Source organism: Dipodomys spectabilis, unplaced genomic scaffold (assembly GCF_019054845.1).
Source record: "Dipodomys spectabilis isolate Male_0828 unplaced genomic scaffold, ASM1905484v1 ptg000125l, whole genome shotgun sequence".
Taxonomy (NCBI): Eukaryota; Metazoa; Chordata; class Mammalia; order Rodentia; family Heteromyidae; genus Dipodomys; species Dipodomys spectabilis.
This window is the reverse complement of record NW_024870802.1, coordinates 23,368,871-23,513,049: the sequence shown is the minus strand read 5'-3', so window position 1 is coordinate 23,513,049 and position 144,179 is coordinate 23,368,871. Positions and strand designations below refer to the sequence as shown.

The following is a 144,179-nucleotide window of genomic DNA, read 5'->3' as shown; positions in this document are numbered from 1 at the left end:
TTTGAGGATCCAGAAAAGTTCATGAGACTCTGATCTGCAATTAATCACAGAAAAAGCCAGAAGTGGAGCTGTGGCTCAAGTGGTCAAATGTTAGCCTTGAGCAAAAGAGCTTAGGGATAGTACCCATACCCAGAGTTCAAACCCACTCTGGCAAAAAAAAAAAAATGAATGAATGAGAGAAAGGAGAAAGAAAGAAAAGAAAATGTCAGAGGAAATACGTCCTGATTCATTCTGTGTAATCCTGATGCAGGTAAAGACAACACATAAAAAGAAAGCCACAAACATTTCTCATGACATGTGTGTAAAACTACTTGGCAATACATTAACAAATCAAATTAACAACATATAAAAAACATGCAGTGTCCCATGTTAACAGATTTGTCTATTTCTATGTGGGATGTGTGTGTGTATATATGTGGTGCTAGGGTTTTCAACTCAGGGCCTTGTGTTTGCTTAGCTGGCACTCTATTACTTGAATCATACTTATAACCCTGCTTTATACTGGTTACTTTACTGATAGAATCTTTCTGCTGGCATTGAACCACAAACCTCCAGATCTCAGCCTCCAATGTAGCGAGAATTACAGGTGTGAGCCATAGGTAGCTGGAAGTAGGATTTTTTAAACCACATAATCACCACAGAGAAACATTTGCAAATGTCCAACACCCAAGCCCACTAAAAATTCTCCTTAAACTAGGCATAAAAAAGAAATAACTGCTTTAGCTTCATTAAGGTTGTCTACAAAAATCCCAAATAAACATACTGGGTTAAACAGGCAGTGAAATTGACCAAAGTCTATTATATGCATGTATCAAAGTAGCCCAATGAACTCTTTCTATACAATTCACACATACTAACAAAAATATAATAAACCACTAAATATTTTTACTTGAAGATTGTCTATTCTTATACTTCTTTTCAACACTGTATTGGAGCCTAGACTATTTAATAAGAAAAAAAATAAAACTAAAGGCATCCAGAAAAGAAATCTAAAAAGGAACATGTAAGCTTATTTTAATTTATAAAAAGACATATGACTGTACGTAGAAAATCACACCATAACATAACCCACCTGTTGGAACAAATAATTTAGCAAGGTTGCAGAGCACAGATCAACATAAAATGTTAGTTGTACCAATCTTCACTTATTTTCTTTGTTTGAACTCAAAACTTCATATTTGCTAGGTCGGTGCTCTACCATTTGAGCTATGCCTATACTTGATCCTGCTTCATTTCTGAGGTTTTCTATCCTTCATTTAAAAGGAAACTTCTCTTAGCTCCACTGGATGATTCATTAAATGTCTATTGGAGAAAAAGAATAATTTCTAAGTCAGAAATTCATCTTTACTCGATTATCCTCAGGAAAAAAAAAGAGCCTGAATTTTCCATTCCCCATCCTCAGCAGAGGCCTTGCTCAAGAACAATTGTCAAAATTATCAGTGTTAAAGTTGGTTTATGGGATCATTAGAAGATCTTGACATTAAGCAACATCCTTCAGGTCCCTGAAATATTTTAAGATTACTCTGGGGGTCTTACCACTCTGTATGTAGGTTTTGCTGGCTTCAGGACATCCCCAAAATTTCTGCCTATTGGTGTTCTATCCACCATATCAGGAATTAATGGAATTATTAGTTGCTTGAAAAATGGAGGCTCTGGACCACTGCTCAAGTTGGCTACTATGTCCTGAAATAGAGAGAGCATTTGTTTATAGAATATGTATTACAAAGTCAAAGACTCTGTCCACAGATCTCAATTACCAGAAGTGCCTGAACTAAAGAAAGTGTGCACGACGCACAGGCATGTACTTGTGCACACACACACACACACACACACACACACACACACACACACACACACACACCATAAATGCTGTTAGGTTTTACCAAAATGTGAAGGGAGCCCTTCTAATATGTGCTCCTAGTAGTTCATAATTTCATTTTTTGTCACTAGAAGATTCTGATGAAAAACTGCTGTATTATTTCCCTAGGCAGACTACATGGAAACACTACCCAGGTGTACTTCCATCATTTATTTCTGTGACCTTGAACAAGAGCCTAATACATGACACTGTGATTATTGGAGAATGTTTACACTGTATTGAGATTCTTTCATAACACTGTGGAAATCTTATAACCAGGATTTTCTTATGTATTCTTATTTGTACTAAAAAAATATAATACACATCTTTGTAGTTTAAAATAAAAATGTCATTGTACATCCTGACTCGTTTGCTGTGTTTACTGTTTTACCACCTTTGTGTCATTAAAATGTGAATCTCAATTTTTTTTTTTGGTTGGTCATGGGGTTGGAACTCTGGGCCAGAGCGCTGTCCCTGAGCTTTTCAGCTCAAGGTGAGCGCTCTACTGCTTGAGCCACAGCGCCATTTCCAGTTTTTGAGTGGCTTATTGGAGATAAGAGTCTCATGAACTTTTCCTGCCAGGGCTGGCTTTGAACCACTATCCTCAGATCTCAGCCTCATGAGTAGCTAGGATTACAGGCATGAGCCACCAGCGCCCAGCTGTGAATCTCAACTTTTAATACATTTTTATTGCAAAAATACTGTACAAAGGGGTTATAGATACATGCTCTTTATTTCTGGATAGGATTGGAAAGTCCAACTCTGACTTACATTAATATTACTTTACAGAATGATTGTGAGAATAAAGAAACAAGAAAGAAGCTGAGTAGCAGTGGCTCATGCCTGTAATCTTAGCTACTCAGGAGGCTGAGATCTGAGGATCACAGTTTGAACAAAATTGGAAATGAAAGTCATCCATGCTTCATCTCCAATTAGCCAGCAAAAAGCCAGGCTGGAGAAATAGTACAAATGGTAGGCTGTCAGCCATGAGTAAGAAAATTTAAAAAGAAAAAAAACGTGAGGCCCCAATTCAAATCCTATTACCAATAATAAGATTAAGAGTAAGATTAATGTAATACATATGTACATACAAAAATGATTTCCACCACTAATGTGTGTTGACTGAATTTGAATATAGTTTCACATATCTTTTATTGATAACACATTTGCAGGGGTCCCTATAATTCTTGAATACACAACTTGTTAAAGCAATTGAGCACATAAAGCTAAGGTTTTTCTCTTGCTTTCCTCTCTACCTCCACATAGTGAGGCAAACACACACACACACACACACACACACAAGACACACACAATTTGATTACCATAGCAATAGCCTCAGCCAGGGCTTTAAAAAGCTAGAGATAAGCAGACAAAATGCAAGGCCCATAAATTGTAGATGCTCCTCATACCGCTGAGCCTGCAGGGAAAGCAAGGTTAAGTGTAGTTGGTTCTGTGTATTTCAGTCCAGACATAGGGCTTAAGCACCCTTGCATGATCTTCAGTGCTATTTGTGAAAAGAGACTGAAAATTTCCTTTTACCAGCCAAAGCAAATGGCTCCCATCAGCTAGGAATGAAAGCCAGCATGTTCCCTTTGCTTATGCCATTTACACTGTCGCTCCATTAATTTGAAAGCTCTTGAGCATGTGACTATTACAAATACTTGCAATATAAATGCTTTCCCCTAGAGCACATGGAAAAAATAAAGGAGGAAAGGAGTTTTTTCAGTAACTCTTGAATAAATTGGGTGCTATTGGTAACCTATGTAAGAAGACTTAATCCAACAAAGAGGTGTGAAATATAGCCAAGTTAATTCTTCAACTGCATTCCTAGCCTTCTGAATTTTCCCATCAGAACTTCAAAGACATCCAATCTAAAAGGGTACTTAGCATCAGATACACCTGCAGACTTCTGCATTCCAGTGGATGCCATCCTTCCAGTCTCTTTTTGATCCCCTCCTTTTGTCCAATCCTAAATCCAGTTAGGTGGACACATCATGTCATTCCACTTGCAAAAAATTCTCAAGCATGGCCACACATCAGTGGGTCACACCTGCAATCCTACTACTTAGGAGGCTGAGATCTGAGAATCACCACTGAAAACAAGCCTGGGCAGGAAAGTCTGTGAGACTCTTATCTCTAGTTAGCTACCAAAGCTGAGAATAGTGCAGTGGCTCAAAGTGGTAGAGCACTAACCTTGAGCAAAAACAAGCTCAAGGTTCCCTCACCCCAAGTTCAAGCCCCAGAACTAGCACAGAAAAAAAAAAAACACTCAAGTATGTCATTTTCTTCTGTCTCTGCTATCTTTATCTTTCTTCAAGTGCTCAGTTCTTGCCTAGATCTTCACTAAAACTTTTTAATCAGTTCTGTCTCCATACATGTCTTTCCAGACCATTTGCACACTGCCATTCTAGAGACCTTCCCAAATCACAAAGGGAATCAAAGCATTCTCCTGCTTTGGATCCTACTACAGCTCTTTAGTACCTTCCTTTCTGAGCCAAAGCTCTGCTGCACTGCACTTAACACTCTTCCTTTCAATGAACCCCTGCCTCCACTCTAGCCTTCATATCTCCCTCACATTTACTACATACTGGACTAACTCTAGCCTACCAGTGGGCAGCATCTGCCTATCTAGGCCTTTGCATGTGCTCCTCTGTATAGACAACATCTTCCTAGGTTTTATTCAACTAGTCCTCACTTGGTCTTAAAGAACTCATACAGGTGTCATATCTTCCTTCCTTCATGTCTACCAGTCCTCATCCTCAAATACGCAGTATAATCTGGAACTTTCTCACACTTTTTCTTTTATTTTTTTATTTTATTTTTTTTTTTACATTTTTAATTGTGAAAATACTGTACAGAGGGGTTACAATTACATGGGCAAGGTAATGAGTACATTTCTTATCAAGCATTGTTGTCTCCTCCTTTGTTTCCCCTTCCCATCCCTTCCCATCTCCCACCCTCCCCACCCCCTATCCCACTTTTTCTTTTATTATCACCCAGGCCTTGCTTTCTATAGAAGTTAGGTTTATCTGCTTTCCTCTCTCCAGTAGCTTCTACGGATCTTGAGAGCAGGAACAGATTTGTATCTTATTCTTGTTAGCCCTAGGAAGTGATTAGCAGAATTATAGCATGTATATGTTGACCTAGTTAATTAATGAGTTCATAGCAATCCTTCCAGGAGCACAACCATGAATGAGCTCTTCCCGATATGGATATATTTTTGTAACGTTTTGGGACTTATAGAGCCTTCTCAAAATAATTGTCCTAAGTGCATAAAATTTTAAAAAATGAAATGTAAGGTTGACAAAGGTTAAAAGATTCTTATCAGACTATAACAAAATTGTGAGATGGGAATGCTATGCTTCTTCACTATGCTACCATGCAACATGATCTAATAGTAAATATGAGTAGATACTGGTATAATGTGATTTTTTAATTAAAAATTAGAATAAAAGACATTTCTGTATCTATAATAGCTATATGTCATGTTAAAATATTATGATTCCTATTGGGGACAAAGTCAGAATTATTGCAAATATTATTATTGCATTATTATTGGAATTCATAATTAAAGGAAATGCTAAATAACACAGAAGAGTGTTATTACAATCACATTTTATCTCAGGAACATTTATTCAACAATGTTATAAAATTTGTATCTGGAGTGTCTTGGATCTACAAGTTTTGGTCTCCAGCAAAGTGCTATTTGGAAGTAACAAAAACTAAGTCCCTACTCCCGTAGTAGGAAATATTTAGGACAGTGACAGCCTTCCCTAAAAGAAGAGGCTGACACTTAAACCCCTTTCTCTTTCTCTCCTCAATTCCTGTCAGTTAGCTGAACAGCTTTGCTCTACCACATACTCCTTCCGGTGCCATCTGGAACCTTCACCAAGATCTAAAAGCAATGCATCTCCCAAGCATTGAGTCAGCACAGCCTCTCTCCTTTCTCAGTGGATAGTCTTATGTGTTTTTTTCTTGGTCATAGTGGTAGAAAGCTGAGTAACACAAACAAGGTTTTCTAAAAGTATAGGCCCTCAGTAAAGCAAATAGAGGGCAGGCAACAGCAGAGATTCCACTGCTGGCATAACTTGCCAACAACATGTGCTGCTGAATGGGTAAACATGATATACCAGCAATTATATTAGAATGTAGTACATGTGGAACGTTAGAATATTTTCAGTGTTAAACTACTATTGTTAAAAACTATTTTGACCGCTTTCTATACTACTTAGAAACAGAGAGACAATACCAGTCTTCAGTATATCCTAAATTCTCTAAACACTTTCTTGATCTATATCATAGGTATAACCATACCCTACTTCAGGAAGTACCAGAAAAATTATTTAAGATTATATTTTAAAGGGATTTAAATGAATAATGTATTCAATAAATAGCAGCTGACCTTAAGAGTTTTCCCAATTTCTTTTTTTTTTTTTTTTTTTTTTATTTTATTTTATTTATTTATTTTTTAATTTAATTTAATTTTATTTGTGAACATACTGTACAGAGGAGTTACAGTTACATGGGCAGGATAATGTGTACATTTCTTACCAAGCATTGCAGCCTCCTCCTTTGTTTATCCTTCACATCCCTTCCCAGCCTCCCCCCTCCCCCCCTAATCCCAATCCTTCTCCTTCCTCCCTCCCCCCAGCCCCCCCCCCCCCCACCAACATTGTAAAGTTCGTTTTGGACATGACAACTTGTACTTCTCATTGTTGCAACAGGTCCACCTGTATCCTTAAACAACTGGTTTTTCCCCATCTCCTCCACAAGTTATACTGACATCAAATATAGTGAAAGCAAGGGTTATACTGTGGGGGAGGGACATACAAAGCAACAAAGAGATAATCTTATAAATGTGTTAGAAACACATGCATGAAAGAAAAAAACATTAAAATACACATCTAAGGGTTCATTTTCCTGACATCACATTATCTGACCTTTTCCGCTTGACTCATACATATACTAGATATTACAAATAAGGGAAACCATGGGACCTACGTTTCTTTGGGCCTGGCTTACTTCACTTAATATAATTTTTTCCAAGTTTTTCCATTTCCTAACAAATGGGGCAATGTCATTCTTTCTGATGGAGGCATAGAATTCCATTGTGTATATATACCACATTTTCTTGATCCATTCATCTACTGAGGGGCATCTGGGTTGGTTCCATATCTTAGCTATGGTAAATAATGCTGCAATAAACATAGTTGTGCTGGTAGCTTTAGTGTGGTCTTGTTTGTAAACATTAGGGTAAATGCCCAAAAGTGGGATTGCTGGGTCATAGGGGAGCTCTATGTGGAGTCTTTTGAGGAACCTCCATACTGCTTTCCAAAGTGGTTGAACAAGTTTACATTCCCACCAACAATGAATTAAGGTTCCTTTCTGTCCACATCCCCTCCAGCATCTGTTGTTGTTAGAGTTCTTGATTTTTGCCGTTCTCACTGGAGTGAGGTGATATCTCAATGTTGTTTTGATTTGCATTTCTTTTATGGCTAGGGATGTTGAACATTTCTTCATGTGTCTATTGGCCATCCTTCTTTCTTCTTCAGAGAAGTTTCTCTTTAAGTCTTTCGCCCACTTATTTATTGGGCAGTTGTTTCTTTGAGGATTTGTTGTTGGGGGGTTTAATTTTTTGAGTTCCAAGTATATTTTAGATATGAGACCCTTGTCCGTTGTATGGCTAGTAAAGATCTTCTCCCAATCCGTGGGCTTTCTATTGATCTTGCTAGCTATGTCATTTGCCCTGCAGAAGCTCTGCAACTTTATGCAATCCCATTTGTCCAACCTTTCTTTGATTTGTTGTGTTTCCAGGTCTCTATTCAGAAAATTTCGGCCTGAGCCAAGGAGACCTAGGGTTTCTCCTATTCCATCCTGTAATGTTTTCAGAGTGTCTGCTTTGAGTTCAAGGTCTTTGATCCATTTGGAGTTGATTCTGGTGCAGGGTGATATATAAGGATCTAGCTTAAGTTTTCTACATGTAGTTAACCAATTTTGCCAGCACCATTTACTGAAGAGGTTGTCTTTCTTCCATTCTATTGTTTTAGCTCCCTTATCGAAGATTAGATGGCTATAGGTCTGTGGGTTCATTTCTGGGTTTTCAATTCTATTCCATTGGTCCTGAGGTCTGTTCTTATGCCAATACCAAGCTGTTTTGATTACTATGGCTTTATAGTAGAGTTTGAAGTTTGGTATTGATATTCCTCCAGCAGTGTTCTTTCCATTCAGGAGCGTTTTTGCTATTCGGGGTCTTTTATTGTTCCATATGAATTTTTGGATTGCATAGAGCCTCTCATTTTTTTTTTTTTTTTTTTTTTTTTTTTTGTCGGTCGTGGGGCTTGAACTCTGGGCCTGGGCGCTGTCCCTCAGCTCTTCAGCTCAAGGCGAGCGCTCTACCACTTGAGCTACAGCGCCACTTCCAAGAGTTTTCCCAATTTCTGAGGAGTTTTAAGACACTAGTATCATTACAAATAGTTATTTTCACCCCTAACAAAAATCATTGTTTTTAGGCATGATGGAAGTCAATGAAACTAGAATTTGGCCTGAATGGGAACTGATAAACCTAAAACTCCAACCACCTTTGGGTTATCTTTCTCTGACACTACCACCTAAAACAAAGTCAACTCTCAGAAATATGATTGAGAAGCCTAGAAAAATCTCATTTGACACAGTAGTGTTAATCACGGTAAAATTCATTTAAAGGTGAAAATTTTTTACTTGACCTGGTATTCCTCATAAGTGGCAATGTAATGTGTGTGCACATTACACAGGCCTGAAATCACAACAGTCATGTCCTTCATCCCATATGATAAAAACTCTTAGGAGGGAAAAGTAAAGCCTAGTAAAATATTTCTCTTAATGAAATCCTTCTTAATGATCATAACCACAAAGGAATTGATATTTTAATGACCATATCAACAAAGACAGAATCTTCTAGTCATCTTGGGAAATCCTTGAAACAAATAGCTAGAAGTCATCTGGAAATTAATGTCTAATTTTTAGGAAAGAAGCTCTACTCATCTTAGGAAAAAATTTAAAAATGCACAATCATAGGAACAGGAATTTTTCCTCTTCACCAAATATGTGTGTAGATATTTTATTTCATATTTTACTTACTGCTTGAACTGCCTCTCGAAGTCTTAGTCCAGACATGGTTCTGAGTCAAGTAAGAAGAATTCCATGAATGTTTTATTAGTTAGAATATATGGGCGTATTCAGAAAGACTTGCAGTAAAAGTCAAACCAATGCCCTGGCAATAAATTATAGAAGATTTAATAATTATTGTCCTAACTTCCAAAAATATTTAAACTGACAGCAGTCAATTTGGCCAAAGGAAAGAAACAGAATCAGTGGGTGGTATCACTAACCACAGATCATCTTCATTTTCTATTTACTGACTCCACAAAATCTATCAGCTACATTCTATGTTAGTAAGAGCTGAGGGACAAGGAGAAAGTGTACCAGCTGGGTTTAAGCTACATGTAAAATGCTGTTGTGTAAGTGCTGATGCTTCAAGAATACAGAGCTTACATATTAGGTGGAGGAGAGTCAACAAATAAATGTAAAAGTAAGATAGCAACGAGCACATGGATAGTAAGAAGGCAGGGGAGGGATAAGGGAGTGCTGGTGGTCATTGTGGTGGTGATGGGGGTGGCAGTGCTAATGTAGGTAAGACTATTTTAGGTAGTACAGGCAGAATTGCTACCCATATTGGAGATCTAAAAAAATTAAAGACTTAGGATGGCAGAATGGACAGGGCAACACTGGAGAATAAAGGCATAATATTCAATGTACATATATTTAAATGGAATTAGGAAAGCTGAAGGGAAGGATAGCGTTGGGAAAGAAGAATGACAGAAGGGGTGGCATTGATCATGGTGCATCACACACATATATTGACATACTGAGTGGAAACACCTTTGAACAACCATTCAAAGACAATTTTTTATAATAAGAAAAGCCCCTGCTGTCACTGTTCTTGATTCCAGTGTCCTGTATCTTATATATACATTTTTCTAATTTGGGGGTGGGGTGAGGAAGGAAATAACAAAATGCTGAAATAAGGATACAGGATGACACATTGTAACAATGAGATATACAAGACACTATGTTGAAAATGAAATTTACAACTTTGCAGGGGGGGAGGAGTTGGGGAGGTGGGGAAGAAAGGGATGGTAAGGGAAAAATAAAGGAGGGGGCAACAATGCTCAATAGGAAATGGACTCATTACCTTACTCATGTAACTGTAACCCCTCTGTACAGTATCTTTACAATAAAAAATATATTTACATTAAAAAATATTTGTTGTTGGGGGATTTAATTTTTTGAGTTCCAGGTATATTTTAGATATGAGACCCTTGTCCATTGTATGGCTAGTGAAGATCTTCTCCCAATCCGTGGGCTTTGATCTTGCTAGCTATGTCCTTTGCCATGCAGAAGCTCTGCAATTTCATGCAATCCCATTTGTCCAATCGTTCTTTGATTTGTTGTGTTTCTGGGTCTCTATTAAGAAAATTTCAGCCTGTGACAAGGAGACCTAGGGTTTCTCCTATTTCATCCTGTAATGTTTTCAGAGTGTCTGCTTTGACTCCAAGGTCTTTGATCCATTTGGAGTTGATTCTGGTGCAGGGTGATAGATAAGGATCTAGCTTTAGTTTTCTACAGGTGATTAACCAATTTTGCCATTTACTGAAGAGGCTGTCTTTCTTCCATTCTATTGTTTTAGCTCCCTTATCGAAGATTAGATGGCTATAGGTCTGTAGGTTCATTTCTGGGTTTTCAATTCTATTCCATTGGTCCTGAGGTCTGTTCTCGTGCCAGTACCAAGCTGTTTTGATTACTATGGCTTTGTAGTAGAGTTTGAAATTTGGTATTGATATTCCTCCAGCACTGCTCTTTCTGTTAAGGCTCATTTTTGCTATTCAGGGTCTTTTATTGTTCCATATGAATTTTTGGATTGCCTCTTCTATTTCCATGAAAGTTGATGTTAGAATATTGATAGGTATCGCATTGAATTTGTAGATAGCCTTAGGAAGTATTGCCATTTTCACGATGTTGATCCTTCCAACTGAGGAGCACTTTCTACGTTCTACTTTGATTTCCTTTTTCAGGTTTTTAAAGTCCTTCACTTCAACAACAAATCATCAAAGAAACAACTGCCCAATAAATAAGTGGGCTAAAGACTGAAAGAGAAACTTCTCTGAAGAGGAAATAAGAAGAGCCAATAGACACATGAAGAAATGCTCAACCTCTCTAGCCATAAAAGAAATGCAAATCAAAACAACATTGAGATTCTACATCACCCCAGTTAGAATGGCTATAATCAAGAAATCTAATAACAACAGATGTTGGAGGGGATATGGCCAAAAGGGAACCCTACTGCATTGCTGGTGGGGATGTAAACTTGTTCAACCACTTTGGAAAGCAGTATGGAGGTTCTTCAAAAGACTCCACAAAGAGTTCCTCGATAACCCAGGAATCCCATTACTGGGCATTTACCCAAATGATCACAGACAAGACCATACTAAATCTACCAGTACAACTATGTTTATTGCAGCATTATTTACCATAGCTAAAATATGGAACCAACCCAGGTGCCCCTCGGTAGATGAATGGATCAAGAAAATGTGGTATATATATATAGTGGAATTCTATACCTCCATCAGAAAGAATGACATTGCCCCATTTGTTAGGAAACATAAAGACTTGGAAAAATTATATTAAGTGAAGTAAGCCAGGCCCAAAGAAACATAGGTCCATGGTTTCCCTTACTTGCAATAACTAGTATATGTCTGGAACAAGTAGAAAAGGTCTTATGACCAGATAAGATGAAGTTAAGCGAAATGAACCCCAAGATAGGACAAAACTTTTTTTTTCTTTCTTGCTATTGTTTCTAATGTATATATAAGGTACCAAGTGATTTTTTTGGTTGCTTTGGATGTTTCTCCCCCACGGTATAACCCCTGTTTTCACTATATTTGATGTTGGTATAATTTGGGGAGGGGAAGGGAAAAACAAAATGTTTGAATAGGGATGCAGGTTGACCCATTGCAACAATGAGATGTACAAGACACTATGTTGAAAAACGAACTTTACAATTTAGGTGGGGGGGGGGGGGGCGGTAGAGGGAGGGAGTGTAGTTGTGGAGGTGGGAGGGAGGGAGGCAACAATGCTTGATAAGAAATGTACTCATGACCTTGTTCGTGTAATTGTAACCCCTCTGTACAGTATTTTCACAATAAAAAACTAACTTATTTTAAAAATAAAGAAAAAAAAAAGAGTGGACATAGCAAGTAATGAAAATACCTGCATTTCAGGTAGAGTGAAAAGGCCCTGAGCAATCTTAGTGAGTTTAGGAAGTGCATGTGGATTTCCCTTACAGCCAATACTTTGACAATTAATAAGATGGCTGGTGTAGGGGTGAGCAAGGTAGAAAATAGGAAGAAGTCACACCAAGGACCTTACTGAGGAACAGACCATGTAGAAACCTGTAAGAGGTTGTGAGAATGTAAGGCTATGCCAGAGATGGAAAACTTGATGAGGCTCGGGAAACTGAGTAGAAAACTAATATGATTTAACTTAGGTAAACTATGTTAGAATAACTAATCTGGCTGATATATTGAAAAAGGCTATTCAGGAAGAAGGAGGAATCAAGCAGATCAACTAGGAGGGGTAGTAGTAGGGAAGTAGTGGCTTAGAGGGGGGATGATAAGAAATCATGAGAGGAATGTAGAATGTACAGGATTTGCTGAAGTACTGAAAGAGGTAGAAAAAATTAATTCAAGGATAATTTCAAGATGTGGGGCCTAAGCAACTGAAGATTATATGAATTTGCAATTTACTGAGATGTAGAGATGATTTAAGAAAAAGGTTTAAACATTCTTCCTCATTTTTAACATGTAAACTGATCCTCCTATGTATCTTCAGTTTCATAAAATTTCAATTGTTTGTACTGGTATAACTCAAGGCATCATTTTGCTTTAAGATGAAAAGCTCATACATTTTCACATTTGCTTCTGGTTACGCAACAGTAATAGGCATAGAGAGATTTATCCTTCAGAAGCCTTAACAACAGAGGGTAGAAATATTTGTCATAGTCGCCAAAAGATACGAAAAGATCCATATATACTTACTTGTCTTTTTAACCAGAACACACAACAAATAGATTTTTAAACTGAGTTTTAAAAAGAAGAACTCACGTAAATTCCCCAGGAAGAGCAGCTGTGGCCAAGAACATCTGAACATCAACAATATCTGGATGCCAAGGATGAGGTATGGATAGCTAATGAAAGGAAGAAAATTGCATTAGTATATTATTCTTTCTGTAGTAAACAGACATATGATCACAGAAGTTTCTTTATTCAAAGATCTATAGTTGAAGCTCATTTTAATGTTTTTGTTTGTCCTGCCATAGGATCTACTTTTAATTTATCATATAATATTAAATATGTCATGTGGGTGAATATGTCTTGAGCATAACATGTGAATCTCACATGTTAATACTATAGGTTCCTCAGCATAATTGTTTTGGATAGATCTATAATTCTGGAGTAAACAATAGCTAACAAAAAACCTAGTGGTCCCCTAGAACAGTGTATAACTGTCCTTACACATGGTGAATTTCATTTGAAACAGTTTATCCTAATTAGCACTTGACCCTAATTGCACTTTAAGTTTACAGTTTCTGTATCTTGCTTTATCTTCCTAGGTTTCTCCAAGAGAACCTTGGCTTTTTCATATTCAAATTTGTGTAGCCTATCTTTCCATTTCTTCCTTTCCTCTTTCTGCTTCCCTAACAGTTTTAGTAAACTATTTTTCAAAAAGTGTTTTTAAATCTTGTTCATTCAAACAATCTATGTTTTTATGAATACAGGAGTGATGTTTCAACGTTTAGAATGTAAAGGAAGTGTTAAAAGAATATTTTAATATTAAAAATTATTGAGAGTAACTAAACAAAATCAGTCAGTGAGATAACCATTCATTGTCTGATAGTTCTCAAATTTACAAACATCCATGCACTAATTGCATATGAAAACCAACTGTCTTACCTCTCCAGTGTGAAAAAGTATTGGCTTTGGCTTATGACATTCTTTTAGTTAATCCGATGGTATGCCCAGGACCAAGGCCTGAATGATGTCCCAAAATGGATCCCCCTCTGTTGTCCCTATGAGGAATTACATTTAGTGTGCTTCCTTGAGTTAGCCCTCTGAAAGAAGGTGCACTGCCACAAATATTGTCAGTGATTTTATTAAGGCTGTTGTCCAATTATTCAAACAGTTTGAATAAACAAAGAGGAAGAATATTATTTTGTGAATCACAAAATAAAAATCATTAGTTGATTAGATCTTCTGAGTATACAGAGAACTAAGAGACTATGTTTTGTTCAGTATCCTCAAGGTTTTATTTCTATTTACTTTATTTATTTTGTAAATGAAAACATTTTGAGTTAATTAACATATTGGTGAGCTAAATCACCTTTTTTTGTTGTGCTGATCTTGAGGCCTTCATGGTGTCCCTGAGCTTTTTTTACTAGCTTTCTACCACTCAAGTCACAGATACAGTTTTGACTTTTTTAGTGGTTAATTGGAGATAAAGAGTTTCAAGCAGACTCTCCTGCTTGGGCTGGCTTTAAACCATGCCCCTCAAATCTCAGCCTTCTGAGGAGCTAGGATTACAGGTGTGAGACACTGGTGCCAGGCTACCTTTTTCCTATTTTAAAAATAGGAATAGTTTGTAATGTCAGATGTCTGGCTTATGTCTTTGAAACAGTCCCTCTTGAATATTCATCCAAACCCACATAAGCATAGAGTAAAAACAAAAAGCAAGCACCAAATGCATAATGTCAGACAAAATATTTAACTATGAAAACCTACAAATTCAGCCAGGCGCCGGTGGCTCACACCTATAATCCTAGCTACTCAGGAGGTTGAGATCTGAGGAGCATGGTTCAAAGCCAGCCCGAGCAAGAAAGTCTGTGAAACTCTTATCTCCAATAAACTACCAGAAAACCGGAAGTGGCACTGTGGCTCAAGTGGTAGAACTCTCGCCTTGAGCTGAAGAGGTGAGAGACAGCACCCAGGCCCAGAGTTCAAGCCCCACGACCGACAAAAAAAAAAACAAAACTACAAATTCAGAACCTTTAATGAGCAGAAAAATAAAGTAATTTTAAACATTTAGGTACCTAATAGCAGAACAAAAACTGAAATAAAACTAAAGAAAAAGAAAGGGAAAAGAAGGGAAAAGGCAAAGGAAAAGGAAAGGAAAAATAAGAAACTCATCAATATTGGCAGAACATTTAATAATGAATAGAACAATGAGGCAGATTAGCCAAGACATAGAAAACTTGAACACTACTAGAAACCAACTAGTTCTAACAGATAACCAATAGAATATTCCATACAACAACAACAAAATATATTTTCAGTTCAAATGCACATGGAAAAATCACCTAGGACAGAGCATAAAACAAAATTCAATACATTTTAGAAGGTAATAATAAAATGATACAATATTGTGTTCCAACAGTGAAGTGAAATTAGAAATAAGTAAAAAGGAAAGCATTAGGGAAAAGCAGGCATGATGGTACATGTCTGTAATTCCAGTACTCAGAAGGGAGACACAGAAGACCACAAGTTTGAGACCTGCCTAGTCTACATAGCAAGACTCTGTCTCAAAATAATGTAAAAGATTGATCTAAGATGACAACCGTGAAACCCAAATCACCCACACTCCTAATCCCCCTCTTATAAAAAAGGAGAAAATAAAATACAATCAGGAAGATGATAATCCAAAACTTTAGTTTTATGAAAATGATAAAAAGAGAACTTGGCAAGCAAATTTTCAACTGATCTCTAAGTGAGATAGTGTTGAAGATTTTGAGGCTCTATATAACCATACCCACCTGGGACAGAATTTAATATATAGCTATGACTACTCATGTTTTGTTTTTTGTTGTTGTTGTTGTTTTTTGTTTTTTATTTTTTTGGGTCCGGTCGTGGGCCTGAACTCTGGGCCTGGGCGCTGTCCCTCAGCTCTTCAGCTCAAGGCTAGCGCTCTACCACTTGAGCCACAGCGCCACTTCCGGCTTTTTTCTTTTTACTTATGTGGTTCTGAGGAATTGAACCCAGGGCCTCATGCATGCAAGGCAAGTGCTCTACCACTGAGCCACCTTTCCAGCCCCACTACTCATGTTATAAAGATGGTTTGGGATCTATATAGGAAAGTGAGGAAGAACCATAGATAATTTACTGAAGAATCAACAAAGACAGAGTAATCTCAATCACTTTGGACTAGAGATGATGTGTAGCACTCAGGCAGTCCTGAGATAATCTGCCACAGTATCTGAGTGGAAGATGACCACAAGTGGTTGTAGAGCTACAAGTATGGCTCAACTGGCAGCCAGCCATGAGACAAAAATCCTCTAGGGGACATGAGGCCTGAATTCAAGAGTTCATGCCCTAGTACCTATACTAAATAAATGAATAAATAAATAGAAAGAAGTAGAAAGGGAGGAGTCCTAAAGGAAGTTCAAACAATAGATGGCTGCATAAGCAAGGACTCTGAGGCCAAAAGCCTCCAATTCCCTGGAAAGGAGCCCTATCACCTGAGGGTTGCAATGGAAAGTGAGCACTATGCTGTATCCAGGACCTGAACTTCAGCTATGTGAACGCTGCTAGGTAGGACTGAAAACTCCAAAACCCATATGCTCCACACCCAATAGAAGGGCTACCATCAATATGTCAGATAAGAACAAGCACTGACCAAGATGTGGAAAAATTAGAACCTAAGGTATCACATGGCATTCCATAAAGTTGTATAATAATTATCTATCAATTTAGAATAATCATACAAAGTCAGATATTGGTGGCTCATGCCTGCAATCCTACATATTTAGGGCACTGAAATCTAAAGATTGTAGTTCTAAACCAGCCAGGGCAAGAAAGTTCATGAGACTCTTACCTCCACTTAACCACCAAAAGGCCAGAAGTGGAGCTTTGCCTTATGTGATAGAGAACTAGCCATGAACAAAAAAGCTCAGAAATACTGCCCAGAAGCTAGATGAAGCCCCCATGACTTACACACATACACACACCATTAATCATAAAATAATTAAATACATTCATTAAAGTTAGCATTACAATGAAATGAAAAGTATTTATCTCTGATTAAGTCTGAATGAGCAGAAAGCTAAGTTAAAAAGACTCCTGAGACAAAGGACAAAAGGTGAAACAATTCAACAACAATACTCAGAAGACAATATGTTGGAAATGAACTGTACAACTTGGGAGTGGAGGAATAGGAGGGGAGGGAAGTGGGAGAAAAATAAGGGAGGCTGTAACAAGTTCAACAAGAAATGTACTCACAACCTTACGTAACTGTAACCCCTCTGACAATAATAACCCCTCTGACAATAATAACCCCTCTGACAATAACACCACCTTTACAATAAAATTAAAATTTTTGAAAAATGAGAGAGAAAAAAAAAGACTCCAAGCTCTGGGACTTCTAAGCTGACATGTGCAAACCTTAAAAAAAAAACTGTGATTCCTGAGTTTAGAAATTAAAATAATGCATGCAATGGCTCTAATTAAACCTTGTGAGCTAAGAGAATGTGAAGCTCAGTAACACAGAAAGCATGGACCCCACAGGCGTAACGCTCACCCTGTTTACTATTAGCCCAAGGCTGGTTTACCTAAAAGAAAAATCCAGGAAATATTTTAAAAGCAGAATAAAAGCCAAGGAAGAAAGTGAAGTCAAGCAACAAGTAATAATGCCACCATCCTTTGTCATGACCCACGCGACTCCACCACACTTACTGTGTGTGTGGAATTGAGCTGGATGCTCATGTTGGTCATGTTCACCCACTGCTGAGCCACAGCCACAGGTCCCGTTACCTCTTTGGAAGCAGAGGCATAGAGTTCTTAGAAGAGCCAGGCAGAATTACTGTCCCAAAGGAATGAGCTGAGGATACAGGTAGACCCACTGCAACAATGAGATGTACAAGTCTTATGTGGAAAAACGAACTTTACAACTTTGTTGGGGGGTCGGGGGAGAAGCGGATGGGGAAAGGGGGGAGTATGGGAAGGGATGGGAAGGGGAAACAAAGAGGAGGCAACAATGCTTGATAAGAAATGTACTCGTTATCTTGCCCATGTAATTGTAACTCCTCTGTATGGTACTGTCACAATAAAAAATAAAATTAAAAAAAGAAAGAAAGAAAAAGAAAGAGCTGAGGTGGAGTGAGTTCCACCTGTGGTCCCAGGAAGCACCGGTCTGGACAGCATTCCTCCACTAGGAGGTGCTCCACTGACTGCTTTGAAACAGCTGCTGTCCACATGGCTACCTCCACTCAGCCCAGGTGTGTCCCAGAAGCTCGAAGGCTGGGAAACTGCTGATCTGTGTTTATGCCCCACAAATAGAAATTCTAATTGTACAGATTGTGACACAAATAGCACCAATACCACTTGAAAGGTCACTAAGCAAATTATGCACTTGCTAGGCTGATACTATAAAATCTTATTTTGTTGTTGTTGTTTCTTGTTTTTCTTAAATTTTAGTTTGTTTTTCAAGTGGAGTCCAACTTTTGCTCCGGCCAGCTGGGGATGATGATCCATCCAGCTCTACCTCCCAAATAGCAGAGATTACAGGGATGGCCCAGCATTCAGAGCTGGCCAATAAAATTTAAGATGAGAAGAGGGCCAAAGCTCTTCTCATTTGAGCCAATAAGAGCATATCTTCTTAGATGGTATTCTTTTTGATGTTTTCTTTCTCAAGAGCCTTGAGTTTGATAGGCCAGGGGCCAAGTAGTTACTTAAAAGAAATCAAACCCCAATTGTATGTCAGCTCTCAAACTCAGTTTGCTTGTGCGCGTGCGTGCGTGCATGCGTGTGCGTGTGTGTGTGTGTGTGTGTGTGTGTGTGTGTGTGTGTGTGTGTGTAATATAGCCAACTGATGCATTTTCAATCTTGTGGAAAATGGTAATTTGGATAGGTTTATGTTGGTTCATGGGTTTCAGACATATAAGTGAATTATGCTTCAGTGCAAGTTCCATGGGCTGACACCTAGCTTGTTCTCTTTCAATGGCCACATAGGACCTCTCAGGATAAGTGGCCAGAACCCTGGCGACAGCCTTTCTCTCCTAATTCAGAGGAATTTTGCCATACTGAGAAAGGAGAATTTGGGACAGACCTCCTTGGCTCCCAGGCCCAGGAAGGTAACAAAATTTCTGACAAAGTGTGTCATAAGCCCATGTCTTAAATAGAATTTGCTAATTTAGAATAATCTATTGATAATACCACCCTAATTAAAAAGAAACTTTAGCAATTAGGCCGGCTACTACCAGCACTCTCGTGTCTCATGTTTTTAAAGGCACTTCAGCTCTGCCTTTATTGCTCCTGGGACATTTAAATCTGGGAATAAATTATTTACTTAAACACACACACGACAAAAGCATGAATAAACTATTAAGATAGAGGCATTTAACTATCAAGTACAAGTCAGTCAGAGGTCTTCCTTTATATTTTTCCCTTAGAAATCAGTCTCCAAAAAAAAAAACCAAAATTAATTTGTCTCCATAGAAGCTATTAGAAAACAAGAAGTCTCTTCAAAAAAAAAAAAAAAAATGAGCTCAATACGATGGTACACTTCTATAATCCCAGCTACTCAGGAAGCCAAGGTAGGAGAATCATATTATGAGGCCAGCACACACCTCACACTGTTTATACAGAACAAAACAATAACAACAGTAAAAACAAAAAAAATGATCAAACTGGAATCTAAGATGCCAGAGCTGGTCCAGAAGACTTTGGGCATGCAGACCATGGAGATTTCTGAGAATCGGGATCAGTGTGGTCATATGTGATACCACATTAGTAAGAATTAAGTTAAATTAAAAAAAAAACTTTACATGTATCTATCCTCTTCTGTCTGAGGCAAGTGCTCTGGCTTTCTAACCATTCTAAGACAGAAGTTTTTCTCAGTCCTTCCCCAGCAGACACAATTCCTATGTGGCTGGCGAAGTCAACCTTCAAAGATGACCTCTTCTAGACTTCTGATATCATCTGAACTCTTGCTTCTTCCTTGGAATTATCAACGTGCTAATGAAGGAAGTCAATGGCTTTCTTAGGACAATTTTACGTGAAGTTGAAAAGCACAGACCTATGACTTACCATTGCTCTCTGGTAAATGGTCAGCCTTATAATGTGTGTGCTTTCAAACATGTCATTTCCAGGCCCTTGAGACATGCACTTGCCGGGCTGGAATATAAGGAGAGAAGGTGTACTCTTAGCAAAATAGTTCATTTATATTAAGTGAAGTAAGCCAGGCCCAAAGAAATATAGGACCCATGGTTTCCCTTATTTGCAATAACTAGTATATGTCTGAGACAAGCAGAAACGATCAGATAAATTGATGTTAGGCTAAATGAACCCCAAAACAAGGACTCAAATGTTTTTTCTTTCTTGCTATTGTTTCTAACATATTTATAAGATATTTCTTTGTTGCTTTGTATGTCCCTCCCCCATGGTATAACCTCTGTTTTCACTGTATTTGATGTTGGTATAATTTGTGGAGGGGAGGGAAAAAACAAATTGTTTAAATAGGGATGCAGGTGGACCCATTGCAACAATGAGATGTACAAGATGTTATGTCGAAAATGAACTTTACAACTTGGGCACGGGGCGAAGGGGGGAGAGGAGAAGGGAGAAAGATGGGAAGGGATGAGAAGGGATGGGAAGGGGAAGCAAAGGAGGAGGCAACAAAGCTTGATAAGAAATTCACTCACAAGTCGTTATATCAAAAAATGAACTTTTCAACTTTGGGGTGGGGGATGGGAAGGGATGGGAAGGGGAAACAAAGGAGGAGGCAACAATGCTTGATAAGAAATGTACTCATTACCTTGCCCATGTAACTGTAACCCCTCTGTACAGTATTTTCACAATAACAAAAAAGAAATGCACTCATTACCTTGTTCATGTAATTGAATCCCTCGGAACAGTATTTTCACAATAAAGAAAATAAAAATTAAAAAAAGAAATGTAAACATTACAACCAAATCCAAGCATATTTGCAAAGTTACATTTCCTATCATTTCTTCTCTAATATTCAGTTCACAGACTAGCACAAACAACATCATACACAGAACTGGAATGAAGCACTTTTTTTTAGAAAGTATCTATTCTAATAAGTACCTGTTAAAAATTGGAAAGTTAAAGTAAGGCATTTACTACTCAGGATGCTGAGATTTGAAGATTGTGGTTCAAAGCTACCCAAACAGAAAATTCCTTGAGATTCTGATCTCTAACCAGCAAAAAAGCTAGAAGTATAGCTGTGGCTCAAGTGATAGAGTGCCAACTTTGAGAAAAACCTAAGCAAGAATGCCCTGAACCTGAGTTCAAGCCCCAGTTCCAGCCAAAAAAAAAAAAAGAAGTTGAAGCTCAAGTGAGTGAAAAGATTTGTTGCAGAATAGACTGGTTGCTGATATCTGAGCAAACACTGGATGCTACGTCTGTTCATGTACAGCACATTCTTCCCTTTACTTATCCGTGTCTGGGATAAGTAAAGATAAATAAAGGCCAGGATCATCTTTGATTAAAGCTTTGCTACAATTCCATCAGAACAACTAGTTGGCACTCAGGGAAATGAAAAAGTGTGGCGGCTCTGCTTCTTGTTTCTTATATCAGAAAAGTTTGAGATTGAACAAATATTCAAATATTATAAATGGCATCAAGAACATACTAAAGAAGATACAGGCGAACATGTTTTATATTCTAAGGTGTGGAATAGCCTTCTAAAGATAATAAAACCAGGCTTAGTTAGTCTTACCACATAACCACTTGAAAGGACTACATGGAAGAGAAAAGCAAGGCTGAAAAACAACTGATGAACTAGGGGAAACTGTTGTACTGTTTATGGCAAATAGACTAAGATTTCAATGTTTTAGCTTACAAAATTTAGAAAGAAAAATCATCCGTGTATATACAAAAGACATGAAATATTGTAATACTTTCCTGTATTTTGGTGTTTATTTGCAACACTATTTATAATAAGTATGGCATAGAATTTACTATGATACCTATAGATGGATTAATGAATAAGGAAAATGTGATACACATACGCAATATGGCCCTAAATAATGATGAAATCCTATGATTTCCGGTAACATTGCTGGAACTGGAGGTAAGAATGTTAATGAAATAATCTCAGAAATGGCAGTGTGGCTCAAGTGGTGAAGCACTCACCTTGAGCTGAAGAGCTCAGGGACAGCACCCATTCCCAGAATTCAAGCCCCATGACCAACAAAAAAAAATTCTCATAGAAGAATGGGGTGCAACAGTGGTCCCCAAAGACTGTAATTGCAGCAACATGGGAGTCACAGATAGGAAGACTGTGGTTTCAGGTCAACCCAGGAAAAAATTTAGGGATTCTCCCTATCTCAAAGAACAATGTGAGTATGATATTCCATGTCTGTAATTCCAACTTCATGGGAGGAAATAAGTACACAGATGACAGAAGGATTGCAGTATGTGAGCACACATGTGATGAGCAGAAAAAGTAAGAATTTTCAGTGGAGCATGAACCTTATTTTTCCTTGTTGTAAGAGTAAAGTATGTTCATTACAGAAAAGTACTATCAATCAACTAAAAAAGGGGGGCGAGAAATGAGACAGGGGAAAAAAGAAGGATTAAAGAAGAGAGGCAAATAGCAGAGTGGAGAGAGAGAAGTTCAGATACACAATAATCACTATTTCAGAAAATAGACTATACTCAATCACGGGGTGACAAAAGTTTGTCAGGGCACAAAACAAATAAATAAAGCCACTTGTTCATAAGAGACCCCAAAAAAGCATTAGAACAGAGATTGAAAGAAAATGACAAAAATATATACATCACAAATTCTGTCCAACAAAGAGCTGTATATTGTCCAGAAGTTGCATGCAGTTTGAGATAAGAAAAAAAAAAGGATTATTAGATGTGAAGAGAGTCCCTATTAAAACAAACAACCACATAAAACCACTTGGTCATCTAAGTCCATGAATATGGCATTCTTAATACATTAAACAATGTATTTCAAAGTCAGTGCACAGAGTGAGGATAGACAAATAAACATCCGCAACTTATCAGGCTAATTTCTTCTTTTTATTTTTCTTGTGCCACCTATGAAGCTTGTTTTCAGAGCTGTGTGCTCTTGCTTGCTTTTTTCACATAAGGCTGGTGCTCTACCACTTGAGGCACATCTCCACTTCTGACTTTTTGCTGGTTATTTAGAGATAAGATTCTCATGGGCTTTTCTGACCTGGAATGGCTTCAAACCACAATCCTTAGATCTCAGCCTCCTGAGTAGCTAAGATTACAGGTACAAGCCTCTGGTGCCTGGCTTTAGTCAGGCTCATTCTTACTACATGTTCCACATAGGAAAATTAGCAGAAACAAAGGTCCCTGAATATTCACTGTAGTTGACTGGGGATGGAATGAGTTCACTTCTTTTCCTTGCTCATTTTCTAGTTTTTGATCTTTGATGGTGAGTTCATCTTAGTTAAATAATGAAAAAATAAAATTTGGAAAATAATAGCCTTGCATACATCTTCAGGCTAAAAATTTTCTAGATACCAAACAAGTAATTCCAATGTCTTCTGCCAAATAGTTTTTATGGCTTTTCTTTCAAAGCTTGAGATGATCTAACAAATACAACAAGCCTGAAGTAGCTGTTATCATCAGTCAAATGTCAGCACTTGGTCATCAAAAAACCCATATCAAGCACCACATGAGGACTGGACACAGAATAAGAGCTCACATTTGCCAGAGCTCTGCTGAAGAACACTGCAGGGGCAGCCATCTGGAGGAAAGCAGCATCAATCTTCAGAATAACTTAGAAGAGACAGCACAGTGGAAAAAATTCACTCCCACAGCTCTTCTCTTGGGTGGGTGGCCTTGTGAAAACAGGTTCTCCCACTCAGAGCTTTTTACCCTGTGGCTTTCTTTTCTGTTTCTGAAACCTCTCTTTGTTTTCTTCCCTCAGAGTCTCTTCCTACATGCACTGCCTTAATATCAGAATCTCTCAAGACTCAGTTCTATCTTTCCTGTTGGGTGACAGATTATTCTATGACTTCCAGAGTCTCCCAAAGAAGACATCTGTAAGTGCTAAAAAGCTTTTATTTTCAGTCAGAATTTAGATGTGCCAACTATGTCCTCTACTCTAGAGAAAAGCCATTTAGAGTTTTCTCTTAAGGAGAATAAAAGGCCAAAAAACTGGGAAGTTTGCAAATGTAGAGGATTTTGTGGTTTATGGAATGAGTTCATGAACATAGTTTTGCTTCATTATTTCAGTTACTGCTGATCCTAACTTTTCAATAGCTCACCATGACCTCAGCTTAAAACTTTTTAATAACTGTTCAATTCTTTTGGTATAAAGACCAAGATCTTTATTATGTCATCTAATCCCTAACTACCTCATACACTCCATCGTCCTGTACTCCACACACTGAGGTTTCTGATCAGCCCATCAAATAGACCACAGAGGTTTTGTACATGCTGCTTTTCCAAGTTTGTGAAATGTTATTTCCAATTCCCATTTTGCTGGCTAATTGTTACTATTCCTTCATGTTTCAGCTCCACTGTCAGGGAAACATCTTCTAATCTGTTTGACAAGGCCATGTTCCTTTAAGATAGCTCTGTAAACTTCCCTTTCTTGGAATTTAACCTGATTATAATTTAATTATACAATTACTAGCCCTTAGCACAATTTAACTTTTATGTGTATTACTATTTAAATGCCCTTTCTCTCTCTACCAATAAACTGGGAGTTTTATAAGGGTGACAAATACATCAATTTTTGCTTGTGACTGTATTCCTGAGCCCACTTTGATGCATTATTCAAATATTCCAGTCATTTTATAAGTGAATGGAAAATAATCTCTGTGTTAAGAGGTTAAGGTAGTCACATATCACAAATGTGGAAACCAAGTCTCACACAGTGTAAAGGATGTTTTCAAGGAGTACATTTTAGTCCAAAATATTTGTTATGAATGCATTATTCCAAGGATTGAAAGTATTACATGATGCATAGGAGCAACCCAGTGCAGACTTTGTTTGAATGAAGGAAGGGAAACAAAAATGGAAGTAGGGAGAAATTAGTGATGAACATCACTATTGTTTTCCAAGTTACAGGAAGAAAGAACAGTAATGAAGTAACATTGGGAAGTTCCCTTCACCTTTGACCCCAGCTAAACTTAAAAAAAGACAATCGCCATAAGAATGAACTCTGAGATTTTTCCTAACACCTAGCTTTTTTTCCTAGCTTTTTCCTAACACCTCACAGTATGGGGTTCTGCCTAATAGCAGTGGCTGACTTACATAGCAGCCTGGATGTGACTTGATGTGTTGGAACAAGTCTAATGTATTAATTAGAAAACAAGGTGTTCATTCAAGAACAATCATCTCAATGCAACAAGAGGCGATTGTGGGAGCAATTACATCCAGGATTACACAGGGCAGCCACAAAAACAACACAAAGTGACTGCAGAATGTTGGGTGTGTCTGGAAAAGTTTCCCTATAATTGTCATAGTTGATCTGGGGACTTCCTGATATACAATATTAGTTGTATATGAAAGAGCAATAAACATCTGGCTTAACAGCTAGCATTTTTAGCTGTTCCCACTCTTAAATGATTCAAAAACTAATGAAAAAGATTTGTAAATGGTCTTGCCCTTTGAGCAAAGAAGTCAAGCAGAAACCCTAAGAGAAAGCCATCAACTCCCTAACAAAGGTGAGAGACTCAGCAGCATCTCACAGACAGATGTCCATTCTTTTTTTTGTTTTTTTTAGAATTTGATGCATATATTTTTCTATAAATTTAGAGAGAGACACACACACACATAATGCTACTCAGCTACATCAGTATCATTTCCCTTTCTGTTGTGGAATAAAGTTTCTTTCCCCAGTGGTGAGGAGAACAAAACAAAACAAAGCATAAAGAAAACAACTGCGCCTCTCCATGGCATTTGGCACTGGACCGGAGGGCATGTGCCCTGGAAGACAGACACATTTTGAATCATGCTAGTGTCCCAGTCTCAGCTTGACTGTTCATTCGCTCTGTAGAGCCACCTTTGGTCTTCCCAGGGAATAAATCAAATCTGCATCTTGACCGTGTTGCCTGGAAGAGTCTGTTCAATTATTCATGGAGCAATAGCAGGGAGTTACTCTTCTCTGCAAGTTGGGGGTGGGGGAGCAGGGGGGATTCTGCCTCTTGTCTCCTCCAGGCCAGTGTGTTAGTAAGTCCAGTAATCAGAGATCTCCATTCTTATCCTGTCCCCTAACCAAAGACCACACCAATGTGCTCCATGACCTAGAATTTGTTCACCTTTCCAATTCACCTCCCATCCACTTTTTGATCTGGGTACCACCTAGCTCACAATTCATGCTTTTCATACCTACTGACTCCTCAGTAGTCAGTAGGTCCAGCTCAAATGGCATGGTCATTTTCTATGAAGGCTCTAAGTCAGGCACTTAGGCTTACACCTGTAATCCTAGCTGCTCAGGAGGCTAAAATCTGAGGATCCTGATTAAAAGCCGGCTCAGAGACAAAAATCCATAGGATATGTGTGTGGGTATGCATGTGTGTCTGTGTGTATGCATGCTCTACCACTTGAGCCATACCTCCACTTTCTGCTTTTTGCTGGTAAATTGGAGATAAAAGTCTCATGGACTTCCCTGCTCAGAATTGCTCTGAACTTTGATCCTCAAATGTCAACCTCCAGAGGAGCTAAAATTACAGGTGTAAGCCAGAACACCCAGCCCGTGAGAACACTGTTAGTGAAGAGATGGTTCAAGTAGTTAAGCACTACACTTGAATGGAAAAAAAAGAAAACAAGTGAGAGGATCTGAGTTCAGGCCCCAATAATGTCAAAAAAAAACAAATAAACAAATGCTCTCTAGAATTCAGTGCAGCCTCCTGCAATGTCCCATGGAGTTTGTTCATGCAAACATGATAGCATTAGTGGTTATCTGGCTATCTGGTGGTTACATTATTACTTGTCTATCTGCTTATCTCTGTCCTGATCATCCCACCAACCAGTAAGAACCTTGAAAACAGGAAATATGTCCTACTCATGACACACACCAAGAACAGCTGCATGGCTAACATTTAGAAATTCTGGGGCAAATATTATGGATAACTTACCAGAGGTAAGGGAAAAATGACTCTTACCACATCAGCCTATACAGCAAAGTTCACCAGGATTTCAAGGATGTTTTGTTTGTTTATTTCTTTGTTGTTGTTGATTCATTTTGTTTTGTGACAGGCTCTAACTATGTAGCTCAAGCTAGATTTTAACCCACAATCATCCTGCCTCATTCTCCCTGTACTGGGGAGATAAATACCCTGTACTCAGCTTCAAGCACTCTTACATGGCAAGAGCACAACCATTTAGAAGTACAATTGTGTTCTATTCCTTGCCTTCAGGCGACAGTGATTGTATTCCTTTTCTAAGCCAAGCATAGAACTAGCTTTACATGTATCATCTCATTTAATCCCAACAACCTGGTAAAGGGTTAGCCATCCCTACTTTCAAATAGGATCAGTCAACATCTAAATAGTTATCATTTTCCCCAGGCCATAGGTTAGTAAGTAGTAGCATTACTATAATATGAACTTAAGTTAACCACACTCCAGAACCTAAACTCCTATCACCATGAGGTTCTCCACACTTTTTATGGCCATCCTTGATGTGTGATGAATGAGGAGTCATATTCTTTCTTTTCTTTGTTACTTGTTACTTCTATTTTACTATTTTTTTACTTTAAGAACTGAAATTACACATGTAATTAATTTTTTAATACATTTTTTGGGTCCGGTCGTAGGGCCTGAACTCTGGGCCTGGGCACTGTCCCTCAGCTCTTCAGCTCAAGGCTAACGCTCTACCACTTGAGCCACAGCACCACTTCCGGCTTTTTTTTTCTTTTTTGCTTATGTAGTGCTGAGGAATCGAACCCAGGGCCTCATGCATGCAAGGCAAGCGATCTACCACTGAGCCACCTTCCCAGCCCCTTTTAATACTCTTAATTTAATTTACTCACAATAGAATTTTTCACTTAGATTTTTACAATTCTACTTGGCAGGCTCAATGACCACTTGAATCTTTCTCAACAATATTTTAAGAACTCACTTCATACCATAGTATGCTCAAAAAAAGGATTAAGAATAAGGAAATCAAGAGACTAAAGTCTAAAGTCACACAGATACATAGCCCAGAGTGAGCTCAAGTCATTTGACTCTAGAACCCAAGCCTTCTCCAATACTTCTTGTAGGCCATTTTAACATCATTTGTGAGTAAAGTCAAGGTTCTAGGAATTGCTCACCTAGTCTACTGACTGTAATCAAGATATCTATGATTATAAATACCTTCTTCTCTTCAGAACATAAACAAAGTTTGTGCTTCCTCATAGGCTGCCTATAGCAGATAGCAATGCTAAAGCCCATGCTCTGTTATAATCTAACTCATCTGCATCTATAGGTGACCTGCCTGGTTCTATCTGCCTCTATCCCTAATTGGCACTGTCTTAAACTCAACTTAATCCTTGTAGGAAACCCTAGGCAAATAATCCTAAACACATAACCCCTTACCTGGGTGAAAATATAATTTTTTTCTTTAATTTTATCAAGAGACAACTGTCTTCCATCACAAAAGTTCACACAGGATTAATCAAGTAATAAGCATTATTATTTGCTGAGTCTTCAGATCATGCGCCAGATGCAATACTGAACTCTTTACCACAGTCTCTCCTTAAATTCATCTCCATATTAATTGTACTGAAGGGTAAGCACTAAGCACTAAGAGACTGAGAAGTTTGCACAACACCCCAGCATTGCATCTCAATTGTGTCTGACTCCAAAGTCTGGTCTCTTAATCACATCTCTTATTCTCAGCATATGCCAAACTAGTCTAGTCGCTTTTCTTGCCCCAGACTTAACAAAAGATACTCAGATAGATTTAAAACACACACACATAACACACATGCAATACTAAGAAGAAAATACCTGATAATGCCCAAGTCGTCTTCATTTAGATATACCATTTTCAAGAGTACCATTTCTTTGTCTGTATTTGAAGAATACCTAGTCCACAAAGCAAGAAACACCTGTGTTAGAGACTCACTCTTATGTTTTAAGAACAATAAAAGCTGGCACAAATTAATAACATATCTTACAAAGTAAAATGCTTGACTAGTAGTAATAGTTCTATAAATGCATCAAGTAACTAACTATTCCTTATGTAAGGAAATAGAGTATAATTGCAATCAATCACATGGGCACTAGACCAACTAAATGAAGGTGGACTAATTAAATTTGTATAATATAAGTAATGCTCTATAATATGTATATGTGTGTTTCTGAAAAAAGGTATTTGTCTTTGATATTTCTACTCATATCAGATTTAAGCAGAATCTCTTAAAAAAGAGCAGAATGTACAAAACTAAAATCACTCAACACTCACAACTTAAGTATTCTTTTATATTCTTTCAAAGAAAATCAGATTATATTTTCTAAAAACAAACACCTTTGAAAACTATTAAATAATACAAAGACAAGTGTGAAATGTTAAGCAGCCAATTCGCAAAGCCAGAGTAACTAGGTTCTTCTCTCCTATGGGAATCTTGATTCCTCACTTTAAGAAAACACAAAATATAGCTTGGTTTAGGCCAATAATCCTTACTAATTGGGAAGTACAGACTGGGGAACTGTGGTTCAAGGCCAGCCTAGGCCAAAAAGTTTCAAAGACTCCATCTCTAAAAATAACTGGATATGGTCAGGTGTCTCTTACATACCATACCAATAATTCAGGAAAGTGAAAAATAGGAAGACTGCAGTCCAGGATAGCCTGGGCATGAAGAAAGACTCTACCTTGAAAATAACCAACTCAAAAAAGGACTGATGAGTGGCTCTACTAGTAGAGTGCTTGCCTAGAAATCACAGGGCATTAGGACACTAGTACTGCCCCAAAGAACAACAAAAATTTTACCTCCCTTAATTGTTGCATTTAGTTATGTTTCATTTATTTCTTTACTTCCTTCAGGATTCTTTTTTCTTTTATTATTTTTCCCATCCCCTTCTAGACTATGATGGTTTCTGGATAGCACATAATGAAACAGATATTCATTAAAAATGTGTTGTGCACATTTTAATCTCCATTTTAAGAGATGAAGAGGCTGAAAGCCATAAATTAAGAGTAATTATGTAAGGTCACAGAGCTACAAAGCAGGTAGGGGGATGGAGAGGGGAAGGTTGGGAAGAGGAAACAAAGGAGGAGGCAACAATGCTTGATAAGAAATGTACTCACTATCTTACCCATGTAATTGTAACCCCTCTGTATGGTATTTTCACATTAAAAAAAAGAAGTGCCATGAGGGGAAAAAATAAAAAACTAAAGTGATTAGGTTAGTCAAAAAAAAGCAGCAAAAGTAAGACAAGACAATAGTTATGTCAGTGATAGAAGAGCCATCCCTAATGATCATCAAAGTGCAAACACACATACTAAAAACTAGTTCCTACATTTATTTTTAGTTTTCCTGCTTGCCTTCAACATGTCTAAAAAACATATACTATTAATAATACCCTAGGATTCCACAATTCCACCACCGAACAATTCTGGACTAAGATTTTGTTGCTCTTTTCTAAGGGAAATGCATTGATCCTATTTTGACAATTTCCTCTTATTGTGTTCTCTCAAATTGTGGATTCTGAAGGTAAGAAGTAGGACTTCAGTTGATCTGCACACCAGCAACATTTCCTTTATTAATAAATATTCTCCCAGGTTTCATATTTGTGTGTGCTATGTCAATGCTCTGAAAGTTAAAAAATAATAAAGTTATGGTAACCTTATACATCATGGTGGGTATAATGACTTAGTCAATGTAATGAGAAAGCTCTGTAAATGATTTCCTATATCTCTCACATCCCACTGTAGGGAAAAGGCTATAGAACACATGGTTGCTGTCAATCTGGAGGTAAATAGAAACAGTCTTTCTAGTTAAAATGGAAGACATGCTGTGTGGAGACACATGGTGCTAAGCCTTGTCTAGGAAATTACCACAGTGAAGAACCAATGGCTCTGTCTCCAGGCTCTGGCTCAAGTGCAATTCCTCCTGCCTGTGACTTGGACATAGCTCACTTCCAAGTGACATTTGAAATTGCCTGCCACATGGACCTGCATTTGACAACTGTATGCTTTGAACAGCTCCATCCTGGGTCTCCTAAAATATCCTGTATGGTTTGGCACAGAAACTTCTTTCTTCCATCTGTATCAGCTCTCCAGCTATGTAGCACAGCCCTTCTGAACTCTACGGATTTATTAACTTTTTGTAGCCATTCTCTGTATGTGTATAGGTATGTGTAAATATACTGTATGTGTAAATATACTGCATTGCTGAGAGTTAATATTAAAAGTTAAAATTAGAATAAAACAACTGGTAATTACCAGTGTCTAGGGCTACCAAATGAAATCAGTAGTACTTGACAGTTTATAACTAACAAAATTGATGTTGCTTAAAAATGTTCTCTTGTTCAGTAAGTCCTGATATTGTGAAAAGATATAGATATATCATGTATGTTTCTAATATAGCTCACTCATGACACTTATGCAACAAAATAATAACATGGTAGACAGAGGATGGAGTATAACTCATCTGGGAGTGGACCTCTATCTGGCTTTTAAAGGGTACACAAATAAAACATCTAAAGGATTAATGGATCAATCTAATTCCTTAGCAAAAGAAAACACCAGCATGTGGATATTCAAAGGGGGTGGGATCAGGTCAAAGAGAAAAGAGTAGAAGGATGAAGAGGGGAAGAAAGCAATCAAGAATCCAATGTCTATCCTACAAAATTAAAAAGAGTAAGAGAAGGGGTGGGTAGGACAGGGATGGATGAAAATGCTGAAATCAGACATGTTGTATTCATAAACTGTTTTGTTAGATGGCAATTCCTTTGTACAACTACTTTAAAAGATAATAATTAAATAGAAATAAATATTAAAAATTATTAAGGATTAAGTTACTAAATATTAAATAATCTTTCTTTAGATTTAAAGAACTCAGAACAATTGGTGACCTTCAAATAACGCCAGAATGTGTGATGTCTTCCTTATTCTTTATTTCTATGCATAAACTTAAATGAATCATGCAAATTGAGGTTTAACTTGGAGAATAATAATGTGTCTATAACTAGCAATGGGAAGTCAAGGTTCACAGTAATGTTCTGGACAGAGGGAAAAAATATGGACATGGTATTAAGAAAACCCAACACAGCATGCAGTGTTCCTCTACTGTTCCACTGTACCCCCTTTTCATCCTTATTAAAAGCCCCTTCTCTACTGAGTTCCAAGACGGACTTTTGAAGTGATGATCACCTCATCCTGCCACTACATGACATCCTTGAATAGACCTGATTTCCTTACTAAATCTCATCTCTTAGCTTTTAGATATGAAGGCTAGTTGACAGGTTTGGGTCTGATAATGTGAGGAAGGAGAAAGTAAGATAGGTACTAACACTGTATCATGCCAAACCACTCCTGAAATGCATGTAAACAATAGTAAACAAGACCCCAGTCTCTGGATCTCTTTGCCCCAGGGCTCTTTGCCTACCTTCACAATACCAATACTCAAAGGTCCGATTGCTAAATCCTTCACTGAGGATGAGAAATAGAGTGTACTGGAAATACCCAGCTGGACTTGAGTGTGGATAAGTGGCACTCAGGATAACATTATCTCTTCTGTAGAGGGACCCATATTTACTCTTTAATCTGCTGAGGACCTTCAAGAAAAATGAAAAAAATAAGAGGATTAAGAAAAGGAAATGAGAAAAGGCCTCTGAGGAGAGTCCAGTCACTGCTCCATCCCATTAAAATTTCTTGCCAGCAGCCCTTTCATGGTTCACTATATTATCATAGTAATACATACATAGTAATAATAGCAATATCTACATGAACAAAGTTAGGTATTTTATACATGTTATATCACGTTTAAATACAACAATCCCAAGGAACAGGCATTGTTAGCTCTCCTTTTTAGATGAGAACACTGAAATGTATATAAGTTATAAAATTTTCCCATTGATTTCATGAATAGCAGAGCCAAACTCCAGATCAAGTCTATTTAACCAATACCTTTACTTAATTGTTATTCAATGCACAATATTAATAATATCCAAGCTTAGAATACTAAGCAAGAGAAACACAATAAATAAAATTCTGCCTGGAAGATGCTTTCATTCTAATGAGGGATTAACACAATAAACAAATATGCAGTATTCTATGATATAATAACAAATGCTATGAAGAGAAAACATTCCTAAATAAGGATGGTGTTGATGGGTGTTAGCTGCAAAGACCTTTTTAGCAGAGGCATGAAGGAAGAAATCTGTTGTGCAATGCCCCCAGGAAAAGCATGGCAGTCATAATAGATTTTTCAAACACCTCTTAGCTACTCTATTGCCTCACTCTCTGAGAAGAAGAATTTAGTTTTTCCAGACATGGACTATTACACCCAAGGGAAACTAGGCACTATGTGTAAGGACCAAGGGACAGGGAGTAGGGTATCCTTCCAATGGCTGGCTTCCAATCTCAGCAAAGGCCCAAGTGAAGAAAAACTCTTCCCAGTAAGAACTAACTTGCCAGCCAGATGAGTGAGCAACCACAGTAATAGATTCACCAGCCTTCATCAAGTATGCAAACAACTGCCATCCCAGCCAACATCTATATGCTGCTTTGTGGCCCAGAAGTGTTGATATGCCATTCCTCTTCTGACACAAGTCAGAATCACCCAATCCACAGAAACCCTCAGCTGTAATGCATGATTGTTATTGCTTTAAGTCTTAAGATGTTTGAATGACTGGTTGTTCAGCAATTGATAACTAACACAAAGATTCCCAGTAAATGTCCATGGCATTAGCTAATGAACATAAAAATACATGTCTCAAGAAAATGGAAAACTAGTAATGCTGCTGAGTATCCATTTCTGATACACCACAACTATCGATAATCTAAAGTTTGGTATGATTATGGCTTCTTTGTGAGAGATCATTAAAATAAGCCAACAAAAGTATCAAACCCAAAGCAAACATTAGCAATGATTGCTTTGAGTGTGGCACATTCAGATAAACTCTCTGGGAATTTAAAAAAAATTAAAAAGCCCTCATCCATGTGGTTTGCTGATTTCTGTGCTATGAAACCTCAGGTCATGATCATACTACCAATTTAACAACCAACTTACAGCATTACTGAATATTTAATAATTCATTATTGTGAACATGTGCAATACATTTCTAGTCCATATCTTGGTCCATAGAAGATTAGCAGCTTAAGTACTAGATATTGAACACATAAAAATGAACATATAAAAAATGAAATCTATTTCATTTTGGCTGCAGTGCTATACATGCCTAACCCAGTTGTGCAGTCACTAAAGCAGAAAGAAGATTTCACAAATTATCATACCTCCTTAACCCTTTCATGCTCAAAAAACTAATCGTTAGACTACCTTGTCCATGTAAGCAATGCTATGGTCCTAGTGAGCATGGGAAGGAAATGTGGTAGAGCATCCCTAGCATCACTCTGACTGAGCGGCACATGAGTTCCTTCTGTCTGGCCCTTACTCCAGCCTCAATTGCTCTCCCTCCCACATACTCTTTCATCCTGTAACTACTACACTCATGAACAAGAAAAGTCTGTAAAGAGAGAGAAAATTGCCTAAGTCAAATGCTGATGTCATATAATTCAACAACTAGACAGGAATGCTGTAGACTATAAAGAACTCTAAGTCCACTAAACACCTCTTACCCACATTCATTTCATTCCTAAAGAACTATAACATGAAGAAGCAATCCAAAAATTCATATGGAACAATAAAAGACCCCCGAATAGCAAAAACAATCCTTAACAGAAAGAATACTGCTGGAGGAATATCTATACCAAATTTCAAACTCTACTACAAAGCCATAGCAATCAAAACAGCTTGGTACTGGCACAAGAACAGACTTCAGGACCAATGGAATAGAATTGAAAAGCCAGTAATGAACCCACAGACCTATTTAATCTTTAAAAACATAGAATGGAAGAAAGACAGCCTCTTCAGTAAACAGTGCTGGCAAAATTGGTTAATCACCTGTAGAAAACTAAAGCTAGATCCTTATATATCACCCTGCACCAGAATTTACTCCAAATGGATCAAAGACCTCTGAGTCAAAGCAGACAACCTGAAAACATTACAGGATGAAATAGGAGAAACCCTAGGTCTCCTTGCACAGGCCGAAATTTTCTTAATAGAGACCCAGAAACACAACAAATCAAAGAAAGATTGGACAAATAGTATTGCATGAAATTGCAGAGCTTCTGCATGGCAAAGGACATAGCTAGCAAGATCAATAGAAAGCCCACAGATTGGGAGAAGATCTTCACGAGCCATACAACAGACAAAGGTCTCATATCTAAAATATGCCTGGAACTCAAAAAATTAAATCCTGCAACAACAAATCCTCAAAGAAACAATTGCCCAATAAATAAGTGGGCTAAAGACTTAAAGAGAAACTTTTCTGAAGAGGAAATAAGAATGGCCAATAGACACATGAAGAAATGCTCAACCTCTCTAGCCATAAAAGAAATGCAAATCAAAACAACATTGAGATTCCACCTCACTCCAGTTAGAATGACTATAATCAAGAACTCTTAACAACAAAAGATGCTGGAGGGGATGTGGCCAAAAGGGAACCCTACTGCAGTGTTGGTAGAAGTGTAAACTTGTTCAACCACTTTGGAAAGCAGTATGGAGGTTCCTCAAAAGACTCCCCATAAGCCCACCTATGACCCAGAAATCCTACCTACTTTGGGGCATTTACCCAAATGATCACAAACAAGGCCATACTAAATCTAACAGCACAACTATGTTTATTGTAGCATTATTTACTATAGGTAAGATATGGAACAAACCCAGATGCCCCTCAATAGATGAATGGGTCAACAAAATATGGTATATATATACATATATATATATGTATATATACATTATACATATATATATACAAATACAATGGAATTCTATGCCTCCATCAGAAAGAAAGACACTGCCCCATTTGTTAGGAAATGGGGAAAGACTTGGAAAAAATTACCTTAAGTGAAATAAGCCAGGCCCAAAGAATCATAGGTCCCATGGTGTCCCTTATTTGCAAAAACTAGTACATGTGTAGGACAAGCAGAAAAGGCCAAAAGTTATGTACATATGACCATATAAAATGATGTTAAGTGAAATTAACCCGAACATAGAGACACAAATATCTTTTTTCTTTCTTACTATTGTTTCTAACATATTTATAATGTACCACGTGATTTTTTTTTTGTTGCTTTGTATGTTCCTCCCCCACAGTATAACCCCTATTTTCACTGTATTTGATGTTGGTGTCCTGCATCTTGTATATACTCTTCTCTAATTCAGGGAGGGGAAGAGAAAAACTAAAATTCTTAAATAAGGATAGAGGTTGACCCATTGTAACAATGAGATGTACAAAACACTATGTTGAAAACGAACTTTACAACTTCAGGGGAAGGGGAAGAGGTAGTAGCTGTAGAGGTGGGAGGGAAGGGATGGTAGGGAGAAAACAAAGGAGGAGGCAACAATGCTTAATAGGAAATGTACTCATCACCTTGCTCATGTAACTGTAACCCCTCTGTACAGCATTTTTACAATAAAAAACATACAAAAATAAAATTAAATTAAATTTAAGAAAGAAAACTGAGTCCTTTGGACGTAAAACAAGTCAAATAGTTTTTTCTTCTCTTTCTATACTGTTAGATACTGTTTTGTTGTAGGAAACATGGCTAAACATTGATAAAGTAGGCATCATTAGTGAAGGCATCACGGCCAAATTGTATGATTTTGAACATCAGTAAAACTGTCTTTTGAGTAAGTGAAGAATGAATAAACTATCCCAATAATAATAGTCAAAAAGAACTATAACAGGAGGATTTTTAAATAAGTGTATTTTTTCATGACTAGTCAAGAATCAAGCTCTTTAAAATTATGATAGGGACACAAGAGGTTTTATCTTTGTCGCTGTTCTTATTAATGTAAAGTGATTTTTTGGTTCTTTTCAATGTTCTTCCCCCATGGTATAACCCCCTGTTTCACTCTATTTGATGCTGATGCCCTACATTTTATACACACACACACACACACACACACACACACACACACATACATTTTTTCAAATTTGGGGAGGAGAAGGGAAATAAAAAAATCCTGAAATAAGGATAGAGGTTGAGCCATTGTAACAATGAGATTACAAGACACGATGACAAGACCATACAACAAGATGTACAAGACACTACGAACTTTACAAATTGGGAGGGGAGGGGAGAGGGTTGGTAGGTGAAAAACAAAGGAGGGGGTGACAATGCTCTATAGGAAACGTACTCATTACCTTACTCATGTAACTGTAACCCTTCTGTACAGTATCTTTATAGTAAATTTTTAAAAAGGTAGCAATTATGACCCAGCTGCTGGTGGTTCACACCTGTAAACTTAGCTACTGAGGGGGCTGAGATGAGCTCTGAGGATCTTGGTTTAAAGCCTGTCCAGGCAGGAAGGCTGTCAAACTCTTTATGTCTACTAAACTACTCAGAAAAGGCCAGAAGTGGTGCTGTGGCTCAAGTGGTAGAGCACTAGCCTTAACCAAAAAAAGCTTAGGGACAATGGCCTAGGACCTGAGTTCAAGCTCCAGGACAAGATAGCAATTATAAATCTTGAATCTTACAACTGAAGGTCTACAAAGAGCACATAGATATCTTATCCTAAAACCAAGTGTAAGATAGAGGATCCGATACATAGGACTTCTGGGAGAGGGGGTGGGTGTAGTGGAGAAAGAAAAACAAATAATCATACAATAACCATGTGTATAAATAACCATTATAAACAATGGAGTGTCCATTCTGGTGAAAGGAAGGGTATTTTAAAATAGAACAAAGTAGATACATTAATGTGTGTGGCTTGTTTTATGTTTCCATTCCATTTCCTATTGCTGGCACCCTTGAGAAAAAAGAAGTAGAAAATCACCGTTTCCCTGCCTGGCTTCAGTGATCAGAGACGCTCCCTAATCTTCATTTCATACTGGAAATGTCATCAGTCTTAATGCTGCCTAAGCTTAGGCATTGCAAATAAGCCTAATAGCACTTAGCTCCAATGTTTTCAAGCCTTTCCTTGAGCTAACTTGTGGTAACTAAGTGGATTATTTAAAGATCTCCCCATCAGGTTTCAGAAAGTAGGTAAAGGTAAACATAGGAAGAAATAGTTACTGGATGATATTTACAAACCAACATGAAACTCTTCTCCTCTGCTTACTCTACCCCAAATTCTACCTTTTGATTTTCCATGTTTGCTGATGACCCTACCATTCCCAATTGGAGCCATCTTTGATTCCCCCAGAAAAGCAGTGTAGCTCAGTGGTAATGAAGATGCTTTCTGGCACTATTCAAGAAGCTTAACATTGAATCCTAGCTCTAAAGGTTTCTTGCTTTAGAACCTTGGATAAGTTATTTGATCTTCTGCAATTTTGTTTCCCAATCTATTCAGTGTTACACATCAGCAACTTCCTCATAGACTTGTTTCAACGACTAAATTAATATAAAAAGCAACTGGAATAATTATCTGGATGATCATTAATACTATGCAATTAAATGGCATTTAATTTTACATACAACTACCATGGAATCTCACTGCCATTCCATTGGATTGAGACTTTTTTTTAACCAGTCTCATATTAGAGAAAACTATCAGGCAAAGTTCAAAAACCTTTTCTGTGACTCCACCTTCCCTTTCTTGTATTTTTCAGACCTCCAATACTTTGTAAAATCCCCTGTATTTAATTCCCTCTGCTTGAAATACCTGGTACTATTACTATTTTCCCAATGGGACTCCCATCAATAGAACCTCAATATTAAACAATCTGCCAATATCTACTCGCTTGTAGTTCCACTTTATCCAAGTCCATATGAAACAACTCTAACCGGTTAATCATCCAAATATGATAATTGTGTGTATATTACACGAGAATTTTAAAAGACTACATATTACCCAGTGTATTATTTAAAAAAACCTGAAATCACAGGGTCTGCACAATTATAAGCAATACATCATTCATATACATCTCCAATTCCATACATCTTTGTCCTAATATAACTCCTCTATCCCCTCAAAAAAGTCTATATCCCTCCTTTGCAACTTTGTGTTCATAATAGCTTCCATCTAATCTCAGCCTTCCCCCATTTTGCCCATTGAAAATTCTGCACACTCCATTATCATTTATACAATGAAAATCTTTTATTATTTTTTATTTCCTATTTGCTCTTGTGATGATCTTTAAAAACTGTGTCCACAAATGATTTGATATATCTCCCTTCAAAGTGTTAGGGCTAAATTTTCTTACCCTTATATGTGTGTGGGGCCTAGTGACTGGAGAAATAGAGCAAGAGTAATGGTGTGTAATTTCTGAAAGTGGGTCAGAAAAGGCACTGTGGCTTCCTCCTCACTCATTTTCCTGAGTGATTCCCTCCGAGGGATCCATCTGGATATGGAGTTCTGAATAACAACCACAGGAGGAAACTATCTTAGAATTGGATCCTGCAGCCGAAGTCAAGCCTTCAGATGTCTGTATTCTTTGTCTTCACCTTGACAGAGAGACACCCTACAACAAAACCCGTAGCCAAGCCAGTCCTGAATTCCTAATTCATATGCCTTTGTAGAATAATATTTTTATATTATAAGCCTCTCTATATGGAGGCAGATAATTATTGCACAGTAATAGATAATTAATAGACCATTATACTTCTATGGGTTATGACTACATATGTGTTCCTAAGTCTCAACACAAAAGCCTCACAGAAGATGTAGATTCCTGATTCCCTTGGCTTTGTGGCTTCTTCTAGGTCTGGCAAAGTTCCTTATAATAAAAGAACGATTCAGGCATTTCATCCCTCTAAAAGAATTATCTCTCTCTTCTCTGAAGAGGAAAGAAGGATGGCCAATAGACACATGAAGAAATGCTCAACCTCCTTAGCCATAAAAGAAATGCAAATCAAAACAACATTGAGATTCCATCTCACCCCAGTTAGAATGGCTATAATCAAGAACTCTAATAACAACAGATGCTGGAGGGGATGTGGACAGAAGGGAACCCTACTGCATTGTTGGTGGGAATGTAAACTTGTTCAACCACTTTGGAAAGCAGTATGGAGGGTCCTCAAAAGACTCCACATAGAGCTCCCCTATGACCGAGCAATCCTACTTTTGGGCATTTACCCAAATGATCACAAACAAGACCATACTAAAGCTACCGGCACAACTATGTTCATTGTAGCATTATTTACCATAGCTAAGATATAGAAACAACCCAGATGCCCCTCAGTAGATGAATGGATCAAGAAAATGTGGTATATATACACAATGAAATTCTATGCCTCCATCAGAAAGAATGACATTGCCCCATTTGTTAGGAAATGGAAAGACTTGGAAAAAATTATATTAAGTGAAGTAAGCCGGGCCCAAAGAAACATAGTCCCATGGTTTCCCTTAATTGCAGTAACTAGTATATGTCTGAGACAAGCAGAAAAGATCAGATAAGTTGATGTTAGTTGAAATCAACCCCAAGATAAGTATTCAAATGTTTTTTTTCTTTCTTGCGGTTGTTTCTAACATATTTATAAGATGATTTCTTTGTTGCTTTGTATGTCCCTCCCCCACAGTATAACCCCTGCTTTCATTGTATTTGATGTTGGTATAATTTGTGGAGGGGAAGGGCAAAAACAACCCATTTAAATAGGGGTACAGGTGGACCCATTGCAACAATGAGATGTACAAGTTGTTATGTCAAAAACAAACTTTTCAACTTTGGCAGGGGGGGGGGCGGGGAGTGGAGCGGGGGGGGGGGGGGGGGGGGGGGGGAGGGCCAGGGGAAGGAAGGTGGGGGGAGATGGGAAGGGATGGGAAGGGGAAACAAAGGCGGAGGCAACAATGCTTTGATAAGAAATGTACTCATTACTTTGCCCATGTAATTGTAACCCCTCTGTACAGTATTTTCACAATAAAAAAATAACAAAAAAAAGAATTACATCTCTTTGTAGAATATGGACTATGGGCTCGAGCACACATGTGTTCAGAACCTAGTTCTACCATTTCCTAACTGCCTGAGTTTTGGAAAGTGAATTAACTCTCTATGGTTCAGTTACATTTTTCATGATAGAGGATTAAACATAGAGACACCTCAAGGCTTGGTTGTAAACATAGGTGAGAGAAACATACTTAATGACCCAGTCCCTCCTGTTTCCTCAGATGAGACTTCCACTTCACTCCCAAGAGACAATAGTATCTTTGAGTCATCTCACCTTCTACCCCACACTACCAGCCCCTCAAATAGAAACATCAAAAAAGGCAGTCTTAGCCAGGTACCGATGGCTCACACCTGTAATCCTGGGCTACTCAGGAGGCTGAGATCTGAGGATCCTGGTTCAAAGCAAGCTAGCCAGCCAGGAAAGTCCATGAAACTCTTATCTCCAATAAACCACCAGAAAACCTGAAGTGGCGCTGTAGCTCAAGTGGTTGAGTGCTAACTTTAAACTGAAGAGCTGAGGGACAGCACTCAGGCCCAGAGTTCAAGCCCCATGACCAAAAAAAAAAAAATCTTGGGTGAGGCTAAGAAAACACAATACTGGATAACCTAAATTGATGTTATTGTTTTAGCCAGTGCTGCAGCCTCTTGTTTCTCACATTTCAAAATATGTAAGCAGATATTAACAAGAGGGCATTTGCTCAATGTGACCTGATCCTCTGCAGAAAATAGCACTGAATCAAGGCTTCAAAACTTCCTTAGAGAGAGACATGGCAATGCACTTTATTCTGCTTCCTCTCTTTCCCACAATACCTGTATTTCTCACTTCCTCACTTTCTCTTTCCTCCTCCTTCCCTTTTTCTTTCTCTGCTCCTAAAGGCCTCAGACAACTTAGGTACATTTTCCATGTATATTTCTCTTAAGGACAAATATCCTCACAGGTAAGTAATGAAATCTAAATTTAAGGGAAATCATACAAATCATATTCTATAATAAAATATGAAGATTAAGAAAGTGATAAGAAAGTCTTTTTAACTTATTATAGAAATTTTAATAATCATACAAGAATAACCAGAATAATACAATGAACCTACCCTTATTACCCAGTTTCTACAGTGACCAACTCCTAATCAATCTTGTTTCATCTGATTCATCTTGTTTCATTTTCATCAGATTCCTTCTATCTATTCTCAATGGCTGGAGAGGCTAAAGGAAAGATTAGTGATTTATTTCACTCTCAAATATCTAACCTGGATGATTAAATGAGAGAGCATATATTAAGGTCACACGATACATAATAAGCTTTCAAAGAACCACTAGCATTCAAAATGATGATGAGTGATCTGCAGAACTAAAAGCAAAGTTTGATCAAGATCACTTGGATTGTAATAATGACCATTCATATACCATGGCCTACTAAACTGTCAAGAAGTAGTTCCCATCACATTCATCCACAGACTTTACATTAAATCACAATTTCTTTCTCTCCATCAATTGCTTACCTCCAGCCTGAGTTGTTGTGACATCATGCCTAATTCAACACTGACAAACACAATTTGATTTGATCCATTGGGTTCTGCCACGATGAAAGCCCGGCTATATAGCCTTGTGAGGAGACCCTGTGCATACTGGCCACTTTTGCTATAGCCCATCTAAAGAGAAAGAAAAACCTAGAGCCATCTATCTCATCCAAATACCAAAAACCAGGCCTAAACAGAGAAGAGTAGATTTCTTCAGACATACAAAGGACAATCCACACATCTCTGTGACTGAGATTATGTATAGTATGTTTTCAAAACTATAAATAAATTAAGAATCATAGTAGAGGCCTTAATCAATCTGCAGAAAAAAGGAAGGTTAAAGAACTGATCCAATGGTGAGAAGGTATTCACTGGGATTGGGCAATAAAGAAGCTTGGGTGGCTCAGAAATCCTGTTTCTACCTTGGAGATCTTTAGGAACTTTTCATTAACATGGAAGCTTTCCTTCTTCTAAGGTACCAAAAACAGGATGTGTTCACTATAAAGGATCTCACATTGCAGCAGGAACATCTAAAGATTAGCATTCTCTCCCCCACCCCACTCTCTGCCATTGGTTCTTTCTTTGAATAGTTTCATTTTCCTTCATTGTTATTATTCTTTTCTACCAACAAAAATCTATACCCAGGTCTTCAGATGCCCCCTGGGATGTTTGCTCTCTCCTTCATGAGATCATTGATGTAGGTTGCACATTCCAAATAGCTTAGAATATAAAGATTGTTTAGCAGAAGGGATTAACCTTTAATGGACAAGTTCATGTTCTGGGTCTGTAAGGAAGTGTTGCATAAATGTGCATTTTTATCACCATAGCCAATAAACTCCCATGCCAGCAATCAACAGAACACCCTGACCCATGAAGGATTTTATTGGCTGACATGATGTTAGCCCAGTTGTAATCACAGTTGCATCTCTATTTTGAAATAAGAAGTTTAACTGGCTTTTATTGACAAAACTATAAGACAAGGAAGCCATGAACCCACATTTCCACCCATAAAATATGATTAATTGACTTAAGATTGGAGGTATACTAAAATAAGTTTCCCTCTTTCTTGAAGACTGATATTCCTAGTCCTAGATTGTTACAAATATATTTAGAAAAAACTATAAGGCATGGACAGGTATGATTGTTCATTCCTATAATCCCATCAACATAAGTGACCAAAGGAAGGAGGATCATGGGCCAAGGCCAGCCTCCTGCTTACACATGAGACCCTATCTATAAGATAATTTTTAAAAAGTAAAAAAACAAAGAAACAAAAATCTTGTTGGGAACGTGCCACAAGTGGTAGAGTACCTACATAGCAAGCTCACAGCCCTGAGTTTAAACCCCAGCATTACCCAGAACACACTCCTACAAACACAGAAACACAGAGACACAGACATTCACACATGCACACACACACACACACACACACACACACACACACACACACACACACACACACACACACCAGAAGACAGCTATAATAATAAAGAACAGAGGATACAAAATAATGCAAAAATGTTAATAGCTTCCTTAATGAATCCAGCATTTACTTACCAAAATAATATCTGATACTTGTCTAGGCTGTCAGCTCGCCCAACACCTATATGGTAGCCACTGAAGTTCTGAAATAGAGAAGGCTCCAGGGTACTAATCATGGGAGATGTTTGAGTGTCTATGGGATGCTGGGTGGTTAACAAACCATGAACTCCTGAATCTAAAACAGAATAAGGTATTGGAGAAGAAACATTTTCATGTTTCTTTGTCTAGATTCAACTTGGTTCCAATGGAAAATTGTGATATATTCTCATACGTACAACAGATAGAATGAGAAACAGGAAGTGTCTGGAACCATAAATCTAAGCAGATTCTTTTCCTTGACCAGAGATATTTCAGACTAACATTCAAGGCCCTTGGGAATGTCCCTCAGCTTTTCCCTACCAGACTTCCTAGTCATACTCATCTATTTGGCTCACTTTTTTTGCATTTCTGTGTCAGCTATGCAAAACATGTAGCAGACTCCTGCCACTCAACCTGCCAACCCCAACTTCTGGGCATTTCTTTCATTCTCTCCACTCAGACTTCTCTACTACTGCTTTCAGAACTGATCTACCTCCATCATACCTAGATCCAGATCAACTCTTCATCTCCAGACTGCCACCCATTTATCTCTGCCCTTATGTGGCCTTTCTCTACCTTCTAAAACCTTTTATTAATACAAAGTAAATTACTGTATACTTGCTAATAGTCACCTTCTTTTGAGTTATTCTCATATGATGTATATATATATTTTCATGTATATGAGCTATGTTAATGTAGATATATAAACACGTATTTATTTATTTATTTTATAATATTCAAATATATATGAACCTCAAAGGACAAAGAATGACAGAGATTAAGAAGCAGGTGCCATAAACAAAGTATCTGACCTTAAAATCTAACTCTATCAGTAACTTAAGCTATTTTACCTCATTTTCTCATCTACCTAATGGCTTCCTAGGGTAGTTCTCAAATAATTATGTTAATACATATATGTTAAAATTTGAACAGTGACTTGCATAGAGCTTTGATTCTCTTCACATATTTAGACATTATATATAATATATGTATGCATATATATTTGTTTCTACTCCAGATAATAGTCAAATAGAAAGCAACATATGAATAACAATGAAGGAATATGATAGCAACTGAAGCCACACTATCACACATTCAAGGGCAAGTTCTTGGCTATCTTGGGGTCTCAGGTTCCCCACATATGAAAATCACTATGAGTAAGACTGACTTTATAGACACGTTGTGAGAATTAGATGAAAAACTTGTGTAGAATCCTTATAATGCTGCTACACACACACACACACACACACACACACACACACATATTCAACATACAGTAGATACTTCTATGAAACTACTTATAATTCTTCAATAACCTGACTGCTTTCTAGTTCTCTAATTTTAAGAGCTAAAACCAAGTAATTCCTAAGGGTCTTCTCATTTCTAGCATTCCAGGTTCCTGCTCTGCCCACTGCTGAAACCAGGGAATCTCTCTTCCTCTGCATCCACAGATAACTCAAAGCACCAGAACGTAATGAAGAACAGGCTGGAAAAGAGAAGAGGCTACAAAAGGGAAAAGTGAAATGAAAGATTCCATCTCCTTTCCCATTTTGTCTGAAGCCACCTCTCCCTTTACTTTGGTCACAGAATGCAATCTCCTGCTTTTCCACTCAGTTAACTGAAACTGAGGCTCCAGTAAAGACCCATTCATTGCCCACAGCTTTTGTAGTCTTCACAGCTTTCAAGAGCTAAACCTGATTCCAACATTACATTAAAAAAAACACTAAACAATCAAAAGATATCCTCACATTCCAATTTTGTTGCTGTTGTTTGTTGAAAACTTGGAAGATCTGAAGACTACATAACATCATGACAACAAGCACTGAGACCTTATCAGGTCTCCTGCACCAGAATTCCCTCTGTTCCTACTTTATGCTGGAACCTATCCACTCTGTGTTCACAGAGCCTGATAGGCCCTTGTAAGGACTTGAATTTGAGATGCCCTTCCCTAGAGCTTTGCACAGACTGACTTCCCATGGGCCTTCCTTTCTTCTTTTGCTCCCCAGAGATCATGATGCCAAAAATAAAGCAAAGAGCAGGATTACCCATGGTTTCCCTTATTTGCAATAACTAGTATATGTCTGAGACAAGCAGAAAAGGTCAGATAAGTTGATGTTAGGGAAATGAACCCTAAGATATGTATTCAAATGTTTTTTTTTCTTTCAGGTGATTGTTTCTAACACATTTATAAGATTATTTTTTGTTGCTTTGTATGTCCCTCCCCCATGGTATAACCCCTCTTTCACTGTATTTGAGGTTGGTATAATTAGTGGAGGGGAAGGGAAAAAACAAATCATTTAAATAGGGATACAGGTGGATCCATTGCAACAATGAGATGTACAAGTTGTTATGTGGAAAAACGAACTTTACAACTTTGGTGGGTGGGGAGGAGGATTGGATGGGGGTTAGGGGGAGGACGGGAAGGGATGGGGAGGGGAAACAAAGGAGGAGGTAACAATGTTTGATAAGAAATGTACTCATTATCTTGCCCATGTAATTGTAACCCCTCTGTACAGTATTTTCACAATAAAAAAAAGAGCAGGTTTAGAGCCTAGGTTCCTGAGCTTTGGAAGATGAAGGCAAATACATGCCTGTATCTGTGGACTGGGTATTTGGGGGACAAAGGTAGATATGATAAAAAAAATTGCTATCAATTCAGGCAAGGTAATTAATGTAAGAGGGAGAGGGCCATCTCAGGCTGTTTACATACACATTGAACTATCAGCCAACACTTGCTCATCTTCTTGGTCATCAAGAAATTTCCTTCAAGCCTAGGGATCTCATCCAAGGAAATCCATTAAACTTAACTTTGTGGTTTTTGATGGTCCCATTGGTGATAAACAAGAGGCTGAGAAGGGCTACTGTGATGACAATCATCATCACAAGGAGGAAAATCAGGAATATCTCCAAGGAGGAAAAGGTGTGCTTAGCCATTTCACCAGAGGCAAAGTAAAGAGATGGAAGAAATATGGGAGAAGAAAAAGACATAATCATGAATTTAAAAGTGCATACTTCAAACTGTCTCAAGGTATGGCCAATAGAATAAAAGATTCTATCTGATTTGTCCTTCATTTTGTGGAGGCTAGGACCAAGACTCAGTGTGGCCTGGAGGTGGAGGTAGAGCTTGGGTTCTGAGGGGCTGAGGTTAGGGTTGGAAACTCCCACTTGTGGGAAGTAAGCTTCTCAAGATTCCAAAGAATCAACCAAGGTAAGTCTTCCAAAGAAAACCAGAGTTGAGTGATAGGGAAAACAAGACAAGAATCTTGAGCTTGGAGGCCAAGCAAGAGCAATCTTAGGTGTCAGCACCAAGGCTGGAGGTTTGGAGCCACCTCTACTACATGAGGTATTACACATGATTCCATTTCATGCTGCAATAGATGAGAGAAACTTGGGTGAGTTGGCCAAGCCTACCTAACCATGTCAAGAAGGACAATAATTAAAATCCTAACAACTTATTGACAATTTTATCTTACACGTAGACACTTATTAAGACACAACAAAGATCATAGACACCTTTTATAACATACACACATTTTAAGAGGAAATAAAATAAACTTATGGAATTCTTAGTATGCTACAGGCAGTAAGAACATTGCATGAATAGCTTAATTAATGGATACAACTCTATGAGATAGCACTGTCTATCTTCCATTCTCAATCTACGGAATTTTTTTTTTAAAACTGAGCCATAGATGGGTACTGGTGGTTCATATCTATAATCCTAACTACTCAGGAGGCTGAGATCTGAGGAATGTGGTTCAAAACCAGCCCAGAAGGGAAAGTCTGCTAGATTCTTACCTCTTATTACTTAATCACCAAAATAGCCAAATTTGGAACTGTGGCTCAAAGTGGTAGAGCACTAGCCTTGAACACAAAAGCTCAAAGATAGTGCCAAGGTTCTGAGTTCAAGCTCCAAGACTGGCAAACACACAAACACACACGCACACAACCTGAGTCATAAAAAGGTTAAGTAACTGCAGGTCCTGTAGCTAAAATAAATTCAAGTGCCAAGGTGACTCAAGTGCTACAGTTCCTGCCTTAGCAAGTGTAATCCCCAATTCTAGTTTAGCTATCAGCTACCCAACACGTCGTAAACATGTGTCTATTGCCTGTATTATTTGATGACCTCATAGTAACAGCAATATAATCCACATAACTAATCACAGTCACAAAACTAATAGAAGAAAACAAACACTTAGACAAAATAGATTGTGACAAGAGGTAGAATTCTGAAGGGACCAAAGCCAACTCCCCTTATAATAAATTTGAGTAGCTTGTCCAAGGTCACTGTGGTTGAGACTTGCAGCACTCATTGATATGTGGTTCTCTACTCATTTGTGAACATATAGCAAGGTTATACATTCCCTTCTGATACGTACTGGCAAATGAGCTGTGAGTGGCAGTGACATGTGTCACTTCTAGACTGAAATATCTAACACTGAGGCATTTGAGAGAGGGTGTGGTCTCCCTTCCTCTGTTCTTACAACCCTGATTTACCGTGTGACCCAGAAGCCAGGTTGCAAGACTGCCAAGTAACCGATGAAAGAAACCAACCTCACAGAATTATCAAACCAGGAATATACTTTACATAATAAGAAACAAATGTTTACAAGTTAAGCAACTAGGATCTAGGGGTAAGGAAGTCATTTGTTACCACAGCAAACCTACTAACTCATCCTGACTAATGTAAGCACCATGCCAGTTAAAAAAGATGATTTCTTAGCTAAACTACACATCTTTTTATATTTTAGTGCAATGAGTATCTCAAATCAAATTGAATTATTTCTGCTTTTCAGACACTAGATTCAATATCACATTCCATGCAATCTCAAACTTAAAACATAGTCAAAAATAGGGAATGACCTATGTGACCTAAAGGTCATGGAATAAAGCACACATTTCATATGGTGGAAGAGGCTCTTAGACTCGTTCAGATTGTAGTGGCTTTCAGTTTACTTACAATTCTAATCAACTTTTTCCTTAATCATAGAAATTAGTATTATCATATAAATACAATCTTAGAAAATTAGCATAATCCATGTTTCTTGACAATAGGCATACAGGTAGCAAAATTGAAAGCTTGAGGAGATTCAACTGAAAATGGTGCCATGTAAGATAATAATGTGTCATTTTTAACAACCTCTAGAAACGTGAAGCACATTTCAACTTTCTTCAGGATGCTTTGATTTTTCTCCACTTTGCACTGAAAAAAAAAAGAATTTCACATTTCAAAGCTATTAACACTGTGAAGAGGACAACAGAAGCATTTCAAAATGCCAGTTTTTTTTTAAATTTTACTTTATTATAAAGATGCTGTACAGAGGGGTTAGAGTTACATGAATAAGGCAATGAGTACATTACTTGTTGATCATTGTTACCCCTTCCCTTGTTGTTGTCCCATTAACCCTTCTCTCCCCCACCTCCCACCCCCTCACCCAAAGTTGTAAAGTCCATTTACAAAATACTGTCCTGTGGGTATCACTGTTGCAATGCGTCATCCTGTGTCCTTGTTTCAGCATTTGTTATTCCCCTTCCACTCCCCAGATTAGACAAATGTATATACAAGATGCAGGGTACCAAAATCAAGTACAGTGACAACAGGCGATATACCATAGGGGGAAGAACATACAAAGGAAACAAAAAATCACATAGTACATTTAAAACAATGATCATGAATTTTGTCATTTTTTCATTATGAAAATATTGTACAGAGGAATTACAATTACATGAGCAAGATAATGAGTGCATTTCTTATAAAGCATTGTTGCTTACTCCTTTGTTTCTGCTTCCCATCCCTTCCCATCTCCTCCGCTCCAGCCCCCCATATCACTCCTCCCCCCCCCCACCCCGGGCCAAAGTGGTAAAGTTCGTTTTTCAACATAACAACATGTACATCTGATTGTTGCATTGGGTCCACCTGTATACCTATTTAAACAATTTGGTTTTTCCCTTCCCCTCCACAAAGTATACCATCAAATACAGTGAAACTGGGGGTTATATCATGGGGGAGGGACATACAAAGCAACAAAGAAATCATCTTATAAATATGTTAGAAACAATAGTATGAAAGAAAAAACATTTGAATACTTATCTTGGGGTTGATTTCAACTAACATCAACTTTTCTGCTTGTCTCAGACATATACTAGTTATTGCAAATAAGGGAAACGATGGGACTTACTTCACTTAATATAATTTTTTCCAAGTCTTTCCATTTCCTAACAAATGGGGCAATGTCATTCTTTCTGATGGAGGCATAGAATTTCATTATGTATATATACCACGTTTTTTGATCCATTCATCTACTGAGGGGCATCTGGGTTGGTTCCTTAACTTAGCTATGGTAAATAATGCTGCGATAAACATAGTTGTGCTGGTAGCTTTAGTACGGTCTTGTTTGTGATCATTTGGGTAAATGCCCAAAAGTAGGATTGCTGGGTCATAGGGAAGCTCTACATGGAGGCTTTTGAGGAACATACTGCTTTCCAAAGTGGTTGAACAAGTTTACACCCCCACCAACAATGCAGTAGGGTTCCCTTTTGGCCACATCCTCTCCAGCATCTGTTGTTATTAGAGTTCTTGATTATAGCCATTCTAAATGGGGTGAGGTGGTATCTCAATGTTGTTTTGATTTGCATTTCTTTTATGGCTATCCTTCTTTCCTCTTTAGAGAAGTTTCTCTGTAAGTCTTTAGCCCACTTATTTATTGGGCAATTGTTTCTTTGAGGATTTGTTGTTGGGGGATTTAATTTTTTGAGTTCCAGGTATATTTTAGATATGAGACACTTGTCCGTTGTATGACTAGTGAAGATTTTCTCCCAATCTGTGGGCTTTCCATTGATCTTGCTAGCTATGTCCTTTGCCATGCAGAAGCTCTGCAATTTCATGCAATCCCATTTGTCCAACCTTTCTTTGATTTGTAGTGTTTGTGGGTCTCTATTAAGAAAATTTCAGCCTGTGCAAGGAGACCTAGGGTTTCTCCTATTCCTTCCTGTAATCTTTTCAGAGTGTCTGTTTTAACTCTGAGGTCTTTGATCCATTGGGAGTTGATTCTTCTGCAGGGTGATAGATAAGGATCTAGCTTTAGTTTTCTACAAGTAGTTAAAATTTCTGCCAGCACCATTTACTGAAGAGGCTTTCTTCCATGCTATTTTTTTAGCTCCCTTATCAAAGATTAGATGGCTATAGGTCTGTAGGTTCATTTCTGGGTTTTCAATTCTATTCCATTGGTCTTGAGGTCTGTTCTCATGCCAGTACCAAGCTGTTTTGATTACTATGGCTTTGTAGTAGAGTTTGAAATTTGGTATTGATATTCCTCCAGCACTGTTCTTTCTGTTAAGGATTATTTTTGCTATTCGGGGTCTTTTATTGTTCCATATGAATTTTTGGATTGCCTCTTCTATTTCCTTGAAGAATGAGGATGGAATATTAATAGGTATCGCATTGAATTTGTAGATAGCCTTGGGAAGTATTACCATTTTCACGATGTTGATCTTTCCAATCCAGGAGCATGGGACGTTCTCCCACTTTCTAAGTTCTGTTTTGATTTCCTTTTTCAAGTTTTTAATGTTTTCATCATAGAGGTCCTTTACGTCTTTGGTTAAGTTAATTCCTAGGTATTTTATTTTTTGTGGGGCTATTATGAATTTCAGCCACGTTTCTCATTGCTGGCATACAGAAAAGCCATTGATTTTTGAGGGTTAATTTTATACCCTGCTACTTTACCAAAGTTTTTAATCAGCTTGAGTAATTTGGGAGTGGAGTCTGTTGGATTCTTTAAATACAAGATCATGTCATCTGCAAAGAGGGAGAGTTTTACTTCATCTTTCCATATTTGGATCCCCTTTATGTTTGCATCTTGTCTTATTGCTGTAGCTAGACATTCTAATACTAGATTGAAGAGAAGTGGAGAGAGTGGAATTTTGTATTTTTTAAAGGGTTGAATTTGGGTATCTCAGAAAGTCACATTACTCAACATAGCTCATAAAAGAGGTCAATTCTATCTACACATTAATATATGCCTAATTTTGATAATAATTAAGGTAAGACCACCTTCTGGCATAAGGACACCTTCTTATACATACATCATTGAATTAAAAACTATCATTGCTAGAAACGTAATTTCTACTTTTTTATATGGACAAGGAGGGACTATGTTGATTTCATATTTCATTTTGTTGAACTTGGTCGTCTGAGTGATGGGACTGTAGGAAACAAATTTAGTTAAGCCTGAGGGAACAAAGGGAGTATGCACCACAAGAGATAAAGGTTTATCTAAGTTGCATCATTATATTTGTGTTCAGAAAAAGGACTTGCTAATAGTAGGTTATCAAATCCTGTCCTGTCACGAAGTTGTTCAGATGTTGCTTTGTAAATGAATCCAAAGAGCTGAAGGCATGATTCCAGTCCAGTGTGTCAGCTTTAAGGTTGATATATTCAAAACATTTAGCTACTGGCTTCTCTTGGCCACTGCATAATCAAGCAGACACCAAGGAAAACAACTGGTAGATTGGCATTCCTACTGAACATCAATCAGACTGGCTGTTTCTTTTCAATGATGTTATGAAATTTGTTGATAGCTCAGAAATTTCTTCTTCAAATACCCAAACATTGAAGTATAAGTTTTATAAGTAGATTGAATACAAAAACAAATGTCATCTAATTTCATCTCACATTGTTGAAAAATTCTTTCCATCCATCATAAGAGAGACAAATAAACCATCAGGCGATATTTTATGAGGATTTTTTTAGTTTGATGTATTTTTAAATTTAATTTTATTGTCAAAGTGATATACCAAGGGGTTACAGTTACATAATTAAGGTAGTGAGTACATTTTTGTCAAACATTGTTAAGAGCACTATTAAAAGAGAAAACATCAGAAAGAAAACATCAGAAAGCTGGCATGGTCTCCTGACAGACCTGCCAGAACTATTAGGAAATGATGCCTCCTGCCAAGCCACAATTACTGCTCTTTATTATACTATGAAAGAAAACACCTTACTCTAGTTTAGACAGGTGATAAGCTGAATTATTCTTGAAAGTTGTTTGGGAAAGAAAGCTAGAGGAGAATCATAAGCTCTGCTTCCTTGCCCAGGGAAAAAAGAACTGCCTCCATTGCTCTCATATTGGAGACAGAAGTAAATAAATGGACATGTTTATCAGCAGCTCTACTAACAGTGAAGTGCTTTTGAGCCAGTAAATACATGCGGTAAACCCACAGATTTTTGTCTGCAAGAGAACAGCACTAAAAAACAGTGGAGAGGTAAAACAAGAATAAAAGATGAAAATGCATGTCCTGGCCAAAGGGTTCAGCCACCATTCATTGGTGTCATGAAATATTCAAGCCCAAAGATCTTCCCATTTTTTAAGGAAAAGTCATACTACAAATGTTCATATCAAGTCCTTTTCTTTCAAATGCAGGCAAAGAATTGGTGAGGAAAACAAACTACACCAAAACAAACTACCCTTCAGATCAGTGCTATCTAGAACAAAGAATATATGTATTTTATGGATTGCGATCTCCAGTATAATCCATTCCTTCATTAACTTAGAAATACTTTCTAAGCATCCGTGGAATACAAGACATTTGCACTGAAGGATGAAATTTCTTTAGCAATTCATAAGCCAAAGTTCCTTACCTAAAATCTTACAATTTGAGCTAAAGATGTGGTTCAGTGGTAGAGCAATTGCCTAAGCATGCATCAGACCCTGTATTTGATCCCCAGCACCCCACCACACACAAACACACACACACACACACACACACACACACACACACACACACACACACACATTTTATATGCAGTGTAAGACAGAGATAATGCACAGATCATTTTAATACTTGACTATGAGTAATAATATGGTGCATAAAACAATCTTCTAAAGTAAAGTTGCCTAAAATGGGGCTCAGAAATGATTTTGACAAAGATGTTATGTCCAAGTTGAGACCAAAAAATGCAGCTGTGAACCCTGTGTATTGGCTGTTTGGGATTGCACACCAAGCCACCCCAAATTTAATAGCACAAAATAACAACAATTTGTTTAGCTCACAATTATGTCAGCAATTATGGCTGGGCCCAGCTCTGGTCTGGGAATTGCTCATAATCCACCAAGCTGCTGGATAAGGATGGCTGGGAGCTGCTGCTGTAGTATGACCTCCATTAAGTCAATTTGTCTCTACTCTACATGGCCTCTTTGACTATCACCCTAACCTCTCTCATTCACTGATGCTTCATAACACTGAGTCTAAGACCCACTATTGTAGATTCGTTAACAGTGACAAATTATGTAGCTAAGATGGTAAGACAAAGAGGTTGGGGTGTTCAAATGCTAAACCAAGTAACACTAACAAATAAGTGTGCATTTTCATTCACTGCTCTGACAGAAATGGATACGGCAATGCCAGGAGAAGCTAAAAGCTGAAGGTTCTTCCCCAGCTCTTTGCTGTGTAACCATCACTAACTGATCAGGAACTTTTGCCTTTTCTATATGAAGCCCAAAAGCTTTTCCTGTCTTCCCAGCATAGCACTATAATGATGACAAAAAAAAAAAAAAAATTGAAACCTAATGGCTACCCTTGAGCTAGAAACCGGCAAGAATTTACAAAGTGAGACATGATTTAGGAGACCAGATCCAAAGTGGGATGCATGGAGCAGAGCTAAAGTAGACACAGAAGAGGAGACCATTTGAAGATGTGAAGACGTAGTGTGTCAGTAGCATTTGGGCCTTGCTTAATGTGGGAGTGAAGAAGAGGAGGCAACCATTTACTCCAATTGTTTGAGGTTGTGAGAGGAATGCTGTAGTACTATGGGACAGAAGGAAGGAAAGGGAGGAGAGAGAGGATAGAAGAAAGTGAGCGTGGAATGGAGGAAGGAAAGTATAGCAGGCAGGAGGCAAATAGTAAAAAAGAGAGGAGAGAAGTTAGGTAGGAAAGAGAAAGAAGGAAGAAAATTTGGAGAAACACAGTGATTATGAAAGGAAGATGAAATGGAGGAAATTTGAATCTTTGGCATAAATATCAGGGCTAAAAGCATTAGAATAAGAACTGAAACTACAATAACAAACAATCTCATAAATAGAATATTTTTCTCACAATTCACAACAGCACTAAAAGAATGAGTATGGGAAACATTATACTTTATTGCCCCTAAAACTATTACAGTATGGAAGAGTCCTGGAAAAACTAAAAACCGGGAAGAAATGTGAACAAGTAGATGCAAAACAGTTCACTCTTCTTGTTTTCCTTTTTAACTTACTTTGTAAGTGCTCTGCCAGTAGCTCCAGCTCAGCCCTAGGGTTGTTTCTCTTTTACTTTCATAACAAACAGCTGGGGAAAATGGCTTCCCAGTGTTTGTGAGTTTGTAACTTTAAAATGGAAATCAATGCCTTCATCTTGTACCCTTGACTCTGGATCTGAAACTCTAATTTAAAGAATATGGGAAGCCGGGTGCTGGTGACTCATGCCTGTAACCCTAGCTACTCAGGAAGCTGAGATCTGAGGATCACAGTTCAAAGCCAGCCAGGGCAGGAAAGTCCGTGAGATGCTTATCTCCAATAAACCACCAGAAAAAACAGAAGTGGCACTGTGGCTCAAGTGGTAGAGTGCTTGCCTTGAGCTGAAGAGCTCAGGGACACCACCCAGGCCCAGTTTAAGCCCCATGACCGACAAAAAAGAAAGAAAGAAAGAAAGAAAAAGAACATGGGAAAGACTTGATCACGTAATGAAATTCATTGTTCTGTTATTTCTAAGATAGTTTTTTATGCTATAAAGATAAGTGTCCATATTTAGAAGAAAGGAACTGACTTTAAGTCATTCCCCTTTCAAAGAGGCAATAACTCATTGTGGGTAGAATATGGATTCTGGATCAAGACATATGCAGCTAAGTCAGCACTGCCCTAATCTGAGAAAGTCACTCAACTTCTCTGTGTTTACTCTCTCACTTGTAAAATGAGGATAATGGTTATCTACCTAGGAAAATTGTGAGGACTAAGAAATACATTAAAGAACTTAAGTACAAGTAAGTCACACTTTTTAAATGACAAACATCCTTACAAAGTGCTAATGAATAATTCTTCTTGAAAAAATCAATATAACCCACAGGGGATTAACACTTTTGAGTCAAAGGCACTAGAACTTTAAACTTGAAGCCTTAGGCTATCTAAGCAGATACTCTATCACTTGAGCCACATCCTCAGCCCTTTTTGATCCAGCTATTTTTCATGAAGGGTCTTGCACTTTTTGCCCAAGGCAGCCTTGGTCTAAAATCCTACTACTTCTGCTTCCTCTGTAGCTGAGATTATAAGCGTGAGTCACAGGATTTCTCACATTTCTCTCAAAGGAACATTCCCTTTGGTTCAGTAAAACTGGACTAAACAAGAAACTTCAAGGGCCTGTAAGTGAAACATGCTACAAATGAAATTCTCAGTGTTTTTCCAAGTCTCTGGAGTAATCGTAGATATAGTTAATACATAAAGTCATATCTGGGTATGATTCTGTGTATGTAAGTTAAGAAAGATTGATGACCCTCCACAATGAAAGTTGAAAGAAATTATATGTTTATATGTTTACATGCAAGTATGCATGTATGTGGGATGTGTGTGTGTGCTGAAGTTCAAACCCAGGGCCTTGCACAGGTGAAGCACCACTTCCATCACTGAGCTGTTTTTTCACGCCTCAGCTTAACAAATCTCTTATTCCTACTTCTATTAATACGGAAAGGTAAAAGTGCCAGAAAAGGAACAGAATACTCTATATCCAAAACTTATCAATTTGTTCCTAGTAAAAAAAAAATTGTTAATAGTAATGTTATATCATAAAAGTGAAGTCACATGATTTGATTCACAGAATCTACATGTCTGAGCAGGTAAAGTCCTATGCCTTAAAGGTGACCAGTAGTCTCCATATGCAACTTCTGAACACTGTGCTGCTGAACAAAAATGGACAGAAGGTTTTTAGGGGAAATAAGCTAAAAAGAAATTATTTCCTATATGTATTTTTTCACTGCTTCTGAGAATCTTAAGGAAAACTTTACTTTTATGAGATTCTTGTTTCTTGGGTACTGATTCAAGCTGTAGTTTCAGCTTTCATTCTAATGCACTTATTCTAGTAGCAAGCCAAAGTAATTGCTTTTATTAAGGCCATTTTTTTCTCCTAATAGACATTAGAAGAATACATCATTTCTCTATCACAGAATTTTCCACAACAAGCATTGCTATGAAATGGCAAAATAAATAAATAAAAACGGCTCTCCAGTCTGTTCAGTCATTCTGTCACTCCAGGCACAACATTCCGTCATGGTTCTTGTTCCATGTATTAGGGATGTCAGCTTTTAGGGAGAGTCCAATACTATCCTGTTCCAATTTTCAAAACTAAAGAATGTCCGTAACACAAGAATAAGATAAAACTCTGTCCCATTTTTACGAAAAGACAGAATTTTCCTGGAAGAATAACAAAATACAGACGGTGGGCTGTGGCTAGCCGCCTCCTGTCTTCTTGCCTCTCCCCATCGCTTTCTGTCCTCTTTTTGTACAGAGTCCTCATGGCTTCACATATCAATCCTGGCTTCCATGAGAAGCGCCTGACAGGTTTTACAAAGTGAAATCTGTTTTGCGTGGTTCCAAGGAGCAGCACGTGTTTTAAAGTTCCTCGGGTAGCTCCAGGGGCAAGAACCCCCAGAGCTGAGGCGCGGTGCATCAGCTGGGGGTCCATGGCTCCTGGCTGTGTGTGGGACTTGGGTCCCTGTGCACAATCAAGATCACTATTTCTCACACGCTCTCCAGTTAATGGCCCCTTCGCACTGTCACCGGTTGAATGAAACTGCTTATTTGCCTGATCACGCACGTGTGTACGTCAACGCAGCCCCCCGTGTTGCCGCACACACGTGACAGTCCTCCGGCCCTGGCTAAACGTCCTTCGTGGCTTGAGTCCTCTCCACGCTGCGCGCCGTGTCCCACCGGCCCGTTCTCAGCACAGCGTTCTGGTGTCTCTGATCACACAGAGTGCGGGGCCCAGGACGCACCTTGCGCCCAGAGGTGCGCACCATTCAGACTGTCCGCAGATCAAGCCGCATCCCGAAACGCCGCCGTCAGTCAGACGTGGGCGGGAGGCCCACCGCAAAGCGAGAGCGCGCGCGCAGCCCCGGACCCGAGGAGCCCAAGCAAGGCAGTCAGGGAGGACCCCGAGGCCGCGCGCCTCCACCGCCCGGCACCGCCCAAGCCTTCAGGAGTCCTCGCGCTGCCCAGCTCTTACCTCCGGCGTGGACGGCCACTGCGAGCTCACGGATCCAAGCCGCCCCACCCACCGCCGCTGCTGCCTGCGCCTGGACCGCCACTGAGATTCGGCCCGAAGCCAAACCCGCCGCTACCCGCGGCTGAGAATTCCCGCCACTTCCCGGCATGCCACGGGCCCTGTCACCTGAGCCCGGGCGCCCGAAGGCCACACTGTCTGAGACTGCGCGTTCTGGAGGCCCCGCCTCCTGAGCCTTCCTGAGCCTGCGCGTTCTGGAGGCCCCGCCTCAGGAGCCTGCATACCAAAGGCCATGCCACAGAGCCGGCTTGCCAGAGGCCCGGCTGTCTAAGGCCCCACGGCCGGGCCACCGGCCCCCCGCTGCTGCCCACGGACCCCCACTGAGAGCCTGCTGCTGCACCCCCTCGACAGGTCTCCTCCGGCCAGTTCAACACCAGCTCCAGATCCCGTGAGTAATCCATCAGGGACCCTTCCCTGGGGGAACCAAAGTCCCCTGACCCCTGAGGGATCCTGTCTGACGGGAGCAAAGACCCCAGGTCCTTTCCTAAGCCTTGCAGGGCTACAGGGGAAAGACGCCCGGGACCCAGCTCCGCCCCTGCGCTGGCCAGCTCCCCCAGCATCCCGCAGATTCCAGGCCGCAGCCACGCTCCCACATCAAGAGGGTGCCTGTGTCCCAGAAAGCGGAGGCAGTAAAGACCCAAAAGGCAATTGAGGCTCCATCAAGAAATGGAATAGAAGCCGGGCGCTGGTGGCTCACGCCTGTAATCCTAGCTACTCAGGAGGCTGAGATCTGAGGATCGCGGTTCAAAGCCAGCCCGGGCAGGAGAGACCGTGAGACTCCTATCTCCAATAAACCACCAGAAAACCGGAAGTGGCGCTGTAGCTCAAGTGGTAGAGGGCTCGCCTTGAGCTGAAGAGCTGAGGGACAGCGCCCAGGCCCAGAGTTCAAGCCCCACGACCGACAAAAAAAAAAAAAAAGAAAGAAATGGAATAGAGGACATCAAGGAGACTTAAGCTCCCCCAAACAAACCAGAAGCCTCTCTTTTGTAATATGATTTTTTTTCCATTTAAAATTTTTTAATTTTTTTATATATACATTTGGGGGGGGCTTCTTCTTCCTCAGTGCTGTTCTGTTTAGTTCTAGATACACAATAAGATGAATACTAGGCTTTTTTCTTATTTATGCACATAATTAATACAGGCTATATTTTTGATTACTCAATTTTCTATTCCTCTACCAATTTTAACATTTTTAATTATAGCATTACTTTTTGGGGGATGTGGGGGTTGTGGGGCTTGAACTCTGGGCCTAGGCACTGTCCCTCAGCCTCTTCAGCTCAAGGCTAGTGCTCTTCCACTTGAACCACAGTGCCACTTCCTGTTTACTGAGAGGTTTGTTGGAGATAGAAGGGGAAGGGAAAAAACAAAACGTTTAAATAGGGATATAGATTGACCCATTGTGACAATGAAATGTACAAGACACTATGTTGAAAAATGAACTTTACAATTTAGTCGGGGGCAGGGTGTGTGTGTAGAGGGCGTAGGGGAGGAGTATAGTTGTGGAGGTGAAAGGGAAGGGATGGAAGGGGAAAAACAAAGGAGGAGGCAACAATGCTTGATAAGAAATGTACTCATTACCTTGCTCATGTAACTGTAACACCCCTGTACAGTATTTTCACAATAAAAAGCTTGTTAAAAATTTTTTTAAGAGTCCCACAGCCTTTCCTGCCCGGGCTGGCTTTCAACTGCAACCCTCAAATCTCAGCCTCCTGAGTAGTTAGGATTACTGTGAGCCACCAGCACTTGGTTTAGCATTACTTTTATACATACATAATGTCCTCTTTATTTTTATTATTTTGGGGTTTTTTTTGTCCTTTTCTTTTTTCTCTCTTCCTCTGAAATTAAGTCTTAATTGCCTTCCTTCCATTATTTTCCTTCTATAGATTCCTCTACTCCTGTCTGTGATTCTCTCGATTTTTCATTATATCCCTCAAGTTTGCTTCTAATTTCACTTTAACCTGTTGCCCTTCATTGTTAGCCCTTATCTCATTCTCCATTTTCTTTAGTCCCTTGATCCCTAATTGTAGCTTAGTTAGACTGCATTTGGTTATGTTTTGACTGAGCCTACATTACTCATTTTGTTATCCTTTAGGTTCAGACTATTTTATCACTAACAATACATCTGTTCACTGGTTACAACTATAAGTAATCCCCATTCCTGAAACATGACATCCCTACCCAAACAAAGAAAAGGAGAGGTAAATAGGGCAATACCTGTCTATGAATTCGAACCTCTAAAGTCTGTACAACTATAGGGTGTTGGATTTGTTCCTGTCCTAAAATTGTGTTCTCTTGTTTGTTTCCAAATAGGCAGAACAAATTATAGAAAAACAAAAAATGTGGCAAGTCAATGAACCTCACCTCCAACTCAAAATAAACCTGCAATAGAGCAGTCATTGAAACACCCTAAGGATAGTCCTCAAAATCTTTTTTAAAAAACTGCTAGTAAATATGAAATCCTATATATGGTTGTGCATGAATGTAATGAGGCTAACCAAAAATAGAGGAACTCACTGTGAATCCTCAAATAGAAAAATGAATGAATTCCAACAGAAAGAAAAAGAATCAATGAAAATAAGGCCACTCAGTTAAGTGATTTGGGAGAGGACACCAAAAACCAAATCAATGAGGAAGTCCATACATGATCTAAAACAAAGTTTCAATAAAGAGATGGAAGCTATCAAAAATGACCAACTAGAAGGAAGGGAGATAAAAACCAAAGTAGAAAGTCTTGATAGCAGGTTAGATGACTTAGAAGGTGGAACTTCTGGAATTGAAGATAGCCAGCTTCATCTAAGAAACAAGATAAATCCCTTCAGGAGATCCAAGAGACAATTGGTGCAAATTAAGGCTAATAGGTATTGAGAAGGACCTAGAGATGGAAGCTAATGGAATAGGAAAGGTATTTAACAGAATCCTAGCAGAGAATTCCCAAATGTCCAAAAGGATAGGCCCATTCAGATACAAGAAGCTTTTAGAACCGCAAACAGACCAGACCAGAAAAGGTCATCTCACTGTCACGCATTCCACGTGGGATCAGCAGAGACCAAGGAAAGGATCCTTAAAGCCACCTGGGAGAAAAGATCAATCACCTTTAAAGGAAAACTAATCCGAATAACTATTTCTCAGTAAAGACCTGGAAAGCAAGGATTAAGGTATGCCACACCCTAAAGACAAACAATTAACCAAGAATAGAGTAGCCTGCTAAGCTCTGACTCATAACTAGGGAACAAATGAAAACTTTCCACAGCAAGGACAATTTGAAACAAGATGTCTCCACCAAACCAGCATTAGAGAATATACCCAAGGACATTCTTCACATTGACAATCAATAAGAATACAATATTGGCAGAAAAACAGCCCATAGAGAACCAGGTAATTATAGCAAGAATTGACAAGGCATAGCCCTAAAAAGATAGAAAATATCGCAGGAACTAACAAACACATCTCAATCCTAATTCTGTATAGTAATGGTCTTAACTACCCAATTAAACAAAATAGATTGGTTGGATCAAAAAGCAAGATTCATCCTTCTGCTGTCTTCAAGAAACACATCTTGCCCACAAAAACATACTTTGAGAGTAAAAGGCTGGAATAAATTCTGTCAAGAAAACTGCCCCATAAACAGGCCAGAGTTGCAATCCTAATACCAGATTAAAAAAAAAAAAAAAAGACTTAAAATTAGCAAGAAAAGACAAAAAGGTCATTGCATACTATTAAAGGGATCTCTCCTACAGGAGGATATAACAATCCTAAATATGTATACACTAAATGTCAGAGCACTCAACTTCATCACTACAGTTACTACACTAAAAACACACATCAATCCACACACATTGCTTGTCAGTGACTTTAACACACCACAGTCACCTGTGGATAGATCAACATGGCAAAAACTCAACAGAGAAACTTCAGAACTAAACTATAGCATAAACCAACTAGCCTTAATGAACATCTACAGAGTATTCTACCCAGAAACATTACAATATGCATTCTTCTTGGCAGGATGTGGATCATTCTCCAAAATAGATCACATTTTAAGGCACAAAGCAAATCTATGCAAATTCAGAAATACTGAAATTACCCCCTGCATTCTCTCAGACCACAATTGAATAAAATTAGAGATCCACACCAAAAGCCACCACAGAAAATCCTGTGACACACAGAGACTGAACAACACATTGTTAAATCACCAGTGGGTCATTGAAGAGATCAGAACACAAATTCAAATGTTCATGATATTTAACCAAAAGGAGTACACAAAATACCAGCTTCTCTGGGACACAGCAAAGGCAGCACTAAGAGGTAAATTTATAGCTCTGAGTGCCTATATCAACAAATTGGAGAAATCTCAAGCCAACAATTTACTGATGCACCTTAAGCTTCTTGAAAAAGAGCAACAAGCCAAACTCCAACCCAGCAAATGGAAACAAATAATTAAAATTAACTAAGAATTAAATGAATTACAGTCCAAAAAAGCATAGAAAGAATAAAACAGAGTTGGTTCTTTGAAAAAAATTAACAAAATGGAAAGACAGTTAGCAACTCTTACTGAAAAAAGAAGAGAACACACCCAAGTAAAATCAGAGATGAGAACAGAAACATGACAGAAAGAAGCATGACTCAGAACGTTATAAGGTAACACTTTGCAAACCTTTATGCTAACAAATTCAAGAATTTGGAAGAAATGAAAGAATTTCTAGTAAATATTGATGTACCCAAATTAAACCAAGCATATTTAAACCAATTAAATAAATCAATATCAAGCAATGAAATAGAAATGGCTTTCTATCCAAGAAAAGCCCAGGACCAGATGGATTCACATCAGAATTCTATAAGACTTTCAAAGGAGAACTCACTCTAATTCTGGTTAAATACCTGTAAAAAGCTAAAGTTACACCCTTATATATCACCCTGAACCAGAATCAATTCCAAATGGATCAAAGACTTCAAAAAAGCAGATACCTTGAAAATATTACAGGAATGAATAGGGCAAACACTACGGATCCTTGGCACACACAGTCAAAACATCCTTAATAAAGACCCAGAAACACAACAAATCAAAGAAAGTTTGGATAAATGGGATTGTATTATACTGCAGAGCTTCTGCATGGCAAAGGACTAGCTAGCAAGATAGAAAGCCCACAGACTGGGAGGAGATCTTCTCTAGCCATACAACAGACAAGGGCCTCATATCTAAAATATATTTAGAGCTCAAAAAATTAAATCCCCCCAAAACAAATCCCCAAAGAAACAACTATCCCATTTGAAAGTGGGCTAAAGACTTAATGGCCAATAGCTATATGAAGAAATGGTCAACTTCTCTAGTTATAAAAGAAATGCAAATCAAAACAATATTAAGATTCCACCTTACCCAGTTAGAATGGCTATAATCAAGAAATTTAATAACAACAGATGCTAGTGGGGGTCTGGCCAAAAGGGAATGCTACTACACTGTTGATGGGAGTGCAAACTTGTTCAACCACCCTGGAAGGCGATATGGAGTTTCCTCAAAAGGCAATCCCACTACTGGTCATTTATCCAAATGACCACAGAAAAGGCCATAGTAAAGCTACTAGCACAACCATGTTCATTGTAGCATTATTTACCATAGATAAGGTATGGACCAATCCAGATGGCCCTCAGTAGATGAATGGATCAAGAAGATATTGTATATATGCACAATGGAGTTCTATGCTTCCATCAGAAAGATTGGCATTGCCCTTTCATAAGGAAATGGAAAGACCTGGAAAAAAATTATATTAAGTGAAGTAAGCCAGACCAAAAGAAAAGTAGATTAAGTGTTTTTCCTCTTTCGTAATAACTAGAATATGCCTGTGATATTCTTAACAAGGAATCTCAATAGCCCAATTACTAAGTGCATAGGACCATATATAATGAAGTATATCAACATAACCTCCAAGAGTTGGAAAAAAGAGGTTCTTATTATGTCCTGTACGCAGTTACTTCCTTTTTTCTCTTTATTTTAGTTTTCTGTACCCATCATCTTGTATATGTTTATCTGATCTGTGGAAGGGAAAGGAAATCACAGAAACAGCAGGAGAAAGCGTGAACTAATGCAACAATGACACTTGACACTATGCTAGAAATGAACTACACAACTTGGGAGGAGGGAGGATTATGGGGGGGGGACGGGGGGGGGGGGGAAATGAGGGACAGGGTAACAGTGTTTAAAAAGAAATGTACTTATTACCTAAGTAACTGAAACCTCTCTGTTCATTCAGCAATTTTAATTTTTTTTAAAAAAAGCAACATTTACAATTTTACATACATGTAAGAAAATTGGGACCTGCAAGTACTATATTAGAATTAAGTTTCTATTTAATTTATTCTATATCAGTATATAAATCACATTTTGCATTTTGAAAAAAGAAAAATATTTGATTATGTATAAATATATATATGAGTTACACATGGTTGTACATACCTAAAATATTAGAACTCAAAAAGCTGAGACAGAAGAATCATAAATTCAAGGCAAGCCTGAGCTACATAAAAGGCCAACTGTGCTGGCTGAAACCTTTAGTCACAGCTACTCAGGAGAATGTGAGGGTTATGGTTCAAGATCATCCCAGGGGGGAAAAGTTTGTAAAAACCCCCATCTCAGTCCACTAGCCACATGTATTGATGCATACCTGTCATCTCAACTACAAGGGAGGCTGTAGGTAGGACAATCATGATCTTAGCCTGGCTTTGGGCAAAAACATGAAACTTTAACTGAAAAATTGGTAAAGGAAAAAGGGCTGGAGTAGTAGAGCATGTGAGTAGCATGCACAAGGTCAACTTCAAACTATAGTACTGAAGAAAACTATAAAACCACACTACAGACTATTACTTAGTCTATTCTATGTGTTAAGCATTCTGATAAATGTGGAATATGTATCTTTTTTTTTCTTTTTCTTTTTTCTTTTTTTATTTTTTATTGTGAGGAATATATATTTCTTTAATCATTACAACTATGAGATAGTTATCTTCTATTAGAGACATAAGCACAGAACATATTAAGTTGGCCAGGATTCACAGGTAATAATTACCTCTATTTCCTTGAGTCCATTACATTGTTTCTCTTCTTACTGATAAAATAATTCTACCCACCTCAGTGACAATAGATGGGATTCAGTCCCATGTTCATCTTTGTAACCACTACCCTATGCTATTTCTCAAAGTTTAGAAGAATGGTTTCACTCTGTAATAAGTTACTGAGAAAAAAAAAGTTGAGGTGGAATTACATGTGATAGATATACTGTGACATGTAACCAATACTACAGTACCTACTCAAATATAAACATTCAAATAGAACAGGCAGAGAAAATTAAGCAAGGACTAGTTGTGACAGTAGCACAATTAACAATTTACAAGAGGCAATTTTATTTCAGAATACAGTATCACGCATGCTTTTATTTGATGCTTTCTGGATTTTGGTTTTACAGTTTAAGTAAAGCAAATTTATACCTAATTGTATTCTAAGTATTTAACAATATTTTAAGAAAAAGATCCTATGGTGGAATATGAGATCCATAAGGACATTTTTGTTCCTTTTCATGCTCATTTAGTTAGCAATCAAGTTTGAGAAACACTGATGCAAACCTAAGGACAGGTTCACTACAGGTCTCCTTAGGGATTAAGGCCCATGTACCAGTGTTGTGGTTTCTGTTAAGTTCCTCTACACAAATTGGTCATCTGAGTGAGCACTGAGATTTTTACAGGATCCTAATTTTGTTCCATCTTCTTGTCCAGCCCACCATCACAGGTGACCATAATTTGAAATGAGTATCCTTGTATTTTGAAGCAGAATTTTTATTTTAAAGACACATCAAGGTCTTGGCAGAGGACTAACCTTTCTCTACCAGCAGAGGTGCTTTCTATAGAAAAGCATCAACAATGAGACAGCAAAGGAAAAATATAACCAAACCAAGAGACAACTCATACAATGAGAAACAATCAAAAGCTATTCATCAGATAACGTTTAATACCAAGAATAAAAGTAACACCAAAATAACAATTACATTAGTAAATGGGATGAATAATCAGACAGTTCTCCAAAGAAGTGCAAAGGGCCACTAAGTAATCCGTAGCCATACAGGAAATGTAAATCAAAATATGTTGAAATTACATCTCATTAAAGTCAGAATGGCTATTGTCAACAAAATGACAAATATTGGCAAGGATATAGAGGATGAGATGAGGAACTTTTATATCTTATGAATGAGAATCCAAAAGTAGTGTACTCACAATGGAAATTGGTATGGAGATTCTTCAAATATAAAAGCAGAACTACCTTATACTCCTACTATATCATTCCTGTGCATATACCCTAATGAATGTAAGTCAGCACACACAAGAGATACTTGCACATTCATGTTTATAACTGCACCATGCACAATTAGCTAAACTATGGATTCTACTAGCTGTCCATCAAATAGTGAATGGGCAAAGAAAATGAGGTAAATATATACACAGCAGAACATTGTTCAGCCAAGAAGAGTGAACTCACATAGTTTGCAGGAAAATGGATAGAACTGGAAATCACCATATCAAGCAAAATAAGCTATTGAAATTAACAGGTATTTCATGCTTTCTTTTATATGCAGAATCTATAAAAAGATGATATGAATTAAACTGGGGGGTCTTTTGGGGTGTAGGAAATAGTAGGAGGGCGAGGGTGAAAGGAATATGACTGACATACCACTAAATTTGTGCTAAAAAGTGATTGGTAAGGTACAACTTGCTTGAGCAACAGAAAATAAAATGCCTTCAAAAATTAAAAGACTTAGGCATAGCTGTACCAATATTTCAGGGGATGAGGCAGAGGAACAATAGTTGAAAGCCCAACCTAGTCTATATAACAAGCCCCCTGTATTAGAACAAAAGGAAAGACAGGGAGAATTCCAATAAAGTAAATTAGCTTTAGAATGTGTTAAAAAAAAAAAATCGCTGCCAGTGATGGAAGGCACTGATAGGTAAGCAATGATAGAAGAGTTAAGTTTCCATAGAACATTCATATCATCCAGGAAAGTAAAGAACAAACATAATTAACAGGCCCTCTGAATTGGAAGGCAACAAACCACTATCTCATTTATTAGCTCCTCCTAACCCAATCACTCACCATAGAAAAGAATAGAAAGGAAAGGAGAAGGAGGGGATGGGAGGAAAAGCAGGCAATGAGTCAACACAGCACCATTACAGTTTTAGAAAAACATTTAATATCTATCCTATCCTCTTCATATGTCTTTCTCATCTTGTTGACATAAAATAACCCACATTAATGACTTGAAGTAGCACTTTAGGATGTTTTTCTCTTTACCCTAGTCCATTGGTTATTTGGGGGATGTGTTGTGCCCTTACTTGACTTCACTCATTCCAACTTTGCTGTTGAAAGGATACTCAACTTTGTGTCCATTTGGTTTACCCAAGTCTGGAGGAAAACTACAATCAACTGGAGAATATGGTTATAAGTGTTTCCAGAGTCCTGGTCCAAGCAGCATCTGCTAGTGTTGACCTGTTACTCCTAACTTCTAAATTGCTCATTATCCTAAAACACATCTAGAAACACAATGGACAGAGTCTGGGTCTCTGTCAATTTCACATTCTGTTTTTTTCTTCCTAGAATTTATAGTAAAGTTTGAAGTCTTGAATTGTGACACCTCCAGCATTGCTTTTCTGTTCAGGATTGTTTTGGCTATTCAGAGCTTTTTGTACATCCATGTGAATTTCGGATTGATTTCTTTACCTCTGCAAAGAATGACAGTGGGATTTTGACGGTATTGCATTGAATTGGTGGATTTCCTTTGGAATACTGGCCATTTTCACGATATTAATTCTGCCAACCCATGAGCATGGGAAATCTTTCCCACCTCTGTTGTCTCCTTCAATTTCATTCTTCAGAGTTTTATAGTTTCCATTGTAGATGTCCTTTACCTCCTTGGTTATATTTATTCCCATGTATTTCTTGAGGCTATTGCAAATGAGATTGTTTTCTTAATTTTCCTTTCCGTTTACTCATTTTTAGTCTGTAGAAAGGGTACAGATATTTGTGGGTTGCTTGTATATCCTGCTGATTTGACAAAAGTATTTATCAACTCTGGAGCCTTTATGGTCCTTTAGTTATAGGATCCATGTACTGATGAACCTATTTAGATATATATAAAAACCCTGAACTAACATCAGCAAAGGATTCTGAAGTTGTTTGTATTGGCAAAATAGTATATGAGGTTGGAAAATGATATTTACAAGTAAATTCATCCTTTGTCTTTTCGTTTAGAAGTAACACACAAATAATTTTAGAATTAGCTACTCACATAGGAAATTCAAGTAAGCAGTTCACCAAAATGCCAGCCAAATATATTTTGTCAGTAGACCTTCAGAGGCCAGGAACAAACTTAGGAAGCAGGTCTATTTTGTTGGAGTGTTTGGTCATTTACTGAGGCATGGTCTCACTTTTCAATCTAATTTATATGTAACATATAATTTTTATACCTCATCTTATTTTTGAAGTGTTCCATTGTCTACCTTACCTCTTATTAGAAAATATTTTCCCTGGAAGTGGTGCTGTAGCTCAAGTGGTAGAGTGCTCGCCTTGAGCTGAAGAGCTGAGGGACAGTGCCAAGGCCCAGAGTTCAAGCCCCACGACCGACAAAAAAAAAAAAAGAAAATATTTTCCCAAGCTTATTTCTTAATTTATTTTGAACTCTTCTATTAAATGTTAACAACTTTATAGAATACTCATGAAAAATAATAGGCACAGAAGAGGAATCATTCAGTTTCTTGTTTTTTTTTCCTTAAGAAGTCACAGTTTCCTTAAAATCAAAGTAGGTAAGTGCAACAAATAAAACAAGATACCGTCACGAGAAACGAAGTTGTTTCCAAAATACTACTCCCATAAACCCAACCCACCACTTTTCACATTCTCCATTTTCAGGAGGTTTCTCCACATCATTTATTCCAATGATCCATTCCCAGAAGCAGACATAGACAAAAACTGGATCCATGTTTTTAGACTACCAGATTTTAGACTACTAGATCAAATCAGTTACTTTCTAGGGTACTGTCTTTTATGCTCAGGTGATATCTACAGCATCTATAACACAGGGACCTGTTTTAATTTATACAAACTGCAAAAAAAAAAATTGGAGCTACATAGGCTGGAAGAAATGATGACTCATGAGAAAATAGCTTTCTGTGGTTTTTCTAAGGCTATGAGTACTGGTTTTGGGAAGGCAGAGGCGATAAGGTTTATTAGTGACACAATGACCACCTTCACACTGTTGCCAGAGGCACTCATTCTAGAGGACGTTTCAGTGGGAGAAATGGAGGCCATGGTAAATAAATCATAAATTCTTATGAAAAATGAAGAATACCCTTTTAAACTTTATTATAACTAAACATATAATTTGTATAAACTCAAATGCTTTCAAAATCATCTGTTCCTTTAGGCCCCTAAGTGTATATACTAATTACAATGTTGTCATTAAGAAAAGTGATCACAAACTTTAGAAATCCTGATTAGCTAGTCTCTCAGCAATTCAATTCCTTAGGAACACCCTTTGACAGACAAGAAGACTGATTCACCCAAACCTATTTTAGGTTCATTCAAATTCAATCGCTCATGTTTAGATGGGTAAATTATTACATAAATGAACATTCATAATATGATTATTCAAATCATTATTTTTCAAACCTTAGTTTATTTTTGAAATAGACATTGATTTTTTTACTCCTAAAATGCTATAAGCTTTCATACACATGCAAAAGTATGGATTGGGGTTTGGGAATTTATTTTGCAGTCTGGGAGCTCATAGCTAACTCAGTAATTTCAAATGCAATTTATTTTCAGGCAGTTGATGTTGACTTGTCATATCTCATTCTTGGGACACTTCACAATTTGCAAATATCCTTCAAAATAGTATTTAGCCAACTGTCTGGAGCTACTTTCTTCTGTATAGAAGGTATACAGTATGAGACTTGAACGTCAGTAACATGTAATGTTTCTCTAGAATAAATGTATCAAGTTGAATAGGCAAAATAGTCAGTGGTTACTGTCAGTTCAAATATGATCTCACTAATTGTCAAGACTAGAAACAAGCACAATGATTGACACGACTTTATTAATATACTATCCATGAATGGATCGGTGCATGACTGATAAGCTGCGGATTGAATAAAAAAACAATGATGCATGAATTTAGGATTCCTCTTAAGGACTGCCTTCCCAACCAATAACAATTTATTTTTAAATCTACATTAATGATATTCTTTGTGGATGAAGGTAAATTTGATTGGCAAAAATAGTAAAGAAAAAAATAGAGTATGTCTTAGAAATATGAGACACAGTCTAGTGAGAGAAGGACACTTAGAGAAATACAAGGCATAATCAAATATTTGCAAGATTGATTTCTTCAAAACTGGGCTCTGAAGGCAATTCCAGAAATGATTCGAGCATCAACAACTACTCTAAACTAGGCAATATTAACTCCAGAGTGACTGCTTTGAAGGGCTGTGTTAATCTGAATGCTCAAAAAAATGTCATGCTAGTTTTTGCATTTCTCTAATTGAGCTCATACTTTTATGATATGATTATGCCATATTGTTAAAATGCATTTGGGAGAAATGTTCTAAAACCTTATTGTAATGTTAAGTCCATACAACTTCATTGTTTCCCATCTGTACAATCCAAGATTAATCAAGGAAAGTTCCTCGATCATCTCTAGTGCTAACATTCAATAATTCTATAAATAAATAGTTCAAACACTAACACTGCTCACACATCTTTAAACATTCTCACTAACATTTCACAGATTTCAGAATGAAGGGACTTGTAAGGCCTCAAAAGAAATCATGCTTTAGGCTGTAGAACATGGTGCATGGCTGCTGGAGAAAGTAATGGGACCTCTCTCTCTCTCTCTCTCTGCCCCTCTCTCTCAGAACATACACACACACACACACACACACACACACACACACACACACACACACACTTGTCCCATTAGCAGTAAACTATTTGTCCCCAAGCAGAGGCAATTATAGAAGTCAAAATGGAGTTCACATTCATGTGGAATAGTTCTAGGATGTACAGAATAAAGCTGTTCTTCAAATATCTGTCAACTTTTCATTAAGTAATTATGACTTCAAAAGAAGGAGAAGTGCCTTCAAATGCAAGTAGGACTTCAGGCTTCAGAATTTCCAGCTTTCGGATGTGTCCAAAGTATCTTATTCTATAGATTCCAGGTTGAGCAGTAATTGGAATATGCCATTCTATCGTTGCATTACTCTGACCAAATAATCCCTTGTGCCAGTAAAACCTGTTGGTAGAAAACAAACAAATAAGCAAAATATAATTTAACAATTTAGAATGAGTGATTATTAATTCAATGAAGATTCAAAGGGAGTTTACAATGAGCAAGGCATTATTCTAGACACTTTGACAGTATATAGCAACAAACAACAGACATAAATACTTACTGCTTATTAGGAGAACTTTGACCAAGAACAGTCATTTGTAAAAATGTCTTTATTTATTCTACTTTTCAAACTACATAACTCAATTTATCCCATAAACCCTTACTTGATGTGCAGAACAAAAGGAGTTCTTCCTTTCTACAATTATTTAAATATACTAAAAAAAATCCCCAACTAGGGATGGGCAGGTGGCTCAATGGTAGAGTGCTTGCCTTGCATGTATGAGGCACTAGAATAGATTCCTTAGCACCACATAAGCAGAAAAAACTGGAAGTGGTGCTGTGCCTCAAGTGGTAGAGCACCAACCTTGAGCTGAAGGGCTGAGGGATGGTGCCCAGGTCCAGAGTTCAGGCCCAACAGATGAAAAAAAAATCCACATCTAGAAAAGAATGACTCCTGTTCTGAATGGCTGTAGAATCCCTTTTCACACTTATCAAACTCTGCGCCAGTCAGCACTTCTCTTCCCATCTTCATTCATTAGTTAAAAATGCGTAATTAGTGTACAGATGTGCCAGATCTATTCCAAAAGGACTAGGCAAGTGCTGGTGGTTCATGTCTATAATCCTAAGAACTACAATTGGAAGCTGGCCTGGGCAGAAGAGTCCATGAGATGCTTATCTCTGATTAACCACCAAAAAGTTGACTGTGGAGCTATGGCTCATGTGGTAAAGGTCTAGCATTGGGCAAGAAAAGTCAAGGCAGAGTGTGAGGCCCTGAGTTTAAGCCTCACACTGGCACATACATATAAACAAAAGGGGAAGATTATTACCAACTGAGTATGACACAATAATGAGCAAGAGAAAGATGGTTTCATAAAACATATTCTCTTGAGTATACAAATGAAGGCAATGATAGTAAAACAGAAAAACACATTTTTTAAGTAAAAGGGTTAAATGCAATGGAGAAAACATGACAGACACTCCCCTGAGAAGATATCATTTACACCAAAGCTACACAGAGATGTGGAGGAAGAGCATAACTGGCAAGAAAGAAAGTACACATGCGCGCGCACACACACACACACACACACACACACACACACACACACCAATGTCCACAACAGGAGAAAGCACAATATAGCCAAAGAACATAAAGCAGGTTTGCAAGGACAGGGCATAGTAAGCTGTGGGAAAGTGTTTGAGATAAAGGAAACACATGAAGTTAGATCAAGCTGGGCAGTGATCTGCTCCCTGAAGACCAGAGTAGGGAGCCCACATGATCTTTGCGACAAAGTGAGACATGTTGGATCCACTAGCTGATATTTCAGTTATATCAAAAGTAAATCTCTTGAGCATGTAAATCTCAGAGCAAATGCTCAACATTCTCTGCTCCTCCATGATTAGCTTAGTGCTCTCCATAAATATTTGATGAGACTATTGTTAATGAGCAGGCAGAGATGTAAATATAACATGATGGATTTTAGCTTTTGAAAATAAAGCATTCTTTTTATTATCAGTATCACTAGTTACAATAAATATGTTTTCTTGTTTTAAAAATAAAACCGGATTAGAAGGAAAGGTAATTTAAAAAAGTAGAAAGTCTTGAAAGTAGGTTAGACCATGCAAAAGATCGAACCTCTGGGATTGAAGACAGCCTTGACATTATAGACAAAGAACAGACAAATATTCAACACAAAACCAAGAAATATAATAGATTTATTCAACATTTATAAGACACTATCAGAAGGCCTAATATAAGGTTAATGGGTGCAGAGGAGGGCCTAGTGACAGAAGTTAAAAACCTAGGAGATTTATTTAACAGGATCCTAGCAGAGAACTTCCCAAACATGCAAAAAGATAGGCTCATTCAAGTGCAAGAAGCCTTTAGAATCCCAAATAGATCAGACCAGAACAGGATATCCCACAGTGTAATCTGCACAGGATCAATTCAGACCAAGGAAAGGATCCTTAAAGCTGTCAGGGAGAAAAGATCAATCACGTATAAAGGGAAACCAATCAGAATAAATTCAGATTTCTCAGCAGAGACAATTAAAGCAAGAAGAGCCTGGAATGATGTATGCCATGCCCTAAAGACAAACAACTATCAACCAAGAATACTATACCCAGCTAAACTCTCCTTCATAACAGAAGGTCAAATAAAACCTTCAGCAAAGAAAAATTGAAACAATATATCTCTATCAAACCAGCACTACCAAAGATATCTAAAATGTCCTGCATATAGACAACCAATAAGAGGGAAATAAAGACCAAGAAACAGCCCCCAAACAGAGACTCCAAGAATCACAGGAAGAATTCAGTTGGCATAGTCCCCAAGAAGGTAGATAACATGGCAGGAACTACTAAACACCTCTCAGTCTTAATTCACAATATTAATGGACTTAACTCTCCAATTAAGCAACATAGACTGTCTAGATGGATCACAAAGCAAGATCCTTCTAGCTGATGCCTTCAAGAGACACGACTTGCCCACAAAAACAATCATGTTATGAAAGTAAGTGACAGGCTGGAATAAAATCTACAAAGCAAATAGCCCCCATAAACAGGCAAGAGTTGCAATCCTAATATCAGATAAAATAGACTTCAAATTAAAATTAGCAAGAAGAGGTAAAGAAGGTAATTACATACTAATTAAAGGATCTCTCCTTCAGAGGATATTACAATTCTAAATAAGCATTCATCAAATAACAGATCATCCAAATTTATCCAAGAAACACTATTTTTCCCTAAAATCTCACACAGATACAAAAACGTTAATTTTGGGGAACCTTAACACACCACTAGCCCCCCCAATGTTACAAAAAAAAAAACAACAGAGAAACCTCAGATCTAAACAACTGCATAGATCAACTAGACTTAACAGACATCTACCAAATATTTCACCCAGCAGCATCACACTATACATTCTTCTCAACAGCATATGGAACATTCTCCAAAATAGATCACATTATAGGTCACAAGGAAAATTTGTCTAAATTCAGAAACATTGAAATTATGCCCTGTATCCTCTCAGACCATGAGAGAATAAAATTAGAATTCAACACCAAAAGCCACCAAAGACAATCCTGTAACACATGGAGGCTGAACAACATATTGTTGAACCACAGTGGGTCATTGAAGAGATTAGAACAGAAGTTAAAATGTTCCTGATATTTAACACAAATGAACACACAAATTGCCAGCTCCTTTGGGACACAGCAAAGGTAGTACTCAGAGGTAACTTAATAGCTCTGAGTTCCTACATCAACAAATGGAGAGATCTGAAACAAACAATTTAAGGTACTGAAGCTCCTTGAAAAAGAGCTACAAGCAAAACTCCAATCTAGCAGATGCAAACAAATAATTAAAATTAAATCATAATTAAATGAATTTGAATCCAAAAAAAAAACAACAACAACAAAAAGTTGGTTCTTCGAAAAAATTAACAAAATTGACAGACCCTTAGCAAATCTTATCAGAAAAACAACAGAACACACTCAAACAAACTCAGAGATGAGAATGGAAACATCACAGGGAAAAAAAAACAAGATTCAGAACATTATAAGGGAAAACTTCTCAAACCTTTATACTAATAAGTTTGAGAATCTGGAAAAAATGGACAAATTTCTAGCAAATATTGACATGCCCAAACTAAACCAAGATGATTTAAACCAACTTGACAGTTAACCCATATCAAGCATCAAAATAGAAAATAGCAATAAGAGACCTTCCACCCAGGACAGATGGATTTACAGCTGAATTCTACAAGGCCTTCAAAGCAGAATTCACACCAATATTCCTCCAACTCTTCAGTGAAATTGAAAGTGAGAGTTCACTACCAAACTCTTAATATGAAGCCATCATAACTCGCACACCAAAACCATGCAGGGATTCATCAAAGAAAGAATTATAGGCCCATTTTTTTTATGAACATCGATGTAAAACTTCTCAACAAAATTTTGGCCAATCGACTTCAATGACTCATCAAAAAAATCATACACTATGATCATACAGGATTCATTTCAGGGATGCAAAGGTTGTTCAATATATGCAAGGCAATTACTATAATTCATCACATCAACAAGAGCAAGGATAAGAACCACATGGTTATCTCAATAGATGTAGTAAAAGCATTTGACAAGATCCAACACCCCTTTATGATGAAAGCTCTGGAAAAATTAGGAATCCATGGAACATTCAGTATAATAAAGGCAGTGTATGACAAACCTACAGCCAGCATTCTACTTAATGGCAAAAAGCTAAATCTATTTCCTCTAAATTCAGGAATGAGACAAGGATGTCCATTCTCTCCATTTTGCTTCAATTTAGTATTAGAATGCCTAGCTAGAGCAATAAGACAAGATGCAAACATAAAGGGGATCCAAACAGAGAAAAATGAAGTAAAACTCTCCCTCTTTGCAGATGACATGATCTTGTATTTAAAGAACCCCATAGACTCACTACCAAGTTACTCAAGCTGATCTGAAACTTTGACAAAGTAGCAGGGTATAAAATTAATCCCCAAAATGAATGGTTTTCTGTACGCCAACAATGAGAAGCCTAGCTGAAATTAGGAAAGCAACTCCATTCGTAATAGCCCTACAAAAAATAAAATACCTAGGAATTAACTTAACCAAAAAATTAAAGGACCTCTATGATGAAAACTTTAAAAAACTGAAAAAGGAAATCAAAATAGAACTTAGAAAGTAGCAAAAACTCCCATGCTCCTGGATTGGAAGGATCAACATTGTGAAAATGGCAATACTTCCCAAGGCTATCTACAAATTCCATGCGATGCCTATCAATATTCCAACCTCATTCTTCAAGGAAATAGAAGAGGCAATCCAAAAATTCATATGGAACAATAAAAGACCCCTAATAGCAAAAACGATCCTTAACAGAAAGAACTGTGCTGCAGGAATATCATTACCAAATTTCAAACTCTACTACAAAACCATAGTAATCAAAACAGCTTGGTACTGGCACAAGAACAGACCTCAGGACCAATGGAATAAAACTGAAGACCCAGAAATGAATCTCCAGACCTATAGCTACCTAATCTTCGATAAGGGAACTAAAAAAATAGAATGGAAGAAAGACAGCCTCTTCAGTAAATGGTGCTGGCAAAATTGGTTATTCACCTGTAGAAAACTAAAGCTAGATCCTTATCTATCACCCTGCAGAAGAATCAACTTCAAATGGATCAAAGACCTCGAAGTCAAAGCAGACAACCTTAAAAGATTACAGGAAGGAATAGGAGAAATTCTAGGGATCCTTGGCACAGGCCGAAATTTTCCTAATAAAAACCCAGAAACACAACCAATCAAAGAAAAGTTGGACAAATGGGATTGCATGAAGCTGCAGAACTTCTACATGACACAGGACTTAGTTAGCAATATCAATAGAAAGCCCAGAGATTGGGAGAAGATCTTCACTAGCCATACAATGGACAATGATCTCATATCTAAGATATATGTAGAACTCAAAAATTAAATCCCCCAACAACAAATCCTCAAAGAAACAACTGCCCAATAAATAAGTGGGCTAAAGACTTAAAGAGAAATGTCTCTGAAGAGGAAAGAAGGATGGCCAATAGACACATGAAGAAATGCTCAACCTCTCTAGCCATAAAAGAAATGCAAATCAAAACAACATTGAGATTCCACCTCACTCCAGTTAGAATGACTGTAATCAAGAACTCTAACAACAACAGATGCTGGAGGGGATGTGGCCAAAAGGGAACCCTACTGCATTGTTGGTAGAAGTGTAAACTTGTTCAACCACTTTGGAAAGCAGTATGGAGGTTCCTCAAAAGACTCCGCATAGAGCTCCCCTATGACACACCGCAATCCTACTTTTAGGCATTTACCCAAATGATCACAAACAAGGCCATACTGAAGCTACCAGCACAACTATGTTTATTGCAGCATTATTCACCTTAGCTAAGATATGGAACCAACCCAGACGTCCCTGAGTAGATGAATGGATCAAGAAAATGTGATAGATAGATAGATAGACAGACAGACAGACAGACAGACAGACAGACAGACAGACAGACAGACAGATAGATAGATAGATAGATAGAGATATGTATGTATTCTATTCCTGCATCAGAGAGAATGACATTGTCCCATTTGTTAGGAAATGTAAAGACTTGGAAAAAATTATATTAAGTGAAGTAAGCCGGGCCCAAAGAAACATAGGTCCCATGGTTTCCCTTATCTGCAATAATTAGTTTATGTCTAGGACAAGCAGAAGAGGTCAAAAGCTATGTACATATGACCATATTAGATGCTATGCAAAATGAACCCCAAGATAGGGACAAGAGGTTTGTCTTTCTTGCTGTTCTTTTTAATGTACTTTCAATGCACTATATGATTTTTTTTTATTCTCTTGTATGTTCTTCCCCCATGGTATAACCTCTGTTTTCACTGTATTTGATTCTAGTGCCTGCACCCTGTATATACATTTTTCTAATTTGGGGAGGGCAAGAGAAATAACAAATAGCTGAAATAAGGTTACAGCTCAACCCATTGTAACAATGAGATCTAAAAGACACTATTTTGAAAAGGAGCTTTACAACTTAGGGTAAGAGAGGAGGTGGGGAGGTTGGGAGGGAAGGGATGGTAGAGGAAAAACAAAGGAGGGGGTAACAATGCTCTATAGGAAATGTACTCATCTTACTCATGTAACTGTAGCCCTTCTGTACAGTATCTTTACAATAAAAATATATATTGAAAAATAAATAAAACATCTGTAATCTAAAGCCTTAAAGACCAAAGGGGGAGAAATTATGCTTATATCTTATATATTAACCAATGGAAGACTCAAGTCTTCAATGAAAGACTCAAATCCCTGTTTGCAGTTAATGATCTAAACCACTGGGATTGAGAAAACATGAGATAGATACAAATTGCTTTTTAAAGAAAAACTCTACTTACTTCCATACCACTTTCTTGTGGTGTGAAATTTACAGACAAGAATATAAATACTTCCTTATAACAGACCTATTGTCAAAATCTTCAAAATATCCATTCAGCTGAAAAGTGTGGGAACAAAGGCACTGAGATATATTTCTGAGTAAACTCATGAGGTTATTACACCCCTGGTTTGTTTCTATTGTGTTCCAATATCTATCTCAAAAGAAGAAACGTTGGCCATGTACAAACATGTTCTAAAGGTTGGGAACAGACTCATTATTTTCCCAGTAGAAATGATGAGCTCCACAGAGACAGCTCAGCAACTTCAGCCAATACCCCTTTCAACCAATTTGCAAGAAGGCTAGTCAGATTTCCAGGAAAATAACTGTAGCCATAAGGAAAAAAAAAAAAACAGCAAATGTCTTCACCCCAATTAACACCTAACCTCATGGAGACACATAGCATATTGTTTTGTAGAAAAAAAATAGCATTCAAAAAGAAGTCTATTAAATCAATTAAGATATGTCCACATTGAAAACAGAATATCATTAAAATGATTTCTTGAGCCAGTCTTCTCATTTGTCCTTCATGCATTACCAAAACAACAGTTTTCAAAACTAGAAAGACAAAATATTCAATAGAGGTGCTCACCGTGTCTCCCAGGAGGCGTCATTATACAGTATGTGCCAGGTTGAAGTAGTGTCTTCATATTTCTCCACAGTGAGAAAGGTCTCATGGGTCTAAAATACAAGTCATGTAGCTGATCAGACTGCACAGACGCAACTGCTGTGTCTATACGAATGCTCCTTGTTAACCGCACACTAATTTAACAACACACATTCAAATTTATTGTAAATGCTTAGGTGTTTAATCTTAACAGTCTATGTGATAGCTTCAGAATCTCAACTTCTGTAAAAAAACCATGACCTTTTCAGAAATTTGAAAGGAGCATAATTAGGGAGCTGATACTAAATTGTAAAATTTAGAGCTGAGAAGGAACTGGGAATCAAACTTGAGATTTCAAAAGGTGTTAAGTCAAGCCTTTTCAGGGAAGTTTTATTAATTCTAAGACCATCTGTAGTCACCTCATGATTTAGGAGGGAAAATGGGAGTTTCCTCATCTTTCCACCTCCACACAATTATAGTTACTCTGAGTGAGGGAATTGAAAAGAATACCTAAATCTTCTGTGTCCTGAGGAGCTAAAGACAGCCTCTATTCTTTGTCATAATGGATTTCCAGAAACATATCATAAGTAGATTTTATTTCCTCATCGGAAGATAGCTATAATAGGACAATTTATTCTTGTCTAAGAATTTAGCTTCAAATTAGCCCATATTTGAATAATATGACAAGGTAATAAATACAAAGATCATAAATCTCCCATTTCCCCCTAAACCTTCACAAAGTAGCCCATAAAGATAGGGCTTATAACTAACTCAACTGTATCTGTCACCATCTGCCATTTGTGTTCATTCAGATAACCCGCTGTTGAAAAATGATTTGTTTACAGTTGAGCAATGTAATTATTTAAACTTATTATCTAATTATTCAACTTGTTATATCCAATTAGAAGTTATATCTGATAAGATGGTTTTCATAACATAGTTACTTGTAAAGAGACCTGTTTCTGAACCTTTAGGGCACAATGGCATTGGGAAAGCATTAGATAAGGTAAAAGGTAGAGTGGATCCTGATGATTGATTATAGAATACAGATCAAGCCAATGCTACCAAACATGAGGAACTAAACACATGACTAGCCTTCTCTCACTTTCTTACCATAAAATCTCTTTCCAGATGCATAATTGCTTATTATAATTAATCTTTATAGGACTCTGTTTACTCATTTATAAAGTCATTTCCACTTATTGAAGTGGAAACTAGGTAGTAGTGAAGATTAATAAGATTCACATGAATCTGGTATGAACATAAAAAATTATCCTATATATGAGACTTGTATCTCCAATTAACTACCTGCCAGAAAACCAAAAGTAGAGCTGCAGCTCAAAGAGGTAGAGCATTAGCCTTGAGCATAAAAAGCTCAGGGACAGTGCCCAGGATCTGTGTTCAAACTCAACCACTGAGAAAAAAAACTATTACCCTAACAATCAATGACTAGTAATGATAAAAATAAGATGGTTGCTAGAAATAAAGAGTTTTATACCAAATCCAATAAACTTCTTAGAAATGCTCACCCAATCTCATATTTGATGCTTTCACGTTGCAATTGTTATCATGGCAATAATGGCACTTTAATTAGCAGGATTGGGAAGGTTCATTTAGAGGAAGGAAGGAATTTGGAGCTACAAATGACTATGGACCATGAGAAGAATGTTCATCACTGGAGTGAATACAGCCTCAGTCTCAATAAAATATATATGTATATATATGATCTACATATACACATATATATGTGTATATATATGACCTAGACTTTACCTTCATATGTACATTCTTCTTCCTCTATAAATGTCCATATTTTATTTCTGCTTCTGGTTTTGGCTGTTCAAGTTTTGTTTCTTGGGTTTTTTTCTTTTTTTAAGACAGGATCTTACTATGTAGTGTAGGAACACCTTTAGTTCACCGCTTTCATACCTTTGTCTCCAGAGTACTGGGATTATATTGTTTGCCACCACACGCAGTTTGTTTAAAGTTTAACAATTACAGCATGTCTAGTTATTCCTTGTATAATATGTAAGGAATTACATTTTAAGGAATTACAGAATACTAAAACTACTTCAATTTGTTTTTAAAATAATCATATTATATAAATGCTATGCAACAAACTAGTAATATAATTTCCTTTCAAAAGTATAATGTAGGGAAATAGGTTCAATTCACATTCTATTTTATGCATTTCTATACTGATTTTACATCAGACACAAGATAAATACACCCTGCTGATGCATTAACAAAATTAATTAATAAAATTAAGCACCTTGCTGGTGCCAGTAGTAAAGAATGGGGAAAAGACCAATACAAAATAAAGCACAAGGGCCAGAAGCCATGCCACAGGCATCAGTCTGGGTGTGTGTGGCCAATCCAAAACCCAGGGCCTATATAAATTGTGATAGAAATGATCCTAAAGAGAGCAAGTTAGGTATTTTCTGTGTGCTTTCACACAGGCTCAATTCCACATTTACAACAAGATGGAAGACAAGATGGCACAGTTTGTCCTTATGTTGTTCATTTCTAAAGAGATATTTAAGTACATTAAAAGGAAGCTGGTTACTGATGATTACCCTGTTCTCCGCTGAATTCTTTGGGTTTGCACCTACAAATACAACTTCAGCAACTTCTCCCTGGAAAGAAAAAGTATATTTTAATAAATTTTAATAAAAGGATTTAGAGTTATTCTCCAAATGGAAATACTATCTGTTACATATCCCAAAACCCAGGTGCCCTGTGTAGATTCCACTCCATTTAATCAGGTGATTACAAATATCTTTGCAACAATGAACATAGGAATTTGAAGCCAAGGAATTTTCTTTTGGTAGATTAACATATAGATGAAATCCCAGAGCTAAAATTATTTTTGTTGATGTTGTTTTGTTTTGTCATGTTTTAGTGAGACAGGATGGCAAAAATATAACATTTGGGAGCAGAAAGGTACTGTGGTAGCTTCTGAATGCAATTCCTGCATTCAGAAGGTTGAAGCAGGAGGATTGTGAGTTCAAGGCCAGCCTAGGGTACACAGTATCTATTTAAAAAAAAAATGGGGGGGGGGGGGAAGGCTGCTTAGTTACAGGTCAACAGTAATTAGAAGCAATAAAGATAAATGCTAGTTCTTTAAAAATATACACTACCAAAATCAGGAAGCAAGTATAGGTATCATTATCTGTGGCAATTAAAAGGACCATAAAGGAAAATTATGCAGAAAACAAATGTTATATTGCATCAACAAATCAAACATTAACATGGAAAAACTCCTACAAGAAATTCCTAGAGAGAAATAGGATCCTAATTCAAAAAAAAAAAGATGGCCTCAAAAGAAAAAAATAGAAAATATCAATAGACCTATACCAAGAACTTAAATTATTAATTAAAAATTTGCTGAGAGTCGGGCACGGTGGCTCACCCCTGAAATCCTAGCAACTCAGGAATCCGAGATCTGAGGAACGCAGTTCAAAGCCAGCCCAGGCAGGAAAGTTCGTGAGACTCTTATCTCCAATAAACCACCAGAAAACCAGAAGTGGCACTGTGGCTCAAGTTGTAGAGTGCTTGCCTTGAGCTGAACAGCTGAGGGACAGCACCCAAGCCCAGAGTTCAAGCTCCATAACTGACAAAAAAAAAAAAACCACAAAAAACTAGATCCATGTTTTTTTTGTCAGTGCGGGGGGGGGGGGGGGGGGGGGGGGGTCTTGAACTCTTGAACTCTGGGCCTGAGCACTGTCCCTCAGCTCTTCAGCTCAAGGCAAGCAAGCACTCTACAACTTGGGCTATAGCGCCATTTCTGGTTTTCTGGTGGTTTATTGGAGATAAGAGTTTCACAGACTTTCTTGCCCAAGCTGGCTTTCAACCACATCCTCAGGTCTCAGCCTCTTGAGTAGCTAGGATTACAGGTGTGAGCCACCAGCCCCCGCTAGATCCATGTGTTTTTGCAGACAAAGTTCATGAAATAGCTGAAGAAGACATAATGTAAATCCTTGATTTTTCAGAAAATGTAAGCAATTACACCCATAATCTTAATCAGGAGACTGAGATCTGAGGACAAAGGTTAAAATCTAGCCAGAGCAGGAAAGTTCCTGAGACTCTTATCTCTAATTAATCACAGAAAAAGCCAAAAATACAGCTGTGGCTCAAGTGGTCAAATGCTAGCCTTGAGCAAAAGAGCTCCAGGATAGCACCCAGACCCAGAGTTCAAGCCCCAGGCAAAACAACAACAACAAAAAGAAAAAGAAAGTGTCAGAGGAAACACTTTCTGACTCCTACTGTGCAACCTGTGCAGGTAAAGAAAACACATGAATAGAAAGCCACAAACATTTCTCATAACATATGTGTAAAATTACTTGGCAATACATTAGCAAATCAAATTTAGCAACATAAAAAAGCACTATAAACCATGACTAAATGATCATTTGATATTTGAAAATCAATTAATGCAGCATCCCATGTTAACAAATTTGTGAGTTTGTGCCACTGTGCGTATGTGCGCGTGCACACACACACACACACACACACACACACACACACACACTCGTATGGTTCTAGAGTTTTCAATTCAGAGTCTTGTGCTTGCTTAGCTGATACTCTATTACTTAAGCCATACATATAACCCTGCTTTGTGTGGGTTACTTTAGAGACAGAATCTTTTTGCTAGCATTGAACCACAAACCTCCAGATCTCAGCCTTCTGAGTAGCTAGACTTACAAGTGTGAGCCAAGTTGCCTGGCAATAGAATTTTTTAAAACCACATAATCACCTTAGTAGCACAGAGAAACCATTTGCAAATGTCCAACACCCATGCCCAGTAAAAATTCTCCTTAAACTAGGCATAAAAAAGAAGTAACTGTTCTAGCTTCATTAAATTTATCTACAAAAATCCCAAGCCAGGAGCTGGTGGCTCATGCCTATAATCCTAGCTACTCAGGAGGCTGAGATCTGAGGATGGTGGTTCAAAGCCAGTCTGAGCAGGAAAGTCCATGAAACTCTTATCTCCAATAAACTACCAGAAAATCGGAAGTGGCACTGTGGATCAAGTGATAGAGTGCTAGCCTTGAGCTGAAGAGCTGAGGGACAGCACTCAGGCTCAGAGTTCAAGCCTCATGACCGACACACACACACAAAAAAAAAACAACAACAACAAATAAACTCATGAGGTTAAACAGGCAGTGAAATTGATCACAGTCTGTTACATGAATATATCAAAGTAGCCCAATGAAACCTTTCTTACAATTCATATACACTAATAAAAATATAGGAAAACCCAAAATATTTTCCTTAAAGATAAGAAACAAGATTCTCTATTGTTATACTTCTGAATTGTTATACACCATATTGGAGCCTAGACTATATAATAAGGAAAAAATAAAACTAAAGGCATCCAGAAAAGAAATCTAAAAAGGAATATGTAAAGTATTTTAATTTATAAGACATATAACTATATGTAGACATTCATATCATAATACTGTTGGAACAAATAAATAATTTAGCAAGGTTGCAGGAACAGGTCAACTTAAAATGTAGTGGTACCAATCCTGCTTCAGGTTTTTTTTTTTTTTTTAATTCATTGAACTCAAAACTTCGTGTTTGCTAAACAGGTGTTCTACCTTTACTTGATCCTCCATTATTTCTGTGGTTTCCTATCCCTGATTTAAAAGGCAACTTCTGTTAGCTCTAGTGTATGATTCTTTAAATGCCCACTTAAAAAAAAGAATAATTTGGGCTGGGAAGGTGGCTCAGTGGTAGAGCGCTTGCCTTGCATGCATGAGGCCCTGGGTTCGATTCTTCAGCACCACATAAGCAAAAAGAAAAAAGCTGGAAGTGGCGCTGTGGCTCAAGTGGTAGAGTGCTAGCCTTGAGCTGAAGAGCTGAGGGACAGCACCCAGGCCCAGAGTTCAGGCCCCATGACTAGACCCCTCGCCCCAAAAAAAAGAAAAGAAAAAGAATAATTTCTAATTCACAAATTTCACTTTACTTGGTTATCCCCAGGAAAAGAGCCAGAATTTTCCATTCTCCATCCTCTGTGTAGACCTTGCTCAAGAACAATTGTCAAAATTATCAGTGTTAAGATTGGTTTATGGATCAACAGAAGATCATCAACATCCTTCCTTCACCTCCAAAAATAGGTCCCTGAAATATTTTAAGATTACTCTGATTTTTTTTCTTTTGTGTGTTGTTTCCTATGGTTTATCCCATGTTGTCACTGTATTTGGTTTTGGTACCCTGGGTATTTTATATGCCTTTATCTGAATTAGGGAAGGGAAAGGGAACAACAAAATGTTGAGACAAATGACAAAGGGTGAACCAATGCAACAGCGATACTCACAAGACAATATGTTGGAATGAACTGTACAACTTGGGGACAGGGGTTGGGGGAAGAAAATGAGAGAGCGGGTAAGAAGTTTGACAAGAAATGTATTCACTATCTTATGCATGTAATTGTCACCCCTCTGTACATCACCTTGACAATAAAATTAAATTTAAAAAAAAGAAATGGAACTGCAAAAAAAGATTACTCTGTGGGTCTTACCACTTTGTATGTAGATTTTGCTGGCTGCAAGACATCCCCAAAATTTCTGCCTATTGGTGTTCTGTCCACCGTATTAGGAATTAATGGAGGTATTAGATGCTTGAAAAATGGAGGCTCTGGACCACTGCTCATGTTGGCTACTGTATCCTGAAACAGAAAGCATTGGTTTAAGGAATGAACAAATACAGAGTCAAAGACTCTGTCCCCAGACCTGAACGATCAGAAATGCCTGAACTAAAGAAAGTAGAAAGTGTACATACAAATACACACACACACACACACACACCATAAAAGCTATTAGGTTTTACCAAAATCTGAGGGGAGCCCTTCTAATATATGCTGGGAGGTATTGATTATTTCACTTTTTGTTACTAGAAGAAAGTTTTGATGGAAAGGTGCTGTTTTATTTCCCTAGGCAGTGTAAGCTAGAAATCAGACAGACCACATGGAAACACTACCCGGTGTACTTCCATCGTTCATTTGTGTGATCTTGAACAAGAATCTAATACAAGACACTCTCATTACTGGAGAATTTTTACTGTGTTGAGATTCTTTCACAACACTGTGGAAATCTTAGAATCAAGATTTTCTTCTGTGTCCTTGTTTGTGCTAAAATTTAATACACACCTTTTAATTTAAAATGTAAATGCCAGTGACTGACTGTTTGCCCTGTTTTCTATAAGTTTTACCACCTTTGTGTCATTAAAATATGGACCTCAAGTTTTAAATAACCCTTGATATATACTTAATGCTCTGTGTTTCTGGAAAGGATTGGAGAATAGCTGTCCAACTCTGACTTACATTTACATTAATCCTACTCACTGATTAATCTTTAACATGTTTCCCTCATTGGGAAAACATGAGGAATAGTACCTCTTTACAGAATGATTGTGAGAATAAAGAAATAGTACATATCATCAGGCACAGATAGATAGCTCACTCCTACAATCCTAGCTACTCAGGAGACTGAGATCTAGAGGATCACAGTTTACAGTCTCCAATAAGCCAGCAAAAAGCCAGTCTGGAGAAATAGCACAAATGGTAGACTGCCAGCCATAGGCAAGAAAAGCAAGCAAACATGAGGCCCCTAGTTCAAGTTGTGATACCAATAATAAAAATAAGAATATACATACATACAAAAATGGTTTCGACCACTAATGGGTGTTAACTGAATTAGTATTTTACTACCAATATAGTTTCACATATCTTTCATTGATAACACATTTGCAGGGGTCCCTACAATTCCTTAACACACAACTTGTCAAAGCAATTGAGCACATGAAACTAAGATTTTTCTCTTGCTTTCCTCTCTACCTCCACATACTGAGGCAAACACACAAACACACAGCCACACCACCACCCCCACCCCCTCACACAAATGCAATTTGATTACCGTAGCAATAGCCTTAGCCAGGGCTTTAAAGAGGTGGAGATAAGCAGACAAAGTCTGAGGCCCATAAATTGTAGATGCTGCCTCATACCGCTGAGCCTGCAGAGGAAGCAAGGTGAAATGTAGTTGGTTCTGTGTATTTCAGTCCAGATACAGGGTTTAAGCACCTCTGCATAATCATCAGTGCTACTTGTGAAAAGTGACAGTGAAAATTCCATTTACCAACCAAACCAAATGGCTCCCATCAGCTAGGAATGAAAGGCAGCATGTTCCCTTTGCTTATGCCATTTACATTGCTGTTCCATTAATTTGAAAGCTCTTACTTGCAATATAAATGCTTTTTCTCGGAGCACATGGAAAAATAAAGGAGGAATAAATTGGGTGCTGTTGGTAACCTATGTAAGAAGACTTAATCCAACACAGAGGTGTGAAATATAGCCAAGTTAATTCTTCAGCTGCATTCCTAGCCTTTTGAATTTTCCCATTGGAACTTCAAAGACGTCCAATCTAAAAGAGTACTCAGCATCAGATACACCTGCAGACTTGTATATCCCAGTGAATGCCATCCTTCCATTCTCTGATGTGAGAACCATCTTCTTTCTTCCCATCATATATCCTGTTAGGTCTACCCATCATGTCATTCCACTTCCATAAAGTTCTTAAGTGGGGCCAGGCATTGGTGGCTTACACCTGTAATCCTAGCTACTTAGGAGGCTGAGATCTAAGAATCACCATTCAAAATCACCTTTGGCAGGATTATAGAAGTGAGCCATCTATGTCTGGTGATATGTATTATTGCTTTATTTTCACAATCATTGTGCAAAGTAAAGAGATACTATTTTCCATATGAGTATTTTTTTTCTGAGTAGGATTAATACAAATATAAGTTGGAGTTGGACCACTATTCTCCAAAGATTTTCCAAAAAGAAAGTCCCATTTAACTACCAAAAAGCTGAGAATAGCACTGTGGCTCAGAGTGGTAGAGCACTAGCCTTGAGAAAAAACAAGCTCAGGGTCACAGTGCCCAGATCCCAAGTTCAAGCCCCAGAACTAGCACAAAAGAAATCACTCAAGTATGTCATTTTCCTTTGTCTCTGCTATCTTTACCTTTTCTTTACCCACATCTTACCTAAAACTTTGCAATCAGTTCTATCTCCATACACATCTTTCCAGTTCATTTTCCACACTGCCATCCTAGAGACCTTACTAAATCACAAAGGGGATCAAAGCATTCTCCTGCTTTGGATCCTACTACAACTCTTTAGTACCTTCCTTTCTGAGCCAAAGCTCTGCTGCACTGCACTTAACACTCTTCCTTTCAATGAACCCCTGCCTTCCACTCCAGCCCTTATGTCTCCCTCACATTTACTACATGGTACTGCACTAACTCTAGCCTATCAGTGGGCAGCGTCTGCCTGTCTAGGCCTTTGCATGTGCTCCTCTGTATAGACAACACCTTCCTAGGTTTTATTCAACTAGTCATCACTTGGTCTTAAAGAACTCATACAGGTGTCACATCTTCTTTCCTTCATGTCTACCAGTTCTCATCCTCAAATACGCAGTATAATCTAAAACTTTCTCATTGTTTTTTTAATCACCTAAGCCATGCTTTCTACAAGAGTTAGATTCCCCCCCCCCTCTCTCCACTAGACCATTAGCTTCTAGGGGTCTTGAGGAGAGGAACAGATTTTGTATCTTATTCTTATTGCTATGTCCTAGGAAGTAATTAGCAGAGTATCTGTCATAGTATGTATATGTTGACCTAATTAATTAGCGAGTTTATAGCAGTCCTTCTAGGAGCACAACCTTGAATGAGCTCTTCATGCCATGGATAATTGTTCTAAGTGCATAAAATAAAAAATATGTGAGGTTGATGAAGAAAGCCAGGTTGAAATAGTCTTATCAGACTATAGCAATGTTGTGAGATAGGAATGCTATGCTTTTTCACTATGCTTCCATGCAACATGATCTAATAGTGGATATGAGTAGATATAGATCTAATGTGATTTTTAATAAAAATAAGAATAAAAGACACTTCTGTATCTACAATAGCTATATGTCATATTAAAATATTATGACCCCTATTGGGAACAAAGTCAGAAATATTGCTAATATTCTTATTGCATTATTACTGGAATTCATAATTGAAGGACATGCTAAATAACGCAGAAGAGTGAAAGAGAATATTGTTATTCCAATCCCATTTCACCTCAGGAACATTTATTCAACAGTGCCATATTTCAGATCTAGAATGTCCTCCACAGGTTCTATGTGGTAAAATCATGGTCTCCAGCAAATTGCTATTTGGAGGTAACAGAAACTTACTAAGTCCCTCTTCCCCTAGTAGGAAATCATTAGGACAGTGGCAGCATACTCTAAAAGAAGAGGCTGAGACTTAAGCCCCTGTCTCTTCCTCTCATTTCCTGGATATTAGGCAAATCGTTTTGCTCTACCACATACACCTTCATTTGCCGTCCAGAACCCTTACCAAGATCTAAAAGCAAAGGGTCTCCCAAGCATGTGAGACAGCACAACCTCTCTTCTTTCTCAGTGGATAGTATCAGGTGATTTTTTTTATAGCTGACTAACACAAACAAGATTTCCTAAGTGTGGGCCCTCAGTAAAGCAAACAGAGAGCAGGCAACACCAGAGATTTCACTGCTGGTATAATTTGCCAAGGATTTATGCTGCTGAATGGGTGTGCAGGATATGCCAGCAATTGTATTAGAATGTTTTCATTGTGGAACTTTAGAGAAGTTTCAGTGTTAAACCACTATTGTTGAAAGGCATTTGACCTACTTCTAGACTACTTAGAAACAAAGAAACAATACCAGTCTTCAGTATATCCTAAATTCTCAGAACACTGTTTCTTGATCTATATCATGTGTAAACTATACCCTATTTCAAGATGTACTATAAAGATTATTTAAGATTATATTTTAAAGTACTTTCAATAAATCATGTGCTCAAAAGATAATGGCTGCCATGGAGAGTATTCTCAACTTCTATACGAGATCATTTGAGATTATATTTTAAAGTCTCTCAAAAAATAATGTATTCAATAAATGGTGGCTGTCCCTGAGTGTTTTCCCAACTTCTGTAGAGGTTTAAGGCAATGACAAAAAAATCATTGTTTTTAGGGATGGTGGAAGTCAATGAGACTAGAATTCTGGCCTGAACTGGAACTTATGAACCTAAAACTCCAAACAACTACCTCTAGCTTATCTTTCTCTTATATCACTACCTAAAACAAACTCAGCTCTTAGAAATATGATTGTGAAGCCAAGAAAATCTCATTTGACACAGCAGTCTTAACCATAGTAAAATTCATTTAAAGGTGAGAATTGTTTTACTTTACCTGGTATTCTTCGTACGTGGCAATGTAATGTGTGTACACATTACACAGGCCTGCAATCACAACAGTCATGCCCTTCATCCCGTAAGATGAAAATTCCTAGGAGGAAAAAGTAAAGCCTAGTAAAATTGTTACTCATTTTAAAGTTATTATTTCTCAGTCATATTTAAGGTACAAGTAAATTATGGGAATTGCTAGTATATTTCTCTTAATGAAATATTCTCAGTGGTCAAATCCACAACATAGGAATATAGAAATATAGAAGAGTATTTTATGAAAAGTCAGAAACATAACTCTACATTACTGCTAAGCAAATTAGTAGGTCTATGGGTATTTTAATGGTCCTATCAACAAAGACATCTTCTAGTCATCTTGGAAAATTCTTGAAACAAATGGCTAATTGGAGCAGGAATTCTTTGCTCTTCACCAAATAAAAGTGTGTAGATACTTTATTTCATATTTTACTTACTGCTTGAACTGCCTCTCGAAATCTTCGTCCAGACATGGTCCTGAGTCAAGTAAAAAGAATTCCATGAATGTTTTGCCAGTTAGGATACATGGTGTATTCAAAAAGACATTCAGTAAAAGCCAAACCACTGCCCTGGCTCATCACACCACAATAAATTATAGAAGACTTAATAATGATCCAAAGCTAAAGTTTAACTTCTTTTTAGTGATTGTCCTATCTTCTAGGAAAATCAAAAGCTGACAGCAGCCAGTTTGGCCAAAGGAAAAAAAAAAACAGAATAAGTGGGTGATATCACTAACCAAAGATCATCTTCATTTTCTATTCACTGACGCCACAAAATCTATCAACTGCATTCTATGTTAGTAAGAGCCGAGGGACAAGGAAAAAGTGTACCAGCTGGGTTTAAGCTACATGAAAAGACTCTGTATAACTGATGATGAGTCAAGAGTACAGAGCTTACATATTAGTAGGTGGACAGTCAACAAATAAATGTAAAAGTAAGATAGCCATGAGCACAGGGATAAGGGAGTGGTCTTGGTTATTGTGGTGGTGATGGTGGTAGCGGTGCTAATGTGGGTGAAGACTATTTTAGGTAGTATAGGCAGAAATGCCACCCATATTGGAGATGTAAACAAAAAATAGGATGACAGAATGGAGAGGAGAACATTGGTGAATAAAGTCATAACATTCAATGTATATGTATATATATACAGATATATATATATATATATATATATATATATTTAAATGGAACTAGGAAACTTGAAGGGATAGGTAGGGGTGGGATAGATTTGGGGGGAAGAATGACAGAAGGGGCACATCACACACACAAACTGACATGCTGAATCCAAACACTTTTGAACAACTATTTAAAGATAATGCTTAAAAAGAGGAAGAGAAGACATAGCAAGTAATTAAAATACATAAAGAGACTGCATTTCAGGCAGAGTGAAAAGGCCCTGAGTCAAGAGCAATCTTAGTGAGTTTAGGAAGTGCATGTGGATTTCCCTTACAGCCAATACCTTGACAATTAACAAGATGGCTGGTGCAGGGGTGAGCAAGGTGGAAAATGGAAAAAAGTCACACCAAGGACCTTACTGAGGAGCAGAACATGGGGAAACTTGTAGGAAGTTGTGAGAATGTAAGGCTGTGCCTGAAATGAGATGGAAAACTTGGTGGGATTGGGGAACTGAGCAGAAAAGTATTATTATTTAACTTAGGAAAATTATGTTAGAATAATTAATCTAGCTGATACACTGAAAAAAAGTCTATTCAGGAGTAAAAGAGAAATCAAGCAGATCAAATGTAAAGACTTGGAAAAATTATATTAAGTGAAGTAAGCCAGGCCCAAAGAAACATAGGTCCCATGGTTTCCCTTATTTGCAATAACTAGTATAAGTTTAGGACAAGCAGAAAAGGTCAAAAGCTATGTACAGATGACCATATAAGATGATGTTAAGCAAAATGAACTCCAAAATAGGGATACAAATGGTTTTTTTCTTTCTTGCTATTGTTTTTAACATATTTATAATGTACTATGTGATTTTTTTTGTTTCTTTGGTATGTTCCTCCCCCACAGTATAACCCCTGTTTTCACTGTATTTGATTCTGGTGTCCTGTGTCTTATATATACATTTTTTCTAATTTGGGGAGGGGAAGGGAAAAAACAAAAAGCTTAAACAGGGATACAGGTTGACCCATTGTAACAATGAGATGTACAAGACACTATTTGAAAACAAGCTTTACAACTTCGGAGGGTGCAGGGGGGTAGTTGGGGAGGTGGGGAAGGAAGGGATGGTAGGAGAAAAACAAAGGAGGGGGTAACAATGCTCGATAGGAAATGTACTTATTACCTTGCTCATGTAACCCCTCTGTACAGTGTTTTTACAATAAAAAGTAGAAAAAATAATAGTTTGAGCGAGAGAAGTAGTGGCTTAGAAGGTGGATGATAAGAAACCCTGAGAAGAATATAGAATGCACAGGATTTGCTGAAGAGAAATTAATTCAAGGGTAATTTCAAGATATAGGGCCTGAGCAACTGGTAAGTACGAATCTGAAATTTCCTGAGGTGGGTAAGATGATATAAGAAGGCTTAAACATTCTCCCACATTTTTAACATGTAAACAATCATCTTATATATCTTCATTTTCATAATATTTCAAGTGTCTATACTGGTATAACTCATAGCATTATTTTGCTTTAAGATGAAAAGCTCATAAATTTTCACATTTGTTTCTGGTTACCCAGTAGTAATAGGCATAGAAAGATTTATTCTTCATAAGCCTCACCAAAAGAAGGTAGAAATATTTGTCACAGTCGTCAAAGGAGATGAAAAGATCGGTATACACTTGTCTTCATAACAATTATTTTTAACCAGAACACACAACAAATACATTTTTAAACTGAGTTTCAAAAAGAACTCACGTAAATTCTCCAGGAACAGCAGCTATGGCCAAGGACCCAAGAGTAATTATCTGAACATCAACAATATCTGGATGCCACGGATGAGGTATGGATAGCTAATGAAAGGGAAAAAAATGTGTTAAGTATATTATTCTTTCTGTAGAACACAGACATGATCACCGAAATTTCTTTATTTGAAGATCTATCTGAAGCTCGTTTTCATGTTTTTTATCCTACCATAGGATTTACTTCCAACTTTTCATATAATATTAAATGTCATGTGGGTGAATATGTCTTGATCATAACATGTGAATCTCACACGTTAATGCTATAGGTACCTGACCATATCAATTAATTTTTGGGTAGATTTGCCATTCTGGAGTAAACAATAGGTAACAAATAACCAAGTGTTCCCCTAAAACATTGTATAACTGTCCTTACACATGATGAATACCATTTGAAATAGTTTATCCTATTAGCACTTGACCCTAATTGCACTTCAAGTTTACAGTTCCCACATCTTGCTTTATTTTCCAAGGTTTCTCCAAGAAAACCTATGATTTTCCACATTCAAATTTGTGTAGCCTATCCTTCCATTTCTTCCTTTCCTCTCTCTGCTTCCTTAAGAACTTTAGTAGACTATTTTTTAAAATACATTTTTTTAATCTTGCTCATTCAAACAATCTACATTTTCATGAATACTGAAATGATGTTTCAATATTTAGAAGGCAAAAAGCATGTTCTAGAGGAAGTGTTAAAAGAATATTTTATTTTATTTCTAAGGGCATATTTTAATATTAAATTTTTTATGAGAGAGTCACTAAAGAAAATCTCTTCTGTCAGTAAGCATCTCCCACTCATTATCTGATAGTTCTCAACTTTACAAACAACTATATACTAATTTCATATGATAACCAGTAACTGCCTTACCTCTCCAGTGTGAAGTAATATTGGTTTTGGCTTATGACATTCTTTTATTTCATCAGATGGTCTGCCCAGGAGCTGGTCCCGAAGGATGTCCCAAAAGGGATCTGGTTTGGTTGTCCCTATAAACAATGTTACAAGGCCTCTAAAAGAAGGGCCACTGACACAAATATTGTACAATAATCCTTCTATAGGTTTCAGAGATTTTATTAAGGTTGTTGTCCAATTATTCAAACAATTTAAATAATAGAAGAGGAAGAATTTCCTGTGTGTCCCAAATTAAAAATCATTACTTAATTAGTGTACAAGAGAATTAAGAGACTATGTTTTGTTCAATATCCTCAAGATTTTACATTTATTATCCTGGTTTATTTTGTAAATGAAAACATTTTTGTTTAATTAACATATTTGAGAGCTAAATCACTTTTTTTGTTGTGCCAGTCCTAGGACTTGAACTTGAGGCCTGCATGGTGTTCCTGAGCTTTTTTGCTCAAGGCTAGCATTCTACCACTTGAGGTACATTTCCACTTTTGGCTTATTCGTGGTTAATTGGAGATAAAGAGTTTCACGGCCTCTCCTGCTTGGGCTGGTTCAACCAGTGATCCTCAGATCTCATCCTCCTGAGGAGCTAGGATTACAGGTGTGAGCCACTGGTGCCAGGCTACATTTTTCCTATTTTACAATTAGGAATAGCTTGTAATGTCAGTTGTCTGGCTTGTGTCATTGAAACAGTCCCTCTTGAATATTCATCCAAACCCACATGAATATAGAGTAAAAACAAAAAGCAAGCCCCAAATGTATAATGTCAGACAAAATATTTTAACTATAAAAATCTATGAAAATTCAGAACCTCTAATGATCAGGAAAACACAGTAATTTTAAACACTTCGGGACCTAACAGCCAAGGAAAAAAATAAAATAAAACTGACAGGAAAGGAAAAATAGGAAACTCATCAATAATTGTGGAATATTTAATAATGAATAGAACAACTAGACAGCTTAGCCGAGACATAGAAAACTTGAATGCTACTAGAAACCAATTAGTTCTAACAGAAAACCAATACTCTATCCTACAACAACAAAATATATTTTCAAGTGCACATGGAAAATCACCTAGGACAGAGTATAAATGAAACTCAATTCATTTTAGAAGGTAAAAATAAAATGATACAATTTTGTGTTCCAAACACAGTAGAATAAAATTAGAAATAAGTAAGAGGGAAAGAATTAGGGAGAGGTAGGCATGGTGGTGCATGCCTGTAATTCCAGTACTCAGAAGGTAGAAGAAACAAGAGGACCACAATTTGAGACATGCCTGGTCTACATAGCAGCAAGATGATTCTATCTAAAAAAAAGTGGAAGATTGATCTAACATGACAACTATGAAACCCAAATCACCCACACTCCTAATCCCCCTCCTACAGAAGAGGAGAAAACAGAATCTGATCAGGAAGATACTAATCTACAATATTATATTAAACATCCCCTGAAGAACAAACCAAAACTTTAGTTTCATAAAAGTGATATAAAGAAAACTTGGCAAGCCAACTTTCAACTGATCTCTAAATTAGTGTTGAAGACTTTAGGGCTCTATACAACCATATCCATTTGGCCAGGAATTTAATATTTGGCTGTGACTACTCATGTTTTTAAGGATGGTTTTGAACCTATGTGGGATAGTTAGAAAAACAGAAAGAACCCTAGCAAATTTATTTAACAATCAACAAAATGATTGTACTAAAGACAATGTTATGTCTCATGGTGTATACAGCTCAGGCAGTCCTGAGATACTCCTTCATAGTATCTGAGTGGAAGATGGCCACAATAAGTTGTTGTAGAGCTGGAAGTATGGCTCAAGTGGTAGAGCACCTGAAGTCAAGAGTTCAAGCCCCAGTGCCTGTACTAAAGAAATGAATAAATAGCAAGAAGTGGAGGGGGAGATACAGGAAGCTCAAGCAACAGGTAGCTGAAGCAGTAAAGGACTCTGGGGCTAAAAGCCTAAGATTCCCTGGTAAGGACCAGGTCCTATCACCTGAGGGTTGCAATGGAAAGTGAGCACCATGCTGTGTCCAGGACCTGTATTTTGCTATATGATGCTAGGTAGGACTGAAAACTCTAAAACCCATATGCTCCACACCTAATAGAAGGGCTGCCATCAATATGTCAGATAAGAACAAGCATTGACCAAGGTGTGAAAAAAATAGGACCTAAGATATCACATTGCATTCCATAAAGTTGTATAATGATTATCTATCAATTTCAAATAATCATAAAAAGCCAGATGCTGGTGGATCATGCCTGCAATCCTACCTATTCAGAACTCTGAGATTCTAGGTTCTAGGTCAGCCAGGGTAAGAACGTTCATGAGATTCTTATCTCCAATTAACCTCCAAAAAAGCTGGAAGTGGAGCTGTGACTCAACTGATAGAGCACTAACTTTGAACACCACCACCAAAAAAAAAAGCCTCAGAAACAGTTCCTAGGCCTTAGATCACACTCCAGGACTTACACACACACACACACACACACACACACACACACACACACACACACAGAAACAGTTCCCAGGCCTTAGATCACACTCCAGCACTTATATATACACACACACACACACACACACACACACAGAAACAGTTCACAGGCCTTAGATCACACTCCAGGACTTACACACACACACACACACACACACACACACACACTGAGGAATAACTATAAAATAATTAAGTAAATTCATTGAAGTCATCAACAGAATGGAATGCAAGGAGACTTTGTCTCTAATTAAATCTGAATGAGCAGAAAGCTAAGTTAAAAAGACCCCTACTCCTGGAAGATATAAGCTGATACGTACAAACCTTGAAAAACTGAAAATAATGAATGCACTGGCTGAAGTTAAACCTTATGAGCGAAGAGAACATGAAGCTGAAACGTGGGAAGTTGGGATCCCCTGGGCTTGAAACTCACCCTGTGTAATATTGAGGCCTGAAACTCCATCGATGGTGCCGGCTGCAAAACTGTAGCCCAAGGCTGGTTTACATAGCTTCACCTAAAGGAAAGATTTTTAAAAGCAGAACAAGAGCCAAAGAAGAAAGTGAAGTCAAGCAAAAACAATAAAGCGATCACCCCAGCTCTGTCCTTTTGGCATGACCCACGCGACTCCGCCACGCTTACTGTGTGTGTGGAATTGAGCTGGATGCTCAGGTCGGTCATGTTCACCCACTGGTGAGCCGTAGCCACGCGTCCCGTCACCTCTTTGGAAGCAGAGACATAGAGTTCCTAGAAGAGCCAGGCAGAATTACTGTCCCAGAGGAATGAGCTGAGGTGGAGTGAGTTCCACCTGTGGTCCCAGGAAGCACCAGTCTGGAGAGCATTCCTCCACTAGGAGGTGCTCCACTGACTGCTTTGAAACAGCTGCTGTCCACATGGCTACCTCCACTCAGCCCAGGTGTGTCCCAGAAGCTCGAAGGCTGGGAAACTGCTGATCTGTTTATGCCCCACAAATACGAAATTCTAATTGTACAGATTGTGACACAAATAGCACCAATACCACTTGAAAGGCAGCTAAGGAAATTATGCACTTGATAGGCTGATACTATACTACTTGAGCCATATCTTATTTTGTTGTTGTTGTTGTTTCTTGTTTTTCTTAAATTTTAGTTTGTTTTTCAAGTGGAGTCCCACTTTTGCTCCGGCCAGCTGGGGATGATGATCCATCCAGCTCTACCTCCCAAATAGCAGAGATTACAGGGATGGCCCACCATACAGAGCTAACCAAGAAAATTTAAGATGAGAAGAGGGCCAAAGTTCTTCTCATTTGAGCCAATGAGAGCATATTTTCTTAGGCAGTATTCTTTTTGAAGTTTGTTTTCTCAAGATCCTTGAGTTTGACAGGCCAGGGGCCAAGTTACTTAAAAGAAATCAGAGGGCTGGAAAGGTGGCTCAGTGGTAGAGTGCTTGCCTTGCACGCATGAGGCCCTGGGTTCAATTCCTCAACACCACATAAGCAGAAAAAGCCAGAAGTGGTGCTGTGGCTCAAGAGGTAAAACGCTAGCCTTGAGCTGAAGAGCTGAGGGACAGCGCCCAGGCCCAGAATTCAAGCCCCACGACCAATAAAAGTAAAAATAAGTTTTTTTTAAAAAAGAAATCAGACCCCAATTGTGTATCAACTCTTTTGGTGTGAGTGTGTGTGTGTGTGTGTGTGTGTGTGAGAGAGAGAGAGAGAGAGAGAGAGTTTAATATAGCCAGCTGATGCATTTTCAATCTTGTGGAAAATAATAGTCAATATATTTGGGTAGGTTTCTGTTGGTTCATGGGTTTCAGACATGTAAGTGAACTATCAGTGCAAGTTCCATGAGCTGACACCTAGTGCATGTCCTCTTCCAATGGCCACATAAGAGCTCTAAGGGTAAGTGGCCAGAACCCTGGCTATAGCATTTCTCTCCTAATTAAGAGCAAGCTTGCTTTGCTGAGAAGAGAATGCAGAACTTGGAACAGAACTTCCTGGCTCCCAGACCTAGGAAGGTAACAAAATTTCTGACATCAAAGTGTGTCACAAGCCCACAACCTAAATAGAATTTGTTAATTTAGAACAATCCACTGATAATACCACCCTAATTAAAAAGAAACTTTAGCTGCTGTCTGCTACAAGCACTCTCATGTCTCATGTTTTTAAAGCACTTCAGCTCTGCCTTTATTGCTCCTGGGATATTTAGAACTCTGGGAATAAATTATTTACTTAAACACACACACACACACACACACACACACACACACACACACACACACGACAAAGGCATGAATAAGCTATTAAGATAGAGGGATTTCACTATGAAGCACATGTCATTCAGACTCTTTCTATTTTCCCTCAGAAATCAGTCCAAACAAAAACAAAATTTAAAAAAAATTTGTCTTCATGGAAGCTGGGAGAAAACATGAGGGTAACATGAAAGATAAATTTTAGGAGATCATTCGGGTAAATGCCCCAAAGTGGGATTGTTGGGTCATAGGGGAGCTCTATGTGGAGTCTTTTGAGGAACCTCTATACTAGTTTCCAAAGTGGTTGGACAAGTTTATACCTACCAACAATGCAGTAGGGTTCCCTTCTGTCCACATCCCCTCCAGCATCTGTAGTTATTAGATTTTTTGATTATAGACATTCTAATAGTGGTGAGGTGGTATCTAAATGTTGTTTTGATTTTTATGGCTAGGGAGGTTGCTCATTTCTTCATGTGTCTATTGGCCATTCTTATTTCCTCTTCAGAGAAGTTTCTCTGTAAGTCTTTAGCCCACTTATTTATTGGGCAGTTGTTTCTTTGAGGATTTGTTGTTGGGGGATTAAAATTTTTAAGTTCCAGGTATATTTTAGTTATGAGACCCTTGTCTGTTGTATGGCTAGTGAAGATTGACATTGCCCCATTTGTTAGGAAATGGAAAGACTTGGAAAAATTTATATTAAGTGAAGTAAGCCAGGCACAAAGAAACATAGGTCCCATGGTTCCTTATTTGCAATAACTAGTATATATCTGAAACAAGCAGAAAAAGGTCAGATAAGATGATAGTAAGTGAAATGAACCCCAAGATAAGGACACAAGTCGTTTTTTCTTTCTTGCTATTGTTTCTAATGTATTTATAAGGTACCACGTGATTTTTTTTTTGCTGCTTTGTATGTCCCTCCCCCACAGTATCACCCCTGTTTTCACTGTATTTGATGTTGGTATAATTTGGGGAGCGGAAGGGAAAAAAACAAATTGTTTAAACAGGGATACAGGATGGCCCATTGCAACAATGAAATGTACAAGACGCTATGTCGAAAAATGAACTTTACAATTTAGGTGGGGGAGAGGGGAATGTGGAGGTGGGAGGGAAGGGATGGTAGTGAAAAAACAAAGGAGGAGGCAACAATGCTTGATAAGAAATGTACTCATTACTTTGCTCATGTGATTGTAACCCCTCTGTACAGCATTTTCACAATAAAAACTCATTTTTAAAAATTTTAGGAGACACAGAAAGATAATGGTAATAGTGAATTCATAGCAATATCATTATAATCCAGTCTCTTTTAATCAGAAGTCTCTTTAAAAGAAAAGTACAACAACATTCATCGAAGCATTATTTACCATAGCCACCAGGCTCGGGTGGTTCACACCTGTAATCCTAGCTACTTAGGAGGCTAAGATCTGAGGACCACAGTTCAAAGCCAGCCTGGGCAGGAAAGTCTGTGAAACTCCAATAAACTACTTGAAAACAGGAAGTGGTGCTGTGGCTCAAGTAGTAAAGCGCTACCCTTGAGCTGAAGAACTGAGTGACAGCACCCAGGCCCAGAGTTCAAGCCACACGACCGCCAAAGAAACCATAGCCAAGATATGCAACCAATCCAAATGCCCCTCAGTAGATGAATGGATCAAGAAAATGTGACACATATACACAATGGAATTCTATGCTTCCATCAGAAAGAATAACATTGTTCCATTCATAAAAATGGAAAGACTTGGAAAAAAATTATATTAAGCGAAGTAAGCCAGAACCAAGAAAAGCAGCCCCCATGATCTCCCTCATTTGTAAGAACTAGAATATGTATATGATATTCTTAACAGGAGATCTCAATAATCCAAGTGATTAATGCAAAAGACTATATATAATGAAGCATATTAACATGAACTCCAACTTATGGAAACAAGAGGTTCTCATTAGACCCTGTATATGATTCATTCTTCTTTCTCTATTGTTGTTTTCTCTTTCGTCATTTCTCTTAGTTTTTTGTACCTCGTGTTTTGCATAATACACAATACAATATGTGAAAGGGAAAGAGAATGACAGAAACAGCAGAACAAAGGTTGAACCACAGCAACATTGATACTCACTTGACATTGTTGGATATGAACATTACAACTTGGGGGAGCAAGGATAGGGAGGGGTAAGTGGGCTATAAAGAGGGTTGGGGTAATGATGATTAAAAACGAAGTATTTATTGCCGTAACTATATAACTGTAACTCCCTAGCTCATAACCTTCTCAATTAAAAAATAAAAAAACAATAAAAATTTTTTAAATTTAAAAGAAAGATGAGCTCCAACTTCTCTAGCCATAAAAGAAATACAAATCAAGACAACATTGAGATTCCTCCTCACCCCAGTCAGAATGGCTATATCAAGAAATCTAGTAACAACAGATGCTGGAGGGGATGTGGCCAAAAGGGAACCCTACTGCATTGTTGGTGGGAGTGTAAACTTGTTCAACCACTTTGGAAAATAGTATGGCGGTTCCTAAAAAGACTCCACATACAGCTCCCCTATGACCCAGCAATCCTACTTTTGAGCATTTACTCAAATGATCACAAACAAGGTCATACCAAAGCTACCAGCATAACCATGTTTATCATATTATTCACCATAGCTAAGATATGGAACCAACCCTGATGCCCTTCAGTAGATGAATGGATCAAGAAAATGTGGTGTATGTATATACAATGGAATTCTATGCCTCCATCAGAAAGAATAGCATCACCCCATTTGTTAGGAAATGGAAACAGTTGAAAAATATTATATTAAGTAAAGTAAGCCAGGCCCAAAGAAACATAGGTCCCATGGTTTCCCTTGTTTGTAATGTCTAATACATGTCTACGACAAACAGAGAAGGTCAAAGTCTATGTACATATGACCAGATAAGGTGAAGTTAAGTGAAATGAACCCCAAGATAGGGACACAAGAGGTTTTTTTCTTTGTTGCTATTTTTTTTAATGTACTATGTGATTCTTTTGTTTCTTTTGCAAGTTCTTCCCCCATGGTATAACCCCTGTTTTCACTGTATTTGATTCTGGTGTTCTGCATCTTTTATATACAATTTTGTAATTTGGGGAGGGGTAGGGGTATAGCGGAATGCTTAAATGGGGATGCAGATTGACCCATTGTGAAGATGAGATATATGTTGAAAACAAACTTTACAATGTCTGGGGTGGGGGGAGGGGTATGTGTGGAGGGAGGAGGTGGGGAGGTGGGGAGGGAAGTGATGGTGGGGAAAATCGGTGGAGGAGGTAACAATGCTCGATAGGAAATATATTCATTATCCTACTCATGTAACTAACCCCTCTGTATAGTATCTTTACAATTAAAAACAAAAAAAGATGAGCTCAGTACAATGGTATACTCCTGTAATCCCAGCTACTCAGGAAGCAGAGGTAGGATAATCATATTATGAGGCTAACCCAATCCTCACACTACTTTTACCAAATAAAACAATGACAGTAAAAACCAAAAAAAGAACTGGAATTCAAGATACCAGAGCTGGTCCAGAAGACTTTGGGCAGGCAGACCATGGAGATTTCTGAGAATCGAGATCGGTGTGGTCATATGTGATACCACATTAATAAAAATTAAGTTAAATTAAAAAAAACTACACCGAACACTGGTGGCTCACACATGTAATCCTAGCTACTCAGGAAACTGAGATCTGAGGATCGAAGTTCAAGGCCAGCCCTGAAAGGAAAGTCTGTGAGACTCTTATCTCCAATTAACCACCAGTAAACCAGAAGTGGTGCTGTAGCTCAAGTGGTAGAGCGCTTGCCTTGAGCTAAAGAGCTGAGGGACAGTGCCCAGGCCCCAAATTCAAGCCCCACAACTGACCAAAAATAACAACCAACCAAACCAAACCAAAACAGAACAAAACAAAAACTTTACATCTATCCATCTTCTGTCTGAGGCAAATGCTCTGGCTTTCTAACCATTCTAAGACAGGTTTTCTCAATCCTTTCCCAGCAGACACAATTCCTATGTGGCTGGCGAGGTCAGCCTTCAAAGCTGACCTCTTCTAGACTTCGGACATCGTCTGAACTCTTGCTTCTTCTTTGCAATTATCAACGTACTAATGAAGGAAGTCAGCGGCTTTCACAGGACGATTTTAAGTGAAGTTGAAAAGCACAGACCTATGACTTACCATTGCTTTCTGGTAAATGGTCCGCCCTATAATCTGTGTGCTTTCAAACATGTCTTTTCCAGGACCATGAGCCATGCACTTGCTGGGCTGGAATATAAGGAGAGAGGTTTCACTCTTAGCAAAATAGTTCATTTTTTAAAGAAATGAAAACATTACAGATTTTTAAGTCACATTTCTTAGTATTTCTTCACTGATAATCAGTTCACAGATTAGCACAAACAACATCATATATAGTTTTCCCTGTATTTGATTCCGGTGTCCTGCATCTTGTGCATACATTTTTGTAATTTGGGGAGTGGAAGGGAAATAACAAAATGCCTAAATAAGGATACAGGTTGACCCATTGTAACAATGAGATGTATAAGTCACTATGTTGAAAACAAACTTTACAACTTGAGGTGGGGGGAGGGAGGAGTTGGGGAGGTGGGAAGGGGAGAGAAGGTAGGGGGAAAACAAAGGAGAGGTAACAAAGGAGAGGCTGGATAGGAAATGGACTCATTACCTTATTATGTAACTGTAACCCCTCTGTACAGTATCTTGACAATAAGATATATATTTTAAAAGCTGGAACAATGTGCGTTTTTTATAAAGTATCTATTCTAGTGACTTCCTATTAAAAATTGGAAAGTTGAAGCCAGGCACAGGTGGTTTATGATTATAATCCTACCTTCTCAGGAAGCTGAGATCTGAAGATTGAGGTTCAAAGCCAGCCCAAACAAAATTCCTTAAGATTCTGTTCTGGCAAAAAAGCCAGAAGTATAGCTGTGGCTCAAGAAATAGAATACCAGCCTTGAGCAAAAAAGCTAAGCAAGAATGCCCTGAACCTGAGTTCAAGCCTCAGTTCCAGCAAAAAAAAAAAAAAAGAATTAGGAGGCTGAGGCTCAAGTACATGAAAAGATTTGTTGCAGAATATACAGTTGCTGATATCTGAGCAAACACTGGATGTTACTTCTATTTGTGTAGAGCACAGTGACTGGGATAAGTAAAGATAAGTAAAGGTCAGGATCCCCTTTGATTAAAACTTTGCTACAATTAGCTGGCACTCTGAGGGAAATGAAAAAAAATCTGGCAGTCTCTGCATCTTGTTTCTTACATCAGAAAAGTTTGAGATGGATCAAATATTCAAAAATTATAAATGAAATTAAGAACATGCTAAGAAAGATATAGGTGAACGTAGTCTAAGGTGTGGATTTGCCTTCTAAAGATGATAAAAACAGGCTCAGAAAGTCTTACCACATAACCACTTTAAATGACTACATGGAAGAGAAAAGGCAAGGCTGAAAAATAACTGATGGACTAGGGGAAACTACTGCACTGTTTATGACAAATAGACTAAGACTTCAATGTTTTGGAAGCTTATAAAATTCAGCAAGAAAAATCATCCTTTGTATATACAAAAGACATGAAACATTGTAACACTTTCCTACACTCCTGTGTTTATTTGCAGCACTATTTATAATAACTGTGGTATGAAATCTACTATGATGGATGAATGAATAAGAAAAATGTGGTACACATACCCAATATGACCCTACATAATGATGTAATCCTATGATTTTCAGAAATATTGATAGAACCAGAGGCCAGATGTTAAATGAAATAATCTTCTAGAAGAATGGGGTGCAATAGTGGTCCCTACAGACTGAAAATGGAAGGTGAGGGTAAGATGGAAAGAAGTTAGAAAAGGGATACAAACTAGGGTATCTGTCTGGGGTGCCACTGAGATAGCAGGACTTTGTTCTGGTTTCCACAACACCATCAGGTAACTATTGGTTACACTTATTTAAGATATACACATATATGTATGCATGTATTTAGGGGTCTATGACATTTCCAATTAACATTCCTAAATTAACATTTAGGAACTGAAAGTGCTTATCATCCTAATTTATCATTACGTATTATATAATTACTATAATGTAATCTACAAAGATATAGAAACATTGTCTTCTCTTGACAATATAGAAAAATTACCAGACACCATAGTCCATGTCTTAATTGCAGTTACTTGAGAGGAACACACAGAAAGATTGTGGTTTGGGGTTAGCCCAAGCAAAAATTCAGTGATTCTCCCTATCTCAAAGAACAATCTGTATATGACATTCTATGTATGTAATTCCAGCTACATGAGAGGAAATAAGTACACAGGTGGCAGAAGGATTTCAGTCTGTACAGATGCATGTGAGCACCTGTAGGGGATGGGGGGAGAGAAACCATCTGGAAGATGAGAGAAGATGAGGGAAGAAAAGAGAGAAGATTTTCAGTGGAACATGAATCTTCTTATTTTTCCTGATGATAAGAGTAAATAAAGTATATTCATTGTGGAAGTGGGAGGGAAGGGATGGTAGGGGAAAAACAAAGGAGGAGGCAACAATGCCTGATAACAATGGACTCATTATCTTACTCATGTAACTGTAACCCCTCTGTACAGTATTTTCACAATTAAAAAAATTTATAAAAAAAGAAAAGTATAAAAATAAATAAATATAGGAATAAAAACCACATACAGAAGTTCCAAAAGAATTATCATTAACCATCCTGAATGTTCCCATACACACTTTTTTTTTTAACTTTAACACATGTTTTGGAAAACTACAATTATAGTAAGTGTTCAAAATTAGATCCTATTTGTTGTACTCAACATTATGTATTATGACCTGTTCTCTACATTATCAATATTCCAACACAAGGTATTAAACTGATCCATAATACTGTATTGCACATATGTATAACTTATTTACATACTTTGGCATTTAACCAGAAATCTTAAAACTTGATACAGATCAATAGTGCATGAAATATCATAAATGAAGAGTGGCAATGAGTATCACATCTATATGAATAAGTAGTATTTAGCAGAATATTGGTTATTGGGTAAAGTTGACCAAAACACAATGAATAGCCCATAAATAATGTATAACAAAAATAATGTTGTAGATGTAATGGCCTATAAACAAAAAGAATAAGAACCTAGAAGCTAGCATCTATTGCTTATATCAAGGTTGAAGACAAGATCTCAAACAAGTCTGTGGTTAACAGTTAAATAAACAGGAATATGATCTTACTTTCTGTCTTTGAAAATTGCCACAAAGATGTGGATATAACATGAAAAGACTTCCAAGACATGATGATATAGAAAACTCAAGTCCTAAAATCCATAAACAAGTCACAACATTTTGTTTATGACTATGGATAAATGTATAGAAGAGGTACACTAATGACTTCTTAGAAGGCCAGAGTATGGTAGAAAGGGATTTTTAATTATCGCTATGCACCTATGTTACTTGAATTCTTGTAGCAAATTTTTGTTTATAATTTTAAAAGAGACAAAAGAGATTTAGATTATATTTTATGTAATATAATCTAAAATCATTTTAATATATTTATTATCTTATATAATACAATCTAAATTTACATATATGTAAATGTTACATATTATATAATCTAAATTTATCTATACATATATATGGAGCAAGAGAGCATGAGTGCTAGTACAGGCCACTATGTGTGTGTGTGTGTGTGTGTGTGTGTGTGTATGTGTGTGTGTGTGTGTGCTCTCAAGGCCTGGATAATGCCCTTCCTTAGCTTTTTTTCCTCTAGGCTGGTGCTATACCACTTGAACCACAACTCCACTTCCAGTTGTAGTGCTTAATTGAAGATAAGAGTCCCATTGGCTTTCCTGCCTAGTCTAGCTTAAAATAAGGATCCTTAGATTTTAGGCTCTTGAGTAAGTAGGATTATAGACATCAGCCACCAGTGCCTAGAGACTATGTATTTTTTAAACACTAATGATACATAATCAATGGGAAATGTCTCCACAGGAAAAAAAAATTTGAACAAATTTCAAACTTCAGATATATAAAGGTAAAATACTTTAGAGTGGCCAGGTTTAGAGAAAGATACCTAATCTCTATACAGCCAATCAAAGAGAAAACTGCAACTTAATACACCCAAAATTTTAGTTTAGACAGCTTCTCGAAATAAGAACAGATGCCAGAGGTTAAGTAGGCGAGGTTATACCCAAGGAAACATACTTGGAAATCAGTGATGGATACCACTGAACATGAAGTATACATAAGACACACAAACAGAAACTCCATGTGCCATCTCACGTACCCCGCCAATGGGACAAGTGCTCTGGGCATTTTCACAAGACTCCCCTGTGTCAGTACAATGAGGTCCAGCAATGTTCGAGGACACGTCTCCTAGGTTTGATGAAGCAAAGGCTGCAACAAATGGTCCCTGCCAAACAAGCAAACAAAAAATATACCATTACGTTTGATTCTTTCCTATTTTCTATAATGACTTCTACTACACTTGCAAACATTGAATCCACTCGGGTAAGCTCTCTAAAATCACCCCCATACAATAAAAAGGGACGGACAATATTCTGAGAACATTTTCAATATCTGAAGACGGTCCCGTTGCAGTCAGTATTAAGAGAAAAGCTGGGCCACGCTCCTTCAGGTTCCTTACACCATGAAGAAGGTGCTTCATACTTACTATAGCTCAGAAAACAAAAGCTAGCATGACAGTTTAAGTGTCTGAGAGTAATTGTAAGCCATATGAAAGTAAAGACTATAAAAAGTATAAAAAATAGAACTTTATAATAAAATTTTGTAGAACTAAATACATTCACACAGAGAGACCAAGGAGGATGTTTATCTAAAAGGAAACCAAAGGTTGTTATTTTGAGTTTTGTGCTTTTTCTCCTTTGTCGCTGTTTTAGATTTCTGTACCTTGTGTCTTGTATGTAAGTTTATCTGTTTTAGGAGGGTAACGGGAAACACAGAAATGGTAAGATAAAGGGGAAACAAATGCAGCAGTGATACTGACTAGACACTATGTTTAAAATGAACTAAACAACGTGTAGAGGAAAGAAGTCAGAAGGGAAAAAATCTGAGAGGAAAAAGAAGATAGAAGTGACACTGTTCAAAAAGAAATGTATTCATTCCCTGACTTATATAACTGTAACCTCTCTGCACATCACCTTTATAATAAAAATAAATAAACTAAAAACAAAAAACTAGTATCTGTTACAAAAATCTTGAACTTGCTTTCTGTAGGCAACGGATGGTGGCTTCATAAAGCTAGCAACACAAAGAGTATTTGCCACAAAGAGAAAATATTAATAATTTAAACCTTTTCTTTCCCTCTCAGGGACAATAGTGAATTCTTTATATCCAAGCATATCCATGAGGCCCATGATAATAATTTACTCAAGAAATTTGGACCAGCTATTATAAAGGTTGCATGAAGAATTAACACTTGATAGCTCAAGATGATGCTTTCAGTGGCAAATAATCTCACTTGTCCAGGTAGATATCCTGTGTTCTTCTCTTGCTCAAAAAGGTAAGCTGCGTAGCCCATGTTGTCACTGTTCACTAGGTGGTTGGTGTTGTTCATGCTGACTGGATGGATGGCAAACCAGCTGTGAAAGAACAGAGGCCCCGAATTAATCAAGACAACTGGAGAACACAGGCCAAACATAAGAACTGGGAGCTCAGGTTTTCTCCAGTAGGACAAAGTATTTTGAATTAGGTCTACATTTAGATCCTTTCATTGTTTATGACCAAAACTCAAAATTACTCAAGAAAATTAATCATTGACTCAAATTAAAGATACAAAGCTGCTGCGTGTTTATGACTTACACCCATAACCTTAGGTACTCAAAAGGCTGAGATTTGAGGATTATAGTTCAAAGCTAGCCCTGACAGAAAAGTCTATGAGACTCTTATTTCCAATTAACCACTAAGAAGAGGTGTGGCTCAAGTAGAAGAGCATCAGTCTTAAGCAAAAACACCAAGCAAGAGTGCAAGTCCCAGTTCAAGCCCCAGTACCAAAGCAGACAAAAATAATAGAATTCCATTTTTTTTAAAACATTGTTTCTGATTTTTATTTATTTTTTAATTTTAATTTTTTTTATTTTTTTGGGGGGGGGGGTCCTGTCATGGGGCCTGAACTCTGGGCCTGGGCGCTGTCCCTCAGCTCTTCAGCTCAAGGCTAGCACTCTACCACTTGGAGCCACAGCGCCACTTCCGGCTTTTTTCCTTTTTGCTTATGTGGTGCTGAGGAATTGAACCCAGGGCCTCAGGCATGCAAGGCAAGTGCTCTACCACTGAGCCACCTCCCCAGCCCCTAGAATTCCATTTTTATAAATACTTCTCCATTATTATCTTCAAATAAGCTTTTAACAAATGCCAAAAACAATCAATTGTCCTATGGTACAATCAAAATAATTGTATTGGTGTAAACTTTGCTCTTCAAGACAGGCACAAAGACAGTAATTAACCTAATCAATCCAACACAACCCAACAGACATTTACTGAGCTTCAGCTTTTTGGCAGACATAGAAAAAGTGGAGGTTTACTTCCAGACTGCATAAAAGACAGAGATGTGAACAAATGGCCTTAATATAGTGTGATAAACAGTAGGAAGAAATAGACAGGAAGCATTTGGAGACCACAGATGACTGACAATTCATTCTCAAGGACACTGGGGAGGGGAGGGGTAAGCAGCCGGGCAAGTGGAGAGAGGTGTAGAAGACTGCATGCAAAATTCTTGCATAGTAATACCTTGTTCAAGTGGAGAGCCACACAGTTCACGTGCTAACCTGTTACTTTATTTGGATCTTACAGGCCTAAGAGGCTACCTTACTCTCATCCCTATAGGCAACTCAGAGATGTCAAAGGATAGCCACTGGGCAAAGGAAGTGAAGTTTAAAAGAAAGATAATCTTGAAGGTACTTGTAAGGTTTTATATATAAGAAAAATGTGTATACCTGGTGGGGGGGGGGGTTGTTCTTCTATCTTTAAAAACTGAAAGTAAATTCTAATCAACTATTGCCCAGTTAGGTGGCTTTTGCTGTTCTGGAGTTTTGCTTTATTCAGTTTGGAAGAAAAATGTGGTAATGGCCATAATAGGCTCATGCTTTCCCAACCAACATATTTCAGTCTGACCTTATCACACGAACTCAGCCAGGTTCAGCCCTATTACTTCTCTCTTGCATCAAAAGAAACTCACAGAACAATTCACTCATCACTATTATTTAGAGCCTATTAGGCAAAGAACTATCAATACAGGATTTTATTTTCATGAAAGCCTTTGAGTCAGATATTATCCTTATCCTGATTTTACAGCCGAGAAAACTAAGTCTCATCATGAGGTCACAAGTAAGTTGACCCCAAAGTCAAACAGTCATTAGACAAGCTTCAAAGCATGAACCCAGATTTGTCAGAATACAGAGAGCTTGTATCCTGTATGGTATCCTGACTCTTCCCCTTCTCTTCACACATTGACTCATTCAGCACAAATTTAGTTGACCTTGACTTTGAGCCAGGCAAAAGGAAAACAAAGATGAATGGGCATCATGTTGCCCTTGCGAAATGGTTTGGGAAGGATGAACCTTTGAGCAGATCTCAAAGGTTCCATAGGAACTGGACAAAGAGCTTGCCAATGAAGAGGTATTCCTGAAGAGGAAAGAACTCCTGCAAAGGCTGGACCTCTTCCGAGGAGGAACAGACAGGCAGAGTGGCACAGAACACAGTGAATATGAGCAGTGAATAGTAGTGGTTGCCCCATTCGTTCAATCAATGTGAATTTATTGGGAGGCCAGGGTATAACTGGTGTTGCGTCAAACCCCAAGGAACACAGAATCTGGTGTTTTCTATGCTACCAATAAGTTTCACACCAGTAACTGTGGAGAATGCAAATGTTAAGAATTTGAGCTTACTAATTAAACCACAGACTTGACTTCTTATTTAATTCATCCACTTTAAGACTTAGAAAATCAAACATTTTCTCTACATAACTGAAAAAAATAAGCATTCACAAAAAGCTATTTGAATTTCAATTAGAGAATCTGTTGTATATTTCTTTCTCTGCTTTTTGAAGAGTGTGGTACTACACTATAAGACTGCGCCACATAGCACACTACTAAAGTATGATGGCAGAAATGTATATTTGTAAAGATATTTGAGAAGTGGTCATTGATATTTTAAAAAGACCATGCTTATAATCTATCTGCTAAAATAAATCTTCTTAAGCAAAGTCTGAAAGGAAGAAAATCTTACTGTTAGAAGAGTTTCTTACTATTAGAAGGCTCTTTCCATGATCATAAACATTGTCACGAGATGATGATATCACACTCAGACATAAAATAGTATATACCCAGGGCTCTATGGGGTCAGTTCAACCTCATTGGAGGACTGAGGAAATCAAACAATGGGAATCTTATACTCATCATAGCAGAGCTTGTTCCAGTTCTCTGGTCCTGAGACTGAAAAATAACATTTCAACTATATTTTGTGAATCAGTAAGCAATATATTAATAAAGATTACAATAAATCTATGTGTTTTCTGTATAAGTCAGATTATTTGGAGAAAAATACCTCCAGGGCATTGTGTGTGTCCTACTCAGAAACAGCAAAGAAAAGCTCCATAAATGTTCTGAAGAAGCAAGCCCACCCCAAGTTCCATTCTGTCAGCTCTAGATCCCCAGATCCAGTTGGCAAGTTGTGCCCTGTACATAAGTGCCTAAAAAGGGGGTTATATGTGGGTTGAAATCCATCCCCTGTTCGCTCACAAAGATGCCTTCGTCCCAGCTCTATCCCAGCCGTGTCTACACCCACAATGTCCACAAATACGGAAATAAAATATTGTTCATGAAGTTTCATAGGAACTCTTCTTGGAAAAATGCAATATGAGGAGGTTATTGTGGGTTGAATAATGTTCCACCAAACATTCATGCCTAACTAAAACCTTAGCACCTGACTTATTTTTTAATGGGCCTTCATAGCTATCATGAAGATAATAACAGTAACACCTACTGACTTGCCACAGCCCCTAAATCCAATGACTTATATCCTTGTAACAAGAATTTTTAAAAACCAAAGAGGCATTGAAAGAAGTCAATGTAAAGATGAAAACAGAGGTTGGAATGATGTGTCTACAAGCCAAGCAAGTGAAGGATTCATGATAATGACTAGAAGCTGAGAAACATAAAATAGATTCTCCCTCAAAGCCTCAGGAAGGAACCAACATTGCAAATGCCTTGATACACTGAACTGCTAATCACTGATCTATCACTATCAGTCACTATTATTTTAAGCCACACCATCTATAATAATATTTGGCTTCCCTGGGAAACTAAAACAGAGACCAGATGTTATAGTGCCAACTCCTGAGTCAGATACAAGTCATTAAACCTAGTTGAAACTCAGTGTTCATATCTAAGTACAATGATAATAGTAGTACACCTACCTCACAGCATTTGACAAAGAACTAATACAAGTACTTAGCACCAAGACTGGCCTATATTAAGAATGGAATGAAGACTTATGATTCTCTTGATGCTGATACTGATACAGATGCAGTTGATGATGATGGTGATGCAAGATAAATCTCTGAGCATAATATTTTTAATACAGTGTTAAAATGTATGGTGTATGCATGTGTGATGCATGCAACATATGTATGTTGAAGCCCATAGATAAACATGAAATAATTAAATGAGGAAACTCTGCCCTCTTGTGGCAGTGATTTGAATGCTCATAGATGCCCATAGGCTCATCTGTTTCTCAGTCCTATTTGCAGGGTGGGGCAATTGTTCTGCCTAGTAATATGCAGGACCATCCAAACTTTATGACACTACCCTGTGTAGGAAATAAATCTTCAATATATAAAGCAACTGGATTTTCACATTCAGTGATGTCACTTGGCATTTATTACTTTGGTGAACACACCTCCTTGTGTGCTCTCTCATAATTCACAATCTTTTCATTCCACCCCAATAGAAACTGTTTGAAGGCCTGGGAAGGTGGCTCAATGGGAAAGTGCTTGCCTTGCATGCACGAGGCCCTGGGTTCGATTCCTCAGCACCACATAAGCAAAATGAAAAAAGCCGGAAGTGGCGCTGTGGCTCAAGTGGTAGAGCGCTAGCCTTGAGCTGAAGAGCTGAGGGACAGCACCCAGGCCCAGAGTTCAGGCCCCACAACCAACCAAAAAGAAAGAGAGAGAGAGAGAGAGAGAGAGAAACTATTTGGAGAAGGAGGATGTTCTATTGTGCTACACTAGAAGGATGATTGGATACAGAATTCTACCTAAAAGTCAGGTTCAATTTTAAACCAGCAGAGGATCTATGTGTGTGTGTGTGAGTGTGTGTGTGTGTGTGTGTGTGTGTGTGTGTGTGTATTATACACACAGAGACAGACATGTAAATATAATGGACTGAACCATTCAGATTAAAGGAAGACCATAAACTATAGCAGAGCAGCCCTTTTTCAATTACAGGTGAACTACATGGTCAGTATCTACCAATCTACCATCTCAACAAAGCATTTTGTTATTCTCAAAAATCCTGAATGAAAAAGGCCCTTGCCATGATGATTGTGGAGATATCTGTTTGGGGTATTTCATTAAGTTATACCAATCAAAATTACTGTGTTATAACTGGTACAAGTAATCAACAACTCAAAAGCAAACAGGATTTGTTTTTGCCCTTCCCCTCCGCAAATTATACCAACATCAAATACAGTGAAAGCAGGGGTTATACCTTGGGGGAGGGACATACAAAGCAAAATAGGAATATAGGTAGACCCATTGCAACAATGAGATGTACAAATGGTTATGTCGAAAACGAACTTTACAACTTATCTTGGGGGCGGGGAGGTCTGGGGGGGGCATTGCGGGGGGAAGAGGGGAAAGGATGGGAAGGGGAAACAAAGAAGGAGGCAACAATGCTTGATAAGAAATGTACTCATTATCTTGCCCATGTAATTGTAACCCCTCTGTACGGTATTTTCAAAATTAAGAAAAAAGAAAACAAAACAGGAGATAAATAGCAAAAGCTATTTTAATTCAACCTAACTAAGAATTGAAGAAATCCAACAATAGTGATTTGGATATATTTTTGTCTGTTACTTGGCAATTATTATTAAGCATGAAACACCAAGACTGAAAAGAGTCTAGAAAACAGCATTGAACTCATGTTTACAGCAAGGGTATAAACATATATATATATATATATATATATATATATATATACACATATATATAAACATATATATAGACATTATATACATATATAATTCCTTATCTATTTTATGATGGGAAGCCTGCAAACAACTAAGATCAAATGAGTGCTGAGCATATGTGTGTGCATATATAGGACTTATGTAATACTCTACAATAATTTTAAATGGTGATTTAAAAAATACTAATCACAGCTGGTTGCTGGTGGCCCATGCCTGTAATCCTAGCTACTCAAGAAGCTGAGATCTGAGGATTGCAGTTCAAAGTCAGCCCAGGCAGAAGGTCCTTGAGATTCTTATCTCCAATTATCCAATTAATCCCCAGAGAACAGGACGTAGTGCTGTGGCTCAAAGTGGTAGAGCACTAGCTTTGAGCAAAACAGCTCATGGACAGCACCCCGGCCCAACCTGAGTTCAAGCCCCATGACTAACAAAAAAATGAATAAATAAAAATACTAACTACTAATGAAATATATTCAGAAAGGGCTGATGAATTTTTTTAATTACCTATCTATATAATCCAACTTCATTTTTTAAAAATAAAAGTCTCTATCAATATGTTTAGAAAAAAATCTAAAAGGCTATGTAACAAAATGCTAATAGAAATTATCTCTGAATCAGAAAATTAACAGATGATTTAAAAAATTAATTTCTTTCTTATGGGCAAACCTTCAAGAACTTGCAAAATTACTTTCCCTTAAAGAAAGGACTTTTTTTAATTTTTAAATTTTGTTATCAAGGTGATATACAGAAGGGTTACAGTTACTTATGTGAGGTAGAGAGTACAAAGGGGGAACCAATGCAGCAGCAATACTCACAAGTCAATATGTTGGAAATGATCTGTACAACTTGATGGGGGGGGGGGGAGAAAAGATTTTTCTTAATTCCACTTGGTATGACACCAAGAGCGAATCTCAAGTGAACTGCATAATGACATCACAAGCCAGGCTCTCTGCCTGTAACAATGCACCCCTGAGGGAATCCCAGTCTCTGGGTGAAGGAATGTACATATTGGGAGAAGCCATCTACAGCAACTCACCGTAATTTCTGTCTAACTTGCTATAAACCTAAGACTTCTCTGTGGTAAAATTGGAACCACACAGAGATTAGCACAGCCCCTGTCCAAGGATAACATTCAAATTTGCGAAGAGTTCCTATTTTTAAAATAAAGGAAGTTTAACATTCAGTAGTTAAACACAGCGAAGTCTTTCAAATAATAACGACTATGGGAGCAGTGGCACAATGTCTCTTTTGCTATTTCCCACTGATCAGAGCAGCCACTAGATTGGAGCAGAAGCTCATCTCCATCTCTGGGTGGAGAGCAGCAAGGACATTTGCATCAATCATGTAGGAGGAAAGGGTGGTTGCAGTACTGTAGGCATCACTAAAACCTACCCTCTGACACTTAGAAGTACTTTTTTCCTTAAATCCCTATCACTCAGAGGGGCAAAGGGGAAGAGAGCGAGGGAAGGAGTGACATTGTCCAAAGAGAAACGTACAGTACTCATTACCTGACATATGACTATAACTGCTTTATACATCATACTTATAATAACAATTTTTTAATCCCTATCAATCAAAAAGGGGGGTGAGAGATGAGAAGGGAGAGGAAAAGAAGGATTGAAGATGAGAGACTATTAGCAGAGTAGATAGAGAGAGGGAAAAGTTCAGATATATAGTAATCTCAATTTCAAAAAATGGACTATACTCACCGATAGACAAAAAGGTTGTCAAGGCACAAAACAAATAAATAAAGCCACCTATTCATAAGAGAGACCCCCTAAAACCTTAGAACAGAGATTGAAAGAAAATGACAAACATATATGCATAGCAAATTCTGTCCAGCAAAGAGCCATATTACTATATTGTCCAAAAGTTGCCTGTAGTTTGAGATAAGATAAAAAGCATTATTAGATATGAAGAGAGTCTCTATAAAAACAAATAACCACATAAAACCACTTGGTCATTTCAGTCCATGAAGATGGCATTGTTAATCTTAATATATTGCAAAGTCAGTGCCCAGAGTGTGGATAGATAAACATCCACAATTAGTTGGGCTAATTTCTTCTTTTCTTTCTTTTTTCCTGTGCCACTTCTGAAGCTTATACACAGAGCTTTGTACTCTTGCTTGCTTTTTTCACTTAAGACTGATGCTCTACCACTTGAGACACATCTCCACTTCTAACTTTTTGCTGGTTATTTGGAGATAAGATTCTCATGGGCTTTTTCTGACCTGGAATGGCTTCAAACCACAATTCTCAGATCTGAGCCTCCTAATTAGCTAGGATTACATGTACAAGTCACTGGTGCCTGGCTTTAGTCAGGATCATTTCTTACTACATGGTCTACATGGGAAAATGACCAGAAGCAAAGGCTTCTGATTATTCACTATAGTTGACCTGAGAAGGAATAATTTTGAGTTCATTTCCGTTCCTTCTCATTTTCTTTTTGCCTGTACTCTGGGCCTGGGTGCTGTCCCTCTGCTCTTCAGCTCAACGCTAGCCCTCTACAGACACTTGAGCCACAGCACCACTTCCAGCTTTTTCTGCTTATGTGGTGCTGAGGAATCGAACCCAGGGCGTCGTGCATGCAAGGTAAGCACTCTACCACTGAGCCACCTTCCCAGCCCCTCCTTGTTCATTTTCTGCAGTTTTTGACCTTTGACAATGAGTACATCTTATCTAAATACTGAAAATAATACCTGAAAAATAATAACCCTGCATAGGTCATCAGGCTAAGAACTTTCTAGATAGCTAACAAGAAAGTCCAATGTCTTCTACCAAATGGTTTTTATGGCTTTGTTTTCAAAGCTTGAGATGATCTAACTCATACAAGAATCCTGATATAGCTCTTATCAGTCAACTGTGAGCACTTGATCATCAAAAGCCCTTATTAAGCACAATCATTCTTTCATGAGGACTAGATACAGGATAAGACCTCAGGACACATTAGCCACAGCTCTGCTGAAGAACACTACAGAACAGCCATGTGAAGGAAAACAGCATTAATCATCAGAATAACTTAGAAGAGATGGCACGAGGGCGGGGGAGGGGGAGAATTCAGTGAAGGTCATAGAAACAGAGAGCAAGTCTTTCTAAACAAGAGTTAATGCTAGAGAAAGAGGTATGTATGAAGACTAAGATGAAGCAAAATGAAGAAATGAAGTCAAGAATGGTTTAGTAAGTCAGTCTGGGCATGGAAGCTCACACTTATGAGACAGGAGGTTGTTGAATTTGCGGTGAGTCTGGAATACACAGCATGGTCCTGTCTCAAAAAGTAATTTAAAAAATATAGAGAGAGAGGTTTAGAGAAGGACAGTCACTGAGATTTTAACATTTTCTATTTGACAGAAGTTATGTGGACTGAGTAAAGTAGAAGTCATATACACAGTGAGACATAATTCAGTGTGGCATAAGCCCAGATGACAGTGAAGAATAGCAAACACAGGCAATATCTTCTGAATCAACTCACTTAACTCTACAATTGAGGGTTTTTTTAAGTGTGTACATGTTATTCAAATATCTTGCACAAACTACTGCCTCTATAGTTTTTTATATGTCCCTTTAAAGGGCCCTTACACAAGCCCTTTCTGTACAAAGAAAAGGATGTGCAATGGAGCCATCATTAGCAGACCAGCTCAGAGCTTCTTTATATTCCCAACCCAGGGGATCCAATGCATGTTGCTTCCTAGGGGTGTGACATGGAGGAAGGGAGAAGACAGGAAAGGAGTAGGGGGGAGAAGAAGAGAGAGGAAAGGGGAAAGGGCATAGGAGAAGGAAAGAGAAAGGAGAGGAGCAGATGAGAGGGGAAAAGTAAAGAAGAGGAGGGAAGGAGCCTCCATACAACTCTTGCGAGACAATGCCTGTGCCACAATTTAATCACGTTAATGAGCAGTATCCCAGCTGCCCCTCCCACAGCTGTTCTCTTGGGTGGACTTGTAAGCAGAGGCTCTCCTACTCAGAGCTACAATGCCACTATCCGCTCTTGTGACTTTCTCTTCCGTTTCTGAAACCTCTCTTTGTTTTCTTTCCTGGGAGTCTCTTCCTACATGCACTGCCTTAATACCAAGATCTCTCAAGACCCATCTCTATGTTCCCTGTTGGGTCACAGACTATTCCATGACTTCCAGACTCTCCCACAACAGACATTTGTAAGTACTCTTATTTTCAGTCAGAATTTAGATGTGCCAACTATGTCCTCTATTCTAGAGAAAAGCCATCTAGTGTTTTCTCTTAAGGAGAATGAAAGGCAAAAAAACCTGGGAGGTTTGCAAATGAGAGGATTTTGTGGTTTATGGAATGAGTTCATGAACATCATTTTACTTCATTCTTCAAGTTATTGCTGTTCCTAGCCTTTCAATAGCTCACCCCAACCTTACCTTAAAACATTTTAATAACTGTTCACTTATTTTGCTATAAAGACCAAGATCTTTATCATGTTATCTAATCCCTAACTACTTCATACACCTGCTCCATTGTCCTGTACTCCACACACACAGGTTTCCGATCAGCCCATCAAATGGACCACAGAGGTTTTGCACATGCTTTTCCAAGTTTGTAAAATGTTATTTCCATCCCCCATTTTGTTGGCTAATTGTTACTCTTCCTTCATATTTCAACCCTATTTCTAATCTGTTTGACAAGGCCACATTCCTTTAAGATAACTCTATAAACTTCCCTTGGAACTTAATCTGATTATAATTTAATTAAACAATTCCTAACCCTTAGCACAATTAAACTCGTATGGGTATTACTATTTAAATGCCCTCTCTCTCCACCAATAAACTGGGAGTCTTATAATGGCAATAAGTACATCAATTTTTGCTTGTGGCTGTATCCCTAAGCCTAGTTTGACTGAGTCATAAATGGAAACTATTAATCTCTGTGTTGAGAGAAGGTAGAATATTCATGTGTCACAACTGTGGAAACCAAGTGTCATGTAGTGTAAAATATATTCAAGGAGTACAAACAATGGCATTTGAGTCCAAGGTGTTCTATATGAATGCATTATTCTAAGAACTGAAAGTATTACTGGCACATAGGAGCAACCTGGTGCAGATTTTGTTGAATGAAGTAAAGGAAACAAAAATGAAAGTAGGAAGAAATTCGTGAAGAACTTCCTTATGGTTTTCTGTATGAGAGGAAGAAAGAACAGTAATGAGGTAACATTGGGACATTTTCTTCACCTTTGCTCCCCAGCTGAGATTAAGAAAGACAATCTCCATAAAGATGAGCTCTGAGATTCTAGCTTTTTCCTCACTCCTAACAGTGTGGGGTTCTGCCTAATGACAGGCACCTATGTGTGGTGTCTGATTTACACAGCAGCCTGGATGTGACTGGATGTGTCAGATAAAATGTCTAATGTATTCAAAGAGCAATCATGTCAATGCAGTGAGGACAATTACATCCAGGATAACATAGGGCAGTCATACAAACAATGGAAAGTTTCTGTAGGATGTAAGGGAAAGCCATCTTCTCCCAACAAAGGTGAGAGACTCATCCTCTTACAGAGATATCCATTCTTAACACATCTTGTAACAAAAGCCTGCATCAATGTGCTCCATGATCTAGAATTTGTTCACCTTTCCAATTCACTTCCCACCCACTTTTTGATCTGGACTTAGCTCACCACTCATGCTTTTCATGCCTACTGACTCCTCAAGGTCCAGCTCAAATGGCATGGTCATTTTCTGTCAAGAAATGTTCTCTAAGCCAAGCACTGGTGGCTTACACCTGTAATCCTAGCTATTCAGGAGGCTGAAATTTGAGAATCCTGGTTCAAAGCCAGCCCAGAAACAATATTCCATGAGATATGTGTGTAGGTATGCGTGTGTGTTTGTGTGTATGCATGCTCTACCACTTGAGCCACACCTCCACTTTCTGCTTTTTGCTGGTTAATTGGAGATAAGAGGCTCATGGATTTTCCTGCTCAGAATGGCTTTGAACTGTGATCCTCAGATCTCAACCTCCATAGAAGCTGGGATTACAGTGGTTCATGCCTGTAATCCTAGCTAGTCAGGAGGCTGACATCTGAGGATCATGATTCAAAGCCAGCCCAGGCAGGAAAGTCTGTGAGACTCTTATCTCCAATAAACCACTAGAAAACTGGAAGTGGCGCTGTGGCTCAAGTGATAGAGCCCTTGCCTTGAGCTGAAGAGCACAGGGACGGCACTCAAGCCCAGAGTTCAAACCTCACAATTGACAAAAACAAACAAACAAACAGGTGTAAGCCTTAACACCCAGCCCATGAGAACACTAATCTCCAATTTACCAGTGAAAAATATGTTCATGAAGAGGTGGCTCAAGTAGTTAAGTAGTACACTGGAATGGAAAAAACAAACAAACAAGTGAGAGTTTAAGGACCTGAGTTTAAGCCACAAATAAACAAATGCTCTCTAGAATTCAGTGCAGCCTCCTGCAATGTTCCATGGAGTTTGTTCATGCAAACATGATAGCATTAGTGGTTATCTGGCTATCTGGTGGTTACATTATTACTTGTCTATCTGCTTATCTCTGTCCTGATCATCCCACCAACCAGTAAGAACCTTGAAAACAGGAACTATGTCCTACTCATGACACACACCAAGAACACAGCTGCATGGCCAACATTCGAAATTCTGGGGCAAATGCTATGGATAACTTACCAGAGGTAAGGGAAAAATGAGTCTTACCACATCAGCCTATACAGCAAAGTTCACCAGGAGTTTTTGGTGACCCCATTCTAAACTCAAAAAAGCAACTCCAATGTTAAGGATTTTAAGGATGTTTTGTTTCTTTCTTTGTTGTTGTTGACTCATTTTGTTTTGTGACAGGCTCTACCTATGTAGTTCAAGCTGGATTTTAACCCACAATCATCCTGACTCATTCTCCCTGTACTAGGAAGGGAGATAAATACCCTGTGCTCAGCTTCAAGAACTCTCACATGTCAATAACAGAGCTATTTAGGAGAAGTACAACTGTATTCTATTCCTTGCCTTTTGGGTCCAGTGATTGTGTTCCTTTTCTAAACCCAGCACATAACCAGCTTTACGTGTATTATCCCACTTAATTCCCAACAACCTGGTAAGGTGTTAGCCATCCCCACTTTCAAATAGGATAAGTTGAAGACTAAATAGGTACCATGTTCTCCAGGCCACAGGTTAGTAAGTAGTAGACATTGCTATAATATGAACCCAAGTCAAGCTTACCCCAGAACCTAAACACTTTATACCATGAGGTTCACCACACTGTCTTATGGAGCTTATTGGAGCTTCACACATGTAATTTTTTTCTCATACTTTTAACTTCATTTACTCACAATAGAATTTTTCACTTAGATATTTTACAATTCTATTTGGCAGACCTGATAGCCACTTTCATCTTTCTCAACAATATTTTACGAACTTACTTCATGCCACAGTATGCTCAAAAAAGAATTAGGAATAAGGAAATCTAGAGACAAGGTAGTTATAGTTGCATAACTTGTCTAAAGTCACACAGATACACAGCATAGATACACAGCTCACGCTGGGCTGCCATTTGACTCCAGAACCCAAGCCTTCTCAAATACTTCCCATAGGGCATTTTTATATCATTCCTGAGTATAAAGTTCAAGGTTCTAAGAATTGCTCATCTCGCCTACTGGCTGTGATCAAAATCTCTCTTCAAAAAAAATCACCTTATGTTTCCTCATAGGCTGCCTATGGCAGATAGCTGTGCTAGAGCCAATGCCCAATCTAACCCATCTGCATCCATAGGTGACCTGCCTGGTTCTATCTGCCTCTATCCCTAATTGGCACTGTCTGGAATTCAACTTAGTCCTTGTAGGAAACCCTAGGCAAATAATCCTAAACTTCTAACCCCTTACCTGGTTGAAAGATCTTTTTTTCATTTTATCAAGAGAGAACTGTCTTCCATCACAAAAGTTCACACATGATAGCTTGATCAAGTAATAAGCATTAACATTTGCTGAGTCTTCAGATTATGTGCCAGATGCTGTACTGAGCTCTTTACCACAGTCCCTTGTTAGATTCATCTCCATTTTTATTGTTTTATAGGGGAAGCACTAAGGGCCAAGAGGCTGAGAAGTTTGCACAACGCCCCAGCATTGCATTTCAATTGTGTCTGACTCCAAAGTCTGGTCTCTTAATCACATCACTTATTCTCAGCATATGCCAAACTAGTTACCTTTCTTGTCCCAGATTTAACAAAAGATACTCAGATTTAAAACACGTGCACACGCGCACACACACACGCACACACACACACACATATACAACTAAGTCGAAATACCTGATAAGGCCCAAGTCGGTTCCATTTAGATCTACCATTTTCAAGAGCACCATTTCTTTGTCTGTGTTTGAAGAATACCTAGTCCGCAAAACAAGAAACTTAGTTCTGTGTTAAGAGACTCACCTTTTTGTTTTAAGAATAATAAAAACTGACACAAAACAATAACATCTTACAAAGTAAAATGCTTGACTAGTAATAGTTCTATAAACTGTAAGTAACTATTCCTTATATAAGGAAATGGATTATAATTGCAATCAACCACATGGGCACTAGACCAACTAAATTATATTTATATAATGTAAGTAATGCTATGTTTCTGACAAAGAAGCTTTGTCTTTGATATTTCTACTCATACTAGATTTAAGCAGAATCTCTTAAAAAGAGCAGAGTGTACAAAACTAAAATCACTCAATTTACTCACAACTTAAATATTCTTTTATATTCTTTCAAAGAAAATAAGATTATATATTCTAAAAACAAACACCTTTGAAAACCATTGAAAAATACAAAGACAAACATGAATGTTAAGCAGCTGATTCACAAAGCCAGAGTAGCTACGTTATTCTCCTCTATAGGACACTTGATTCCTCACTTTAAGAAAACACAAAATATAGCATAGTGTAGTGGTTTAAGCCAATAATCCTTATTTCTTGGGAAGGAGAGATTCAGGAACTGTGGTTTGAGGCAAGTCTAGACCAAAAAGTTTCAAAGACTCCATCTCTAAAAATAACTGGATATGGTCAAGTGGGTATGGCATACCAATAATTCAGGGAAGTGAAAATAGGAAGACTGCAGTCCAGGCTAGCCTGGGCATAAAGCAAGACTCTATTGTGAAATAACCAACACAATAAAGGACTGGCTCTACTCATAGAATGCTTGCTTAGAAATCACTAGATTTGAGTCCAAATCTAGTTCTGCCCAAAAGAACATCAAAAATTATCTCTCTTAGTTGTTGCATTTAGTTATGTTTCATTTATTTTTTGACTTTCTTCAAGATTCTTTGTTCTTTGATCATTTTTCCTGTCTCCTTCTCCTGGACTAAGATGGTTTCTGGATAGCACATAGTGAAAGAGATATTCATTAAAAGATGTGTTGTGCATATTTTTATCTCCATTTTAGAGATGAAGAAGCCAACAGCCATAAATGAAAGTAAGTAGTACCTATCTAAGGTAGATCACAGAGCTAGAAAGCAGTAAAATTAAGCTAAGACAACAGTTGTGTCAGTGATTGAAGAGCCATTCATACTGATCACCAAAGTGCAACATACATACTAAAAGCTGGTTTCTACATTTACCGTTAGTTTCCCTGTTTGTCTTCAACATGTCTAAAAAACATTTTAACCTTAATACTCCCCTAGGATCCTACCGTTCCACCAACTAAGACCTCTGGACTGAGATTTTGTTGCTCTTCTCTAAGAAAAAGGCAGTGATCCTATTTTGGCAATTTCCTCTCACCTTAGTCTCTCAAATTGTGGATTCTGAAGGTAAGAAGTAGGGCTTCGGTTGAGCTGCACACCATCAACACTTCCTTTATTAATAAATATTCTCCCAGGTTTCATATTTGTGTGTGCTATGTCAATGCTCTGAAAGTTAAAAAATTATGGTAAGCTTAGACATCATGGTGGGCATAATGACTTATTCAATGTAATGAGAAAGCTCTGTAAGTGATTTCCTATATCTCTCACATCCCACTGTAGGGTAAAAGCTATAGAACACATGGTTGCTGTCAATCTGGAGGTAAGTAGAAACAATCTCTCTAGTTAAAATGGAAGACATGCTGTGTGGAGACACATGATGCTAAGCCTTGTCTAGGAAATTACCACAGTGAAGAACCAATGGCTCTGTCTCCAGGCTCTGGCTCAAGTGCAGTTCCTCCTGCCTGTGACTTGGACATAGCTCACTTCCAAGTGACATTTAAAACTGCTTGCCACATGGACCTGCATGTGACAACTGTGTGCTTTGAACAGCTCCATCTTGGTCTCCTAAAATCCTATATGGTTTGGCACAGAAACTTCTTTCTTCCAGTTGTATCAGCTCTCCAGCTATGTAGCACAGCCCTTCTGAAATCTATGGATTTATTAACTTTTTTGTAGCCATTCTGTATGTGCATGTGTATGTGTGTAAATATACTATATATGCTGAGAATTCATATTAATAGTTAAAATTAGAATAAAACAACTGGTAATTACCAGTGTCTAGGACTACCAAATGAAATCAGTAGTACTTGACAGTTTAAAACCAACAAAATTGATGTTGCTTATAAATGTTCTCTTGTTCAGTAAGTCCTGATATTGTGAAAAGATATAGATGTATAATGTATGTTTCTAATATAGCTCACTCATGACGCTTATGCAACAAAATAATAGCATGGTAGACAGAGGAGTGAGTATAACTCATCTGGGGGTGGACCTTGGCAAAGCTACTTTATTTCCCCTCTCTCTGTCTGCCCTTTTAAATGGTCCAGAAATAACACATCTGAAGGATTAACAGATTAGTCTAATTCCTTTGAAAGCCAAAAATCAAAGTTCAGCAAAAGAGGGTGGAATCAAGTCAAAGAGAAAGGAATAGCCAGATGAAGAGAAGAGGGGAAGAAATTAGTTAAGAATCCATTGACTATCCTACAAAAATAAGAAGAGTAAGGGAAGGGGTGGGTAGGTCAGGGATGGATGAAAATGCTGAAATCAGACATGTTGTATTCATAAACTGTTTTGTTAAATGGCAATTCCTTTGTACAACTACTTTATGATAATAATTAAATGGAAATAAATATTAAAAATTATAAGGATTAAGTTACTAAATATTAAATAATCTTTCTTTAGATTTAAATACCTCAGAACAATTGGTGACCTTCAAATAATGCCAGAATGTGTGATTCCTACCTTATTCTTTATTTCTATGCATAAACATAAATGAATCATGCAAATTGAGGTTTAACCTGGAGAATAATAATGTGTCTGTAACTAGCAATGGGAAGTCAAGGTTCACAGTAATGTTCTGGACAGAAGGCAAAAATGTGGACATGGTATATAGAAAACCCAACAAAGCATGCAGTCTTCCTCTACTGTTCCATGGTACCCCCTTTTCCTCCTTATTAAAAGCCCCAAGATGGACTTTTGAAGTGATGATCACCTCATCCTCCCATCTACCTGACACCCTTGAATAAATCTGATTTCCTTGCCAAATCTCATCTCCTAGCTTTTAGATTTGAAGGTTAGTTGACAGGTTTGGGTCTGATGAGGAAGGAGAAAGTAAGATAGGTACTAACACTGTATCATGCCAAACCACTCCTGAAATGCATGTAAACAATAGTAAACAAGACCCCAGTCTCTGGATCTCTTTGCCCCAGTGCTTTTTGCCTACCTTCACAATACCAGAAACAATGTATTCAAAGGTCCGATTGCTAAATCCTTCACTGGCTATGAGAAATAGAGTGTACTGGAAATACCCAGCTGGACCCGAGTGTGTGTGAGTGGCACTCAGGATAACATTATCTCTTCTGTAGAGGGACCCATATTTACTCTTCAATCTGCTCAGGACCTTCAAGGAAAATGAAAAAATAGAGGATTAAGAAAAGGCCTCTGAGGAGTTCAGTCACTGCTCCATCCCATTAAAATTTCTGGCTAGCAGCCCTTTCATGGTTCACTAAATTATCCTAGTAACAAGTACACAGTAATAATAGCAGTATCTACATGAACAAAGTTAGGTATTTTATACATATTATGTCATGTTTATATATAACAATCCCAAGGAGTAGGCATTGTTAGCCCTCCTTTTTAGATGAGAACACTGAAATGTATAGAAGTTATATGATTTTCCCACTGACCTCATGAATAGCAGAGACAAACTCCACATCCAAGTCTCTCTAACTCAACATACAATGTTAATAATATCAAGAACCTATGCTAAGCATGAGGAACATAGTAAATTTCTGCCTGGAACAAGCTTTCATTCTAATGAAGGTTTAATACAATAAGCATATATGCAGTATACTATGATATAATAAGAAATGCTATGAAGAGAAAACATTCCTAAGATAAGGAAGATGGTGTTGATGGGTGTTAGCAACAAAGATCTTCCTAAAAGGCGGCACTTTATAGCAGAAGCATAAATGAAGAAATGTGTTGTACAATGCCGAGGAAAAGCATGGCAGTCATAATAAATATACTTCTCAGAGACCTCTTAGCTGCCCTATTGCCTCACTTTCTAAGATGAAGAATTTAGTTTTGCCTGACATGGACTCGTACATTCCAGGGAACCCAGGCATTATGTGTAAGGTCCAGGGGACAGGAGTGGGAGGTCTTTCCAACGGCTGGCTTCCAATCTGAGCAAAGGTCCAAGTAGAGAAAAAACTACCCAGTAAGAACTAACTTGCCAGCCACGTGAGTGAGCAGCCTTAACAGTAGATTCACCAGCCTTCGTCAAGTATGCAAACAACTGCCACCCCAGCCAACATCTGCATGCTGCCTCGTGGCCCAGAAGTGGTGACAAGCCATTCCTCCTCTGATACAAGTCAGAATCACCAACCCACAGAAACCCTCAGCCCTACTGTGTGATTGTCATTGCTTTAATTCCTTAGATATTTAAATGATTTGTTGTTCAGCAATTAACACAAAGATGCCCAGTAAATATTCATTGCATTAGTTAATGAACATCAAAATACATGTCTCAAGAAAATGGAAAATTAGTGGCTGGGAAGGTGGCTCAGTGGTAGAGCGCTTGCCTTGCATGCTCGAGGCCCTGAGTTTGATTCCTCAGCACCACATAAGCAAAATGAAAAAAAAAAGCCAGAAGTGACGCTGTGGCTCAAGTGGTAGAGCGCTATCCTTGAGCTGAAGAGCTGAGGGACAGCGCCCAGGCCCAGAGTTCAGGCCCCACAACCGGAAAAAAAAAAAAGAAAGAAAATGGAAAATTAGTAATGCTGTTGAGTATCCATTTCTGATTGTCCACAACCATCTATAATCTAAGTTTGGTATGATTATGGCTTCTTTGTGAGAGATCATTAAAATAACCCAACAAAAGTATCTAACCCATGGCAAACATTAGCAATGATGGCCTTGAGTGTAGCACTGACAGTCAGATAAATTCTGGGGGAAAAAAATTAAAAAGCTAAAAAAATTTAAATTAAATTACCTACTAAAAAAAATTAAAAAGCCCTCATCCACATTGTTTGCCCATTTCTGTGGTATGAAACCTCATGTCATGGTCAAATCCAATGCTACCAATTTAACAACCAACTCATAGGATTCCTGAATATTTAATAATTCATTCTAATGAGCTGGTACAATCCAGTTCTGCACATCCTTGGTCTATAGAGGAATAGCAGCTTAAGTACTGGCAATTTAACACGTTAAACAAAACACTCTCTTTTACTTTAGCTGAAGAGCTACACATGCTCAACCCAGTTGTGTAGTCACTAAAGCAGAAAGAAGAAGATTTCACTAATTATCATACCTCTTTAACCCTTTCATGCTCTAAAAACTAATCATTAGACTACCTTGTTCATGCAAGCAATGTTATGGTCCAAGTGAATACAGGAAGGAAATGTGGGCAGCCCATGGGTTCCTTCTGTTTGAGCCTTACTCCAGCCTCAATTGCTCATCCCTCCCACATACTCTCTCATCCCATAACTACCACACTCATGAACAAGAAAAGTCTGTAAAGAGAGAAAAATTGCCTAAGTCAAATGCTGATGTCATACAGTTCTACAACCAGACAGGAAGGCTGTAGACTATAAAGAACTCCAAGTCCACTAAAAGGCTCTTACCCACATTCATTGTATTCCTAAAGAACTATAACATGAGGATTTTTAAATAAATATATTTTTTCATGACTATTCAAGAATCAAGTTCTTTACAAGGTAGCAACTATGATAGGGACACAGAGATTGTATCTTTGTCGCTGTTGCTGTTAATATACTATGTGATTTTTTTGTTTCTTTTGTATGTTCTTCCCCCATGGTATAACCCCTGTTTTCACTGTATTAGATGTCGGTGCCCTGCATCTTGTATATATACTTATCTAGCTTGGGGAGGGGAAGGGAAAAAATCCAAAATGCTTAAATAGGGATACAGCTTAACCCATTGTAACAATGGGTCAAGACACTATGTTGAAAATGAACTTTACAAGTTGTGGATGTTGAAAATGAACTTTAGAACTTGTAGGGCAGGGGAAATGGTAGGTGAAAAACAAAGGAGGAGGTAAGTAACAATGCTCAATAGGAAATGTACTCATTACCTTACTCATGCAACTGTAACCCCTCTGTACAGTATCTTTACAATAAAAATATATAAAATAATTTTAATTAAAAAATAAAATTTTAGAAAAGGTAGTAATTATGACCCATATGCTGATGGCTCACACCTGTAATCTACTCAGGAGGCTGAGCTGAGGTCTGAGGATCTCATTTCAAAGCCTGTCCAATAAACTACTCAGAAAAAGCCAGCAGGGAGAGTTCCGAGAAAATGGCGGAGGAGAAGCTGGAAGCTAAACAAGCTCTTGCATAGAAAGCAGTTTTAGTGTTCCAGTGAACAGTCCTGGGCCAGAGAATTTCACCAAGTGTGCCATCACAGTACAGAGAGTTTGGCCAGAGAGGGAAAATCCAGGCAAGGAGACACATCTGAGCGCTTGCAAGCAGCCACGGCTGTGGCGGCAGCAGCCATAGCCACCATATCTACAATACAGAGAGTCTGGGACAAAAGTGCCAAACGCAGCAGGTGAGCGGATTCTACTCAACACCAGCAAGAACTGACAAGGAGCAGACATCTTCATCCTGCAGATCGCAGACCAGAGACGACCCAGGAACCAAGACTCTGGTGTGAGTAGAACACTGACATCCTCACTCCTTCTCAGGGAGCAGAGGAGGGAAGGCCACCCCTTCCCCCCCCCCCCCCACTACCGGAGATCTCCATCTTTGATACTGACAAAGGCCTGGCTGAGCAGCTAGCTCCAACTCAGGCCTTGGAAGAAAACAATAGAGTCATTTATCAGGTCACAGGAACCTAACCTGACCTGCCAGGCTCAACTTCACCCAGGGGAAAGTCATCCAGCCCAATCAGAGAAAACCCCCATCCCCAGAGGAGGGGCTTTCTTCACTGGGTAAACAGAGCCAGAGGCTGCCCCTCCCTACAGCAGCCTAGAAAATCAATTGAAATTCAGTAAACATAAACCCTGAGAATGGCTCCAGGCTGGGCTCTGTGAGTGTCTCAGAAGCTAGCCCCTCAGGGAAAAGCTACTATTTGTGGAAAGGCCTCAACTCTACCCAGAACCTATCCTCATCACAGCATCTCCAAACTAGAGGAAACAGCCATCTCCCTCTTTTGTGAAACTCGAAGCAGATCTCCCTCCCATTGAACTAGCTTGGGAGGAGGATCACAAAATCCTGGGTAAAGCAGAGCATTTTTATGCCTGCCCAAAAAAAATGACTTAAGAAAGCCACAGGAAAACCAAACACCACAAGCAGAACAGAGACTTCATCAAGAGACTGGTTATGGACACAAGAGAGATACAGGATCTTCCCATCCACCCCACCCCCACCCCCCCCCAAAAAAATCAAAGAACTCTTTTTTGTATCTTTTCTTTTAATTTTTAATTTTTTAAAAAAATTGTTTTCTATTAATCTTTTTTTTTTGTCTTATAACTTTTATTTTAGGTATATATGTGTGTGTGTGTGTGCTTGATTTTTAGTCTCTACTGACCTTTTGGTCCTTACTTTTTCTTTCTTTCTCAGTCTTTTTACTTCTTCTCTTTCATTTTTTTTTTGCATGACTTAATTGCTGTTCTGCTCATCCTCAGATATACCCGTCGTCGATTACTAGACCTTATCCCCCATTGTGTACACACTTAATCCAGAAATTTATTACTCAATTCAAAATCTCTTAGGCTTAAATTCCTTAATAGCAGTATTATCTCTTTATACATATACAATATTTAAGTAGTTTTATTTTTTAGTTTTTCATGTCACCTTTCTATCCCTCTCCTCCTCTCATCCTATCCCCATTATTCTCTCAATATTACTTCTTTAACTTGCATAATTTTTAAGTGTTTCACTTTTCAATTTTCAATTTTTGTTTTTTCCATTTTTTCTTGTCTTTTTTCTTTTTTTTCTGCTCTCTCTCCTATCATTTGGTCCAATCCATTTTCCTCTTTGAGATTAGGACTTGGTTAATTTCACTCTCCTTTTACCTTTCCACATCCCTCTAACCCTATTTTTCCCCACATTTCTCCCTAAACCTAATAATTTCTGGTTTGTCAAATTCTTCTTTGCTGTCCTTAGCCCATTAATACATAGTTTTTTGATGTTGAATAAATTGTATCTGTTGAACTAGATTGTATCTGCAGACTTTTGACTGTGTAATTACAGGACTTTGGTTGATGCTTGCCTTAAAACAGTGTTCTAGCACAAAACTGGTGTTACTTTCATCCCAAATAGGCAGAACAAGCTGGAAAAACACAAGAAAAATGGCAGGTCTGGGTATCTCAACTCCCACTCATGGTAATCAGGTGACAGAACAGATAATGAATAATCCAGAGGAGAGTTTCCAAAAAGCTCTACAAACACTACTGGTAAACATGGTGAAGGAAAAGACTGAAAACCTAAAAAGGACTCAGTGTGAGCGTGATAGGGAGAGAGAGGAGGCAAACCAAAGATCAATCAGGAAGCTCATGAGATTGATACAGGAATTGCATGAGCAGCTTGAGAACACTCAAAGAGAAATAAAGGAATGGCATGAGCAGGCTGAGATCAGCCAAAGAGATAGACAGGAATTACATGAGCAGGCTGAGAACAGACAAAGACAAAGTCAGGAATGGCATGAGCAGGCTGAGAACAGTCAAAGAGAACTACAGGAGTTGCGTGAACATGAGAAAGCTAATCAAAGAGAAATACAGGAATTGTGAGAGATGAGAATAGACAAATATCAATAAAGGCATTCATGGAATCTATAAGCAGAGAGCTGAAGGAAGTCAAGGAGACCACAAAGGGAATGCTGAATGGAGCCCAACAGCAAGAATGGGAGTCCAAGGAAACCATAACCAATCAACTAAGGGATTTGAGAATAAACACTGAAAACCAAATTAAGGAAATAAAGAAGTTCATACAAGATTTAAAACAAAGCTCCAACAAAGAAGTTGAAGCCATCAAAGCCGACCAATTAGAAGGAAAAGAAATAAAAAACAAAGTAGAAAGTCTTGACAGTAGGTTAGACCATGCAGAATATCAAATCTCAGGGATTGAACATAGCCTAGATATTATAGAGAAAGAACATACAACCATCCAAGACAAATCCAAGAACTATGATAGATCTATTCAACATTTGGAAGACACCATCAGAAGGCCTAATCAGAGGATACTGGGCATAGAGGAGCACCTAGAGACAGAAGTTAATGGTCTAGGAAATTTGTTTAACAGTATCCTAGCAGAGAACTTCCCAAACATGCAAAAAGATAGGATTATTCAAATACAGGAAGCTTTTAGAACTCCAAATAGACCAGACCAGAACAAGACATCCCTCGGTCACATTATAATCTGCACAGGATCAATTCAGACCAAGGAAAAAATCCTTAAAGCTGTCAAGGACAAAAGATTAATCACCTATAAAGGGAAACCAATTAGAATCACGTCAGATTTCTCAGCAGACACAATTAAAACAAGAAGAGCCTGGAATGATGTATGCCATGCCCTAAAGACAAACAACTATCAACTAAGAATACTATACCCAGCTAAACTCTCCTTCATAACCGAAGGTTAAATAAAAACCTTCCATAGCAAAGAAACAATATCTCTCCACCAAACCAGCCCTACAAAAGATACTTAAAGATGTCCTACACATAGAAAACCAACAAGACCACAATAAAGGCCAAGAAACCACACCCTAACTGAGAATCCAAGAACCATAGGAAGAACCCAGTTGCCACAGCCCCCAAGAAGGTGGATAAAATGGCAGGAACTCTCAAATACCTCTCAGTCCTATCTCTCAACATTAACGGACTTAACTCTCCAATTAAACGACATAGACTGTCTATTGGATTAAAAAGCAAGATCCTTCTATCTGCTGCCTTCAGGAGTCACACCTTGCCCATAAAAACAAACACATTTTGAAAGTGAAAGGCTGGAACAAAATCTACCAAGCAAATAGCCCCAATAAACAGGCAGCAGTTGCAATCCTAATATCAGATAAAATAAACTTCAAATTAAAATTAGTGAGAATAGATAAAGAAGGTCACTACATACTAATTAAGGGATCTCTCCTTCAGGAGGATATTACAATTCTAAATATCTATTTGCCAAACAACAGAGCACCTAAATTTATCCAAGAAACACTACTTTCTCTCAAATCTCACATAGATCCAAAGACTTTAACACACCACTATCCCCACTAGATAGATCAACTCAGCAAAAACTTAACAGAGAAACTGCAGATCTAAACAACTGCATAGATCAACTCAATTTAACAGACATCTAGCGAATATTCCACCCAGCAGCATCAGAATACACGTTTTTCTCAGCAGCACATGGAACATTTTCCAAAATAGATCACATTTTAGGTCTATTTTAGGATCTCAGCTCTAAAGACTCCTTGCGGTATAATCTTGGATGAATTTACTTGATCCTCTGCAGTTTTGTTTCCCAATCTATTCAGTGTTACTTATCAGCAATTCCTTCATAGAGTTGTTTGAAAGATTAAGCTCATGTAAAAAGCACTTAGATAATTATCTAGCTGATCATGAATACTATACAAGTGTTAGTTCCTATGTCTATTTATCTTCAAATCTCATTGGTATTTCATTTTACCTACAACCACTATGTGATCTCATTGCTTCCATTGGATTGACTTTTTTTAACCAGTCTCACATTATATAGAGACTATCATGCAAAGTCCAAAAACCCTTCCTGTAACTCTATTTCCCGTTACTTCATCTTTCAGCGTTCCAATACTTGATAAAATTCTCTGTATTAAATGCCCTCCACTTGAAATACCTGTTATGATTACTATTTTCCCAACTGGACTCTCACCAATAGAACCTCAATGTTAAACAATCTGTCAATTTCTACTCACTTCTAGTTCTACCTTATTCTAGTCCTTATAAAATATCACTATCTGGTTAATAATCCTCAAATCATAACTGTGTGTATATTAGGCAAAAATTTTCAAGACTCCACATTACCCAGCATACTGTAAAAACAAAAACAAAAACAAAAAACCTGGAATCACAGAGTCTGCACAATTATGAGCAATACATCATTCATACACATCTCCAATTCCATACATCTTTGTCCTAATATAACTCCTCTATCCCATCAAAAAAGTTTACATTCCTCCTTTGCAACTCTGTGTTTATAACCTCTTCTATTTAATCTCATCCTCTCCAATATTTGCTAATTTAAAATTCTTCACACTCCAGTATTATTTCTGCCATGAAAATCTTCCTTTTTATTTCTTGTTTCCCTTTGTGATGATCTTAAAAGACTATATGTCCACAAATGATTTGAAATCTCTCCCTTTAAAATGCTAGGGGTTAAATTTTCTTACCATTACATGTATGTGGGGCCTAGTGACTGGAGAAATAGAGCAAGAGTAATGGTGTGTAATTTCTGAAAGTGGGTCAGAAAAGGCACTGTGGCTTCCTCCTTACTCGTTTTCCTGAGTGATTCCCTCTGAGGGAACAACCATAGGAGGGAACTATCTTAGAATTGGATCCTGCAGCCGAAGTCAAGCCTTCAGATGTCTGCATTCTTTGCCTTCACCTCGACAGAGAGACAACCTACAACAAAACTCTTAGCCAAGCCAGTTCTGAATTCCTAATTCATATGCCTTTGTAGAATAATATTTTTGATATTGTAAGCCTCTCTATTTGGAGGCAGATAATTATTACACAGGAATAGATAACTAATATGCCATTATACTCCTGTGGGTTATGACTACATATGTGTTCCTAAGTCTCAACACAAAAGCCTCACAGAAGATGTGGATTCCTGATTCCCTTGGTTTTGTAGCTTCTGCTAGATCTGGCAAAGTTCCTTATAATAAAAGAAGTGATTCAGGCATTTCATCCCTCTAAAAGAATCATGTCTCTTTGAAGAATGTGGACTATGGGCTCAAGCACACATGTATTCAGAACCTAGTTCTACCAATTGCTAACAGCCTGCATTTTGGAAAGTGTATTATCTTCTCTATGGTTCAGTTACCTTTTTCATGATAGAGGACTAAACCTAGAGCCACCTCTAGGTTTTGTTGCAAACATAGGAGAGAGACACATACTTAATGACGGAGTCTCTCACTTCTTCAGATGGGAGAGACTTCCACTCCACTCCCAAGAGAGAGTAGTATCTTTTTTTTTTTTCAGTTGTGGGGTTGAACTCTGGGCCTGGGTGCTGTCCCTCAGCTCTTCAACTCAAGGCGAGCACTCTATCACTTGAGCCACAGCGCCACTTCCAGTTTTCTAGTGGTTTATTGGAGTCTCACAGACTTTCCTGCCTGGGCTGGCTTTGAACCATGATCCTCAGATGTCAGCCTCCTGAGTAGCTAGGATTACAGTCATGAGCCACTGGAGCCTGGCTGAGAGAGTAGTATCTTTAGGTCATCTTGTCTCCTACCAGCTCTTCCAAATAGTAGCATCAAAAAAACATACCTGGGTGAAGCTAACGTAATACTGAATGACCTACATTGACTGTTATTGTTTTAGTCAGTGTTCCAGCCTCTTGTTTCTCACATTTCAAAATATGTAAGAAGATATTAACAGGGTGCATTTGCTCATTGTGACCTGATCCTCTCCAGAAAATAGAACTGAAACAAGGCTTCAACACTGCCTTAGAGAAAGACATGGCAATACATGCCTATCATTTTATTCTGCTTCCTCTCTTTCCCACAATACCTGTATTTCTCACTTCCTCACTTCCTCTTTCCTCTTCCTTCTCTTTCTTTTTCTGCTCCGTACATATTCCTAGGTATATTTTCCACCTATCTTTCTCTTAAGGCCAAATATCCTCTTTGGTGAGTAATGAGAAATTTAAGAGAAATCGTACAAATCATATTCTATAATGAAGTATGAAGATTAAGATCTTTTTTAAATTACTGTTACAGAAATTTTAATAACTAGAATAATATAATGAACCACCTTGTTACCCAGTTTCTACAGTGACCAACTCCTAGTCAATCTTGTTTCATCTGATTCATCTTGTTTCATTTTCCTCAGATTCCTTCTATCTATTCTCAATGGCTGGAGAGGCTAAAGGAAAGATTAGTGATTTATTTCACTCTCAAATATCTAACCTGGATGATTAAATGAGAGAGCATATATAAAGGTCACATGATACATAATAAGCTTTCAAAGAACCACTAGCATTCAAAATGATGATGAGTGATCTGCAGAACTAAAAGCAAAGTTTGATCAAGATCACTTGGATTGTAATAATGACCATTCATATACCATGGCCTACTAAACTGTCAAGAAGTAGTTCCCATCACATTCATCCACAGACTTTACATTAAATCACAATTTCTTTCTCTCCATCAACTGCTTACCTCCAGCCTGAGTCGTTGTGACATCATGCCTAATTCAACACTGACAAACACAATTCGATTTGATCCATCTGGTTCTGCCAGGATGACAGCCCGGCTATACAGCCTTGTGAGGAGACCCCGTGCATACTGGCCACTTTTGGCATAGCCCATCTAAAGAGAAAGAAAAACTTAGAGCCATCTATCTCACCCAAATACCAAAAACCAGGCCCAAACAAAGAAGAGTAGATTTCTTCAGACATACAAAGGAAAATCCACACATCTCTGTGACTGAGATGATGTATGGTATGTTTTCAAAAATATAAATAAATTAAGAATCATAGTAGAGGCCTTAATCAATCTGCAGAAAAAAGGAAAGGTGAAGGACTGATCCAGTAGTGAGAAGGTATTCACTGGGATTGGGCAATAAAGAAGCTCAGGTGGCTCAGAAATCTCATTTCTGGAGATCTTTAGGAACTTTTTTTTTCATGGACATGGAAACTTTCTTTCTACGTTATTAAAAAGAAGGAAGTACTTCTCCCTATAAATTATCTCACATTGCAGATGGGAACATTCTAAAGATTAGAGTTATCCCCGTATGGGTTGTTTCTTTCTATAGTTTTCATATTCCTTTCGTTTGTTGCTCTTTTTTTTTTTTGTCAACAAGAATCTACACCCAAATCTTCAGAATGCCCCCTGGGCTGTTCGTTCTCTCCTTCATGAGATCATTGATGTAGGTTGCACATTCCAAATAGCTAGAATTGGGCTGGGAAGGTGGCTCAGTGGTAGAGCGCTTGCCTTGCATGCTCGAGGCCCTGGGTTCGATTCTTCAGCACCACATAAGCAGAAAAGAAAGCCGGAAGTGGCACTGTGGCTCAAGTGGTAGAGTGCTAGCCTTGAGCTGAAGAGCTGAGGGACAGTGCCCAGGCCCAGAGTTCAGGCCCCACGACCGGAACCAAAAAAACAAAAAACAAAAAAACAAAACAAAACAAAACCAAATAGCTGGAATTAATCCTTAGAATATAAAGATTCTTTAGCAGAAGGTATTAACCTTTAGTGGACAAGTTCATGTGCTGGTTCTGTAAGGAAGTGTTACATAAATGTGCATTTTTACCACCATAGCCAACAATTCCCATGCCAGCAGTCAACAGAACACCCTGCCCCATGAAGGATTTTATTGGCTGACATGATGTTAGCCCAGTTGTAATCACAGTTGCATCTCTATTTTGAAATGAGATGTTTAATTGGCTTCTATTGACAAAACTATAAGACAAGGAAGCCACGAACCCACATTTCCACCCATAAAATATAACTAATTGGCAACATAGGAGGCACAATGAAATAAAAGCTTCTTTTTCTTGAAGAATGATATTCCTAGTCCTAGATTGTTACAAAGATATTAGAGAAACTAGAAGGCATGGCCAGGTATGATAGCTCATTCCTATAATCCCATCTACATAAGCTGCAAAAGGCAGGAGGATCATGGTCCAAGGCAGCCTTAAGCAAAAAGCATGAGATCCTATCTGTAAAATAACTTAAAAAAGGAAGCTAGGCTCACACCTATAATCCTAGCTACCCAGGAGGCTGAGATCTGAGGATCATGGTTCAAAGCCAGCTTGGGCAGCAAAGTCTGTGAGACTCTTATCTCCAATTGACTACTAGAAAACCAGAAATGGCACTGTGGCACAAGTGGTAGAGCAATCGCCTTGATTAAAGAGCTGAGGGACAGCGCCCAAGCCCAGAGTTCAAGCCCCATGACCAACAAAAAAAAATGTAAAAAACAGAAACAAGAAAATACATGTTGGGGACATGCCACAAGTGGTAGAGTACATGCATAGCAAGCTCAAGGCCCTGAGTTCAAACCCTAGTATTACTGAAAACACAAACACATATACACACACAACAGTAGGTAGTTATAATAATACAGAACAAACAGAGGACCCAAAATGATGCCAATTATTTAGCAGTCTCCTTAAAGAGCCCAGCATTTACTTACCAAAAGAATATCTGATACTTGTCCGGTGCAGTCAGCTCGCCCAACACCTATATGGTAGCCACTGAAGTTCTGAAATAGAGGAGGCTCCGGGGTACTAATCACGGGAGTGGTTTGAGTGTCTATGGGATCCTGGGTGGTTAACAAACCATGATCTCCTGAATCTAAAACAGAATAAGGTATTGGAGAAGAAACATTTTCATGTTTCTTTGTCTAGATTCAACTTGGTTCCAATGGAAAAATTGTGATATATTCTCATATGTACAACAGATAGAATGAGAAACAGGAAGTGTCTGGAACCATAAATCTAAGCAGATTCTTTTCCTTGACCAGAGATATTTCAGACTAACATTCAAGGCCCTTGGGAATGTCCCTCAGCTTTTCCCTACCAGACTTCCTAGTCATACCCATCTATTTGGCTCACTTTTTTTGCATTTCTGTGTCAGCTACGCAAAACATGTAGCAGATTCCTACCACTCAAACAACCAAACCCAACCTCTGAGTGATTCTTTCTTTCATTCTCTCCACTCAGACCTCTCTACTACTGCTTTCAAAATGATCCACCTCCATCATACCTAGACCCACCTCAACTCTTTATCTCCAGGATACTACCCATTTTTCTTTGCCCTGATGTAGCACTTTTCTACTTTCTAAAACCTTTTATTAATACAAATTAAATGTCTGAATAGTGATTTAACATAGTCACCTTGCTTTGAATTATCCTTATACTGTATATGTGTATTTATATGTATATGATCTATGTAAATGTGGGTGTATAAATGCTTATTTATGATATTCAAACATATATGAACCTCAAAGGAGCCAGAATAACAGAGATTAAGGAGCAGGTGCCAGAAACAACGTATTGGGGTTTAAAATCTGACTCTATCAGTTACTTAAGCTAATTTACCTCATTTTCTTTTCTACCTAATGGCTTCCTAGGGTAGGTCTCAAATAACTGTGTTAATATAAATATTAAAATTTGAAACAATGACTTGTATAGAGCTTTGATTCTCTTCACATATTTTGATACACACACACACACACACACACACACACACACACACACATGTGTATGTGGGGGGGTATTTCTTTGTTTCTACTCCAGATAAAAGTCAAATAGAAAGCAACATGTGAGCAGCAATGCAGGAATATGATAGCAGCTAAAGCCATATTAGCACACATTCAAGGACAAGTTCTTGGCTATCTGGGGTCTCAGGTTCCCCATATATGAAAATCACTATGAGTATGACTTACTTTAAAGGTACTTTGTGAGAATTAGATGAAAAAAAATACTAGAATCCTTACAGTGCTGCTACACATACATACACACACATACATTCAATATACAGTAGGTACTTCTATGAGACTAGTTATTATAATTCTTAATAACCTCTCTGAATGTGCTTTCTAGTTCTCTAATTTTAAAAGCTAAAACCAAGTAATTCCTAAGGAACTCTTCATTTCTAGCATTTTAGTTCCTGCTCTGCCCACTGCTGAAACAGGGGAATCTCTCTTCCTCTGAAACAGGGGAATCTCTCTTCCTCTGAAACAGGGGAATCTCTCTTCCTCTGTATCCACAGATAATTCAAAGCACCAGAACAAAATAAAGAATAGGCTGGAAAAGAGAAGAGTCTACAAAAGGAAAAAGTGAAATGAAAGATTCCATCTCCTTTCCCATTTTGTCTGAAGCCACCTCTCCCTTTACTTTGGTTACAGCATGCAATCTCCTGCTTTTCCATTCAGTTAACAGTTACACATCCTAACACTGAAACTGAGGCTCCACTAAAGACCCATTGGTTGCCCACAGCTTTTGTAGTCTTCACAGCTTTCCAGAGCTAAACCTGATTCCAATATTACATTAAAAACAAAACAAAACACCAAACAACCAAAAGATAACCCCAAGTTCCATTTTTGTTGCTGTTTGTTTGTTGAAAACTTGGAAGGTCTGAAGACTACATAACATCATGACAACAAGCACTGAGGAGAAGATGAGGTCTCCTGTACCAGAATTCCCTCTGTTCCCACTCTATGCTGGAGCCTATCCACTCCATGTTCACAGAGCCTGATAGGCCCTTGGAAGGTCTTGAATTTGAGATGCCCTTCCCTAGAGTTTTGCACAGACTAAGTGACTTCCCGTGGGCCTTCCTTTCTGCTTTTGCTCCCTAGAGACCATGATGCCAAAAATAAAGCAAAGAACAGGATTAGAGCTTAGGTTCCTGAGCTTTGGAAGATGAAGGCAAATACATGCCTGTATCTGTGGACTGGGTATTTGGGGGACAAAGGTAGATGTGATAAAAAAAAAAAAAAACTGCAATCAATTCAGTCAAAGTAATTAATGTAAGAGGGAGAGGGCCATCTCAGGCTGTTTACATACACATTGAACTATCAGCCAACACTTGCTCATCTTGGTATTCCCCTGGTCATCAAGAAATTTCCTTCAAGCCTAGGGATCTCATCCAATGAAATCCATGACACTTACCTTTGCGGTTCTCGATGGTCCCACTGGTGACAAACAAGAGGCTGAGAAGCGCTACTGTGATGGCAGTCATCATCACAAGGAGGAAAATCAGGAATATCTCTAAGGGGGAAAAGGTGCGCTTAGCCATTTTTCTTGAGGTGAAGTAAAGAGATGGAAGAAATATGGGAAGAGAAAAAGAAAGACATAATCATGAATTAAAATGTGCATGCTTCAAGCTGCCTGAGGCTAAGCTACCTTAGCTCTTTCCTATGAGTACACGTTTCAAGAATGGCAAGCCTAGCTCATGGTTCCATGTGCCAAATCCATGGTATACCAACCAGTGAATGATGACATCCTTTATAAAGCTCAGATGTGATTTCCAAACCCTCAGCAATCATGTCCCTCCTGGCAAACACCACCTATAACTTGGCTACAGTGAAATCAATTTCTATTTCGTGACTATATCATTCTACTTTCATTTAAGACAATGATACTGGCTATGAGTCTATACATAGGAGTGGTTCTGTTACTAAGGATGATTAAAACAAGTGCTGCTTGTACTTGGGAGAATGTTGGCTGTGATTACAGCTGTTGCTCTCTGGGTGTGATCCTGGTCATGTAATGGAAGTGAAACACTTGCTGTTGTCTTTAAATATTATGTTTTAACTTTCAATTACCATCTGGATGGTTAGAAAAGGGCATGGGCAAAGGGTACTGGGCATCTGTGGCCTTGAGCTAGGCATTAGTAAACCTTTCCTTTCAGTGATTAGAACAATGACACATATTTTACAAACAGTATACAATAATTATTTTTACAGATGTCTTAGTGTATTCTATATCAGCACCTAAAGGGCCCACAGAATTGAATAACCAATAGAAAATAATGAGAAGTATGATACTGCCGTTAGAAATTGACTCCACAGTTTAAATCAGATTTCTACTATTTATTAGGAAACCTTGGGAAATCTTCCTCTAAATATGAGCCTCAGTTTTACTATCTCCAAAAAGTCATCCGATGATAATTTTAGTACATATGTCCAGCATTTCTATAAAAATGAGATAATACAAGTTGTACTGGGATTTAAAATATTCAAATTTTTTTCTGGGATATAATAAATATTCACATATTAGCACATTTCATTAGGCTTCAAAACAGTCAATACTCTGTTCTCCAGAAACCTGAGCAATAATATGGACTTCAGTCTTAGAATTTTTCCTCAAAATGAATGGCTTATGGCTTAAGAACCTGTGAAAAAATACAAAATAGTAACAAAAATATGCACTTAGTATGGCCAGAGGAATGAAGACAAAGCTGTTTTGTTTCAAGATAACAAGATGACAGCATTTGGTTACTTTTCTACAAAGATAATCGATACTTATGAAATCACCTTTTCTTTTTTTAATTCAGAAAAACAGGGCAGTAGTAGTGTCTTTTATGTGGCAAGGATTTGCCAACCTGGTCATTCCTACCCAGGGTACCTTAATGAGCTAAATTAATGCTTGGCCTTTGTGGGAATTTGATTTTGCAATCCATAGGCTAAAGGTTAAGTGTATCAATATAATAGCAAACACTTCAAAGATAACGTAGAATTGGAAGTAGACAGAAAGACTGGAATATCTTCCCACACTTCCTTGTTACTGAGAATCTATCTTTATTTCCCATCAGGTTTACCTTCACTATCAGCATTAAGGACAACCTCAAATCTAGAGCAAAAGTAGTTAGGTCTGAGTCTTGTTGTCAACGTCTACTACCAGTCCTAGGAATCAGGAACCACAGGAACCATGTCCCTCTAAAATTCTTATATCTAAAGAGATTTACTAGTCATTAGCTGCTAGTTCAAGAGCAAATTTCAGGCACATTATACTGAGTTCATGCTTAAAGCTTTATTTTCTGTAAGCTTCCATGCAATGATTAACAATTGTACATCCCATACCAAGAGCTGGGACTGTGTACCTAAAGATGAGCACATAGTAGAAGCTCATGTATGAAACATTGATGGTAAAATACACACACACACATATATATATATATGTGTGTATATATATATATGTATGTATATGTATGAATGTATGTATGTATGGTATAGAGGCAAGGCTCCTTGTGATCTTCCAAATAGATTATCACTGCCAATCTTCTCCAATAGACAAAAAAAGTAATTGATTTAACATTACAGTTTCCTCCTCCTGGACTTAAAATGACCTACCTCATGTTTCACCATTTTACCTTCACTGTCAGAATAACTGCCAAGACTTAAACATGCTTTTTAAACCACTTTAGCTAATTTTACCACCACATTTAAGGAAATCAAAATCTTGATTAGTACCAATTTACTTTCTGATTATTAAAATCTCAATTTGAGTACTAAAACAGAGAGTTGTCTTCAGAATGTAAATGTACCTAAAAGTGCTAAACTCATGATTATATCTTAAGTAACTATACATTTCATAATGGTTCTTACTTAATGTGTCATAATCCTATAATCAATGAAGAGGCTCTATTGACACAATAGCTGGCCATTTTCCATATCTCACTGAAGTCTCTATTTTCATAGAAAGTAACAATTTGCCATCATTTCCCAAAATATTAAAATGAGATAAAGCTTTAGGATTTTGTCAAGAAGTCTGAAACAATAGAATGATACATGATTTCTTTCTCCCTCCCTCTTCAAGAAAGAAAACAAAACAGTCATTCTTACCTGATTCTACTAATCAACAGTGTGTTTCCATCTCAGGAAAGCAAACAACTATTTGCAATGTTGCTCCTTTACCCCTTCCTCCCAGTTGGACTTAGATTTCTCAACACTTCTTGAAATCTGCTGAGGAAAGATTTTCATAGTCAAGTGCATGGAAAGATAAAGTCCCCATTAGCATACATTGTGACCTTGGTCCAAGGATAAAGAACAAGATATATTGATAAAATGGGAAAAAAGGACTATTATGCAAATTCTCCTAGTATAGCCTCTTATTGGAAGTAGATTTGCAGACCTGTTGGATTGAAGATCATATTTGCTTAATGCACCTTTTCTAGAATGATAAATTCAATGAGAAATCTCCAACCTGGACTGTTTGAAAAAAAAAAAGCAACTTCATTATTTTCTCCTAGAAATCAACCAGTAATCAGAAAGAGTGGTAATGGATGTTGAGTATTTATGTGGGCTCTATATACCACTGGGTAACATTTATGTCTAATAAGTCAATAATGTTATATAACCATTAAAAATAATATTTTGAAGCTGGACATTGTAAAAGATATCTGTCAACCTAATTACAGGCAGATCACATGAGTCCAGCCTGTGCACCATTGTGAGGGTCTATAAATTAATTAATTAAATACATAAATAATAAAGTCTTAACTCCCACTACCTACATGGGAGACACCTATTTTCAGTGTCTATAATGCTCTGCCCAGGATTTTAGTCCTAAAAGCATCTGACTAGCCTACCTCAAATCATACATATTCTTTTGAGAGTATACATAAATGGAAATCTCTTTTTAAACTTTTG

The 144,179-nt window shown here is 37.9% G+C and overlaps 1 protein-coding gene and 1 non-coding gene across 2 annotated transcripts; one reads left to right on the top strand and one right to left on the bottom strand.

Moving 5' to 3' along the window:
* Nucleotides 1–69,130: 69,130 nt before the first annotated feature.
* On the bottom strand, nt 69,131–143,468 carry Asah2 (N-acylsphingosine amidohydrolase 2). The gene is made up of 21 exons (XM_042689434.1): nt 143,373–143,468; nt 140,698–140,828; nt 138,219–138,379; nt 136,247–136,396; nt 126,087–126,263; nt 124,182–124,309; nt 122,728–122,805; nt 108,738–108,858; nt 107,544–107,669; nt 103,428–103,514; nt 97,672–97,776; nt 97,465–97,546; nt 94,510–94,625; nt 93,601–93,695; nt 91,177–91,216; nt 90,711–90,806; nt 87,356–87,451; nt 85,963–86,109; nt 82,013–82,072; nt 79,422–79,510; nt 69,131–71,757 (listed from the first exon to the last, which is right to left on the bottom strand). The coding sequence occupies exons 2-21, from the start codon at nt 140,822–140,824 to the stop codon at nt 71,568–71,570; spliced, it is 2,271 nt and encodes a 756-aa protein (XP_042545368.1). The 5' UTR covers nt 140,825–140,828; nt 143,373–143,468; the 3' UTR covers nt 69,131–71,567.
* On the top strand, nt 115,519–115,620 carry LOC122116064. Its single transcript, XR_006148880.1, has one exon. It is a non-coding gene; the product is annotated as a U6 spliceosomal RNA (small nuclear RNA).
* Nucleotides 143,469–144,179: the final 711 nt, after the last annotated feature.

Bases quoted from the DNA above. Each gene is read 5' to 3' on its own strand.
- Asah2 (XM_042689434.1), bottom strand. From the start codon at position 140,824: ATGGCTAAGCGCACCTTTTCCCCCTTAGAGATATTCCTGATTTTCCTC. The intron at 136,397-138,218 runs GTAAGTAAATGC...CTTTCTCTTTAG, and splicing joins AAGTATCAGATATTCTTTTG to ATGGGCTATGCCAAAAGTGG. The intron at 87,452-90,710 runs GTAAAGTAAAAC...CTTCCTCTGCAG, and splicing joins CCACGTACGAAGAATACCAG to GCTCAGCGGTATGAGGCAGC.